The sequence below is a fragment of the Camellia sinensis genome, chromosome 4 (genome assembly GCF_055761805.1).
Source record: "Camellia sinensis isolate YWXY chromosome 4, ASM5576180v1, whole genome shotgun sequence".
Classification (NCBI taxonomy): domain Eukaryota; kingdom Viridiplantae; phylum Streptophyta; class Magnoliopsida; order Ericales; family Theaceae; genus Camellia; species Camellia sinensis.
In genome coordinates this window covers 6,216,752-6,360,930 of record NC_138964.1, presented here as the reverse complement: position 1 = coordinate 6,360,930, position 144,179 = coordinate 6,216,752, and the positions used below count along the sequence as shown (strand labels likewise).

The window sequence follows — 144,179 nt, the reverse complement described above, 5'->3', positions numbered from 1 at the left end:
TTTGAGCCTCATTTTTGCATGGCATTTCTAATATATTTGTATACTGTTTTTGGGGCTTCCATAAACTGTAAATAGTCTTATTTTGGGTCCATCTTCAACATTGTTGAAGGACCCTAACCTGTTTGGGGCCAGCACCTATGAGTTTCTTTTTAATCTCATGTTTAGGGCCATTTCTTGCATGCTAGTTTCGCCCTATCTTGGTTTGCTGTTTGACCATGTTTTGTACTAGTAAAATGCTAATTTTGGGGCTGCCTTTCTTCTGTCTTTACATTCCATGTCCATATCGTGCATGTTTGGCATAGCTATAGGCCATTTCGGGCGCCTAAATTCGCATTTCGGGACTATTCCATGCATTTGGTGTGTTTTCGCCTCATTTCGGGGCTGTTTTCCCCCACATTTCAGTGCTGAAATCCCATTGGCATGTTTGCATATCATTTTCCGTGCCATTGCATTGCATATGCCATTGCCTCGGTTTGCGTGCCCGTGTGCACGCATTTCGAGGCACTTCATTTTCATCCATCGGCCTCTCATGTGAGTGTGGCTGAGGCTCTCTCATGTTAGTATAAGTCCATGTTGCATTCTATATGCCATTTTAGCCATTGCATTGCATATGCCATTGCCTTGGTTTGCGTGCCCGCGTGCACGCATTTCGAGGCACTTCATTTTCATCTTATGGCCACTGATGTGGGTGCGGCTGAGGTCCACTCACATTGGTGTAAGTCCACCTTGCATTGTGTATGCCATGTTTCAAAGCGTTGCGCATGTTATGTTGTTAGCATTGTGTATGCCATGTAGTTGCATAGCATGCTTGTATTCTTGTTTGCATACCTAGGTTGCATTGCATTGGCATGCATGCCTTGCCTCTTGATCATGTGATAGAGGTTGGGCTTTAGTTTGTTTGATTGGTTTGCATTTCATTTGACATGAAAGTTGCATACTTGATTCCTTGGGCCATCATGCATGGAAATACGTGATTGGTGGTCCGAGAACCGAGGCACATGTCCCTTTGAGTCATCACAATGATAAGAGACATGGTTGGTGCATACATGCCTTGAATTGTGCTGCCATGCCTTGTTTTGACCTCTGTTGCTGTCAATTGCAGGTTCTGCAGACATTCCTTGCCGACCGGCAGTATATATTGCCGACCGGCAGTAAACAAACAGCCGATGGATTCATCTTGTGCCGGCGACTACACCACACTGCCGGTGGCAATTCTACTCAGCCGGTGGCACTCCTCAGTGTCCAAGGAAGCAGTCCTGAGGTTTTGGTAGCCTTCAGAGGAGCAGAAGAAAGAAAACAGAGGCAGCCTATGCATGGCGGCGCATTTCCCGAGGCGGTTTACCTGTTTTCCTAAGATTAGTTAATTTGTTAATTAATTAATTAATTTGTAATAATTAATTAATTTGTAATATTTAATTAGCTTGCGTAGTTAATTAATTTGTAATATTTATTTGGTCCCTCCGAGCGAGGGCATATTTGTAATAAGTGTGCGTGCGTGTGATGTATGTCTTCCAACCCCACTTCTTTCTTCCCTTTTATTTACCTGCTTATGATGGTAGATTAGGGCACATTTATTTTAGCATACCTTATGCTATGCATGCGTGCATTCATGCATTTGTTGACATGCATCAGGCTCGGAACATCATGCTAACTGCATTTGTACTTTAATTTCAAAATTGAATACGTGCATCAATTGATTGCATCTCACATGCCATGCTTAGGTTAGCCGAGCCTACTTCAATTGCATCCCGTATGTGTTGCATTAGTCAATCTAACATGAACTAGGACATGCATGTTTGCTAACTAGTTTATTACTTTGGCACGGAGTACTAGGTAAGCTTTTACGCTTTAGCATATCGCATGCGTGTGAGTGTTGCCATGACAGTATGATTACCATGAGGCTAGCTGCTTATGTGATATAACTGCTTGAATGCCTGTGGATGGAGGTTGAATTACCTAAATTGGAATAATGCATTAAAACTGTGAGTTTTAAGCCCACTAGATAGTGGCAAAATCATCTTTTCTAAAAGCCCACTTGAGGGTGGCAAAATCTGCATTTTAGCCTACTTGCGAGTAGCAAACCACTTTCAAAACAAACATGAAATGTTTTCTTCCAATTTGGGTGATTTGGTCTATACTTGTTTGCTGTGCGCATAACATAGTAATTCTAGGCTAATAAATGGAATAAGAACACATAACGTTTTTAAAATTGGATATCACGGTTAGTAGAGGCCGGTCTTCGGACCGGGCGAAAGGGGGTGCTCATAGCTGACCTTCCCCGATCGTACCCAAGCTCCCGAGCCGAGACAACTCCGGTGATGACGGACATGTGGCCTTTGGCACCGAGTCAGGGTTTCCTAAATTTCCCCATTTTAAAAAATATTTAGGTGGCGACTCTGTATCTGGCAAAGCAGTCCATGTTTGGCACTACTTTTTCAAAAATCTGTTTCTCAAAACGATTTGCCAGATTTGGACTCTTTGGTTCAGATTAAGAACCGTGACACAAGTCGAGTCTGAACTGTAGTAACCCCAAATGAACAGAACGGGACTCATCCTCCCGGGGCGTTCGGGGACGTCTACAAACACATGCAAAATGCAACTAAGTAGGCTTGGCTATTCTAAGATGGCATATGAATGCAACACTTGATAACATGCTTTGAAACACTTATTCAAGTAAGTATTGAAATTTAATGCAGTTTGAATGATGCCCCGAGCCCCGTGCATGCAATACGAATGAATGATGCACGCATGCAAAGCATAAGTATGCTAATTGAAAGATGCTCTAAAACTAACCATCAAAAGCTGGTAAATAAAAGGGAGAAAGACGTGAGGTTGGAAAACATTAACACACACGCGCACACTTATTACAACATTTGCCCTTTCGACGGAGGGTCCGAATAAAATGAAAGCTAACTAGCTACGCTAATTAAGCTAACTATTACAAACCAACTAATTAACTAACTATTCAAGCTAATTAATTATTACAAACCAAATTGAATAACTAGCTAATCTAAGCTAATTAGAGTATTACAAAGCACTAAGCTAAATTAATTACAGCACAGGTAATTAACTACAACTAGCTAACAAAAGCGATAAATGGCCTCGCGGGCGAGGGAGATATGTATGCTCGGTTGCATCCTCCCAGAAATCCACCGCATTGCCTCAAGACGCCTCTATTTGCGCTCTTTTGAACCTTTGAAAATTACACCGATTTCCATATTGCTTCCTTCTAATCTCAAGAACACCTTGAGGGCTGAAATTCCTCCTGTTACTGCAACAGAGCACAGACAGAGGCAAGACAGTGTATTTGCAAGGAAATGTATGCATTTCCACACTCCTTATCATATCTCAAGCTCAAAGGAGTATGGCACTTGACTCTCGAGCCGCCAACCGAGCATCTTCAATGCATGGTGGCCAAAGGATCAAGCTTGTGCAAAACTCAATGAATGCACACATAAGACTCGAAAGGCCTCCACCTTATCATGCACAATCAAGGGCGTTGGCGACCGAGAAATGTGACACGTTTCATCACTCTGAGTATGAAACGTCCCACATTTCTCGTGTTTGGATTAACGTTCGATCCAAACACATGCAATACAACTCAACATGTTATCTTGGCCATGTTTTACTTGATTCAATTTGTTTGCATATTTTAGATTACCAATTAGTCCCTTACTTGGTTAAGTCCAAAAGTGAGAGTCCTCTAGTTTTGAAAGAGTGAATTAGTGGGATGCAATGGCACATACTCCAACACTGAAATGGCATGCTAAATGATGCTAAAACATTCTAACAACTCATGCAATGCATGCTAAGAGCCAAGAATATTAAAGCTAGCAAAGAGTATAACACAAAAGGCATGCAATATCAAGCTTAAACGACCAAACCAGCCCAAAATAGAGCTACAACATGGCAAATCAGTAGCAAAAACATGCTCAAACTAAGGCTCAAAAGAGTAGAAAATCATGCTCCTTTGGTAGCTCACAAATAAGGCACAAAAGCACAACTCTCAAAAGCTGTCAAGGAGTGAAAGAAGTGAGAACATGACATATGTATATGCTCTGAAATAACATGTTAAATGATGCCAAGACATGCAACCATCACAAGTATAACATTCTATGGTGCTCAAAACTCAAGACTAGCTAAGGCACTTGTACCATAACCATATCAAGCAAGCCCCAAAGGACTAAGATGACTCAAAATAGTCCTAAGGTAGGTCAAAACAATGCTAGAAACATGATGGAGTGTAGCCAAAACAAGCTAACATGGTAAGCCAAAACACTAAACATGTAAGGCCAATGAGTGAGATTACACTACAAGTACCAAAACCAAGCAAGAGGTGACTCCACCCACCAAAATCAGAGTTGTAACATAGCAAAATAAGACCAAAAACATGCTGAGATGGTAGCCCAAAAGCTTAGACAAGCATGCATACAAATTTGCTCATGATCAAGGCATAAGGCAAAATTCTCCAAAAGCATTGAAAGAGTGATAAATGCAAGAATATGGCAGAGGTATATGGTTTGAAATAACATGCCAAATGATGCTATGCCATACAAAAGCTCAAATATGACATGCTACAGGTCCTAAAGTGCAAGGCTAGCAAAGCCAAATACACTATAGCTATGCAAAGCCAAACATGCATGACCGAAACCACTCAAATCAGACCTAAAGCATGCTAAAACATAGCCAAAAATGTGCTGGAGTAGAGCATACACATGTTAGATCAATGGGCTAAAACACCAAATACACTAGGCTAGTGAACCAAAATTACACTACAAGTGCAAGAAGCATGCAAGAGGCAACCAAACCAACCCAAAGTAGAGTTATGACATGGAAAATAATGGCTAAAAACATGCTTGAACTAAGCAAATTCAAGGCACAAAGACATGCTACTTTGCAAGGCTACAAGTAGGATTACACTACAAGTGCAATAAGCATGCAAGAGGTGACCAAGATAGCCAAAAAAAAAAAGTTAAGGCAGGTCTGAAAAGTCACAAAAATGAGCCTAAACAAAGCCACAAAGAAGTAGAAACACATGCTCTTTTGATGGGCCATCAACACATGCAAACAAGAAACAAGGAGGGGAGGCCAACCCCTCTTATTTTGGACCTCAAAACATGGTTTCCATCACTGAAATACCTCTGATTTTCAGTGGTAAAAAGGCCAAAAAAGTTGGATTTGAAGGTGGTGAGAAGTTGCACAAAAGGCCTCACAAGCCAAGGAACAAAAAAGGAGAACAACCCCCTAGACAAACAAGGCTCAAACCAACACTTTTAGGACTGAAAAACAGAGGAAAAACAGAGGTTTTTGTAGTTCAATACCACCCCAAAAACAGCCCCAAAGTAGTTGAAAACTATGGCAAAACAATAGTGCACAAAGAGCTTAAAAGGGATAAGAGGTTACCTTTGAAGCACAACTGCAAATCAGCCTCTTTTCTGAGCCAAACAACCTTCCAATAGACCAAAAATAGGTTCCAAGGGACCTCAGCCCAATGGTGATCAATTTTGGTTAAGGGTCTCTTTGCAAAAGTGTAGAGAATTCTAAGCTTAAGGCTCAAAAACAAGAGGAGAATGAGAGAATTCTAGAGAGAGAGTGAGAGTTTTCAGCTCTAAAATTTCTAGAGAGAGAGGACTTTTAGTGTGGGAAGCTCCCACAATTTCTAACCCTTGAATATATGAGATATGGCTTCATATATTGCAAAAAGAGAGCATTTGGTCGAAATATCTTAATTCAGAAATATCTGGGACAGTCTGGAACAGCTGGAGCAAAATATTTGCAATTTCTGAGCTTTCTGGGCACAAGTGGTCGACCGACCACTTTTTCTGGTCGGCAAGGATCATTTTTTGGTCGGCATATGGTCGGCATGCTCCATTGTTGGTTGGCACACTCCCTTAGTGGCCGGCAGCAAAAATTAGTCATGGTCCCCAACTTGAAGCAAGCATAACTCCTTCATATGGATGACTTTTCAGGTCATTCTTCAGCCTAGAATGAAGCCCCGGAAGTCTTCTTTCAAATGGTGGAAACCTCATATCAAAATTCCAAGTATGCTAAGAGATATCCCTCTTTCAGTGAAGACTATTCAGTTTCAGCTCAACCGGATTGATGCCTAACTTCAACCAACCATATCTCCCTCATCTAGCCTCGGCTTGAGGAGATTCTTGAGTGAAAAATGAAGCCCCGAAAGTCTTCTTTCCAACGATGGTGGCTTCATAGCTGAAATCCAAATGTACAAATGGATAGGCCTGATTTAGCGAGGGTTGCTCGACTCTCTCTTAACGATTCATGCCCATCTTCTTCCCCAACTTGGTTTCTTCCCTCTCCTCCTCTTTTATTCAACTCCAAACCCCTAAACAAGGTGTTTTGAAATATTTTTCAAAGATTTCACCTCTCTTCCATTCATTTCCACTTTGTCCTTGCTCGGTTTACCGAAAAGCGCGACAATTAACAAAATGCGAGCGTCGAAACATCGTAGAAACTTTCTTTCAAAAACATTTTGAAAAAGAGGGTTTTAAGGTCTAAAATCTTTTGATCAAGAAATGGGGTGTGAGGTTAGGATTTGACTCTCCTCTTGCCAAAGAAATCGAACCTGTGCACTGCGCAACTTCACCACCAAGTAAGCGATTAGCGGTGCCCAAGTCTTAAGGGCGGTTAAAAATGGGGTGTCTACAACTACTAGCCTCTCTTTCAAGGGCAAGTGCCTGAATTAATGGATGTAAACTCCAAGGTGGTGGCCTCATGTCTCGAGGTGGGGCTTGTAGACCCTTTAAGTTGGAGATGTGGGCTTGTTGGAAAGGATGGCTCGGGGTCCGTTCTCAATTGGGAAGGATATCTTGTGGTGGTGGAGGAGGTATAAGGAGGTTTCGCTAGAGTAAAGCGTTGATCAAGGCCTAGTTTTGCTCGGCCAAGCGGTTGATGCTGTTGGTGAGCTTTGCAAAGTACTGAGGTAAGTTGTTTGGGTTGGGAGGGTTAGCTTGGGGGTCGACGACATTGTGTTGAGAAGCCATGGATCTTGTTGTAACCATCCACCTTGATGGCAGGTGAGGAGAAATTATCGAGAATGAGTTTCAGGCAACAATGAGCACAACTGTTACCCAAAGTGGCATTCCTACAGACGGCACCAACTGATGATGTTGCTGATCTGAACGAGGGCGAGTCAGGCCAACCCACGCTTCTTACACCTTTCACCGGTTACTGAGCTCGCTGATGTGCCTGCAAAAATTTCCAATGGGGAAAGGAGTCCTCCAGCGGACCCTCCGACAATCAAGTTAGAAGAGAGAAGATTGATGGTGTAGAGAAAGGGAGAGAATAAGAATAGAGAACCTAACCTTTTATGTGTCTTGGAAGCCTCCTTATATCTTTTGTCCATAATTTCCTTATCCACTCCGACCTGTCGTGTTGGCCGAAAGTCTATACTCTAGCTTGCATTGTTCACGGTGAGGCTGTCCATTCTGACGTAAAGGGGTTATTGCATTTAATGTTGTAGGAGCCTCATTAATGGCTGATGTGTGGTGCAATAACTCTACAGGATTTTTGTCTGCTTACATGGTTGGTTCCTTTCTTGACAAGTGTTTAGATGCCATTGGTTCCTGGTTCAACGTTGGGTTCTTAATGGTGTTGGACTTTAGTGTTTGAACCGTAGATTGGGCTTTAAGTGGTGGGCCAAAAGCTTTTGTGGGCCCACCGATGTCAATCATATCACAAACTCATATATATACATGTGTATATATATAAATTCCTCACAGTTTGATGAAACCAACATCGGATGTGAATTGCATTCAATTAAAAAAAAAAAAGATGTTGATTGCACTCCATCATTGGCAATGGCGACAATGGAGAACCTGTTATATATCGTATGTATATAATGTATGTATACATGTATGCATATACAATGTATATGCATGTACAATCATGGTCAGTAAAATGACAAGTTTATCCCTATCCGTGTTTGTCTTTTAACAATAGACAAAAAGTTTAAATTGTTATCAATTTAAAAAAGGACAAATTACGCTGTTAGTCCCTGAACTTTGACCATTGTGTCATTTTAACCCCTGTACTTTTTATTTGACTCGATTTGGACTCTAAATTTTTTACTTTGTTTCAAATTGATCTAATTGATTTCAATTGTTAACATTTTGAGCAAATTATACCTGTGGTCTCTATATTTGACCTCTTGTGTCATTTTGGTCCCTACACTATCAATTGGCTCGATTTTCACCCTTAATTTTAGGTTTTGTGTCAATTTGGTTCAATTGATAATACCGTTAGTGTTTTTTAAAGAAAATTATCACTAAATTGGTTGAAGTTAACTCATTGAGTTGAGTATATTTATAATTTTGCTCTTAAAAATATGACACTTGTGTGAGTATTTTCCATAAAGAAATACTAAAAGTTATAATCAATTAGACCAAATTTAGATAAAATCATAAATTCCGGTCAAAATTGAGCCAATTGAAATTACAGGGACTAAAATAAGACAATGATCAATGTACAAGAACTACCATTGTAATTTACCCCAACATTTTTTATGGAAAATGTGCGTGAGTGACATGTGTCATGTTTTTAAGAGTAAAATTATAAAGTTGATCAATTCAGTGACTTAACCTCAATCAACTCTGAAACAACTTTTCTTCAAAAAACCTAACGACACAAGCGGCAAAATGACACAAGCGGACTAAAATGAATTGAGCCAATTGAAACTGTAGGGACTAAAATGACACAAGCGGCAAAATGGACGAATTATCGATGTAACTTGCCCTTGAAAAAACTAAGGTTTAAATTGAAAAAATTTAAAACTCATAATTTAATTTGTTACATGAGTCAAATTTTGTGGATTTTTTTGGTAATTTCCCTATTAGATTTTGATTTTGTTTCCCCAATAATATTATGATAGTTTCCTATTTAAATTAGGATTTTGGCTTATAATGGTTATAGCTCTAAGTTAATATTATTGAGTGTTTTAGGTCGTAGTTGTTTGGATTCTCTCTTTTCTCCCCGTTCAATTCTTCATCATTTGGTATTAGAGTATACCTCAATTCCTCATGTTTGTCCCTTGCTATTGCACCCCATTGACCAACTAGATCACCTAAGCCTTGACAATGGGCCGGCCCAAAAATTTAAGGCCCAACCCTAAGCCTAAGCTGATAGGCTTTGACTGGTCAACAGGTCAGGTAGGGCTTGATCTGGCCTATGTGATATTTCTAAAACACATGCCTTACACATGGGCTTAAAAAAATGAGCTTATAGGCTGTAAGCCGGACCCATATGAGCTTTTTTTTAAAAATAAATTCAAAAAAAAAGTAAGTAAAATTAAAAAAAATTATAATACAAAATTTTGAAGCTCATTTCATTAATTAGAATCAAATACTGTTAATCAAAAAGAAAATAATTAGAATCAAATTTCGAATCATGAAAAATAAAAAACTTACTTCATTTATTGATATACATAATTACATTCATTATGATTATATTATTAAATTGTATACATCTTTATGTTAAATTATAGTTATTAGTTTCATAGTTGGCCTACTATTCACTTAGTTTCTCAATTTTATTGTATTGTTGTATTAAAAACGTACATGTACACACCAAAAAAAAAAATTAAAGAAAAAAAAAAGGAAGAAAATAACATATTATTAGTATATATGGGCTTTGGCATGGGTTTTTGGGCCAGCCCACGAACCCCACCCCTCAATCGAAGCCCAGCCCATATATTTTAGGGTCAAACCTAGTCATCCTTAGGCCGATAGGCCAGGTACAAGGCCGCCCATTTGCTTTTTAATGAGACTTAAGATCACGATCGTTGTTAGTTCATCAACCCCCACCTTGCCATCACTTCCAATCATCAAACTTCTTCATCTCTCCCTAACTCCTTCAGTTTCCTTGCGATCGCCGTACGCTATCATTGCTGCCCCTACCTCTCATTTTCTTTCTTCATCAAAACCTTCCATAGAATTTTCTCCCTTGTGTTGTTCCTCGAAGTCAACTGAACTTAATGACTAAAGAAAGGGTTTGATATAACCCTAACTTGACATCATATAGTTTTTTTTTTTGAGGACTAACATCATATAGTTGTCTTACATATTCTTATATATCGTTTGTCTTACATATTCTTATATAATTGGCCTCCAATTTGCTCATCTTCTATTCAATATATATAATTATCTTACATATTCTTATATAATTGACCTCCAATTCGCTTATCTTTATCTAAATAGTAATGGTATGCGTTTTCAAGCATTTTGAAAGTTTATACCCCTTTGATTACAAAAACACCTTTGGAATGCCAAGAACATACCTTTGATATGAAATATTAGGACATTTTTCAGTTTGATATGATTATCAGTGCAAACATGGATAGTTATGCATGTGCAAAGTGCAAACATCACTTTCTTTCTCTTACAACTATTATTATTTAATATATATATATATATATATATATATTTTTGAAGTATTGATGAAGATAGAAATGAATGCATTCATGGGAAGTTAGAAATGACAACAATTAGAGAAAATCAATTAAGATGGCGTAGCCATGTACAATATAGACTAACCAACTTGCTTCTAAAGAGTGAAATGATCTGGGCTGAGGGCACCACATATAAAAGAGGAGAAGCAAGAAGGAGATGAGTTCAACAAGTATATGATTGGCTTGGAGTTAATAAAGCCAACCGGAGAAGACAGATCCATCATCCATGTAGCTAAGCCTGAGTAATTAAGTCTGATGCGTGTAAAGCAGAGTTTTCCAGAAGGGGAAGAGTGGGCAACTAGGCAAGTCTTAGTCATGTGCTTTTAAGTCCATCTAAATTCAAATTACTTGGCCGTGCATATATGTCAGATAGAAATTAATCACTATGAGTATGCTTTAAAAGGCATACACATTTGATTTGAAGGATTCACGAAATGACATTTTTCAGATTTTTAAATATCATTTGCAGTAGTGGTTTTATTTTCTGCTACAAGCTCCATCTAAGTGAAGGATATGTGTCATTGATTGGCATTAAGAAAACAAAGATTAGAATATATTAAAGCCTCTTTTATGTAATGTCAGCATGCCTGCCTTCAAGAACACAAGCTCAATCAGCTAAACTTCAAATGAGATCAAGCATAAAACGCCCTCCCATTTACCAGTTCGGGTAATTCTTCCATTTATTTTGGCAACTAATATATTGTACCAAGAATAAAAACCATCGAAGAAAAATAAAATTGACTAAACTTAGACAAACACAATACCTTGGAACACCTTTCCGTTGATATCAACCTCATATGATTCTGTTGGAAAAATAGTGTTTTATATGGTTTATTTTGGGTTAATTTTAAGGTCAAAATTGAGTGGGTCCCAAACGTCTTTTGGGGTAAGTCCGAAGAGGTGAAGTGTTCCTTGCCACGTGGCAAGTCACACGGTGAAGACGGAACGTCAAAACCATTTATGAGTGAATGAGAAGTTGACGTCGTTTTCGAGTCTAACATTAATTTTTAGAAAAAATTCAAACAATAAAAAAAAAATTATTGTAGGAATTTAATTTAATTCTAAATTCAAATTTTAGATTCCTAAGCGGTTTCCTAAAGTTTGTCATTGTGGGAATTTATTATAATTCTAAATTAAAATTTTAGGTTCCTAAGAAGTTTCCTAAAATTTTTACCTCTTCATTTATTTATTTAACTATTTCAATAGTTTAATATATATATATATATATATACATATATATTTTTTCAATTATTTTAATATATATATATTTGAAATAGTTTAAATAAATATTGGTCCAACCGGTTTGACTTGGTCACCAACGGTAAACAATTTGAAAAAGAAAGTGTTTTGTCTCTAACGAATTTTTTTTTTTTGCATTGTTTAAATGATTTCAAATCAGGTGGCACCTGTTGAACCATTGTTTATACCTATTCGGGTCTATTGATTTTGCCTATAAATACACATATGTTCCAGCAATTTAGGGATCCGAAAAAACAGTCTCTTATTTTGTTTTTTTTTTTTTTGGCTGTCCAAATTACTTTTAGTACATTATTCTTCATTTTAGATTTAAGAATAAATATTCAGAGAGTTAAAACACAGGTTTGGTTCGTCGAACAAATTTGTTTGAAGTGCTACAACAATTTTGTGAAGATCATTGTATCTTGGGAGATAGACGCCACTCAACCGTAAGCACCGTAGCGGGGCGAATCTGTCTTAAGGACAGAGTGTCACACACTCGACTTGGTCTTAATTTTAATTCGTTTCGATAAATAAATTTGGTATGTTATTTATTTATTTTGTTTCATTTATTTCAAGTTTTTATATACATAGAAGATTGTTCCAACAATCTTAAGACAGATACGAATTATTCTGTTTACAGAATTTTTCGTTTGTTTTTCTTTTTCATTCTTCGTAAATAATTTCAGAAGAAAATTATTTTCTGTGGATTTACAAAATAATATTCTAGTTGGAAAAACAAATAGTGATTATATGCTATTTGACAGATAGTAGTAATATACTGTCTCTTTTCTTTGACAACAACTAGTAGTACGATACTGGTGTCATTAACAACTCAGAATATATTTTTGTGGAATTTTTTCAGAAATTAATTTTGGGTTTTAGAAATTATTTTCTGAGTTTTCATTAATTAAAATTCTGTTCCAGTATTTTAATTATTGAAGTGTTACTGATATTAATTTTCTTGTGTGGAATTAATTTGGTTAAATAAAATTTTATTTTATTTCAAATTAATTGAAAAATAAAAGTTATAGTTTTTATTTCTTTTATTTTACAAAATTTAATTTTCTGTGTGGAATTAATTTGTTTAAATAAAATTTTATTTTATTTTCAAATTAATTGGAAAATAAAAGTTACATTCTTGTTTCTTTTATTTTTACAAAATTTAATTCTGTGAATTTGGTTTAATTTTCTGTGTAGTATAAATTCTAATTATAATTTTGTTTTATATATTAGAATTGATGGCTACTGAAACAAATGCCCAAACAAGTACTACTGTGGTGGCTGCAATGATGCCAACCCCCTCTCCTGTTGTAACAGTACCGATAAATCACGGTGAAAAGCCAGAGAAGTTCTTAGGAACTGACTTTAAAAGATGGCAACAGAAAATGTTGTTCTATCTTACAACTCTGAACCTGGCTCGTTTCCTCCGCGAAGATGCTCCTATCCTGAAAGAGGATGAAACCGACCGACAAGTGGTTGCTGCGGTTGATGCCTGGAAACATGCCGATTTCCTTTGCCGGAATTACGTCTTGAACGGACTTGACAACACATTATACAATGTCTACAGTCCAATCAAGACAGCAAAGAAATTTTGGGAATCGTTGGAGAAAAAGTACAAAACGAAAGATGCCGGCTTAAAGAAATTTGTGGTTGGCAGATTCTTGGATTTTGTAATGGTTGATTCAAAAACTGTGATCAGCCAAGCTCAAGATTTCCAACTCATTCTGCATGACATTCACGCAGAAGGTATGTCTCTCAGTGAATCCTTTCAAGTTGCAGCCTTAATTGAAAAATTACCAAAAGGCTGGAAGGAATTCAAGAACTACCTCAAACACAAGCGCAAAGAAATTTCTATGGACGGGTTAATTGTGCGCTTGAGGATTGAGGAGGATAACCGCAATTCTGAAAAGCGGGCTGGTAAGCTTCCTATGGAGTCTAAGGCAAACGTGGTGGAACATGCTTCAAAAACTAAGAAACGAAAGTCTTCTGGAGAAAGTTCATCACAAGGCTCTAAAGGGGGGGGAAATAAAAAGTACAAGTTTAATGGCAAATGTTACATCTGTGATAAAGAGGGACATCGGGCCAAAGATTGCCGTAGCAAAGGCAAAAACAAAAGAAGAACAAGCAAGAAGCCTGCTTAAGCCCACATGACTGAAGTGGACAATATTTCCAATGGTGTCAATGACATCAATCTTTCTGCAGTTGTTTTCGAGGTAAATCTTGTCGGAAATCCTAAAGAATGGTGGATGGACACTGGTGCTACTCGCTATATTTGTGCCGACAAAAAGATGTTCACATCTTATTCTTCAGTGGACAATGGTGAACAACTTTTTATGGGCAATTCCTCAACTTCCAAAGTTAAAGGACAAGGAAAGATTATACTCAAGATGACATCTGGAAAGGAACTGACTCTCAACAATGTGTTACATGTACCGGACATTCGCAAGAATCTTGTTTCCGAATCTTTGTTGAGTAAGAATGGGTTTAGGCTAGTATTTGAGAGTGATAAATTTGTACTTACTAAGAATGGGATGTATGTAGGCAAAGGTTACATGTCTGATAGCCTTTTCAAGTTAAATGTAATGACCGTTGTACCCTCAGTTATTAATAATACTACATCTTCTTCTTACTTGCTTGAGTCTTCAAATTTATGGCATGGTAGACTAGGACATGTTAATTATGAATCTTTGCGTAGATTAATTAATATGGAATGTTTACCTAAATTTAACATTGATTCAAATCATAAATGTGAAATTTGCGTTGAGGCAAAATTATCTAAAACTCCTTTTCATTCAATTGAAAGAAGTACGAAACCACTTGAATTAATTCATAGTGACATTTGTGATTTTAAATCAATTCAAACTAGAGGTGGGAAAAAGTATTTTATCACTTTTATAGATGACTATACTAGATATAGCTATGTTTATTTAATTCGAACCAAGGATGAAGCTTTGGAAACTTTCATTCAACATAAGAATGAAGTTGAAAATCAACTTGGTAAGAAAATCAAGAAACTTAGAAGTGATAGAGGTGGTGAATATGAATCACCTTTTGGTGAATTTTGTAAAGAACATGGAATAATTCATCAAACCACTGCTCCTTAATCACCTCAGCAAAATGGAATTGCTGAAAGGAAAAATAGGACTTTAAAAGGAATGATGAATGCCATGTTAATAAGTTCTGGATTACCTCAGAACTTGTGGGGGGAAGCGATACTTTCTACTAATTATATACTTAATAAAGTACCCCGAAAGAAAGTAAATCAAACACCTTACGAATTGTGGCATGGAAGAGTACCATCCTACAAATACTTAAAAGTGTGGGGGTGTTTGGCTAAAGTGGCTATTCCTAGTCCTAAAAAGACTAAGACAAGTCCTAAGACCATTGATTGCATTTTCATTGGTTATGCCAAGAATAGTAGTGCATATCGGTTTTTGATTCATAAATCAGAACATTCCGAAATGCATGTAAATACTATTATTGAATCTCAGAATGCATCTTTCTTTGAACATGTATTTCCGAATAAGATTGGACAAGAGACTAGTAATAAGAAAAGATCTTTTGATGCTATTACTAGTAATGATCAAGAACATGTTCAAGAACAAGAGTTAGATCAAAATGAAGAAGAGGAACCTAGGCGTAGTAAACGTGCTAGAACCTCAAAATCTTTTGGTTCAGATTTTCTAACATATATGGTAGAAAATAAGCCTTTAACTTTTAAAGAGGCTATGTCCAGTCCTGAAGCTCCTTTATGGAAAGAAGCTGTCAACAGTGAAGTTGAATCCATCTTGCAAAATCACACTTGGGAATTAGTGGACTTACCACCAGGTTGTAAACCTCTTGGATATAAGTGGATTTTCAAAAGGAAGATGAAAGCGGATGGATCAATTGACAAATACAAGGCAAGACTTGTAGTCAAAGGATTTAGACAAAAAGAAGGTCTTGATTACTTTGACACATACTCACTGGTTACTAGAATAACATCCATTAGAATGCTAATTGCCATTGCATCTCTATACAATCTAGAAATTCATCCAATGGATGTTAAAACCGCTTTCTTAAATGGTGAGTTAAATGAAGAAATTTACATGGAACAACCAGAAGGGTTTTCTGTTCCAGGGAAAGAAAAGAAAGTGTGTAAATTGGTTAAATCATTATATGGTTTAAAACAAGCGCCAAAGCAAAGGCATGAGAAATTTGACAAGGCAATGATGTCAAATGGATTTAAAATTAATGAGTGTGACAAATGTGTTTACATTAAAAACACAGACAAAGGTTATATTATTGTATGTCTTTATGTAGATGATATGCTCATCATTGGTAGTAATAATGATATGATTAAAACTACTAAGAAAATGTTGAATAAACATTTTGACATGAAGGACATGGGCATTGCTGATGTAATTTTTGGTATGAAAATTACCAAAACATCAGAAGGATATGGTTTGTCACAATCTCATTACATTGAGAAAATACTTGACAAATTCAGCAAAGATGATGATCATCTTGCTAAAACTCCTGTAGATGTTAATTTGTATCTTTCTAAGAATGTACAGGAAAGTATTTCTCAATTAGAGTATGCCCAAATTATTGGAAGCTTAATGTACTTGATGAACTGCACTCGCCCAGATATAGCTTATGTAGTAAGTAAATTAAGTAGATATACGAGTAACCCGGGAGTAGAACACTGGAAAGCAATTATAAGGGTTCTAAGATATCTCTGATTTACTCGTAACATTGGGCTTAACTATACTAGATATCCAGCAGTACTTGAAGGATACTGTGATGCAAATTGGATATCGGATATTAGATACTCGAAGTCCACCAGTGGGTATGTCTTTACTCTTGGTGGGGCGGCTGTATCTTGGAAATCTTCCAAACAGACTTGTATTGCTAGGTCTACTATGGAATCTGAATTTATAGCTTTAGACAAAGCAAGGGAAGAGGTAGAATGGCTTCGCCACTTCCTTGAAGATATTCCAATTTGGCCAAAACCGGTGCCTGCTATATGCATACATTATGATAGTCAATCAGCTATAGGTAGAGCACAGAGTCATATGTATAACGGTAAGTCACGACACATTCGTCGTTGACATAACACAGTAAAACAACTACTTTCTAATGGAATTATTTCCATAGAATATATTAAGTCTAAAGACAACATAGCGGATCCACTAACCAAAGGGTTAGCAAGAGAGTTAGTTGAGAATTTATCGAGGGGAATGAGACTTAAGCCTATGAAATAAGAGTTACCACAACGGCAACCCAACCTAGTTGACTGGAGATCCCAAGATCTAGGTTCAAAGGGACAACCGAGTTGTGATTGACTCAGAAGGATCACTGTGGAGTCCAACTCCTACCCATTTCTATGATGAAATAAGTGGTGTCTGCAGCGATTTAGATTAAGTAATACTTTTAATGATTCTTATATCTAGGTAAACCTAGTGGAGTATGGCAGGATACTCTTCATAAGAATCACCTATGTGAGTGTGAACTGGGCCGGTTCTATAAGATTTGTGAAGGGCTACAAGTCTTTAGAGCACTCATGAAGACTAGATTGTTCAGGCCCAAAATTGAACACAATAGTGAGAACTAAACTGTGTCTGGGGATAATCTGTGTGAGTTCTATTGTTTTGGTTTACACAAACGGCTGAACAGTTCAAGACATCATGTTCACTGGTTAGCTAGTAAATCCGATAGTGTCTCACAAGGGAAGGTTCAAAGCCAAAAGCTACCTATCCTTTGCAGAATATTTCCAATTTCTGTACTCTCTGTTATTAGATCATGTTGTTGCATTTTCTCTCCATCAAATTCTATTCATGTGGGGGATTGTTGGAAAAATGGTGTTTTATATGGCTTATTTTGGGCTAACTTTAAGGCCAAAATTGAGTGGGTCCCAAACGACTTTTGGGGTAGGTCCGAAGCGGTGAAGTGTTCCTTGCCGCGTGGCAAGTCACACGGTGAAGACGGAACGTCAAAACCATTTATGAGTGAATGGGAAGTTGACGTCGTTTTCGAGTCTAACATTAATTTTTAGATAAAATTCATTTGAATTTTTTCAATAAAAAAAAAAATTATTGTAGGAATTTAATTTAATTCTAAATTCAAATTTTGGATTCCTAAGTGGTTTCCTAAAGTTTGTCATTGTGGGAATTTATTATAATTCTAAATTAAAATTTTAGGTTCCTAAGAAGTTTCCTAAAATTTTTACCTCTTCATTTATTTATTTAACTATTTCAATAGTTTAATATATATATATATATATACATATATATATTCAATTATTTTAATATATATATTTGAAATAGTTTAAATAAATATTGGTCCAACCGGTTTGACTTGGTCACCAACGGTAAACAATTTGAAAAAGAAAGTGTTTTGTCTCTAACGAATTTTTTTTTTTGCATTGTTTAAATGATTTCAAATCAGGTGGCACCTGTTGAACCATTGTTTATACCTATTCGGGTCTATTGATTTTGCCTATAAATACACATATGTTCCAGCAGTTTAGGGATCCGAAAAAACAGTCTCTTATTTTGTTTTGTTTTTTTTTTGGCTGTCCAAATTACTTTTAGTACATTATTCTTCATTTTAGATTTAAGAATAAATATTCAGAGAGTTAGAACACAGGTTTGGTTCGTCGAACAAATTTGTTTGAAGTGCTACAACAATTTTGTGAAGATCATTGTATCCTGGGAGATAGACGCCACTCAACCGTAAGCACCGTAGCGGGGCGAATCTGTCTTAAGGACAGAGTGTCACACACTCGACTTGGTCTTAATTTTAATTCGTTTCGATAAATAAATTTGGTATGTTATTTATTTATTTTGTTTCATTTATTTCAAGTTTTTATATACACAGAAGATTGTTCCAACAGATTCCATGACCTCTTTGATTGCAGCACCAACATCACAAAGACGTACATCAATTCTAGACTCCTAGATAACACAAAGTTGCAAAATCATGGTTGGATGTGTGGTCGTTACATATTTTATGTGAAAGCAATAAATTGTAAATTAAGTACTCAATGCCAAAAGCTTCACAATAAAATATATAGCTTATCTGCAAATGAAAGAAAATTCAAAAGAATCAATACTGATGAAACTGGTTTACAAGAAAATACTAGTTTTTATTCACAACTTTTTCAAAAATTTACACAACAAAAAGTCTGTAATTCCTCAAGAAAATTTGGCAAGCATGGCTTAGCAAAGATGTGATCCACACAGAGATGAACTGATCCACAAAAATATTTGCCCCCACATACTGCATTTTAGTACTTATAAAATGAAATTGCATTTTAATTGAAAGAATAATATGTATCGACTCCATAGGTGCATTTTTGGAGAAATTGTGGTGTGGGGAGGTGATGATGGAAATGGCATTTCCAACACTTGCCAGGATTGTTATGGATAGAGGAGTTGTTGTTAGTGAGTACCTTAGAATCGAAGGAAGTCCTGTTTTGGGATATTGTTTTCCATAGAATTTGAATGATTGGGAAGAGTTAATAACTCTCCTTGAGGTTCTTTATTACACATCATTGATAGGAGATGGAGAGAACGTGTTGCATCAGTTGACATTATAAATCTTGCAAGTTTGAGGTAAAGTCCTAATATAATATTTTGGTGGGTAGTAAAGACACGTCTTTTCCTTGGAGGGGTATTTGGGGTCGCACTAAGGCCCTTTCCAAGGTTGTGTTCTTTGTATAACTATGATGCATAGGAAAATCCTCATTACTAATTGACATAGGTGGGCCTATAGGAGCGTTTGGCCCATCATTTAGAGCCCAATACATAATTCAAACACTAAAGCCCAACAGTGCTGGAGCTCAACGTGGCATTAAGAACCAATGACACCTAGACAGCTGTCGAGAGTAGAACCAGCCACATCGGCAGACAAAGATCCTGCAAAGTTATTGCACCACACATCAACCATTAATGAGGTTCCCTACAGCATTTATTGTGATAACCCCTCTCCGTCGGAACAGAACGGCCTCACCATGAACAAGGCAAGCTAGAACATAGACTTTCGGCCAACGTGACAAGTCAGAAGGGACAAGGAAATGATTAGTAGAAGATATAAGTGGGTTTCGAAGACAAGAAAAAGGTTAAGCTTCTCTATCACTAATCAATCTCTACATTCCATCTCTCTCTTTCTAACTTGCTCGTCGGAGGGTTCACTGGGGGACTCCCCGTTCCCCGTTAAACTCTTGTGCAGGTCTCTCCGAGGGTTTGGTATCTCAGGCATCAGTTTGGAAAGTGTGGATCAAACTGACCCGTTCCGTCTGGAACTTGTTATATCATCAGTTGGCACCGTGTGTGGGAAACCTTTTGCTCCGTGCGCCAGTTGTGCTCATTGTCGCCAGAGACCCCTTCCCGATAACCCCTACCTGCCACCCACCAAGGTGGATGGTCACAACCAGATCCATGGTTTCTCACCACAATGTTGCCGACCACCAAGCCGACCCTCCTAACCTAAACAACCCACCACAGTATTTCACAGAACTCACCAACAACATCAACCGCTTAGCCGAGCAAAACTAAGCCCTGATCAATGATTTGCTTCAAAGAAACCTTCCCATCCCTCCTCCTCCTCCACCTCAAGATATCCCACCCAACCAAGAACGAGCCCCGAGCCATCCTATCCAACAGTCTCACCCATCCAACTTGGAGGGCTTGCGACCCCCTCCCCCAAATATGAACCCGCCACCTCGGGCCCCACATCCATCGGTCCAGGCACCCACCCCTGAGGGAGAGGCCAGTAGTGTCCAGCCTCTGCTGCATTCCGGTAATGACAACGTTCCTCTCTGGGATGCAGAACTCCGAGCCATGAAACTCTAGCTTCAAGGAGTCATGCAGAACATACAAAGTAAACCATTTACCATAACCAACTCACCGTTCGTTGCCTCCATCAGGGACAAACCCTTACCTTCTAAGTTCAAAATGCCCTCGCTCGACTCTTTCAACGGCACAACGGACCCGATCGAACATTTGGAAACTTACAGGACCCTCATGGTCCTCCATGCATTCCCTGACGAGATCATGTGTCGAGTTTTCCCCGTGACACTTAAGGGGTCGGTTCGACTCTGGTTTAGTCAACTACCAATAGACTCTGTCTCTACTTTCCAGTACTTAAGTGACTCATTTCTCAGCCATTTCATTGGTGCCCAGCGCTAGAGGCGTCCGGCAACCCAACTCCTCAACATCCGTCAGACCGAGGGGGAGTCGCTACGCAGCTTCGTCACTCGCTTCAACACCGAAGCCCTGCAGGTAGCGGAGAATGACGACAAGGTCATTCTCATGGCTTTCATGGCTGGTCTACGATCATCTGATTTCCTTTTTTCTCTTTCCAAAAACCCTCCAACCTCCATGGCAACCCTACTTTTCAAAGCCCAAAAATACATGAACGCCGAAGATTCCCTAGCCACCCGACAAGATCCTACAGCCAAAAACCCGACCCCCAGAGAGAAGAGAAATGACTCTGAAACCAGAAACACCCAGTACACTCACCAAACACCTCAGTATACCGACCGACCTGCCCGAGCCGACCGGTCGGTGCCCACCCGACTGCCCGGCCGGTTCGAACGATACACACCCCTAAGTTCCCCCATGGAACAAGTCCTGAACCAGATCCACCGAGATTATCTCCTGAAATGGCCCCAACTATCGCGGTCTCCTTCCAACCGGCGAGACCAGTCCAAATATTGCTGCTTTCATCAGGACCACGGCCATAATACCGAGGAGTGTGTTAACCTCAAAGACCAGGTCGAGGGCTTGATACGTCAGGGGCGTCTCAGTCATTTCACGGCAGCCCGCCCTTAGCAAAGGCAAAGAACTGAACCTACCAGAAGCAACCACTGGTGCACCTTTCCTCGATAACTCGCACAACCTAACCAAGGTTATGATCGACCCCTACAGCAACCCTGGGCACAGGGCAACCCTGCCCTCCCAGTTAGAGAAATCAGAGTTATTGCTAGTGGGCTTACTTGTGGAGGACCATCCCGTTTGGCTCAACGGGCAAAACTGAGAAAAATAAAGTAGGGCCTAGATAAAAAAGTCGCCACATTGGACCGCCCTTTCAAACACCCAAGCAGTGGATGGAGCCCATCACCTTCACGGAGGCCGACTGCACAAGCATCCGTTACCCCCATGATGACCCCCTTGTTATCTCTCCCCTCCTCTCTAATTACAAAGTCAGACGGGTTCTCGTCAATAACGGTAGCTCTTTAGACATCATCTTCCTAAACGCCTATCGCCAGCTCATGGTCGGGGAAGAAAGTTTGTCCCCTCTCCAAACCCCACTGGTTGGCTTCACCGGAGACCGGGTGACCTCCATAGGCTCCATCGATCTTCCCATCAGCATTGGAGAATACCCGTGGTAGACCACAAAGCTACTCACTTTCCTCGTCGTTGACTGTCCCTCTGCTTACAACATTATCCTCAGTCGCACCGCCCTAAATGCTTTTCAAACTATCACATCCACTTTCCACCTAGTTGTAAAATTCCTTACCGACCTTGGGGTCGGCACTGTGAGGGGAGAACAGACCATGGCCAGAGAATGTTACGTCACTTCACTTAAAGAGGTCAAGTTGAAGGAGGCCATGATCATTGAAGGAGTTGACATTAGAGACGAAGACGAGCTGGTTAGAGGGGAACCAGTGGAAGAGCTTGTTGAGGTCCTCATCAACCCTACCAACCCAACAAAAACTGCCAAGATCGGCAGCCAACTATCCTCCCAAGCCAAGGCCGACCTTACAACCCTCCTGATTGAGCACAATGACGTGTTTTCCTAGACCCACTCCGACATGCCGGGTATTGACCCCTCATTCATCACTCATCGTCTCAGTATTGAGCCCCATTTCTGACCCTTCTGCCAGAAGCAGCGCATCTTTCACCCGGAACACAATACTCTTATTGCTTCTAAAGTAGATAAGCTCCTTAAGACACAGTTTATCAAAAACGTGGACTACCCCAGATGGCTGTCAAATGTGGTCCTGGTCCGTAAAAACAACGATAAATGGCGACTCTGTGTCGACTACTCTGACCTCAACCGAGCTTGCCCCAAAGATAGTTATCTCCTTCCTCGTATAGATCTACTTGTCGATGCCACGACTGGACATCAAATGCTCAGCTTCATGGACGCTTTCTCTGGCTACAATCAAATTCGGATGCACCCATCGGACCAGGAACACACCTCCTTCATAACTAACCGAGGGACTTACCACTATCGTGTCATGCCATTCGGGCTGAAAACCGCTGGAGCAACTTTCTAATGGTTAGTCAATGCCATTTTTCATCACCAGATAGGTCAGAACATGGAAGTGTACATTGACGACATACTCGTCAAGAGCAAACTCTCCTTTGATCATCTGGCAGACTTGCGGGAGACCTTCGACACTTTGCGTAAGTATCAAATGAAGCTGAATCCAAGGAAATGCGCCTTCGACGTCGGATCAGGGAAATTCCTGGGTTTCATGGTCAGTCAACGGGGTATCGAGGCTAACCCCGAAAAGATCAAGGCTTTGATAGAGATGCAGTCACCAAGAACAGTTAGCGAGGTTCAAAGGCTTACGGACAGAGTTGCCGCCCTCAACCGTTTTATTTTCCACGCAACAGACAAGTGCCTTCCCTTTTTCAAAGTCCTTTGACAGGCTTTTGAGTGGACGGCAGAATCCGAAGAAGCCTTTCAGCAATTGAAGCAGTGCATGGCCAACCCCCCCTACTTTCTCAGGCGATCACGGGTGAGCCCTTTTTTCTATACTTCGTTGTATTGAGCACCGCAGTCAGTGCAGCCCTCATCAGGGAGGACAACTATGTCTAGTGTCCAGTCTACTACATCAGTCGGGATCTCAAGGGAGCAGAACAGAACTACCCACTACTTGAAAAGATGGCTCTGGCCTTGGTCATAGCCTTAAGACGACTCCGACCTTACTTCCAGGCCCACCCCATTGTCGTTCTCATTGACCAACCTTTGATGAAGATAATGCAACAACCAGAGTTGTTCGGCCGACTTATGCAATGGTTAGTCGAGCTCAGCCAATTTGACATCCCCTACCGACCTCGCACAGCGATCAAAGGGTAAGCTGTCACTAATTTTATCCTGGAATTCACTAATCCCACTCCAGCCACGGCCCCCTCGCCCAAACAATTCAACACTGAGGCAGAAGACCCCCACTCTTGGACCCTCAATGTCAATGGATCATCTCGCAAAGAAGGCAGTGGAGTTAGTCTCATCTTCATCGCCCCCGAGGGTGGTTATTTCAAGTGCGCTCTCCGTTTCTTGTTCGACGCAAGCAATAATGAGGTTGAATATGAGGCATTGATAGCAGGTCTCCGCCTAGCCAGAGACATCGGCGTAAGCCATATCCAGGTGTTCAGCGATTCCCAACTAATCGTCGGACAAGTTACGGGGGAATTCAAGGCCAAGTAAGACACAATGCGGGTTTACAAAGATATTGCACTCCCCCTTGTTTGCCTCTTCAACACTTTCCACATCAAGCACATCTCTCGGGCGAAAAACTCCAAGGCAGATGAAATGGCTCAATTAGCTTCTGCCGACCAGTCAGACCTCAACCATGGTGTCTGCCTTGAATACCTGGCCCATCCTGCATTTCCCTAAACCAGCAGCAAGTCCACTTCCTCCAAAATGAACCTATTCCATAAGCGGCAGACATCTTTCTATTTTTACAAAGGGGAAATTTCCAGACGACAAACAACAGGCCGCCAAAGTTAGGGCCCGGTCGTCCAACTACATTCTTATCAGCGGCCTCTTGTACAAACGTGGCTTTTTGCGCCCATACCTGAGATGCCTCAATCCTGCACAAGCAACCTACATGATGCGAGAAGTCCACGAGGGTGTATGTGGTAATCATTCAGGTGCTAGGTCACTAGCCCATAAAATACTTAGCACCGGTTACTTCTGGCCTACTCTCCACCAAGACGCCACTGCGTAAATGTATTAAGTGCCAGCGCTTTGCCAACATTCCTCATGCTCTTCCTACAGAACTGATCACACTTGGCAGTCCCTACTCATTTGCCAAATGGGGGATCGACCTAGTTGGCCCCTTGCCCACCGGTCGAGGCCAAACCAAGTTTGCAATCGCTGCCATTGATTACTTCACTAAATGGGTGGAGGCAGAAGCCCTCGCCACAATTATCGAGCGGAACACAACCAGATTCATCTGCCAGTTGATCGTATGCCGATTTGGCATCCCTCAAGCCATCATCTCCGACAACGGCAAGCAATTCGACAATGCCAAATTCAGGAAGTTCTGTGTAGAACTTCAAATCCAGCCATGTTTCTCTTCTCCAGGTCATTCCCAAGCCAATGGCCAAGTTGAGGTTACCAACTGTTCTCTTCTGAAGATCATCAAAACTAAGTTGGAAGCCGCTAAGGGACTCTGGGCTGAGGAATTACCGAACGTACTCTGGGCCTATCGCATTACAGCCCGAACCCCCACTGGGGAGACCCCATTTCGCTTAACATACGGTGCTGAGGAGGTCATCCCAGTGGAAATCGCCCTGCCGACCCCAAGGGTTTTACACCCGAGTCCAGAACAAACTGAAGAATTGCGTCGGGCTGACTTAGATCTGATCAAAGAGCTTCGAGAGTCCTCTGCTATTAGACGAGCCTTATATCAACAGAAAATACGCATACACTACAACCGCAAAGTCCAACCAAGGGAATTCGATGTGAGGGACCTAGTTTTGCGCGAAGCCACTCTTGTCACCAAAAATCCTGTCAAGGGCAAGCTTGCAGCCAAGAGGGAAGGACCTTACGTTGTTAAGGCCAGGCCTCGACCGAGCACTTACCGACTTCAGGACATGGAAGGTCGAGACCTCCCACACCCGTGGAACGCCGAGCACTTGAAGCGTTATTTTCAGTAAAATGCCATTTTCCATTTCTGTATTAATCAATTACTGTATGTTCTTTTTTGACAATCTACACACGTGTTTGTTTTTGTACTTTTCACACAGGGTGTAAATTTGTGATCAATGGGCTACGCCTTAAATGACAACGATCTCATATCTCAGTTATCTGCGTGGTATTTCAATAACACCTTGCTAATTTAAGTTACTTAAAGCCTCAGCCAAACTGAGCACGAAGGGCTCAGCCAGACTGAGTTATTCAAAGCCTTAGCCCGACTGAGCACGAAGGGCTCAGCCAGACCGAGTTACTTAAAGCCAGACTGAGCACGAGGGCCTCAGCCAGACTAAGTTACTTAAAGCCTCAACCAGACTGAGTACGAAGGGCTCAACCAGACTAAGTTACCCAAGGATTCAGCCAAACTGAAGGGCTCGGCCGGACTGAGTTACTTATAGACCCAGCACTGAACACGAACAGTGAGTTCGGCTGGACCATTTTCGTAATTTCATGATTACAGCATAGTGGCCATACTTAATTAAAAATCTAAGTCCATACTTTTACATCTCTTAACATTCTTTACATTTTTAATACAGTTACAATCCACATGCCTAGTCGCCCAAACCAATCTTTCATTTCTCAACACTTTTACACCATGATTTACAGTTTCACACTTAAAGACTTTTACATTTCAACGTTTTCATTGTTAACATTCTTTGCATCATGGTTTTCTCCCAAGTTAGACTGGCTTCCCACTTCTCAACTTTTACTACGATTTATGCACAAGCCTTATTCTCATGCCCATTCTCATTATTTTCAAATCTACAAGAAATAAAGACAACAGTACGAAAAACATAACTCATTATTTTATTTGCAAACTTACACATAATTCACTACAACAATTACAAAAAAACAACAACAACAAAAATTTTATTTACAAACACAAACACGCCAAACACAAAAATTTTACATCAATCACTCATCCCCGCTAGAGGCCAGGTCCTCCTCCTCGATCCCCTTATCCAAGGGGGTCTGGGCAATGTCGTCTTCATCAATTTTCACTTGGCTAAAGTCCAAGTCTGGGAACAACTCTTCCACTTTGTGTTTGAAGGTCTTCCAACCGCTGTCCCAGAACTCAGCCATTTCAAGCTTGTAGAAATCTGACTGTTGGAAGCTCTGGATGACCTTCTCTTCACTCCTACTTCCAGCGACCGTTCCCGATGGCCCAGCCCCCCCATCCCCCTCCCTCGCCACGCTCTTGGCGACTGCGGCATCGATGGCTATCTGAAAGTCAGCAGACTCCTTGAATTGTTCCATCGCCGCCTTGTACAGGTCGGGACACCCTGCCCTCTTAGCCGCCAGTCTAGCTTGCTCGTCCGCCAACACTTTCTCTAACCCAGCGATCTTCTGATCTACTTCTTCTTTTTCCTTGATCGACTGAGCGTGTAAATCTTCATTACAGACCATGGCCTTATCCCACCTTTCGTTGGCGACGGTGCAGGCTTTCTGGGCCTCCTCAAGCTTCTTCTGCTCGCCAGCTAACTGGAACTCGAGCGATACCACCTTGCAGCCTTCCGTCTCCAGCTCTAACTTGGTCGCGAGCAACTCAGCATTAGCACGGTCTACTGAATAGCCCTGCACCATCGCCAACACTTCCATCTTCTTGGCTTTCCGCGCATACTCCAGCCCCCTAGCACACACACTCCGCGCGGCTTTCTTCCAGCCCCCAGTTTCCATCCTCAAACTTTCCAGCTGGGCCTTCACCTCCTCCAGCTTTGTCTTCAGTGGCTCTACTTCGCCTTTTGCGCGCGCCGCTTTTCTCAGCAAGGCTCCTGCTAAGGTCGTCGCCTCCATCTGGGCCGAGCAAAGCCCCTTTAGCAGTTTGGCCTCTGTAAAACTTGTCATCGAACGCACGGCTGCGTCCTCCACTACTCCTAAGAGCTGATCTGCGGCAGTCCTAGCTTCACCCCCTTCTCTTACTAGCCGCCCAGACACTGCCCGCACGTGGTAGATGGCGGTCTTCAACTTGGCCTCCCCTCTTTCTCCTTTAGGCACAAGAGTCCCCTTGGGCGGTTGCTCCGTCCCCTGCTCAGGCCCAGCCACCTCACTTTTCACTTGTGTTCCAAAGCCCATGGCACTCTTCAACCCCACCTCGGCGGTCACCTCTGCCATTCCCTCCTTCATCCTCTTCAACACTGGCTCCTCTTTCTTTTTCCCTACCCTCTTCTTCTTCCCCTTCTTCAACATGGCTTCCATCTCATTATTGCCTCTTTCTTTCAATGGATCCACTGGGGGCAGTAGTGGCTCAAAACTGCCCAAGTCGTTTTCCCCCAGCAGCTTGGGGCGCAGTCGGATTCGTTCCCTTATGATTGGTTTCGGCGGACGGCCTAACTGTGACTCTTTGTATTTATCAGCCTTGGCAAAGGTTGTCCTATCCTCCACCTCATGCGCCCTCCTCCTCGCCTCTAATTCTGCTGGCGCAAGGTCCCCACCAGTCGGCTGCGGTCCCAGTCCGAGGCAAATAAGGCTGAGGGTTGAACGAGGTCGTCCCACTTGACGCCTTCCTCCTCCCTCCACGCCTTCACCTTTTTCACTATCTCTTCTGCCCCTGCCTCCAACCTTGGCTCCACCGACTTGGTCGACACTCTCCACACAGTGCGCGCTCCCACTCCCGCATTTGCTGACACATAAAACCACCGTGGCCTCCACCCCTTCACGGACGATGGCAACCCTGCCACCAGACCCTTACCCGCCGCCGCCTGTAGGGTCACCCAAGTTTCTTGCCGGCCCGAAGTCTTATAGCAAGCAAAAAACTTATCCACCGTCATTGCAGCCCCATCGTTCGCTCGCAGTCACGCACTTACGCAAGCTAATAAAATTTTTCACGCGTTGGGCATCAGTTGACCCGGAGCCACCCCCAGCCAATTTAGCACGTCCACTACTATCTAGGGGAACGGCAACCTCAACCCCCCCTTTAACGCCTCTTCGTAGAGGGCAAACTCCCCCGGTCGGGCATCGAATGGCCTCTCCTTTGATGTCGGCAATTTTAACTCTATTTTCACGGGAATCTAATACTTCTCGCACATATCCTCTAGCTCCTCCGCGGTAAAGGTCGATTTGTCGGCCTTCGTGTGCCAGTGATCTGGCTTTACCTGACTGATTGGCTTCGCAGCCACTATCAGCATGGACGATCAGGGTCACCCCGCTGGCTCCCCTTCACTCCCTACTCGCTTCTCCATCCTGTATTGCTCCGCCAACTCCTCCACGTCATCGTCCCCCAACGAATCCAATCTCATGGTGGGCACATCATCTCGCGCCATCTCTCTTGTATGCCTACGTATCGTTTCAAACACTGGTACAAGGAAGTTCTCAAAGTGTTGTTGTGATGACCGTGTCCTGTACTATGTTAATTAATCATGACTATGTTTGTAATTATGTGCTTAATGTGAATTTAGGTGTTAATTGCATGATTATATGTGATTTTGGGTTTGTATCTGTTCACCGTAGGAACATCTGTTAGAATCTGTGCTTTGAACTGAAAATTGAAGGCCTTCTCGGCTATAGAACCCAAAATTGACTACACCATTGTGAATGGCATTATTTTTAGAGCCTGTGGTGAAATTTAATTAGAAATTGGTTTGGATCAAAATAATTAGATTAAACTGATTGAATTAGGCTCAATTACTTAGCCTTAATTAATTTGATTAGGCCAAGGTATATAAGCGGCCTATTTGTATGGTTTTGAGCTCATTTTTGCTGAAATTACACTCTAGAGAGAGAGAGTGTGCTGGTTAGAGAGAGAGAGGGAGCTCAAGTTAGAGAATTGCTCAAGAAGCTTGAAGATCTTGGAGTTTAACTCAAAGATTAACTAGAATTTGGAAGACTTGATCTTCTAGGTGAGTAAATTTATGAGTTTGAGTTTGTGATTTTGTGAATTCCAGGTTAAATGGTAATCAAGAACATAAATGGTGTTGATTATGATGAAATTGAAGTTTATATGCACATGCATGTAGGAAATTGCCATGAATTTGCATAAGCTAGCATGAAATATGTTGATTATGAAAAATTGAGCATTGAAGCATACATGCAAGCATAGTCTTGTTAAGTTTCATGGTTATAAGCACCATTTGTACCATTTGAAATAGAAATGGAGTCAAGAATTGGCATGCATGCATGATTGATGAGGATATAAAGTTTAAATGCATGAATTTAATGTATTGGAAGTGAGTTTGGTATAATTTGGGTTTGCATGCGATTGATTCATAAGATTTGAGCTTCATAATGTAGTAAATTTGTGTTTGTAGCATGTTAGTAAATGTATATGTGAGCCTTGAACCATGAGATGCAAGTTACATTAGTTTGAATGCAAGTTTGAAGCTCAAATTGGCTGTTGGAAAACCCAGAATTCGGCATGTCCGCTCGAGCGAGGAAAGCACCACTCAAGCGTGAAATGCTAGTTCCCAGAACTTTTGCAGACATAGACGTCCGCTCGAGCGGGTATATTCACGCTCGAGCGGAGAGCCGTGTAGTTTGACTTTCAGCTCGAGCGTCCGAAGTCACGCTCGAGCATAAAAATGAAGTAACCAGTACTTTTTCAGACCAAAGGGTCCGCTCGAGTAGCCAAAGCCACGCTCGAGAGGGGAGCCTTGTTTCAGAAAGTTTGTATAGACGTTTCGTGTTTCATTTTCTGCTCTCTTCCATTTTTGAGCACTCTTGGGCATGCATTGAACATTGTAAATGGATTAAGATGATAAGAAATGAGCCTAAGAGGAATGTATGAATTAAGAATGGATTGAATCGTTTGTGACCCATATGTGTTATGTAATGTGTAGGGTCGAGCTCAAGGGCAAATCCACCGGCAGAACACTGTGAGTAATATCTTAGTAAAGATATTTTCAAGTATGTTACTTTCCAAATGCTACTTCTGTATAAGTTTCATGGATTTGTTGATTTAAAATATGAATGAGTATTCTATATGCCTAATTTTGTGTAAGGCTGTTTGATACGTTTGATATATTTGAATTAGGCCTAAGGCTGTTTGTCGTTTGCTGTTTGCCGTTGATATGTTTGATATATCTGAATTGGGCCAAAGGCCGTCGAACATGAATGATTGGGCCAAAGGCCGTCGGACATGAATGATTGGGCCAAAGGCCGTCGGACATGAATGATTAGGCCAAAAGTCGTCGGACATGAATGATTGGGCCAAAGGCCGTCGGATATGAACGATTGGGCCAAAGGCCGTTAGACATGAATGTAAAGATGGGCTAAAGGCCGTTTGAATATGTCATTTGATATATTGGAATATCGCGGTGGGCCAAAGGCCGTTTGAATGAAAGGGATCATGATCATGAATATGAAATGCGCATGGATATGAATATAAAGAGAATGGGCCAAAGGCTGTTTGAATGAAAGGGATCATGATCATGAATATGAAATGCACATGGATATGAATATAAAAAGAATGGACCCAAGGCCGTCTGATACGCCTGATATGTTTGAATTGGCCTGAGGCCGTTTGATGTGTTCGAATTAGACCAAAGGTCGTTTTGAATAGAGAGTTGGTTGGACCAAAGGTCGTTTCGTATAGATGGACCTGAGGTCGTATTGTTTTGTATAAGACTTGGACCTGAGGTCGTTTTGCATATGGACATGAGGTGTTGGACCTAAGGCCGTTTTGCTTTGTTGAGATTTGTAAATCTGGTGTGAATGAGAATAGTGGTTCAAATATATACATTATGAGTATGATTCATTTATGAACGAATCTCATTCATTAACCTCTTTATTTTGATATTATTCACTAAGCATTAGCTCACTCTCATTTATATGTATGTAGGTGAGCAAAGGGACGTTCAACCCCAACCTTAATGGAATTTAAGAAAGGAACCCGAGTTTTGTGAAGTCAGCCCAGGTGCCTCACGCAAGAGGCTTTATTTATGATCTTCGCATTTCTTCTGCTATTTCTATTGGTCATGAGAGACCATCTATGTGCATAAGCTTCTGGTGTAGCTGACTATGTGTTTGAATGATCCTGGGTATACAAGATGTTAACTACTGATATGTGGTGTGAGTTATTATTAAGTGCATGTGAAACGTTTTGATATACCATGTAAACATAGCTCATTGGACAAAGTTTTAAATTTGCTTCTGTTTGGCCCCTTCACTCTGTTGCTATATGTTTGTTTTGGTTTGAGGCCGTAGGTAATCTCACGATTACTGGCCGGTTATGACCTTAATCTATAGGGGCGGGTTCGGGTCATAACAGTTGTAAAGGTGTATCACTCGGCACAAACGAGTTTACTTCTGGGACGATTTGGTTCTTTGCAAAAAGATAGATAAAGCGGATCACCCCAAACGCCCAAGGCTTCCCTGTATTCCAAGGGTCAAGATTAAATTTTGCTAGTTTGAAAATTTTCAAACATTTTTCCAAAACCGCCTTTTCACCGCCCTCTATTAACATATCCCTTTGTTTCTTACCCAACGCCTAACCTCCCCCATTTACGGAATTCTATCACATGTACGGCCACGATCCACTACTCCGTTCCCCTTCCCTGTCTATTCCACTTCACTTCACCACGTGACCCGCCACTCCTCGAGCCCCGCGCACCGCCACTTCCCTTGTCCACTGGGCCACCCTTTGCGGTCGGCCTTCCCCACGATCGGTCCGTCCACTCGGTCACTCTTTGTAGTCGGCCCTCCCTGTCGGTATTCTCTCCAATCGACATCTCACAACCTCCATCTTCTTTATTATTCCCTTCATTGAGCTAAAGCTGCACTTGGGAATGAGGGACTACTGACATATGTGGGCCTATAGGAGCGTTTGGCCCATCACTTAGAGCCCAATACATAATTCAAACACTAAAGCCCAACAGTGCTGGAGCTCAACGTGACATTAAGAACCAATGACACCCAGACAACTGTTGAGAGTAGAACCAGCCACATCGGCAAACAAAGATCCTGCAAAGTTATTGCACCACACATCAGCCATTAATGAGGTTCCCTACAGCATTTATTGCGATAACCCCTCCCCGTCGGAATAAAACGTCCTCATCATGAACAAGGCAAGCTAGAACATAGATTTTCGACCAACGTGACAGGTCGGAAGGGACAAGGAAATGAATAGTAAAGGATATAAGCGGGTTTCGAAGACAAGAAAAATGTCAAGCTTCTCTATCACTAATCAATCTCTACATTCCATCTCTCTCTTTCTAACTTACTCGTCGGAGGGTTCGCTGGGGGACTCCCCGTTCTCCGTTGAACTTTTGTGCAGGTCTCTCCGAGGGTTTGGTATCTCGGGCATCAGTTTGGGAAGCGTGGATCAAACTGACCCGTTTCGTCTGGAACTCACTGTATCATCACTAATAAACTCATTTGGAGTAAATTTGTGTCACATATGCAAGCAAGGCTGGGAAAATGGTAGACCATCTCCTTATTCACTGCTTGATGGCTATAGAGGTTTGGACTTAGTTTCTTATCTTGTTTGAAATGATGTGAATTTTTTTAGCTAGCATTGTGAAAGCCTATGAAGCACAAACACGGACATGGATACGGATATAGATACGAGCACGGATATGGACACGGTAATTTAAAAAAAATGGGCATAAGGACACAGCGGGGGACGCGGCAAATTTTATATATATATATTTGCTATGTAGATTAATATAATGTTACCAAATAAAAAATTAATAAAAACTAATAGGGTAAATTACATTTGCCTCCCATGAGGTTTCTATAAAATACAAGGACCTCTCCTGTGGTTTGAATAATTACAATAACCTTTCCTATTTTACCTGACAACGTCAAGATTCTCCCATTCTATTTATTTTGCACAAGCGACGTTACTATCCTATATAAAATGACCATATTACCCTTGTTTTTGCCTACAAAAAACCCTTTCTTCAAGACTAACATCATTGCCATAAAATAAAAGGCAAAAAAACCCTTTGCTTTGACCAACACAACCATAAAATAAAATAATTCAAAAATATTTATAATAAAAATTATACATTTAAAATAAAAAATAATTTTTTTTAATTTTTAATATTTAAAAAATATATTTAAAATATTAAAAAATACAACACATAAATGTATGAAATATAATGCACATTAAAATAAATAAAAAAATATTCAAAATATAAAATATTTACCCTAAAAAAATAAATTTCAAAAATTTCAAAACTTATAACCAAATAATTTTTTTTTTTCAAAACTCGTAACTCAAAATACGACTCCACACTCAAATCATGATTCTAAAAATAAATTTTTTAAATTTTTTTTTTTTAAAATAGAGTTTTGGAAAAAGTTTAGTTTTGAGTTTTGAAAAGAGTTTTGAATTGAGTTTTAAGTTTGTGTTTGGTTATGAGTTTTTGAAAATAATTTTGGAATTGAGTTTTGAGTAAAAACATGTTTCGAAAAAATATTTTTTTCAGAAACATGTTTGGTTTTTTTTTAGAATCACAATTCCAATTAGAAATTTTCAAAAATCTTTTTAAAACTCATAAAGTCTTACCCAAATATAGAGTTTTGAAAATAGTGTGGAGTTTCGAGTTATGTGTTTGATTATGAGGTTTGAAAATAATTTTTGAATTGAGTTTTATGGTTGTGTTGGTCAATTCAAAATTATTTTCAAAACTCATAACCAAACACAAACTTTAAAAAAATACAAACTTATGTTAAATATTAAAAAATTTTAAAAAATTTATTTTTTAAATTTTAAATATATAGTTTTTATTTTAAGTATTTTATTTTATTTTATAAATATATTTTTAAATATTTTAATTTTTTTATGTGTTTTGTTATGATTTGAGTGTAGAGTTTTGAAAATAATGTGGAGTTTCGAGTTATGTGTTTGATTATGATGTTTGAAAATAATTTTTGAATTGAATTTTATGGTTGTATTGGTCAATTCAAAAATTATTTTCAAAACTCATAACCAAAGACAAACTTTAAAAAAATACAAACTTATGTTAAATATATTTTTTAAATATTAACAAATTTTAAAAAAATTATTTTTTATTTTAAATATTTTATTTTATTTTATAAATATATTTTTAAATATTTTAATTTTTTTGTTATGTGTTTTGTTATGATTTGAGTATAGAGTTTTGAAAATAGTGTGGAGTTTCAAGTTATGTGTTTGGTTATGAGGTTTGAAAATAATTTTTGAATTGAGTTTTGAGTTATGTGTTTGGTTACGATTTGAGTGTAAAATTGTGTTTTGAGTTTAAAATATTAAAATTAAAAAATTAAAATATTTATAAAATAAAATAAAATATTTAAATAAAAATTGCATATTTAAAATAAAAAATAAATAAAATTTAATGTTTACATTGGGCACTTTAGTGTTTACATTATAGGCATCATAGGCATTATAGGCACTTGAGGGCATTATAGGTATTTTAGTGTTTACATTTGATGACATCAGTAGGGTCGGTTAGGTGTATAAACGGCGGTCAAATTTTGAGGGAATCTTGACATTGTCAGATAAAATAGGATAGGTTACTGTAATTATTCAAACCACATGAGAGATCCCTGCATTTGTCAGAAACCTCAGGGGAGGTAAATGTAATTTACCCAAACTAATATATATACATCACTATATTTATATTTATAAAGGCAAAAGAAAATAAATAGAGAAATTAAAAAATATATTAAAATAATTATAAATACCAAAAAATATACTTAAAAAAAAAATGGGGAACTTACCAATAAGTCCCATGTACAAAGCTCAAAACCCATCTAATCCTCAAACAAAACACTTGCACCAATTAGTCTTATATATTTTTAATTGTTATCAAAAAATCCTTTTTTTTTTTAATTTACAGACACTGTTACATCCTACTACCGTTGGACTTTCGTCAAACCGTCACCAGAGACTCGTCGGAATGTTCAACATCATCGGAAAGTTGCCGGAGTATCGCCGAAACTTCACCGGAGTATTAAGAACATTAATAGAAGTCGCCGGAATATTCAGAATGTTCACTGGACGTTAAGAACATCATTGGAGATTCACCGGAATGTCTAGAATATTGCCGAGAAAAAAAAAAAGAGAATAAATGGAGAAATTAGAGCGAAAAAACATAACAAAATGTGCTAAATATTGATAAACTAAAAGAAAAAAATATGAAATGACAAAAAATAGCAACAATGGGAAAAACATATGCTATTTTTCAATTTTTGTAAGATTTAAGCAAATAATCTCCAATATTGATCAAACTGAAAAGCAAGTTTTGAAGCTGTAAAATGTTACAGTATCAAAGCAAAAATCTATTAAACATTTATCTTTATTAATCAAACTGAAAAACATGTTATAAAACTGCAAAATTTTACAGTTCTAAAGAATGCTATGAAACTGTAAAACTTTACAGTTTCGTACCATGATTCATTCCAGCAGCAAAAAAATTTGAAACTGCAAAATTTTACAATTTTCACTACCTGTAACTAAAACTCGAAAACAACTTGCTCAAAACTTGAAAATTTTATCCATTAGAACAGAAAAAAAGAAGTGTATAGTAGGAAAAATGTAGAAAAAAATAAGAGATCGAAGGAGAAAGGTAAATATAGAGAGAGGATTGTACTCCGGTAACTATTTTTTATTTAGATCTAACCAAATCTGATATAGATCTACTTAGATCTGATGTAGATCTACATCAGATCTAAGTAGATCTATTCATCTTCTTCGTCGGAAACATATCTTCTTTACCGTCGGTGAGGGTGAAATAAGGAGTCGGCGGTCGGTGGTTGCCGGTGAATCCCAATCGATGGTAGTCATCAGTCGTCGGTAACTGTATATCGGAAAGAGAAAGAGAAGAAGTAAGATATGGTTACCTGTCCACGATCGTCGGAAATCACAAAGAGCAAAAGAGATAGAGAAGAAAAAAGGCAGAAAAGAAGAATAACGTTATAAGACTTTTGGATATAAATAAAAGATAGGCATGGCTTATGCCCAGTTCGGGATCGGACTGGACCGTGCAGTTGGGCCCGTGGGAGCCCACCACGGGTCCCGTTTTGATAATCTGAACCGTTCAATGTGTAGAACTCGTTGAGTACTATATGTTTGTAAAAAATCCTGTTGATCGGATATCGATAGTTATGTGATCAAAACAGTTTTTTGTCAACCGTTAATTTGTTCACCGTCCAATTTTTTTAATACGAAACTGATTTGATCATATAACTATCGAGATCCGATCAACGTGATTTTTTATAGACATATAGTACTCGATGAGTTTTACACATTGAACAGTTCAGATTATCAAAAAGGGATCCGTGGTGGGCTCCCACAGACCTAACAGCATGGTCCAAAGATTATAAGACTAAATAGATTACATATTTTTTTAAAAAGACTTCTTGATTATTTTTTCAAAAAAAAATTATGATCCCAACCACTGTACACCTCACTTAAAGTAACCATTGCATCAGGCCCACCAATATAAGTAACAACTAAAAGTAACAGAACCCAGGCAGCAGGCCACCACTTCATTATTTAATCCTTATCTTGACTTTTTTCGATCTTCTTTATTTAATAGTTATAAATTATAATCAGAAAGAAGAGAAAACAGAAAAAAAAATAAAAAAATATATATATATATAGAGAGAGAAGCGAGAGAAAAGAGAGAAGCGAGAGCGAGAGGCTAGAGAGAGAGAGACAACTTACCTGACCAACGAACCAACTTCGTATGTTCGACCGACGAATCAGGTACATAGCTGCTGCTGCTGCTGCTTCTTCTTCTTCTGATTTTGAGATTTAGGGCTGAACTCTGATCTTGGACACGCATGTCTCTGGCGTGTCCCTTGCAAAAATAATAATAAAATTAAAGGCACATGCCACTTGTCCGCCTAGTTGTTGCTGGTATACTGCGAGCTGAATTGCAGCTTTCTCTATTCGTTCTTTCAAAAAATCAAGCTCTTGGGCTAAGAGTATGTCGTTGGTGCCATTCTCTACTCTCTGGGTCCTGATCCCTGGGATGCCGATCTCCAATGGGATGACAGCTTCTGTGCCATAAGCCATGGCAAAGGGGGATTCCCCTGTTGATCTTCTCGGCGTAGTCCGATATGCCCAAAGCACGTTGGGTGACTCGTCTACCCACTTTCCTTTTGCTGCCTGCAGCCTCTTCTTTATTCCATCCAAAATTACTTTGTTGGATGCTTCTGCTTGCCCATTACTTTGGGGAAAACTTGGTGTTGAAAAGTAATTCTTGATCTTGAATTTCGCACAAAAGTTCTTGATGAGTTTGCTGTCAAACTATGTTCCGTTGTCGGCAACTATTGCTCTTGGAATCCCAAATCTGGTGATGATGTTTCTCCATATAAAGTTCTTGACGTCCACATCTCGGATTTTGGCAAGAGGTTCTGCCTCTATCCACTTTGTAAAGTAATCTGTTGCCACCAGCAAGTATTTTCTCTGCCCAGTTGCCTGGGGAAGTTTCCCAACCAGATCCATGCCCCATTTGGGCAAACGGCCAAGGGCTGGATACTGGGTTTAGGTCAGTAGCTGGCTGATGTATCAAAGGTGCAAACTTTTGGCATTGTTCACACTTCTTTACGTAGGCTTCAGCATCCTTCTGCATGTAGGGCCACCAATACCCCTGGGTAATGGCCCTGTGGGCTAATGATCTGCCCCCAGCATGGCTTCCACAAATTCCTTCATGAATTTCATACAGGAAATCTTCAACCTGCAAAGGGTGTACGCACCTTAAAAGTGGTCCAGTGAAGAACCTTCTGTAGAGGTGTCCATCTTCTGTCAGACAGAATCTTGCTGATTTTAGTTTGACTTTGTGTGCTTCTTTACGATCTTCTGGCAATTTTCCTTCTTTCAGGAATGTAACAATTGCATCCATCCAGCTTGGCCCCATGTCCACACACATTGCTTCCTGTCCTGTGCTCCGTGGTTCTATGCTCGGGCCCGACATATAGTCGATCATAATTGTCCTTGTTTTTCCAGTTTGCATTGAACTTGCCAGGTTAGCCAACGCGTCGGCGTGGGTGTTGTCATCTGGGCTAACTTGGAGTAATCTGTAATTCTGAAATAGGGCTGCTAATCTGATGACCTCTTCTGCATATGCCGACATCCTTTCGTCTCTGGTTGCAAATTCTCCTGTTGATTGGTTAACAATAAGTTGTGAATCACAAAAAACTATTACCTCATCTGCTTCTGCTGCTGCTGCCAGTTTTAGTCCTGCAATTAATGCTTCGTATTCCGCTTCATTGTTTGAGACATTGAACCCCAAACGGATGGACTGTTCTATTATTTCTCCGTCTGGAGATATCAGCAGTACCCCTGCCCCCGTTCCTTGTCGGTTTGAACTTCCTTCGACGAACAGTCTGAATGAATCACCGATGTAGATGCTGCAGGGTCTAAGTTTTTCCTTCCTTTGCTCTTTTGCCCTAGGCTGGGATTCTTTTTGCTTGCTGGGACAATGCTTATCCTGGCTCAACGGAGCCCGATGTTCGATGGTTTCGGGTGTGAATTCTGCCACGAAGTCGGCCAAAACTTGGCCTTTAATTGCTGTTCTTGGCCTGAACTCTAGGTCATACTGGCCCAGGGCTACTGCCCATCTTGTTATCCTTCCTGTTAAGTCTCCTTGTTGCAATAAGGACTTCAGTGGGTGCTCTGTTAGGACCACAATCTTGTGCGCCTGAAAGTAATGGTTCAACTTCTTTGAAGCCATTACTAAGGCTAGCATTAATTTCTCCAGTGGTAAATACCTTGTTTCTGTATTGGCCAAGGTTTTGCTAACATAATAAAAAGCCTTTTGCTCCCCTTTTTCTTCTCGGATTAGTACTGCACTTACTGCGTGTTCTGAAACTGCCAAGTACAAAAACAGTTCTTCCCCTGGTTCTGGGTTGGAAAGAACCGGAGTTGTGGTCAAGTACTTCTTTAGGTCGGCTAAAGCGGCTTCGCATTCTTCTGTCCACAGAAAGTCTGTGGCTTTTTTCACCAGGTTGAAGAAGGGTCTGCATTTATCTGAGCTTCTGCTGATGAATCTGTTTAGGGCTGCGGCCCTTCCAGTAAGCATCTGAACCTGTTTTGCCGACGTTGAGCTCTGCAGCTCTAGGATCGCCTTGATTTGGTCTGGGCTGGCCTCAATGCCCTTTCTCGTTACCAGATACCCTAAAAACTTACCTGATCCAACTCCAAACGCGCACTTTGATGCGTTGATTCGGAGCCGGTAAGTTTTGAGTATATCAAAGACCTCTTTTAGGTCGGCAAGATGACCCTTAGATTTCTTGGTCTTCACGACCATGTCATCGATGTAGACTTCTACCTTTTTGCCAATCAGGTGCTTAAACATTTTTGTTACTAACCTTTGGTAAGTTGCTCCTGCGTTTTTTCAACCCAAAAGGCATTATCTTGTAACAGTACAGGCCTTTAGGGGTGATGAACGCGGTTTTCTCCTCGTCTGGAGGGTACATGGCAATTTGGTGGTACCCCCTGTATGCATCCAGAAAAGTCATCCTTTCATGCCCGGAAGTAGCGTCTACGAGCTGGTCAATCTTGGGCAGAGGAAAGCTGTCTTTGGGGCAGGTTTTGTTGAGGCTGGTAAAGTCTACACAAACCCTCCATTTGCCGTTCTTCTTCTTCACCACTACTGTGTTGGATAGCCAAGTTGGGTAGTGAACTTCTCGGATGGCCCTGGCTTCCAGAAGTCTATCTACTTCTTCTTCTACTGCTTCGACGTGCATCAACGTCGGTCTTCTGGCTCGTTGAATCACAGGTTTTGCCGACCTGTCGACATTCAGTCTGTGGCAAGTGACCTTGGGGTCAATGCCAGGCATCTCGTAAAGTGTCCAGGCGAACACCTCGATGTTGGTTCTCAAAAAATCTTCCAGTTCTCTTTCCTCTTCTTCGACTAAGCCTGAGCCGAGAAGAAAGAAGCGTTCTTCGTTGCCCTCCTGGACAAGGATTTTCTTTAGTGTCTCTTCACTCTTTTCGGTTGGCTCCTTGCCGACATCTTCTAGGACCTCCATGTCCTCGTCTTCAATCTCTGTCTCTTTTAGCTTTCGAATGCTGCAAGTAGTCTTCATTGCTGCTCTGGAGCAAGTTTTTGCCTGCAGTTGATCTCCTCTGACTTCTTCGATCCCATGCTCTGTTGGGAACCGTAGTAGTTGATGCAGTGTTGAGGGAACTGCCCCCATTGCATACAACCATGGTCTTCCTAAGATGATATTATATGGTGAGGGTGTGTCAATCACCATAAATTCTGTCTTGATCTTTTTAGTACCAGCTTGTACTTCCACGCTTGCTACGCCTAGTGGCCATGTCGGTGTTCCATTGAAGCCGACCATAGGGCTGCTGGATTGTTCCAGGTCGTCAGGGTGAAGGCCCAGCTCCTTATAACATCTGACGTACATGATGTCACAAGAGATGCCTTAATCTATCAGGATGCGTTTCACTTGGCATTCCCCAACCTGGAGGGATACTACCAAGGCATCATTATGCGGATGTTGGACCAACTCCAGGTCGGCTTCAGTGAAAGTTATCATCGGTCCTTGGCATTCTTCAGGCCAAGGTCTTTTGTATTCGACCTAGTTCACGTGCTGCAGATGTTTTACTCTTTGGGTTTCTCCCCGAATGTCGCTTTCGTTCACCTTTGAGTGGATTACATTAACCACCCGTGGTCCTCCTGCCTGTGGTTGCTGTGCTGGGGAAGGCGGTGCTGCTGGTGCTTGAGGCAATCTTGCTTGTTCTTCTCTTGTCCTGACCTCATCAACAAGGTCCCTCAGATGGCCTTGCCTTACTAGGTCTTCTAAGTGTGCTTTTAAGGCTCTGCAACCCTGAGTTGGGTGTCCTTCTTCATTATGGTAAGCACAGCGCCTACCAACGTTTCTTCCCATAAATTCCCCTGGTGCTCTTGCCGGTGCCCTGAAATAGTGTTGATTTCGTATTTGGTGCAGGACTTTATGGATAGGGATTCGGAACACTGTCGTCACTGCCTGTTTACCCTTCAATTCTGTTTCTTGTTTGGTCGGCCCGTTGGTACCTCGACCTCGTTTCGGTGAGCCGTTTCCCTTCTCCTACTTCATCTCTTTATTTCCCGACGTATCTTCCTCGGCTCTGGCGTACTTCTCGATTCTCGCCATGAGTTTCTCCATGCTTTTTGGCAATATTTTTGCCAAAGACTTCCATAGTGGGCAGTCATCTTTCAGGCCGTTCTTGAAAGACACGACCGCCACTTCTTGGTTGCATTCGGGTATTCGATTGAACACCTCGTAGTACCTCTTCGCGTAGGCCCTAAGGCCTTCTTCCTTGGTGATTCTTAAAGCCATCAGGGCGTCAACCCTCAAGGGTTGTAATTTGTTCGTTACAAACCTGGCCACAAACATCTCAGCCAGGCCTTCCCATGTCTTTACGCTTCCCTTCGATAGTTTATGGAACCAATCAGATGCAATTTCCCCAAAGGATGAGGGAAATACTTTGCAGAGCAACGGCTCGTTCCCACTGTATAATGCCATTGAGTTCAGGTATAGTCCAACATGAAAGTTGGGATCTAACTTACCATCATAAATTTGGAACCTTGACATACTGAATCTCTTTGGTGCTTCAAATTTGTCCAGTTCCACCGAGAACAGTGTTCTCGGCTTAACTGGGGATGTAACCTCGGCTTCAACATTCTGCTGCCTCCTTTTGAGGTAATCCCTTAAGTCTTCCTTACTCCTACCTAGAGCTCGGCTATCTCTGGACTTCAATCTTTTTGGCACACTACTTTCGGCCTCGTGGTGGGCCCGTTTCAATCTTTCTCCATGGGTTGTGTCAAAGCAGAGTGCCTGCCCTTGAACATGCCGATGTTCTTTGGGCCCTGGATCCTTCATTCTTCGGGACTCTTCTTGCCTCGGCTCCTCTCGTCCGACTTCCCTGGAAGGTCGGTGTGAGTGCATTCCACTCCTGGTGTACTGAGGGGCTTCGGGGATTGCTTTCCTTCCTCCCTTCTGGGTGTTAATTGCCGGCATCGGCGTATCTTGCAGCGGGTATGGTGGCTGCATAACATTGTTTTGCATCATGAAGTTGACCACTAACTGTAGGTCTGCCAACTTGTTTGCCAAGTCTTTTACTTCCTCATCTCTCCGTAGGCACCTATCCCTCCATACCTGAAAGTTATCTTCGTTATAATACTTGCTTTGGTCTGTTCGCTTCGAAGTACCGCCCTCCTGGCCGACGTCTTTCTCTCCGTGACCCTGGTCATGATTTTCTGTACTGTGGTTGTCCTCTTCAACGTCAAGATCAATTGGTCTGCCACTCCTAGCAGGAGTGTCGCCCCCAATGTTTTCCCTCTGTCCGTCACTGGCATCTATTCTTCTAAGATTCCCACAGACGGCGCCAAATTGTGTGGGTAATTTTCTGACCACACTGCCCGCCTAGTAATCAGCTGGAGAGCACCGGCAGAATAGATTGCTTCAACAGACCTGTAACAAAAAGAAAAGGCTCCGGCGGTGGCTCTTCCACCCGGGGGCACTCCGACGATCAAGTCAGTATATCTCTCAAAGATAATCAAGTGCTAAACTCACAAACTTGAGTATAAAACTGCGTACCTTAGACCCACGGGGGTGCCTCTCTTTTATAGTTTACTAAATCCAAGTCCCACTAGAAGTCTGACTTCTATGGACTCCAATTCAATGTCAACTTTGAACTCTTCAAGAGATAAAGATAAACTCCCTAAGAGCTTTATCCTTATCTTAGAAAAGTCTTCTCCTTACTCTAGGACTCTTGTCCCTTATCCGCTTATCTCGGATTCCGATATCTTCGGAGATAACCTCAGCCTAGCAGAGATGACCTCGGCACAACGACCAAGACACGTGGCACCTCGGCTGACACGTCGGCGTCACCTTGCCACGTGTTGATAATCAGAAAATACATCCCCACAAGGCACATGCCACTTGTCCCCGGCGTGTCCCCGTGCCCAACACCGCTACGACAGTGGTTCTGCCGTGTCCGTGCTTCATAGGTGAAAGCTTAAGCATTTTTGTAGAGGGGGCTAGAGTGGGTAAGAGAAAGAAAGCATAGTGCCTGAGGGCGTTGGCTTTGATGCAGACTAATTGAAAAGCACAAAACAGGATAACTTTTGATGGATTGAGACTCCTATTGTCATTTTGAAGAGTCAAATTTTGGTCATTTCATATAGTTGGTTCTTGGGAGGAGTTATACCCTCCTCAAACCAATTTTGGATTATGTGTAGTTTTTGGAGTAGATTTGATATATAGCTGAGCTGTTTATTTTTGTTTTTTTGTTTTGTATACAAGCAAAACCCCCTTGGTCTCTATATTTAATACTATCCATTTACTTGTATAAAAGGATTGTTTTGTTAGAATCCTAAGATTCACGACTTGTATCTTTCTATTCAATTCAATTAGACCCTTATTCGATTTCAATCTATAATACTATCATTCAAGAGACCCAAAACTCAATTTACTTACTGCTTTAGTCCTTAATAGAGCAAAATGTAAAAATAAGATTCATGCATGCCTTCAAAAAGTTAAATATTTGCATTGGTTCATGGCTTACTAATAAAATGTTTCAGAGGAGGAGGTTCAATCGCTATTTACTTCCGCAATGGTGCATTATGTGCAAGGGGAAAGATGAAAGCATTGATCATCTATTTCAGCATTTCCACCTTGCTATGGCATTAGGTCATAAATTGTTTCAGCTGGTGGGGATTGACCGGGTAATTCCAATTTCATGTGTTCAGATACTAATCATCAATTACTGATTATAGAAATTTCAACTCCCATAAGAAAGTCCATGTTGTTTCGAGTTATACTATTTGTGAAGTGACTTGGGTTATTTGGTTGGGAAAAAAAGCAAAACTTTTTAAGATCATGGATAAAACTCATTTGTCCTCCTTTTGTTCTTCAGTTTCAGTGGCATCCCCTGTAAGGGGAATCCTTGTCTTTCTATTTCTTAAGATTGGAGAGCCATTTCTGTTTTGTAGTTTTGCTTTTAATTATTTTCTATTTGGAGGACCTCCTGTTCTCTTGAACTTCTTTGTATTTCTTTTTTTCTAATAAAATTTAACAAAATTTTCTTGATGCCCAAAAAATTGGAAAAAATAAGATTCATATAGGCCACCTCTTGTTTATTTTTACTTTACTACGTGATTAAATTCACTTTTTATGACTATATATCAAAATTTTCATTTCCACATTTAGTTTTAATGGAAACATGCCTACATTTGTTTTTTCATTTGTTCTTAAAACTCCAACAAATATGATTCATGTTTCAATTCAATTTGCAACTGATAAACGTAGGATTTCAATTCATGATTTGAATCTCGATCTACGTTATTCATCTCACATCACATATAGTTAATTAAAACAACTGGTTTCCACATTTCCTTTGTTGTTTAGAGTGTGCATTATCAATTTAGTTGTGATTTATTGAGAAGTACATTAGAGTCAAGATCACTGTAGGTTTTTAGCTCCAAGAATATTTGGGTCAAGTTCACTCCAATCAAAGAGGGTGTTTATAGTGTGGAATGCATAATCTTCTGGAAGTTATATTTATGCAAGATGAAGATGGCCTTAGAATCAAAAATCAAAACCACGAAATCAACAATCAGATAGCGTTCAATTAACGCTATTGCGTAGCTGTGTCATTATTCAACTGTTTCAGTCGAACTAATTTATCCATACTTGTGTGTTCTCATGCAATAATTCAAGAATCAAGACTGACCCATTTACCTAATATAAACACCTCAAGGAAAAGAAATAGATTGCTAGAAGAGCAGATTTGAAGAATTAATGTTATTTAATGAGAGGAGGTTGAAGGCATTGTATCACGTCCAGGACTACCAACGCAAAATTGTTAGGGCTTTTAACAAGAAAGTTAAGCCCAGAAACCTTAAGGAAGGGGACATGGTACTGAAAGATAACCTATCAATCATAGCATTCAATGCATACTTGTGTATTCTCATGCAATAATTAAAGAATCAAGACCAAATCATATAATTTCCTTTTTAAATTTATCATCCATCAATGTTGACATACTTCGTAAAAGAGTTACCACAATCTGGCTGACAATTTTGACAAAATGCATAAACTATGAGTGTTATAGATCGGGTCAATCACCTTGATACCCGTGTTCATTGCTTCTCGTGAGGCTTCAAGCAAAGGATCAAACATAGGATTGAATGCCACAGTAAAAGCGCAGTCGACTATGTGTCCTGCAAGTAACCAAGCCATCAACAAAAAAAACAAAAAAATGTCGCACATTGCATTGAAATTAAAAAATCTGCCAACAATATAGGCAGTAAAGTAAGACAAATGGACAAGAAACAAATACCATCAATACGAGTTCCAAAATCCAATATCATCACATCATCATACTGAAGTACAGTTTTATCTCCGGAATTTGGAGTCCAGTGAGCTGCAACGCTGGCCAAAAATGATCTTTAAATACAAATACAACAAGAAGAGAAAAAATAAAAAAAAAAATGAACCTAGAAGGATCTTCAAATGCCAGACTAAATGTTTACCAATTCAAAGAGCACCCTGTAGGGAACGCAATGCCTGCTTGTAGACTATTCTCCCATATCAACTTACGGACGGGTATTCTCCAGGGTTTCACATAAGTCAATCATTAACATCCCAGGCTTCAAAATACCTTTGATGTATTTTCGAACCTAAAAGCAGGCAAACAAACGTTTTATGTGATAAACCACATGCAGAAATCCTCACTGAAGTTTTCACCAGCATTAACAGAAAGTAGATTCCTTTGTTTCTATATTAGCAGCTGTATGTGCATTGTTTCATATATGAGCAATTAGAAAATAGAAACCTGACGATGAACTTCTGCAGCTCGACGAACAGAATTATATATGGGTTTTTCCAGACGCTCCAACTCTCTTTTCGTCAGATGTAGTCCTCCATAGGTTACTGAAACAGAACCAACAACAATGAAAATCAAGCCACAAAATCAATGGAAACAAAAAAGGGATGCAAAATAAGTAAGGGGGAATTACAATGGTAAATGTAAACATGGCTAATAAGAGACCCAAAATTAAGGTTCCCTACCATAAACAAAAGCATTTATATTGAAGTGATCCAAAGTACATAATTATGCCTCAAACTACTACCAACCAACACTAAGCATAAACAATGGTAAAAAAATCCTACTACAAAAACCTTTATTGAAAATATCAGCCAGCTGATCTCTTGATTTCACAAAAAGGAATTGAAATCAATCCTCTATTGTCAATCTCAATATGATTAATTCAATCATGTTGAATAAGAGAATGAACAATATTAATGGCATCTAGATGCACTGAATGAGGACCATGCATAACCGGTCGTTTTTCAATAAAAAAAAATAAAACATTATACTTGACAATGGTTCCTCCTGGTATCGTACTACAGGCACTAGGGGCTAAATTGTATTGATTCAAACGGTAATTCCTAAATTAATTCGATTGAATAAGAGTGGAGTGAATTAAACTGTGAATTGAAATCTAAGCAAGACTAATTAATCGAGCAGTAAAATGGTTTTGTTCTGAGATAGAGAGATTCTTAGGATTTCAAATCCATTGCTAATCGCAAAACAAGTAATTAATGCATTAAATTCTAACAAATCAATGATTTGGATAACAATGATGTATCATGACTACAAGCCAAGAAGATAAGTAACATTCAAATCACAGACACGAATCATCTTTGGTTGGCACAAATCGTTCACACTAAACTAGGATTGTGGCACGAATCACGATTTGTCTCCCCTAGGCATGATTCGTCTCATGGTTTTTATATTCAAACGAATAAAACAATTGAATAACCATGCATTCTCAATCATAGAAATCAAACACATTAATTAAATATATATGTTTTTACCAAATAATAATATTAAAAGGGCAATACAACAATTATCCAAAATCAAATCAAAATTAAAAGATCAATACATCAATACACGTTACTTGACTAGGGTTTCATCTTAATCCTAAGAAGAGAGTGTAGCCGCTCATGGAGAACGTAGAATCCACAATGGTTGATCAGAACACCACAGAAGGATGGTTGGAATCTATGAAGCACGGACACGGATACGGACACGCATACGGACACGGACACGAACACAGGACACGGCATTTTTAAAAAAATGGGGACATGGACACGGCTGGGGACACAACAATTTTTTTTATATAAATATTTTTATTTTAATACAAGTTAATTATTTTATTTAATTATTATATTTTTAAATAAATATGATTCTATTAATTTATTTATTTTTTTTTTCTACTATTTTTTTGTGATTGATATGTATAAGTATATATTATATCTTATATATATACATATTATATAAGATATAAGATATGCCTTTTTATTAATATTAAATAAATATATATATTATATATATATTATACCTAATATATATTTTTAATAACATTAAATAAATACACACATATATATATATATATATATATTATACCAAATAAATACATTAATATTAAACCTAATAAATATATATGTGTATATTATATATGAATTAAACCTAATAAATATATATATATTATATATATATATAGTATATATGAATCAGATCAGATCGAGCAGAGAGAGCGAGAGACAGGGACGAGAGAGAGAGACTTACGGATAGAGGTCGACAGGCGAGGCGAGTCGAGGTCGAGGTCGAGGTCGAGGTCGAGGTCGAGGTCGAGGTCATGGGTGGAGGTCGACAGGCGAGAGAGAGAGAGAGAGAGTGACTTACGGTGGTCGACTGAATGGAGGTTGACAGGCGACTCGATTGGATCGAAGACCAGGTTTGTATCTTGACCTTTACTCTTCTCCTACTCTTCTCTTTTGCTCTTTATGTCCAGATTTGGACACGCGTGTCCAGATTTGGTGGACATGCGTGTCCCCGCCGTGTCTCCGCCGTGTCCCTGCAAAAAAAAAATAATTAAATTAAAGGGACACGCCATCCGGCGTGTCCCGTACGTGTCCCCGGCGTGTCCCCGTGTCAGACACTGCCACGGCATGAAATCTGGCGTGTCCATGCTTCATAGGTTGGAATCACCTCTCTAGCTTTGAGCCATCTTTTGTACAACGGTCAAATCCCTAATTTTTGAGTTATGAGAGCCTATTTATACTTTTTAGCACTTCCAGTAGCTAAGGTCAAGGGCGCACGCAAAACCAAATAAAACTGCTCAAGCGGCCCACCCCTTATCCTCAAGCGGATCAAATCAGTGCATTTTCAAGCTTCGAGGTTTTCCGCTTGTTCGGTGGACATTGCCGCTTGAGTGGCTTTCCGATCAACTTGCAACCCCCATTGTAAATGCAATGTCTAGTCAACTATGACACATTATATATAAGTCTCCCTACAAGCGTTTTGTATCTCTCTTTATCTATAGGATCACCAACAACACAGGTATTAGCCTCAATTGATGAATCTAATGGCATGTTTAATCAATAAGATCAAGGATTTACTTCCTCTAGGAAACAAAGATGCCCTTATATGATCTGGCTATTTCAATCATAGGAAGTACCTCAAAGGATCAAGACCATTGATATTAGATTCCTTAACTAACCTTGCATGAGTCACTTCCTTCATGTCATTAGACGACACATGATTAATAAGCTATGTTGCAGTAAACATAAGAGAGCGAGCAACCTCAAGGAGATGGTTGTATAATTTTGTATGTACTGTCTCCTATATTGAATAGTGAGGAACCCAATGAGTCTGCATAATTTTGAAGTGTGCATTATCAAATAAGATCAACAAAATGCATAAACCAAGTCACCACCTGCTCACAAGTTGTATACTAGAGTAGGGAACTTTAGTTGAGGGGTGTACCATTACTTAGAAGTTACAGCATTATGATGGCTCAAAAATTGATTCAACGAAATTAATATAAACGGAGGAAAAAAGGTCATGTCAAAATAGAAGTGGAAAATTATGTACACCACCAAGAGAGAAAATAGAGCTATCTAAAAATTCTAGGAAGGATCAAATTTATATTAGAAGCCAATTAATTACAAAGTTATAACAAAATACAAACAATTTTTTTTTTTAATATTTACCCCCCAAAAAAGCATACACACTAATTTTTCAATAACCTTACCTCAATATTTTATACGTAGAAAAACTCACCAATGGAAATAAAAAATCAAATTTAAAACACATTAAAATGTAAAATTGAAGGCAAAAGCTAACAAGGGCCCCTAGGGCATTATTTAATATGGGATTTGCGTAAAAACTTTTACAAAAATGGTGAAAATGTTTCAAAAAACTTTCAAAATCAATGAAAAGTGTTTTGCAATTAGTAAAAATTGTCTTGTGTCTTTCACTTTTTGAAGGGGTCTTTTTTGTGTGCCCCAAGGAGCACTTGTTAGCAGGAACCACAATAGAATTCCAATACTTTTTTTTTTGAGAACTTTTTATTCTTTTTCTCAAAAGGCAAAATTATAGAACTCAACTACAACTCAACAAGCTTTAATCCCAATTACTTGGGGTTTGCTTTCATGATTCCCTTTCAACTCCAATAAAAGCCATATCTTTGGTAAAGTTTAAGGCAATCAAATCCTTTTTCACCACACCAACCAATGTCCTTTCAACCTACCGTATTGTTTTATAGCACCCTCAACTTGGATTGAACTGCTAATTTTTTAAAGGTGCATTGATCGGTAGGTCAAAGAATCACAAATATGGATAGCCAACATGTACACAACACAATACTAAAATGCTGACAAGGCAGTTTCCAAACTTCATGACACAACACAACAAGGACACAGCAATAAATGTGTATATTTAAAAATTAACAATAATCTTTACATTACAAATACATTCAAATAGTAATAAAGAAAAAAAGGAGCTTTGTTCACAAATAAATTGGAAGCCCTAAAAACCATAAAAATAACATTCAACATTCCAAAAAATCCTCAAAATAACATTCAACCTACTTTACCCAGTTGTCCGATAGCTTAGTGGTTTTAACATTCGATCTTACTTTAAAAATAAGTTAAGTGGTTTTAATTTTAAACCAAGGCCAAATTGTTCAATAGCTTCAATCATTGGCCCAAAACTATCATAATTCACTAAGTAATATATCCATCTTGCCATCCAAGAGATTTTGCTGAATGCCTAGGGCTTTTTTCGATATGAAAATTGGGATTCAAAGCATGTGTTTGGATTTTGTATTATAGGAGTTGTGATTCCCTGTGGTACACAAACAAAGAATAATGCTAGAGCAAAAATTTAAATGAAGTGCATATGGTGCGCGCCTCACGCCTGAGCCTAAGGCACGCGCACCTCAAATGTGCCTTTTCTACAGCGCCTCACCTCAAGTTGTCCGAGGCGAATCAGGTGCCCAACGCGCCTTTTAAAACACTGATGAAAGCCATCCTTTGTGCAAATAAACTGGGACAGAGTGAATCCCTTCTTCATCTCTGATTCCTTAAATAACACTAGTATCCTAAGTGACCACACTCCATAAATCTACTACCATAAACACAAAGTCCTTATTTAGATAATGCATCCATCTTTTTTCCCGTCAGACACCCACATGTTGTCTATCTTTCAACATGCTTACTAGTTTGCAAAAGAAAACTGAACATACGAAGAAAGATATAGCTAAAAGCATAGCTTCCTCCAAGCATTTTATGTTCTTGGACATGAAGGTAATAGCTTGTGCATACCATGATTGATAACAGGGCAGCCCACAACCTTATTTGAGAATTGGGCAACAAACTCAATAACCTACTTGTACAATTATGAAGTTAGTGCCTATTGAAGTTTGTTCATGTGCATAAAAGCCAACTTCAACATTTTAAGGCTTGCGCCTATGAATGGCCTCTTGGTTAAATTCCTGCATGACTCTTACAATGACCATCCCTTTCTCAAACTCATTAGGGTTCCCAGAGGACTTGTTGGCAAATTGCTATCAAATAGGGATGGTGCACAGGATGCTCGTGGAGAGTTGAAATTGGTGTTACATAGAAAGGTTAATGGATGAAGGAATGTATTTGAAATAGAGCAACAAACTCAATAGACTACCCCGTACAGTTATGAAGTTACTACTTATTGAAGTTTGTTCATATGAATAACAAGCCAACTTCAACATTTTAAAATTTGTGCCTGTGAATGACCTCTTGGTTTGCCTTGGTTAAAATTCCAACATGACTCTTACAATGTCCATCCCTTTCCCCAACTCATTGTACAAGATGATTGAACCACATGTTTTACTCCTAATATACCACGGCATGGTCCACATGGATGAATTTTTGCTTCACCAAATTATCAAGGACTTGAAGTAAGTTGAACCCAGATCTAGGTCGGCTTTTTCCATTAAATCAAGTTAGGGGAGTAGGGATGAATGCCAAAGTTATGAAGAAGGTGCAAAATGAGTTTAAGCATGTGATACTTAACCACCATCTCGAGTGTAGTTCATAATATGGAGTTCGTACTATGAGCAAACCACCATCTCAAAAACCTTATTGGATGGTGCCTATTGTGCAAAAGCCTGATTGAACTATTCCACACTACTTTAAGCCAAATCCATCATTTAGGGAACTAGTGCCACATCAGAAGCAACATATGAGGAGCTCACTACAAAGCATAAATTATAGGTTGAAACAAAGTGATGGTGCACAAAAAGCACACCGCCCTAATTTTATTGATTCCCTTCATCAGCTTAACGATAAAGTATTACCCAAAAAAAAATGAGAATAGGTTAGGCTAATGTCTAGACTACATCGTAAAGAAAGTTGAATTGAAGGCATGTTAATTTATCAACCTGAAGTAAAGCATTATAAGGCAAGCACTATAACCCAACCATGCTTATTTCTCATGCTAGCCAAATGATATCTTAGTTATAAAAAGGGGAGCCTTAGAAAGAAACACAATTGACAGAGCTCTTAGGACAAGAGAGCATGCACAATTGGGCAATGGAGTTCCTCAATGGTACAAAACACGCTTTGATAGATGGCCCCATTTTTGCCTTGAAAGATATTGCTAATTGTAGACGTCCCCGAACGCCTCGGGAGGATGAGTCCCGTTCTGTTCGCTTTGGGCTCACTACAGTTCGGACTCAAATCGTCACGGTTCTTAATCTGAACCAAAGAGTCCAAATCCGGAAAATCGTTTTGGAAAACTGATTTTTAGAAAGAAGTGCCAAACATGGACTGCTTTGCCAGATACAAAGTCGTCACCTAAATATTTTTATGGGGGAATTTAGGAAATCCTGACTCGTTTGCCTAAGGCCACGTGTCCGTCATCACCAAAGTTGCCTCGGCTCGGGAACTTGGGTACGATTGGGGAAGGTCAGCTATGAGCACCCCCGCTCGCCCGATCAAAGATCGGCCTCTACTAACCATGATATCTAGTTTTGAAAACACTATGCATTCTTATTCCGGTTATTAGCCTAGATTTACTACGTGATGCGCACATCAAACAAGTATAGACTAAGTCACCTAAATTGGAACGAAACATGTCATATTTGTTTATTTGAAAATGGTTTGATGGTGCTACCCGCAAGTAGGCTAAGACATGAATTTTGCCACCCTCAAGTGGGCTTAGAAAATATAATTTTGCCACTCTCAAGTGGGCTTAAAACTCATATTCAATGCGTTGTTCCAATTTAAGTAACTCAACCTTCACCCACAGGCATTCAGGCAGTTATATCACATAAGCACATAGCCACATGGCAAGCATGCTGTCATGTTAATATTCACATACATGCAAGATGCTAAAGCATAAACACTCACAGTGTACTCCGAGCCAAAATAAGAAACTAGTTAGTAATCATGCATGATCCTAGTTCATGTTAAAATGGCTAATGCATCACATACAGAATGTCATTAGAATGGGCTCGGCTAATCTAAGGATGACATGTGAAATGCACAGATAACATGTATTCAAGTTAGATTTGAGATACTATGCAATTAGTATGATGCGCCGAGCCCGGTGCATGCAATACAAATGAATGGATGCACGCATGCATAGCATAAGGATGCTAATTGAAATATGTCCTAATACTAACCATCAAAAGCAAGTAAGTAAAAGGGAGAAAGAAGTTGGGATTGGAAGACATGCATCACACACACGCACGCTTATTACAAATTCGCCTTCGCTCGGAGGGACCAAAAGAATAATACAATTTAATTAACCTACAAGCTAATTAAATAATTTACAGACCACCTAATTAATTAACAAATCAATTAAGCTAAGGAAAGCGGTAAAAGGCCTCGGGAAGAGGGATGCACGCATGCTCGGATTGACTTCGCCCGGAAATCTAATGCCATGCCATTGTTGCCTCTGTTTACACTGTTTTGTACCTCTAAAAACTGCATAAGTCTCCAGGATGCTTCTGAACGACCTTCTGCGCACTGTGGAAAGTCACCGGCCAAGGCTAAAGGCCACCGGCCATCCATTGACCATGGATATTGATATCGGCCACAAATGTTTGGTCGATCGGCACTGTAGATGGCCGACTGGCCATATCTTCCTACAGAAACCTGTTTTGACAGCAACAGAGGGCAAAATAAGGCATGGCAATGCATTTCAAGCAAATGTGTGCACCAACACACCCCTTATCATGTTTATGACTCAAAGGGGGATGGTACTCAATTCTCGGACCCCTAATCGCGCATTTCAATGCGTGATGACCCAATAAACCAAATTGTGCATTTTGATTTCAAATGACATGCAAACCAAATAAACACATAAAGCTCAACCTCTATCATACTCAATTCAAGAGGCAAAGCATGCATGCTCTATGTAATGCAACCCAGGCATGGAGGCTAAGTATGCAACATGAACATGAGGGCAAGTATGCAAGTTAGCAAACATGCAAAGTGTAATCTTAACCATGCACACATGCAAGGCATGTAACATGTTAGGCAACTTAGCAAGAAATGCATGCCAAATGCAACACCATTTAAACATGCAACAAAATGTCATGAGCCAAGTACCTAAGCATACAAACATGCATGCAAACATGGTTGAATATCTAAGCATATAGAAGCAACTTTCAAGCACACTTAAAAGGGGCAAACATTGGCACATAGCATATATGATAAGCTTTGAAAAACATGTAGAAGATGATGCCAAATCATCCTACCAATGCAAGCAAAGCATGCATCCAAGCCCAAGGACTTAAACTATGATCATATGACACATGAAGTAAATGATCAAAGTGAATCAAAACAGTCCCAAATCATGCCAAATTAAGCCCCAAAAACCACTTAGATGGCATCTAAATGATCTAATCCTAAAGGCATACACAATAGCACAACACATGGAGCATGAAACACCAACCTTATAAAGCATTAAAGGGGCATCAAATGCAAGTATACAAGCATACCACAAAGACTGAAATGACATGACAAGTGGTTCTAAACCACTGAAATGATGCAAAGATAGCATGCTAGAGGGTCCGATACTTAAGGCCTACAAGGGGGATTACATGGTAGCCATACAAAGCAAAGCATGGATGACCCAAATGACCAAAAATAGTCCTCAAGCATATCAAAACAAGCATAAAAACTTCACAAAGCTAAGCCAAAAACATGCTAGAAACAAGGCTCAAAGTATAAAGCATGTTAAGGCAAATCATGGCATTACAAGACAAGTATGCAAAGCAAGCATAGTGTGTCTAAACCAAGTAAAAATAGTGCTATATCATGGCAAAATAAGCACAAATAACACTTAAGACATGGCCAACATGTACTCAAGAATTGTGCTCACACATGAGGCTAAAATGGCACATTTTGAAGACAATAAGGAGAGGGGATGGCCCTCTCCTTCATAGGACCTTAAGACACCATCGTCACCACTGAAATCCCTCAAGATTTCAATGGTGAGGAGGCCCAAACAAGGTGGTCCCGAAGCTCACCAAAAATAGCACAAAATAGGGCCAAACAAGGCCTAAGAAGGGGTAAACGACTGCAAACACAAAAGTGATCTCAAACAAACTTCAAAAGGAGCTCAAAATAAGACTTTTTTTAGTTTATGACAAAGTCCAAATATGCTTGCAAGTAAGGCTAAAAGTGTGTGCAAAAACGGGGAATAAAGAGGGTAAGAAGTGTTACTCTTGAAGACCAGCAAGAACCAGCAGCCTTTAGACCAAAAATGCAACCCTCAACCTCTGAAAACAAGCTCCAAGAACCTCCAAGTGATGATGGAAGTGTGTGGCTATGAAGTGGTGTGCAATAGGCCAAGAACAAGACCCTTTTGAACCCTCTAACACACCCAAATGTAGAGAGAGAGGGAGATATAGAGAGAGAGTGATATATATATCTTATATATCAGATTTTTCAACCTTTGAAATAAGAGGAGAGGCCCTCTATTTATAGAGCAAGGCCAAAGGCCTAAGCTTCTTGGAGAAGCTAAGGCAAAAGGGTCAAAGGGGGCAAGCTTCTAAGGGAAGCTAAGGTAAAGGGGGCAAACTTCTTGGAGAAGCTAGACAAGGGTTCAAGCTTCTCTTAGAAGCTTGGAGCAAAGGGTTCAGGCTTCTTGGAGAAGCTATAACAAAGGTTCAAGAGGTTAAAGCTTCCTCAAGAAGCTAGAACCAAGGGTTCAAAAGGTTTAAGCTTCCTCAAGAAGCTAAAACCAAGGGTTCAAAAGGTTCAGGCTCCCTCAAGAAGCTAGAACCAAGGGTTCAAAAGGTTCAAACCCCCTCAAGAGAAGGTCTCGGCCAGAAAAAGTGGCTAATCGGCCAATAAAGTTGGTCGACCGACCACAAAAGGTGCCGACCGACCATCAAAGGTGCCGACCGGCCATCACCAATGGCCGGTGGAAAGAAAACAGGGTCGGTGGCCTCAAGCCATGGCTGGTGGGTTTAGGGAATGGCAAACAAGCCATTCTCTACCCTCCAAAGCAAAAACCAACAAGTGTTTGGTCCAACCAAGCACAAAACAGTCGAGTTGAGAGATCCTGAGGCAAGGCGCGTAGCCGAGACCTTCGAGAACTCAGGACGAACACGAACATAGATAATCATCGAGTGTTCAAACGATGACGTCCAAGTCTCGAGGACGGTCAAAAATGGGGTGTCTACACTAATACCAATACATCAACTGGTGCCTCAGAACAAGCCTTCTTTATAAAGCCACTTGCTACCTCATGAAATCCATGAACTAAAAGAGATGGAAGAATGAGCATACACCCAAAGCAAAAAATTGATTGCAATACATCATTATTTTCTCATGTGGTCATTTTATGTGGTATAGAAACTAATAAAGTAGATGTCAAAGATTGACAACTTGTCAAGTTTGACTTTGAGCTTGGATACAAAGAAGGCTATAACAACAATGTCATGGATGTTCAGAGTAAGAGAGTTGTGCTTGTTTCTATGCAGTTGGTTCTGCTACCAAGGTTGCCAACTTGCTACAAACATGTGAGAGTGCATTTACGAAAACACAAAAGAGGATGTGATGACATAAGTTCTTTTGATAAGTAAATAAAGTATTGTATTAAAAAGACACCAAGGGGCTGACTCACATGTACATTAATAACAAAATAAAATAATTACAATTAATTCAAAAGGACACCCAATGATGGATGATGTATCACAAGTAATTTTTGTCATTTCAAAAATGATTAATGACAACAAGTATTATTCAACAATGATCCAAAAACACCAAAAAATTAAAAATAAAATAAAAGAACCTAAGTCAATAAAATTACAGGATCAAAAATTGATTCATGCTGATGCAAAGTGCAAGAGATAACAATCAACCAAAATTAGCATATGCTCACTCATCTTTGTATTGTTGAATTTCACCCTCAGGAAACTTCCCAGAAGGGAAAAGTTCAACAATAGGAATAGATGGTGGATCAGTTTGCTCTGGTAGTTCTTTCTTCTTCCTGTAACAAAGATGAATTTGTCAAACATTTTTTTTCTTTTTCCCAAAATGTCAAGCTAGAGAGACAAGGTAAACAACATTGCAAATAGAGCCTTACTTCCTTTACTTTTCTTCTTCTTCTTCTTTGTACATTCTGGTAAATCTGTTGTTAAAGCGTATAAGTCCACATATCAGTTGAGGGAAATTATTAGGCTGTCTCTATTGACAGAGCAGCACTGCTCCACATCAACATAACAAATGTCCATGGAAACATGTACGACTATGGAAAATTGTTGGGCATGGCATGGGTGGTTGCCCATGGATGTCTTCTGATGGGTCAAAACTATGGTATTGTCTTTTCTATGTAATCTTTATTAGACCTATTTATTCTAGTTAGTTAAAGTTTCTTAACTTCCTAATTATGGAATCATAGGCTTTATAGGAATAGGAAAAGTCTGGTAAGTACATAGTTACACCGGAAGCGTAGAAGTGCAGTACGCAACTGGGCCATAGCAGTTAACAACTTGAGGATATGTGTCTAATCTTCATTTCAATATGAATTGAGTTTGTGAGAATCTGCAATTGTGTTTTGTGAATTTGCGTAACCTTTTCCCTCTTCTGTTCTTATTCTTCTTCTCTTTCTTCTTTGCAAACATATTAAGGTGTTCACAGCCATAGAACAACCTCCTTTTCAACCCCGGAACCTTAGCCAATCAAGTTAACATGGTCCCCAACTTTATTTACAATGTGCAAGGAATCATATCAAGAGTCTGATAAGTAAAATATCTTTATGGATTTTGATGCATCCAATGGTTTAATGTAATCATCCTCAGGGAAATAGGTAACTAAATTGAATTATATACAACTGCTAGTTTATGAAAAAACAAACCTGGTGGCTCATCTAAATCCAGATTATCTACTTTCTCCTCAACTTCTTTTTGCAACACATAGGAAATGCTACCAGCTTCTTTGCAATCTACAAACTCTGAAGTTCCTTATTCTTCAATTGGTAGTATTGAATTTAACTCTTCCTTTGCCATCAGTAAGGCCTGAATGTATGAGTACAATAAACTTATTCCACGTGATTTATTAATGAAAACATAAAGAAAAATACATGAAACTTTTGTGCAATTATAGTGAACTTTTGCCAAGTTAGTATAATAAAAGTAAAAGAACCTTCTAGAGATTTATTTTAACAAAAGACAAATGATTCACGAATCAGCATAGCAGCTATTTAAAAATACAGTAGTGCTAGAGGCCTCGAATTCGGTTTAGGGTTGAGGTCCGGCGGGCGGCCAAGGCAAGGCTGTCGCCCGCCGATAAAGCGAAATTACTAGGTACTTAACCTACCTCTGATACCATGTTAGAAGAGTAGAGAGAGAGAAAAAAAATAATATGTATTGTATTGAATAAATTGTCATATACAATAAAAGGCCTGTATATATAGGCTGAGAAAAAGTATCCTACTAGAAATCTAACTATGAGAAAGAGTATCCTATGAGAGACCTAACTATGGCAATACCTAATATATCTAGGAAATCAATACCAAATATATGTATGAATATATACCATATATACATTAACAAGGATGATAGTCTATCAATAATGGAGCTGTAGATTATTTACTTCCTATTGACATTACTATTAATAATTTTGCAGGAGGATATTCTAAGGCTAGATGAATGGTTACTTTGTAGCTCAAGGTCCATAGGAACCACCTTCTTTGTAATTGACTCAACATCCAATTATAACCTCTTACTTGAAAGAGACTGGAAAGGAAGGTAAACAAAACATGGAGATTATTAGTAGTAGTAGTAAATAATATACAACACCCAGAGCAAATCAGAGGTTAATGTCATGGACCATCATTTTGCTTACCCAGCTTCTCTAAGTAAGGTTAGGCTTTGGCCATGATCGAGGGCCTTTCTCCCAATCATGGCAAGCTAGTTTCATTGGTTTAGTAAAAGTTCTTTAGTATTCGCAATTGGGTAGTATTGAGTTAATTGGTCAGGGAAGGTTAAGTTAAAAGGTTGGACCCAAGCTACGTTGAGTAGTTGTCGATGTGTTGGGGAGAATACATGCATTGGATTTGTGTTGCTTAAGGATTTCTTTGATTTTAGTTGGGAAACGACGACTTAGGAGTGTTTCTAAAGTTGTTTGGATTGCCTTGGAGTGTGATTTCTTTGGAGCCATGGTTAAGGTTCAAAGGTTGTGAGAACTGAAAGTAGGGTAAGAGTGAAGTAAATAGGGAAAAAATTGAATTTCTCTTTATAATTTTTGATGGGCCTATTGTTTGGGCTTAAATGTTTGTAGCCCAATTCGATAAGGCTGGTTTTACAATCTTTGCTTTATTGTTGTCCACAATTTAGGCTTATTATCATTTAACGCAAAAATTATTTATCTTAAATGAGGGACATTGTTGGTAGACAAAGATGGTGACATGGCCTAGGAATGTTTGTTGATGGCCTAAAGTGGAGCATGTAGAGTGGACAAGTGTTTCTTTGAAGCATGTATGTAACGGCTCGGGTCGAAACCCGACCTGTATTTCTTTTTTTGTATAGAGAATAATCCTAGAGAATGTCATAAATATTAAAAAATCAAGGCAAATCAAACAAAAAAGCAAGTATCCAAGGGCTCAATGAAGATTGTGCATCACAATTTACATCGACGTTACATTCATTTTATATGGTTGCATTAAAAAGGTTTCTCTATCAAAATTAGGTCATGTCGAACCATTATAGAAACTGGTTGAAACTAATGCCAGGACAGTTTAAAGGGGTCATGACAAACCGATGTAAGAGCTAATTGGAATCAACGTCAGGACAGTTTACGAGGTCATGTCGGACCATTGTAGAGATTGGATGTTAAACCAACAAACGTGGCACACACATAACTTATGACGTGGTGTTGAACGATGATGGCAACAGATGACTGAGTACACTAAGAAGAAACTTGAATGGTGCGCAAGGGGGCGGCTTGGGTTGTGCGCCAGAGAGTGTGGCTTGGATTGTGCACCAAAGGAGGCAGCTAGGTGGTTTGCATGGTGTATAACTATGATCATCATGATATAGGTATAATACCCCTCCCTCAAACTCAAATAGGTTTGAAGATAGAAACCAATTTGAAGTGGAAGCAGAGGGAAAGATATAGTGGACAAAAAAAAAAATGTATTACAAGTAAAAAAAAAAAAAAAATGATGAAGATATTTGGGGTAGGAATAAACCAGCGGATAAAGGAAGAGATCACCATGAAGCGATACTGATAAGAAAATATGACAGCGAAATAGGTTGAGGTCTGGCGGGCAGCCAAGGCAAGGCTGTCGCCCGCCGATAAAGTGAAATTACTAAATATTTAACCTAGCTCTGATACCATGTTAGAAGAGTAGAGAGAGAAAAGAATAATATGTATTTTATTGAATAAATTGTCATATACAATAGAAGACCTGTATATATAGGCTGAGAAAGAGTATCCTACTAGAAATTTAACTATGAGAAAGAGTATCCTATAAAAGACCTAACTATGGCAATATCTAATATATCTAGGAAATCATTACCTAATACATGTAGGAATATATACCATATATACATTAACAAGGATGATAGTCTATCAATAATGGAGCTGTAGATTATTTACTTCCTACTGACGTTACTATCAATAATTTTGCAGGAGGATATTCTAAGGCTAGATGAATGGTTACTTTGTAGCTCCAAATTAGCTCAAGGTCCATAGGAACCACCTTCTTTGTAATTGACTCAACATCCAATTATAACCTCTTACTTGAAAGAGACTGGAAAGGAAGGTAAACAAAACATGGAGATTATTAGTAGTAGTAGTAAATAATATACAACACCCAGAGCAAATCAGAGGTTGATGTCATGGACCATCATTTTGCTTACCCAGCTTCTCTAAGTAAGGTTAGGCTTTGGTCATGATCGAGGGCCTTTCTCCCAATCATGGCAAGCTAGTTTCATTGGTTTAGTAGAAGTTCTTCAGTATTTGCAATTGGGTAGTATTGAGTTAATTGGTCAGGGAAGGTTGAGTTAAAAGGTTGGACCCAAGCTACGTTGAGTAGTTGTCGATGTGTTGGGGAGAATACATGCATTGGATTTGTGTTGCTTAAGGATTTCTTTGATTTTAGTTGGGAAACGATGACTTAGGAGTGTTTCTAAAGTTGTTTGGATTGCCTTGGAGTGTGATTTCTTTGGAGCCATGGTTAAGGTTCAAAGGTTGCGTGAACTGAAAGTAGGGCAAGAGTGAAGTAAATAGGGAAAAAATTGAATTCCTCTTTATAATTTTAGTTTGGGCTTAAATGTTTGTAGCCCAATTCGATAAGGCTTGTTTTACAATCTTTGTTTTAATGTTGTCCACAATTTAGGCTTATTATCGTTTAAGGCAAAAATTATTTATCTTAAATGAGGGGCATTGTTGGTAGACAAAGATGGTGACATGGCCTCGGATTGTTTGTTGATAGCCTAAAGTGGAGCATGTAGAGTGGACAAGTGTTTCTTCGAAGCATGTATGTAACGGCTCGAGTCGAAACCCGACTTTTATTTCTTTTTTTGTATAGAGAATAATCTTAGAGAATGTCATAAAGATTAAAGAATCAAGGCAAATCAAACAAAAAAGCAAGTAACCAAGGGCTCAATGAAGATTGTGCATTACAATTTACATCGGCGTTGCATTGATTTTATATGGTTGCATTAAAGAGGTTTTTCTGTCAAAAGTAGACTAGTCTGAAAATTTTCTAAGTGTGAAAATTGGATTTTTCAAAACTCACAATTTTGAAGATAATTTTTCACGGTAATTGTTCCTCATATATTAAATAGTCTAAATTAATTTTGTGATATTTTTTTACTAAGCATTAGTCATTTCGCTTCAAACGTCAAGTTTAGTATTTGTAGTCAAAAAATTATTTTTGTATTAAAATTGGGGGAATACTTATTGATTTATTTGGATTTGGATTTTTTACTATTTTTCTCTGAATCTACACGGGAAATACTAAACGGGAGATACTGCATTATTTACATTATAAATTTAAGTAAATGAAATATCTATATCTATATTTATATTTATATTTATATTTATATATATATACAATATATATAAAGCACCGATCTATAGTGAACAATGTTTTCTACCTCGAATGAACAGTACCATCTCATACAAACCAAACCAACAAAACACAAATCATGCTTGTGTTGCCCAGAGAAGAGAGAGAGAGAGAGAAGAAATCGAAGGAGACGGAGGAGGAAGACCCACCGGTGACTACCGCCACCGTCGACATCTGCCCGAGGCAGCTAAGCAGCAAACAAGCTCTTGCACTTCTCCCTACTGCCAGAGTTCTCACACTCCCCTCTCCCATCGTTCAGGTTCGCTTTTCAGAAGTTGGGGTTTTCATACATACAATATCTGATATTTGTTTTTAATTTTTTTTCTTCCCTGTTCTTCAGTTTTCTCTTCTTGTGAAAATAGTTTTTTTGGAATAGTTTTTGTGAGTTGCAAAAAAAAATTGCAAGGGCCAAACCCTAATTTTACCCCTTTTTTTGGGCCTCAAATCGTAATCCCAACTGAATAATATGATGTTTTATACCTAAATCGACTAAAGATGATGCAAGGGAAATAGAAAAAAATAAAAAAATAAAAAAATGTGTACTGTTTTTTTGGGATCCTACCTAATAAATTAGGATTTCTTCATCTTTATGTCTTTAGGTAAAGTATATCATTTTGTTCTATTATTATTATTATTATTATTATTATTATTATTATTTGTTTATAGGGGAAAATGGTGTTTGATTTTCTTCATTTTTGTTGGTTTTTTTTCATTTATTTTTTATGTTTTGATTTTTTTTCTTGTTTTTTCTTTTGATTTTTTTCGTTTTTTTGTTCTTTATTTATTTTTTCATTTTTGTTTCTTGCTTTTGTTTATGTTTGGTTTTTATTTTTTATGTTTTCTCCCAAGTAGTAAATTAACAAAGGTTAAGTCCAAGTTTGGTTTGACATTGGTGTTCGGCTTTCTTTAGGGTTAATATTGTATTTATTCTGAAATTCAATCTTATATGGGTTAAGGGTAAGGGCTGGAGATGCTCTTTGTTGTTTTTTCTTAGTGTAAGGTTGTTGTGAGAAAAAATTTATATTCATGTTATGTTGTTTATGTTAATTGTTGTTTCTCTGGTTCGACCTTTTTATATGTTGTTAAATTTATTCATATTAGTTTGTAGATATTTATAATACTCATGATGTGAAGGTAATGTTTAGAGTTGTATAGTGATATGTATAAATCTTCATACGTATCTATGATTTTAATTTTTGTGTTATTATTGTGCTTGATATATTTCTTTTATTGGTTGTTGATTCCCCCCTCTCCCGGCTCAAATTTGTTATTATCTTGTTTGTTCAATTTTTTTTTTTTTTTGGTTCTATTTTTTGTGTGTTATGTAACATCCGGCAGATCTTGAGGGATCTTACACAAGGGTGATTTGAGGTTTGTTATGTATTTTCGGTAGATTATATTTGTTTCTTGGTATTTCTTTTTCATTAGTTAATTTTCTTTTTTTTTCATTTTTATTATGCAATTTGGCTTACAATTTGAGCTAAAAAAATTAATTTTGTTGATCATATTCTGTGCTGAGGTCTTTGGGATTCTATGCTTAATATTAGGAGTTTTTTTGTCTTGTTTATTTTGAGGTAGTGCACTCTTTTTTGCCTTGTTTTTTTTTTTCCCCTTCAAAATGTGGACATTGATCGAGCTACAAAATTTAAGTTATTCTGTATAAAACTAATTAGATTTTATTGATTGGTAGATCATATGACATGTAAACGAACGGTGGTTGTTCACTCTGTCTTTGGCTCTGTTTCTTTTCATCCACTTATGTTAACTGAACAATTTATTTGATTTGATGACTTTATGGGTTTCTATTTAGAACTCAAATTTCAGTTTCTCAATATTTGTTGTTGATTTTGTATAATTTTTCCATCAGGGTCCCAAATGATTCACATCCCAACACATCAACAACCTCGTCCACTTCTCCCTCTATCAAGTTTTTTATCGTTCACATCCCAACACATCAACAACCTCGTCCACTTCTCCCTCTATCAAGTTTTTTATCGCTCATTTTTTTACATCACTGAGGGAAAACTTCTCACAATTGCCATCGTTTTGCTCAAATTGTTTTCTAACACCTTAATGTCTTTCACTATATATGTGTTTTATCTATTTATGTAGTGTTTCAACCCATCAGTGATTGCGCTTGTGTCTATAGAGAGAGAGAGAGAGAGACGAGGATTACTTAAGAATTTACAAATAAAAAATGAAAAAATGTATATATATATAGTGTAGATAATGCGTTATTATGTAAGCATTGTAATAAATTATGAGAATATATATATATATATATATATATTCATTTTGAAATTCACTTGCATATATTGCAGGAAAAAATTTTCTTTGTCTAGAAGATGCACCATCAAAATCACCTCAGTGGAAGCTGCTTGCATCAATATTTTGTGTGAGCTAATTTCTTTCTTCCTTTTGCATTTTGATTTGATGCAATTCAATTATTTTGGAAAATTTGTGAATTGGCCTAATTACTTAAAAGCATTTTGGTTGGATTTTTTAGTTTTAGTTTTATTTTTATTTTTAATCAAAATTTAATTTTGCTTATCTCTGGCTTAGCTTTTTATTTTCGTGTTTAATCATGACTTATGGGTGTTTGTAGTCTGGAAGATTAGGTGTTATGTAATATTAGTTAAGAACTTATTTTATTGATTTTAGTTACTCATGAATATCAATTTTTCAATGGGTGTTTGTGTTTCTTTCTTTTCTATTTTTTAAAAGTACCTCCTAAATCAAACTTTATAATGTTTCATTTATACCTAAACTACAGTACGTTGGTTGATGCTTAGTCAGAGTATAATGTTCCATTCTCCTTTCCTTTTCTTTTGATTAACAACATTAGCGAAGAATGTATTTAAAGTAGCATCGTCTACCCAGGATACTTTAGTTTGCTTACCAATCTAACACATGATCAAATTAACTGTGTAAATCATTAGTGCCAATTGCTTTTTGGTTGCAAAGCTTACAACACCCTTTTGACGTTACATTCTTTTTATTTTATTTTTTATTTTTTGATTACCGAAGAAGAAATAATATTTTATTAGAGATGATAAACAGGAATCCAATAAACAGTAGACATTAGGATAGACAATTCTAAAACTACATTCTTTCCCATAAAGTCCTAACTCACCCAATTGGACAATACATCAGTACAAGAGCCAAAAATGGGCAGGAACCTTCTCTGTGATAAATGATTCAACATTTGATACTCAATTCATTTGACATTGAATACTTTGCATGGTTGTTTATTTAATGAGAGACCTCTTATTGGAATGTACATTCTTTGCATTATATGGTGGCTTTTGTTGCTTTTGTCAGTTTGAATGGGAGTGTTATTCTTGCTAACAACCATTTTCACTTTTATTGTTTCATTTCATTTTTATTTCATAATTCTTTTTCGTTGTTTTTAATAAAAGTAAATTAGTAATGTGAGATTTATTTCTTGTCCTTCCTCCTGATACTAGAAGTGCAAAAGAAGCTTATGCAGTTTCTAGATTTTTTTTTTGATCGGCAAAAATAAAATATATTGATGTCGAAGAACGGTACAAGGTGTACAAATGAATACATCAGTGGAGCCAAAAGGCCAAGGCTAAAGCAACAAAAAAGGGAACAAATTCCAATCAAAATTGGGAGTAGCACCAAACAAGAACCAAAACAAAGCCAAATAAAGCAAGTAGCAAATGCTGCAAACAAAACACCAGCAGCAATTGATGCTGAAAAAATTCCCATCTCCTTGCTACACTCGGCCAAAAAAACTCCAATGTTTGAAAGATTCCTACAGTGCTGAGCACACCCATAATTTTGTTTCAATACCAAACACCTATCACTTAGGTTGTGTTTGGATCATGAATTTAGATAGAGATTTGGAAAAGAAAAGCAAAAAATGTAGGTAAAATGTGAATGAAATATAGTTACATTTCACCCACCTTTTCCTTTTCCCTTTCCCTTTCGCTTTCCTTTTCTCTTTCCCTTACCCTTGCCCTTTTCAAATCCTTACCCAAATCCATGCTCAAAACACAACCTTAAGGTAACAGGTTTGAAAAGTCGTCTTCTTCCTATACAAAAAAGCTCTTCTAAAATTAAGTTGCAAAGAACCATCATGATCACCTATGCGGAGAAGATTAGCCACATTTCCATCCTTAATATCTAAAAGTTGGAAAAATCTGCAACTAGACTCTCATCAAGCCATTTGTCCTGCCAGAAATTAATATTCTTGCCATCCCCCAACTTTGGACTCAAATTTTCCCTGAAGATTTGGAACTTGTCAAAAAATTTCCATTGGATAGAAAAAAAACTCCTTTCTCACGTTGAAGATCTATTTTCAGACGAAGGTTCCAACTGATTAATTAGATCATTGGAATTATTGTACCAGTACTTTGTAGTCCAGTGTGATCATTAAACCTAACCCAAAACATCACTTGCATTCATGCACTCAAAATCTATTTCAAATATTAAAGAAAACACTACTCTGCTCCAATGATGATTTTTTTTTTTTTTTTAAAGATAGAATCCAATTTTGTTTCTGCTTCTTGTTAATCTAGAACTGATGTTGTGGAATGACCATCTGTGATCCAATTTAGTGAATGCAAGTTGCTAGAAACATCTAATAGCAAACTAGACCTTATTACCAAAAGCTAATTATCAAATATGAAAGGCTCAAAAAACTAAGCTTGTGGGTTTGGTCTAGCTTTTAGATGTGAAATTCCCTCGCTATTCAATTTGCACCATCTTGTTGATTAATTTTCTCTTTGAATTTTGAATGAGTTAATTTGCATTGAACTGCATAAAACACAATGATTTGAGTCTAACCCTCGTAAGAATTTGCTTGTAGGTATGTTCTCTGTTTCCTTCTTTTCAAGCAGATGATTAGCTACTTATCTTATCTCCAATCCAAGCAAATAAGGATGTCTAATAATAGTTATTATGGTCTACCTTTGTATTGCTTTTTTTATTTTATTTTTTCCCCATTAAACTATTAAACAAGAAGGGTTGATAACCTTTCTATTTATTGTTTTTAAATTATTTTTTTCATGCTTTAAGCAAGTAGAATAAAAGTTTTGCAGACAAATCATGTTGGATTATTCACATGATCGTGATCTATTTGGTATACATTTAGATTGAAGGAGTTGATGGGATCTAAAATGTAGTATTTGATTTGAAATGCTAAATAATGAAAACTTGATATTTCTTTCTAACAAGTATAATGCAGGGCTGAGGATTTAATAGAAAATTCAGTTCATGGAGGAAATGGTGGTGGTAGGTCTCACAGCATTACATACAAGCATGGTTTGGCTCATCTTACTCATAATATACCAAGTAAAAGTGGGTTCACAATTGATGAGGGATTTCAAGTCCTGCCATTAAGGATGATTGAGTACTTGTTCATTTGTCAAATAGAGAAAACAATTGCTTTATTTTTATTACGTCATAGTTTTAGGAATGACAATTTTGTTGGGAAAATAGATCTTGTAATAGGTTTTATTTTTTATTTTTTTTGGTATAAGTAATAGTATTTGTTAAAAACTTTGTATTGTTGAGTCGATCTTGTTGTATTCATGATAGAGTTGCTAATTTTGTGTGTTTTATGCAATAGCTCAAAACTCATTTAAATACACAAATGTAATGGGCACTATCTGGGCATTAGTTAGCGTGCCTTGCACGCGGTCCTTTCACTAGTAAATATAAAAGATTAGATGAAAACTATTTACTTAAATGTTTACAAATGGAAATAAGGTCGCTGTGCAGGAATTCAGAACCATCAGGAATTTGCCTTCTGTGTTCGTGGCTGTGTTCACCAAGGTCGAGCTCATGACCAATATCTAGTCCCAGTACTTTGTTTACAGAATCCCTGGTGCCCACTAGTGCCACACGTGACTAACACTCGCGCCCGTGACTAACACTCGAACTCTCTCTCTCTTCAGTTCGCCATTTTTAAAGCTTCAAGCATTTCAAGCTTTAGAACCGTCTACTTTTAGGCAAAATCTATCCTTAGTTCTTGAGATCAAAAGTTGGAGCACATCGAAAGCAACGTTTTGAGCCGAATAGATTGCGTTTTCGTTGTTGTTGACTTTGGGTGTTCATCCATTCTCTCTCTACTTTTAGGTGGGAATACTCTTAGTTTTGTATATCTATGTTTTGAGATGGTTATGTGGTAATTTCTCAATTATGATGATATATGAGCTAGAGAGTTTTGATTAAAAACTGAAATTGCATGACAATGGGGTTTTCACTCTATTCTTTGAAAGATTTTAAATATATTTGCATGTTAAAGACTAATAAGTAATTTTTGAAAGGTTTGGTGGAGAAAATGAGGAAAACTCCCAATTTTTATGGAACCCTATGTTTGAGGTTTCATTCAAAAAGAGGGTTTTGAAACTAAATGATGTTCTGTGATGAAATTGAACTTGAATTGTGTTGAAACACATGAAGATACTGGAACGATACGAATTTTGGATTTATATTGAAATTGTTGATGATGATGGAAGTTGTTGAGGTCTTGAGATTTAGATTATTTTGATTATATATAACATTGTTTATTCTTATAGAATCAAATTGAACATTAGGCAAATTGAAACATTTGCAACTCATGCATTACATAAACATTGCGTGGTTTTGAACTTGAAATGGTTTGCTACTTTGGAAAGTGATGGATCATGGAAAAGGGGTAAATAGCATAGTAAATCTAGGTAGTAGAGTTGGTTTTGGAAAAAGAGTAAAGTATTGTATTGGTAATTGTATGGGGAGTCAAGTGCCCAATTTCCCTATCACGTGCTTGATGTTAGATAAATGTGATAAAAGTTTTCTAGGTGTCCAATTACCCTTCCGTACTTGATGTCGGTAAATGTGGGAAAATGTATGTTTTAGGTGCCCAACTACCCTTCCGTGTCAAGGTCAGTAAATGTGGGACTATTTTGAAATATAAATCTACATGTATGTATTATGGTCTCTTACCTAGGTATTTCTAGGGCTTATTTATTGCCCTGTTGCTTATGATGGATTTGGTTTAAATGTTTATGCATTGAGCATCATGCTTTTAAAAGAAAAAAACTTTGGATTTTTGGCATGGCATGATTATAATCATATCAACATTTACATACAATGTTAAGTGTATTTCTATTGAGGGTCATTGCTCATTCCTTTCATGGACAAACATTCAACAGGTTGTGACGATGTGCCTCCACCTTGTTGAGGATCAAGTGGAGATTTTGATGGAACATCGAAGCTCAGTTTTGATGTTTTACTTGTTTGCAACTATCGAGCTTACTTGTGTGGGATAGTGTTCATTTACTTACAATCAAGGTCCTAACCTTAAAAGATGTAAGCCCTTAAGGAATTTTTGATGTATTTCTCTTATCTTTTAAATTTTGTGTATTGTCTTAATTTTGAATATCAAGGATGTAACACATGAATGTAAAGATACGTACATTTTGACTTATGAGACTTGTATTTAATTTTACTGTCTTTAATCCTCACGTCATGTCTTGAAGTAGGAATAATAATAAATGATTGGTAAAATGTGAATATAGAAGGCAGATTGTCACGACCCAAACCCGGCCCTATGGGTTTAGTACCGTAACCGGCCAGTAATCCGAGATTACCGAAGGCCTGCAGAACAGTAATACAGTAAAACAGAGTACAGGGCCTGGCGGAAGCCAATACAGTAAATAAATAGTGTCCATTGAGCTGTGACAGTCTGTATGCAAAAAGGGTTTTCACACATTTATACATAAACAGTACAGAACAGTATGTACATTATTGACATTCATTCAATCTAGGGACTCAACCCTAGATAGCGGTACAGAAAACAGTCAGTCTATACAGTACAGTAATCCAAACAGTATGGAGACAGACGGGGGAAAACAAACAAAACACCCCCAAGCCATAGCATGGCAACTCGGAACCTCGCAGTGAGGCACAAAGGCTGGCTTGACAAAACTGGAGTTACCCTGACGCTCCTAGCTCCGTTCTGGTGCCTGTACACCTACATATATATATGAGCAGTGAGCTAAAGCCCAGTGAATAACATAAAGCGTAAAGGGGTTTAGAATGAATGTCCTTACAGTAATGAAAACAGTTCATTTCAATCAGTAATTCAGTTGCTCAGTACAGTAAACAGTCATATGTGGTACATCCATTAGCATAACAGTAACAGTAGGTCTTAAAAGACCGAACAGTAATGATGGCCATCAGTCAGTAAACAGTAGTGGTTTCACAAGGAAACCGACAGAGATCTCTGTGACAGTAACAGTAACAGTAAACCGTAGATACTAAGGATGCCACAGTACAGTTCAGAAATAAAGGACATACATTCATTCAGTAAATAATACCAGTTCAGTAAACAGTTCAGTTCAGTATTCAGAAGATAATCAGTTGAACATATCTTTACACAATTGTTACTCACAGAGTTCTGGGCTACAGTATGCTAGAGCGTGTCTCCCCAGTTGCCAACCCTACACAGTTCACAGGTTGAACACACTAAGCTACACAGTTGGGAAATCTCATAACTTAATCCCTAATTTGCCTTGGTGTGTTCTACAATGATATCCTCGTCAAGATGCCTTAAACTAGGCCTAAGAATGCCTAGGATGGGATGAGGATGCAAAAATACACTTAGAAAACATTTCGTAAAGTTTGCTGAAAATAGGAGCCTCGCTCGAGCGAGACTTTCTACGCTCGAGCGTAAGTCCAAAATCAAAGGCTTCGCTCGAGCGAGTAATCCTTCGCTCGAGCGGTCTGCAAAACAGTAAAAGTACTGGATGCTGAAATTTTACGCGCGATGGTCGCTCGATGGTCGCTCGAGCGGAGCCCTGGACAAAGGTGCTCGCTCGAGCGGGGAATCCTTCGCTCGAGCGAGGAAGCCAAATCTGGAATTTCCAGATTTGCCTCCCAAGCTCAAACCAAGCATTCAACCACTCCAAACTCGACCTCTTGGGCCCAAATTCTGGAAAACATCATTAAATTCAATGTATAACAAGTTTCAAAGCTCAATTCATGAATTCAAGCCCCAAAGGTGAGTCAAATAAAACCATATTCAAACCCATTTTCAAGAACAACATTCAAACATGTCATGCATGAGTTTTAAACCAAATTAAAGCTTCAAAGCTGTTTCAAAAGAGCTCATTTCTTTTCAAATCAGATGGAAACATGGTCTATAACAACAATATGAGCATGCATGTACCAATGTCCATGTAATCAACCTCAAAATGCAACAATACCAACATGCATGCAAGAAATGATCTTCAATCCCTCATTTATGGACCAAATCATGACTTAGCTCTACAAATTAACATGAATCATGCAAGAATGAACTCAAGAACAGCAACAAGAAGATGGATGTCCTACCTTGGGTGTAGAATTAGGAGTGAGGGAGCTCAAATTAGTAATTACCCTTCAATTCTTCAAGTTGACTAAGCCAAACCCCCAAGAACAATTCTATTCTCTCCCTTTCTCCCTCAAGGTCGGTGATGTGCTCAAAATGGCTGAGCAAAATGTTCTTCAAGTGTGTACATAAGGCTCAAGTGTGTGTATATGAGATAGTGGCAAAATGGTAAATATGGCAAACTCTTTAATTGGCTTATTTTAATCTAATTTAATCATACCTAATCAGTTTTCAGATAAATATACCATAAAATCACATTAATTATGAGGGTCACGGAACATCAATCGGTTTCTAATTCGGCCGCCGATAAGGCCTTCAATTAGCAGTTTAAACATATAAACATGAACAGATAATCAGACAATCAAACAGATAGAATGCAATTAACTAACATATACTCAGTTAATTCAGATTCCAATTTCAATCAGTCAGTTCAGTACTTTACTCAGTTCAATTATCAGTCAGTTATCAGTCATTATCCGTTTCGTTTAACAGTAATCGGTGATTATCGGTAATCAATCAGTCCCTAATCAGTAAACAGTATGAGGGTTGTTACAGTCTCCCCTCCTTATAAAGAGTTTAGTCCTCTAAACTCGAGTTACCTTCATTCTGGAAGAAAACAGGATTCAGTGGAAACAGTTCAGGATATCGTTTAGCCATGTTATCTTCCCTTTCCCAAGTGGCATACACGCCACCATGGTTCTGCCAGTCAACTTTCACTAACGGGATCTCTTTGTTCCTCAGTTTCTTGATCCGTCGGTTTACAATCTGTATAGGCCGTTCCTCGTAAGTGTAGTCATCACTCAACACTACGTGGGTAGGCTCTATTACATGGAAGGGATCCCGGAGATAGTCTCTCAACATAGAAATGTGGAAGACGTTATGCATATGCTCCATTTCAGGAGGAAGCGCAACTTGATACGCCACCGGATTGATTTTCTCAATAATCTCGTATGGTCCGACGTATCTCGGTGCTAGCTTGCCTTTGACTCCGAAACGAGTCTGGCCTTTCATTGGTGTCACTTTCACAAAAACATGATCACCCACTTCATACTCTCTGTCCCGTCTTCCGACATCTGCATAACTTTTCTGTCTACTCTGTGCAGTTTTCAGTCTTTGCTGTATCAGTTTCACTTTCTCAGTTGTTTCATACACAATCTCGGGCCCAAGCAAAGGCCCATCTCCAACTTCTGCCCAGCAAATTGGAGACCTACATTTCCTGCCATACAATGCCTCGAAAGGCGCCATACCTATACTCGAATGGTAGCTGTTGTTGTAGGCGAATTCAGCTAAGGGCAAATGGCTTTCCCAGTCTCCCTGAAAATCAAGGACACACATTCTCAGTAGATCCTCCAGAGTTTGGATGGTCCTTTCAGATTGGCCATCTGTCTGAGGATGATAGGCACTACTCAGCCTCAATTCAGTACCCAATGCAGTCTGTAGGCTTTGCCAAAACCTCGATGTAAACTTCGAATCCCTGTCAGAAACAATAGACACAGGCACTCCATCCAGTCTAACGATTTCATCAATATAGATAACAGCCAATTTGTCCGCATTATAAATCGTCTTGACAGGTAAGAAGTGAGCAGATTTGGTTAGTCTATCAACAATAACCCAAATTGAATCCATACCTTTTCTGGAGCGAGGTAACCCAACGATAAAATCCATCGTGATGTGCTCCCATTTCCATTCCGGTATGGGTAAGGGTTGCAGTAATCCGACAGGTCGTTGATGTTCAGCTTTGACCTGTTGGCAATGAAGACATTTGGATACAAAATCAGCAATTTCTTTCTTCATTCCCGGCCACCAGAAATTCTGTTTCAGATCTTGGTACATTTTTGTATTCCCCGGATGGATAGACAATTTCGAATTGTGGCCTTCTTGCAGAACTCTTCTTTTCAGTTCAGTATCATTCGGTACACACAGTCTTTCTTGAAATTTCAGTACATTATTCTCAAATTTGAATCCCGGTCTCGGTTTAGATTCTCTTTCCTCGATGATCTTTTTCAAGAAGTCATCCAGTTGCTGTTTCTCTTTAATCTCTTCAACCAGTGCTGGTTGAGCAGAAATAGCAGCCAAGATTCCACCTTGTTCTCTCAAAACAATTTCAATCTCAGATTTTTCAAGGTCACAAAGCAACTCTTTCTGTCCGGTGAGCAAACAAGCTAAGTTGGCAATTGACTTTCGGCTCAATGCATCGGCAACAGTATTGGCTTTTCCCGGATGATACAATATCTGTAGGTCATAATCTTTAATCAGTTCTAGCCATCTCCGCTGTCTCATGTTCAGTTCTTTCTGTGTGAAGAAATACTTTAAACTCTTATGGTCGGTATATACTTCACATGTTACCCCGTACAGGTAGTGACGCCAGATTTTCAGTGCAAATACTACTGCAGCAAGTTCCAGATCATGGGTCGGGTAATTCTTTTCATGTGGTCTCAGTTGTCGGGAAGCATAAGCTATAACCTTCCCATTCTGCATTAAAACACATCCCAAACCCTTATGAGAAGCATCACTAAATACAGTATAACCATCCGTACCTGAAGGTAGGGTAAGAACTGGTGCAGTCACTAATCGAGTTTTCAACTCCCGGAAAGCAGATTCTCTTTGGTCGGTCCAGTCAAATGATGTCCCCTTTTGAGTTAACTGAGTCAATGGTAGGGCAATTTTGGAGAAATCTTTGACAAATCTTCTGTAATATCCAGCCAATCCCAAAAAGCTTCGGACTTCAGTCACATTTGTTGGTCTAGGCCAGTTCACTACAGCTTCAATTTTCTGCGGATCAACAGAAATTCCATTTTTGCTAACAACATGCCCCAGAAACATAACATGGTCAAGCCAAAATTCACATTTAGACAGTTTAGCATACAGTTTCTGTTCTCTTAAGGTTTGTAGGGCAAGTCTCAGATGATGTTCATGCTGTTCTATACTTTTGGAGTAAATCAATATGTCATCGATAAATACAACAATAAAGTCATCAAGGTACGGTTTAAAAATTCTGTTCATGAGGTCCATAAAAGCAGCTGGTGCGTTCGTGACTCCAAAAGGCATAACTAGAAATTCATAATGTCCATACCTTGTTCTAAAAGCAGTTTTATCAATGTCTTCCGGTTTAACCTTCAGTTGATGATACCCCGATCTGAGATCAATCTTAGAAAACACTTGTGCACCCTGTAACTGATCAAATAAATCATCAATGCGTGGTAATGGGTATTTGTTCTTTACAGTTACCTTATTCAGTTCACGGTAGTCAATGCACAGTCTCAGTGAGCCATCTTTCTTCTTGACAAACAAAACAGGAGCACCCCATGGCGAAGTGCTAGGTCTGATGAACTTTTTATCTAACAGTTCTTGCAATTGCACTTTCAGTTCCTTCAGTTCAGTTGGAGCCATTCTGTAAGGAGCTTTAGAAACTGGTTGTGTTCCGGGAATCATATCAACGGTAAATTCAATCTCCCTATCAGTCAAATCTCCTGGAAGATTATCTGGAAAAACATCTGGAAATTCCCTGACTATAGGAATACAATTCACATCAGTTTTAACACTATCATCAGTAGACACAGTCAGTACAGAACACAGATATCCTTTACACCCCTTTCTAATTAATTTAACAGCTTTTACTGACGAAATCAAATACGGAGGAGGTACTACTCCACTCCCATTAAACACAAATTCAGGTAGACCAGGTGGACGGAAAACAACTTGCTTGGTCACACAGTCAATAGTGGCATGATATTTTTGTAACCAATCCATCCCCAATATTACGTCAAAATGATCAATGTTCAATGGTAGTAAATCAATAAACAGATGCATATCCCCAACAATGATTTCACATGCGGGGTACATATAAGCACATGTCATGGATCCCCCTACGGGTGATGATACGGCTAGCAGATAGTTCATAGGTTCTAAGGGTCTATTCAATTTCCGTGAGAAAGCATGCGATACATAAGAATGCGTAGACCCCGAATCAATTAATACATATGCATTTTGTGCACAAATAGAGAGAATACCTGACACAACGGTCTCGGTATTCTGCACATCTCCCGGTACTAGTGCGAACACTCGGCCTTGCCTCACAGGCTCTTTCCCGGTAACTCTGGGGTTAGGCCTTGGTGGAGCATTTGATGCTGCTGCGCTTGGTGCAGCTTTACCACTGGCTTGTGGAACAGAGGGGCAGTCCTTAACCATGTGGCCCACCTTGCCACACCTGTAACAGGCTCCAGATATTCTGTAGCAAACCCCTTTGTGCTTCTTGCCACATTCAGAACAGGGTGGTATGAAACCACTCCCTTGGCTGGGGCTAGTTGTCAACCCCGTATTCTGTTTCTTGTTGGCTGGGTTGTGCTTGCCTTTCTTAAATTTGAAACCCTGCCTTTTTCCATGCCATTCAGTCATTGGTGTTTCAGATTGTTTCACTGCTGCAATGTTCGACTCGGCCATCAATGCCCGGTCGAGAACACCCACAAAAGTCGGTAACTTCAAAACATTTATCCGGTCAAGTATTGCCACATTAAGGCCACCTTCAAATTTCCTGGCCTTCTTATATTCAGTATCCACCATATGCGGTGCATATCTAGCAAGCTCAGTAAATTTCGTCTCATATTCCGCAACAGTCATTGTGCCCTGCTTCAGCTGTTCAAATTCAGTCACTTTTCTATCCCTGACACACTGAGGGAAGTACTTTTCAAAGAAGGACTCCTTGAACTGAGCCCAAGTCATAACAGTGTTTGTTTCACGGATTAACATCCACCACCTTCTAGCTTCTTCTTGTAAGGTGAAGGTAGCTAACAGTACTTTATTCGCTTCAGAGCACGGGAACACCTCAAATAATTTCTCTGTCTCAAGCACCCACGCTTCAGCTTTTAACGGTTCAAGGCCTCCCTGGAAGGATGGCGGTTTCATCTTACTGAATTTATGGGTGAGAGCAATAATATCCCCATCATCCGCATTCGCATTAGGTTCCGGCTGTACCGGAGGAGGAGGAGGAGGAGGAGGCTGTTGGTTCTGTTGTTGTTCCAGTCTAGCAGTTATCAGTTCTATCATTCTTTCCATTCTTTCCATTCTTGCCTCAGTAGATGAGGACTCAGGTTCATTTGCATTGTCCATTTCACTATAAGCAGTTATAACAGTTTTAAACATAAGCAATCATTTGTTTCATAGTTTAACACATTAACAGATATTCAGTCATAACATAGCCACACACTTTTCAAGTTCATGAGATGTCCTAATTACTTTTTCTAGGACCCCCTATAGCTCATTTGGACACGTGTGTGCGGTATAACTCGTGGTAAGTATCGCTCTGATACCACTCTGTCACGACCCAAACCCGGCCCTATGGGTTTAGTACCGTAACCGGCCAGTAATCCGAGATTACCGAAGGCCTGCAGAACAGTAATACAGTAAAACAGAGTACAGGGCCTGGCGGAAGCCAATACAGTAAATAAATAGTGTCCATTGAGCTGTGACAGTCTGTATGCAAAAAGGGTTTTCACACATTTATACATAAACAGTACAGAACAGTATGTACATTATTGACATTCATTCAATCTAGGGACTCAACCCTAGATAGCGGTACAGAAAACAGTCAGTCTATACAGTACAGTAATCCAAACAGTATGGAGACAGACGGGGGAAAACAAACAAAACACCCCCAAGCCATAGCATGGCAACTCGGAACCTCGCAGTGAGGCACAAAGGCTGGCTTGACAAAACTGGAGTTACCCTGACGCTCCTAGCTCCGTTCTGGTGCCTGTACACCTACATATATATATGAGCAGTGAGCTAAAGCCCAGTGAATAACATAAAGCGTAAAGGGGTTTAGAATGAATGTCCTTACAGTAATGAAAACAGTTCATTTCAATCAGTAATTCAGTTGCTCAGTACAGTAAACAGTCATATGTGGTACATCCATTAGCATAACAGTAACAGTAGGTCTTAAAAGACCGAACAGTAATGATGGCCATCAGTCAGTAAACAGTAGTGGTTTCACAAGGAAACCGACAGAGATCTCTGTGACAGTAACAGTAACAGTAAACCGTAGATACTAAGGATGCCACAGTACAGTTCAGAAATAAAGGACATACATTCATTCAGTAAATAATACCAGTTCAGTAAACAGTTCAGTTCAGTATTCAGAAGATAATCAGTTGAACATATCTTTACACGATTGTTACTCACAGAGTTCTGGGCTACAGTATGCTAGAGCGTGTCTCCCCAGTTGCCAACCCTACACAGTTCACAGGTTGAACACACTAAGCTACACAGTTGGGAAATCTCATAACTTAATCCCTAATTTGCCTTGGTGTGTTCTACAATGATATCCTCGTCAAGATGCCTTAAACTAGGCCTAAGAATGCCTAGGATGGGATGAGGATGCAAAAATACACTTAGAAAACATTTCGTAAAGTTTGCTGAAAATAGGAGCCTCGCTCGAGCGAGACTTTCTACGCTCGAGCGTAAGTCCAAAATCAAAGGCTTCGCTCGAGCGAGTAATCCTTCGCTCGAGCGGTCTGCAAAACAGTAAAAGTACTGGATGCTGAAATTTTACGCGCGATGGTCGCTCGATGGTCGCTCGAGCGGAGCCCTGGACAAAGGTGCTCGCTCGAGCGGGGAATCCTTCGCTCGAGCGAGGAAGCCAAATCTGGAATTTCCAGATTTGCCTCCCAAGCTCAAACCAAGCATTCAACCACTCCAAACTCGACCTCTTGGGCCCAAATTCTGGAAAACATCATTAAATTCAATGTATAACAAGTTTCAAAGCTCAATTCATGAATTCAAGCCCCAAAGGTGAGTCAAATAAAACCATATTCAAACCCATTTTCAAGAACAACATTCAAACATGTCATGCATGAGTTTTAAACCAAATTAAAGCTTCAAAGCTGTTTCAAAAGAGCTCATTTCTTTTCAAATCAGATGGAAACATGGTCTATAACAACAATATGAGCATGCATGTACCAATGTCCATGTAATCAACCTCAAAATGCAACAATACCAACATGCATGCAAGAAATGATCTTCAATCCCTCATTTATGGACCAAATCATGACTTAGCTCTACAAATTAACATGAATCATGCAAGAATGAACTCAAGAACAGCAACAAGAAGATGGATGTCCTACCTTGGGTGTAGAATTAGGAGTGAGGGAGCTCAAATTAGTAATTACCCTTCAATTCTTCAAGTTGACTAAGCCAAACCCCCAAGAACAATTCTATTCTCTCCCTTTCTCCCTCAAGGTCGGTGATGTGCTCAAAATGGCTGAGCAAAATGTTCTTCAAGTGTGTACATAAGGTATATGAGATAGTGGCAAAATGGTAAATATGGCAAACTCTTTAATTGGCTTATTTTAATCTAATTTAATCATACCTAATCAGTTTTCAGATAAATATACCATAAAATCACATTAATTATGAGGGTCACGGAACATCAATCGGTTTCTAATTCGGCCGCCGATAAGGCCTTCAATTAGCAGTTTAAACATATAAACATGAACAGATAATCAGACAATCAAACAGATAGAATGCAATTAACTAACATATACTCAGTTAATTCAGATTCCAATTTCAATCAGTCAGTTCAGTACTTTACTCAGTTCAATTATCAGTCAGTTATCAGTCATTATCCGTTTCGTTTAACAGTAATCGGTGATTATCGGTAATCAATCAGTCCCTAATCAGTAAACAGTATGAGGGTTGTTACACAGATAAACAAAAGAGGAGCAGTTGAAGGCAATTAAGGTGAGTGGGCAATTTTTCCAGGCAGTGGAGAGAGCACACTTGCATGCATGGTTGCAGCGGTTGTGTGGCCAAAGCAAGGGAGCAATGTGAAGGATTCCGAGAGAGGAGATCAATCATTTATATCCGTTCACAATAATTGCGCATTTTAGGAGTAGCAGTAGCTGTTAGATTTCTTAGGAACAGTTCATTTATTTGTAACTTAGGTTATCAGTTACTCTTGTATTCTTTTCTATTGTTATTCTTCTTATTTGAAAACTTGTAACAAGTAACAATTTCAGCAGTTGTTTGCTTTTGATCAAGACATAAAACTCAACCAGTTTTGCTTGATCATTTTCCTTGTTTTTTTAAGTGTTTAGATTCTCTGTCGATTGACTCAGGTAGATCAAACCCAAATCAAAAATTTATCTACGTGTAAAATTATTTTGGAGAAATTATATAAAAAAAAATCATTTGACCCCTATAATAAAATAAATTGTGTTGTTAATTTTGTCAATTTAATTTCTTATTTTTTAAATTTTATTTTAAATTTAAATTATTTGTCTATTTTTATTGAATAAAATTGATGAAAAAAATATTATTTTAATCATTAAACTCAATATAAATGTACCTAAAATGTCAAAAATATCATTTTTTATTGAGTTTAGTGATTTTTTTTGAGAACATTAGAATATGCTTCATTATGTAGATACGATATTTACAAATTTAGCCAAATTATGTGCTGGCATAATTACAAATCTAGTAACTTTGGAAATACAAAGAAAATCAAAATAGCTACTCAGATGCTTTAATATTCTTAATAATTAAAGCAATCTCCCATTCCGGCAGTTTGATCAAAACTAGACAATTAGTAAATATTAAGATGCATTGAAGCCCTTGACTATTTACTCGTGATTAAAATATTTTTTTTTTTAATCAAATTAGCCTATCACCCGTGCTATGCACGGGATAATTATAGATATTTATATTTATTTTAGATTTTTTTAATATATAAATTATGTTTTTAAAGATTTTTTATAAGAATAATTTAACAATCTTATCATTAACCATAATGTATGAAAGAAGTTGAGAAGGGTACTGCAGAGGATTTTAAATGTTGATTAGGAAATTTTGACCAAATCAATAAATGCAGGCATGTGGATTGAAAAAAGTTAATAAATGCTAATTAGGAGATTTTGACCAAATCAATAAATGCTGAGTTTTTTTTTTTTTTTAAATTAAAAATTTAGAAAATTCAGATTGGGATATTGAAACTCCCACAAGCTTTGTGGGTTAAAAACTCCCTTTTACTTAATATATCGTATAGATTTACTTAATAAAAATTGACAGATAATTTAAATTGAAAATCAATAAAGAAAATTAGAATTTAAATTAATAAAATTAAAATTTTAGAATTTGTTTTATTACAAGGATCAAATCCTGAGATTTTTTTATTTTTATTTTTGCAATTTCCCCCAATTGTTTTTATGTATGGTACTCAAATACTATTTTTAAAAACTTTTTTATGCATCTTTGTGACAAATATGACATATTTTTTCTATTAAAGTTACAATAATTTGTGATTCATAAATAAAATTATACATTATATATTTGTGTGGTAATGTTGTATATTTTTTGATTTGAAAATATTTGAATAAAAAAATGTGTACTATTACGACAAAAATATATAATATTACCACAAAATATTAACTTTGTTTCAAAATTATAAATTATGATAATTTTACCAAAAAAATTACGTCATATTTATTACAAAAATACATTATATGGATAGATTACACTTTGTCCTTTTATTTTGACCATTTTCTCACTTTATGCCCTAAAATTAATTTTTCATTTTAACCATTCACGTTTTAAACTTTCTAATTTATTTATAAAGTTAATTTTTATTCAAAATTACATAAAAAATATAACGTTAATTACTACATAACATAAAAAAATATTATTTTATTAATAAGATATTTTTATACTTCCTTTTTTGTCTAATTTTGAATAAATAATATTATCTTTTTGTATCCCGTCTAAGACGATATTATCAAAGTCGAGGAAGAAGCAGCAAGTGTACAGCAATAAAGAGAAGGACAATTCTATTCTTACATAAAAACCAAACAAAAAACTTAACAAGAATTATGTGACAACGGCATTATTGTAAATAAATTCATCTTTAATGGTGTTTGGTTTTAAAATGAAAAGTCCATATTGAACCATATCATTATGTATTAATTTTTTGTTTATATAGCATTACTCAAAAGAGAATAGGAACCCAACAAACATTTTACCCAAAATTTTAGCAAACAGGAAGTTTTATGCTTGATCACAAAAGTTGAAACTAAAGGCAACAAAAGTAGAATTCTGATGGGTTTACAGCTGCATTTGATCATCTAAGTCTTTTCTGCTGAACATGGTAAGTGTAGGAATCTTCAATATGTCTGGTGAGCAATGAAATGCCATAATGCGATGCACTTGAGGCAGCATAGTACGATGTCACGGTCAGTTGGGCAAACTTCGGAAGTGCATAACCTATATATATAATAAATACTAACTTTTTAATAATAATAACCCAATTTGAGCATGTAAATCAGACGTCCAATAAAAAATCAACCAAAAAGTAAAAATATAAAGGTTGCAAACTTGCAGTGATGACAAAAATCTGGAAATTATGCACCGTAGTTGCGTGCTTCTCTAAAAACTTTAACCTGCTGGAAGGAAACCCACTTGCCATAACAGTACATATTCAACAAGAGCCTCACCAAAAATTTCCTAGTAAGGACAATTTATAAGGGCTCGAGCAAACACATACGCAATCACCTTTAAAAAGCAAGTTTGAGCTAAAATTACCATTTCCTTTCATAAACCAATAAAGGAAAAGAAAATAGCACAAAAGATTTCGGTATTCATTGAACACACAAATCAGTTGCAACTAAACAATTAGATCTGAGGCTATTAGGGATAGGTTCAATAAAACAAACAAAAAATATGAAGGGGAAAAAAAATGCAGAGAGAGAGAGAGAGAGAGAGAGAGAGCAACAATGAACACACAAACAAAATCCCCCTACACACTCCAACAGCGGCAAAAAAGTAACCAAAAGAATAAAAACAATAATAGGCACAAAATGCACCCCAAATTTATTAGCATCTGAATTCTAAATTCAAATTTTAGTTCTTTTTCTTTGAGCACTCCACTTATTACCAACTTTAACCCCCCCCCCCCCATACATCCTAACCCTTCACCCTCTAGCGCCACCACCGTTGCTGCCCCACCATCGGCCCCTGGCCTCCTCCCCCTCCTTGCCCGCAATGCCCGACTACCTCCCCTTCCCTTCCCACAGCCCGGAGCCACCTTTCCTATCTGCAGTGCATGGCCGCCTCCCTGACCCTCCCCATCAAACCTTAACCCTAAACCCCGCTTCCCCAATCATAATATCTAGTTTTTCCTCCTCCCAAATCTAGCGACTTCTCTCTTCCCCATCTCTAGAGTCGCAATTTCCCTCCACGCAGGCCTTTGCGACGGCCACCACCCCTTGCAATCTCCTCAAATCCAGTTCGGTGGTCTACTTCCAAACCACCACCAATTGTTCGGTGGTCTACATCTGAACCCTCACCATTTGCTTGGCACTGGTTATCTGAACTAGGCGATACGATTCCAAATCAATGGGAAGAAAGCAAGAGTGGGGTAGCGAAGGGCTCTAGGGTAGCTGTGTGGGTAGCGGCAACGTTACCTAGGTGCGATTAGTGGAAGTGGATGTACGTGTGAAGGAAAGGAGATGAAGATTGCCAGCTATGAAGCATGGACACATCGTTATTTTTTTTTTTGCAAGAGACACACCGAGGACACAAATCAGGCCAGAAAAATTTCAAAGTTTTAGCTCTAAATCTCAAAATCAGAAGAGAAGAGAAGAGAAGAGAAGAGAAGGGCATACCTTAGATTCGAAGTCGGACATGCTAGAAGAACTTTGTTCTAGTCAACCTGCATGTAGACGACCACAATTGGTCAGGTAAGTGTGTCTCTCTCTCTCACCTCTCGTCTCTCGATCTCTCATTGCCTCTGGCCTCTCTCTCTCTCTCTCCTCTCCTCTTGCTTCTGTCTTCTTTCTTCTCTCTCTTCCTTTTGTTTCTTCTGATTATAGTATTATTAAATAAAAGTATTAAATAAAGGTTGGGGGAAGAAGTTGAGGATTACATAATGAAGATGGTCGACTGCTAGGTGCTCATAAAATAATGATTATTTTTGTGTAGTGCTTATAATGATGATGGTGGACTGATGGAGTTTCTCAGTCTCATCTTGTTACGTAATAAGCGCTTCATCGTTCACATGCAATATGAGTTAAGGAACTCTTTCACAATCACGACATCTGATGGGAGTACCTTTATCTCCACCACTCTCCAGAGAAGAGTTCCTTTTAGCTAAGGAGAGATGATGGAGAACAGAAATGCATGGAATAAAGGAAAAATTAAAGATTTTGTAATTTCCTTTTAGCTAAGACATGTTTTGGGATTGTCACCCCCAATTTCTTCTCCTTCTATTCTTCTTGTTCTTGGTCCTACATCAGGTTCTGCAACACAGCAAACAGAAACTGTCATTTTCAATTCTCATTGCAACTTAGCACTTAGTCCTGGTTTCTCATTTACAAGTTGTCTTCTAATTCCCAGTTCACTCTAGTCTTTATCAATTCTACTCTTTCAAGTTCTAGTAAAGCTAATTTCATAACTTTGTTTACCAACAATTGTTGAAGCTCTACGCTTTACCATTATCTTAAATTACACCTAGGAAATTGTTTGAAGTCCTCTTCATTCAAGAAAATAAAGAGCCTGCAGCTTTTCCCCTAAGCAATAAAGTCAAATTCGCGAATCCTAGATGATTCCAATTTTAACCAATAACTACATGACACACATGCACACTAACATAGGGACTGTCACACTAAATCCTTCGTTGAACTTCTACGGAAGTAAAAAAACAAGCCTCCCATGCAATGTTCTGAAAAGCGGTTGCGGTCGCCGTAACGGTGGCGGTAGCACGGTTGCGGAGTGTAAAGGCCGTAGCATAACGGTTGTGGCAACAGGAACTGTGAATTTTTTTATTTTTCGCACAATTTGAAAAAAACTTACCGATACGTACATTTTTTTTTCCATGATCATATTTATTGGGTTTTAAAATAAATATTAATCAATTTTTATAAATTTTTAAGTTTGATCCAATATATTTCATATTTTTAAATCACTATAAACTAAGTTTTTTATATTCTATTTTAATAATTAATAACTTTATATTATACAAAAAATCAATCACTAACTATTATGTATAAGATAAACAATGACAAATGTAAGAGAATAAATAAAAGCCTAAATATATATATATATATATATATATTAATCAAGCCAAATAGATAATGACCACACTTATTATTATTATTATTATTATTATTATTAAACAATATATTGATAGACACACACAAATAAAATGGTAGAGTGATAGCAGCTGAATAGAATAACATAGGTCTTACAATTTCAACAAATCAATAACATGTTCTTCATCTTCCCTATTCTCTCTCTCTATCTCTTGTTCCTCCATCTTCCCTCTTCTCTCTCTCTCTCTTCCCCCATTTTCAACTTCTTTTTTTTTTTTTTTTTGTGTTTTTTCAAAAGAATCAATTCAAAACCGTTACGTAACGGTGCGTAACAGGCCGTTTCGGCACCATTACGACCGCTATAGCAGCTGCTACGACCGATACACCTGTGAATCTCAATCACACTGCAAAAGCGGCCGTAACGAGTGGCGGTAACTACCACAACTGTTACGTAACAGTTGCGGCTACTTTTTAAAACCTTCCCATGTCTTCAACACAACCATCAATGCAGACCTCCAGCCCTTTTCTGCTGAACCACCTAAACACCTTATGCTTATATAGCAAATAAATATATTTATCAGATACACTGAATATTTCTCTGCCAACATCTAAAGGGGTTATTTTCTCACAAACAGATAATAAATAAAAATTATAAAAGAAATTTGTATAAATAAATTATTGAGAAGTATCACTTTCACTCCCTAAACTATAAAAACGTACAAATCAACCCCCTAAAGTATTGAAAAGTATCACTTTCACCCCCTAAACTATAAAAGTGTACAAATGGATCCCCTAAACTATTAGTGTGTTTCACTTTGACCAATTTTTTTATTGCACCGTGAGTTAAACCAAACTTTTAAACATTTTTTAGATGAAAATATCCTTCACCACTACATAGAACACAACTAGCAACACTTCCTCTCAATTTTTCTCCCTTTTCTATTTTATTACTTTTTAAAAATATTCTTTTTGCAAAAAATATATTTACAAAAAAATAATAATGGCAAAATGCTTATATTTTAAAAAATAAAAAAACAGTAATAATGTTATTGTAAATTTATAGTGTTGAAGGGTATTGTCATCTAAAAAATGTTTAAAAGTTTGGTTTAACTCAGAGTGCAATAACGAAAGGGGTCAAAGTGACATTCTAATAATTTAGGAGGTCTATTTGTATGCTTTTATAGTTTAAGGAGTTAAAATGATACTTTTCAATACTTTAGGGGGTCCATTTGTATGATTTTATAGTTTAGGGGGTCAAAATAATACTTCTCAATAGTTTAGGGGGTCTCCGTGTACATAATCCAAAAGATTTATACAAAGGACGCTGCTACTCCATGAATCGGTGACTTAGCGCCTGATACTCTGCGTCTATGTTCAATTTCACACTTGGACTGGAATGAGTCATAACATACCCATGCACATACACAAAGTCAGAAACATCGGGTTCGTTTGGTTTGTATTTCTGAAAAGTTTTTGAGAAATTTTCTCTACAAATAAGTTTTTAAAAGTAATCAAACCAAACAAATTTTCCCAAAAAAATTTCTCAAAACTTTTAAACCAAACAAGTTTTCCAAACAAATCTCTCTCTCACACACATCAAATCAATCACTTTTTCCAAAACTCTCTCTCAAAATAATTTTCCAAAACATCTTTTGAAAAAAACCAAACCAAACCAAACAACTTTTCGTACTTTTTATCTCTAAAACACATCTCTCAAACACAAACCAAACATACCCATCATCTCTAGAGGAAAAAAATGCCCATTTTTCTCTCATTTTTTGGGTTCCATATAATTAATAGTTAAAAATTTGTTTTAAAGAGGAAAATGGTGGGGAATTGCACACACACACCTCCCCAAAGAGAGGGGGGGAGGGGGGAACACTTCATTTGGTTTCAATTTTCCAAAAATTAAAAAAAAATTTCATGTTTTTTTGTTTTAGTGAATTTTTAAAATATTTTAAACAATTTTTTTTTTTTAACCTTTTAGATGCACCTAACCTAAATGTACCTAATATTTATAAAAAGATATTTAAAAAATCAATAAATACATAAGAATACGAAAATGTACTGAATTTTTGGTTTTTTTTTTATTTTTTATTTTTTATTTTTGTATTTTTTGGTATTTAGTGAATGTTTTAAAGATTTTTTACATAAATATTATACTTTTTAATTGTATTTTATATTAACTGTATCTAAAAAGTAAAAAGTTTGCTTAAAATGTTAAAAAAACTTCACTAAAAATAAAAAAATACAAAAAACAAAAAGCTCAATTTTTAGAAAATTGGACCAAACCTCATACATGAAAGAGAATCCATATATTACTTAGGCTCAAAGCTCATGATGAAACCTATCATTCCCTAATTGAAAACATCACTTGTTAAGTCCCATGTATCTAAAAATTAATTTAAGGGTGTTTTATGATATATTTTACAATAGATGATTTGTCACCTGTCTTTGGAGCATTAAGACAACGAAGTTTCAAGGAACTCAAATACGTTTGATATTATTAACTAGTGTTTTACTATGATGACTATGAAGGAAGATGGTTATCACCTACCACCTCCACTCAACTCACCTACCACACACACTCACCTACTCCCCAATCCTCTCCTATATAATGAGTACCTCACCATCTGTAATTTACACATCAACATCAATCAATCAATAATACATATATTTTCTTACATGGTATCAGAGCAGAGTTAAGAACCTGATCATTCTGCTTCACCGGCGGGCGGCAGCCTCGCCTTGGCCGTCCGCCGGACATCTACACATACCCCTTCCATCCGCTGCCATGTCCCATGACTCCAGAGTCTCAACCCAAACATGAATCATCGAATTTTTCAGAATAAAGATCCGCCACTTTCATCTCGTCGGAATGGGAGCTTCTGTTTGGGAGATCTCCAGTGACAGATTTCCAGTGGCGTCACATTGCCCCCTGAGATCCTTCCAGTCTGGTTCGATTTCGGCCATGATCCGATGTTTGCATACCTGTTGCTGTCGGTGGACTCGGCGGGAACGGCCTTGGCTCGGACGATGAAGGGGACGGACACGTGTACGGCCAACAACGCCTTCTGCGTTTAGACAGACATCTCCATCGCCTTGGGATTTGCTGATCAAAAGCATCAAGCTCTCTGGTTTTTTGCAGCATTAACTTCTCCTCTTCCTCATTTTTTCTTGCTTCTGCTAAGCAGCATGTGCAGTTAGCTTCCTTTGAATATCTTTCTTCTGAGACAACAAGCACTCGAGAATGCATTCTTTGCAGAAGCCGTGGCCTTTCTGGCAACACATAGGATCGATCAAGGGTTTCAAGCAGAGGGAACAAGCGTCGAATGGCTTAACCGAGTCCTTGCCCAGCCTCTCCTTCTGAGTCCCGTACCCGAGCTTTCGCTTCTCATCGTATGTGAAGAACGCGAGGTCGTTGCTATCCTCGCTCCTCTCTGGATTTCGGGTCGTCTCTTTCATTATCAACGGCTCTCGCCTTCACCTGTATAGAGCCCCCAATTTGAGTGAGGGCTGAGAATACTGATGTTTCGGCTTTGGATGTGTTATCAAACCCAATATACACTTTCTCTCTCTCACTTCACTTTTTCCCACCCCCCCAAAACCGACTCATCCTGCTGCCCATGTCTCTTCTTTTTTACACCACATACCAGCCAGCCACCAGGGATCTCTTCTTTTTTGAAAAACATAATCCATTCTCCATCCAAAACCATTATCACACATCCACCGCCCACATCCCCCACTTTCTTTATACCCATCTTTTCTTTTATTTTATTATATACCCTGTGCTGGTTCCATTTATATATATATATATTAAAATAATCAATCATAACATCACACCCCTGTGCTGGTTCCACCCATATGGGCTTGTCCCCTATTATTATTATTATTATTATTATTAAAAAAAAAAAAACCGGCAGACGACGAACTTGCATAATACACTCATTTTATTCATATCAGGATCAACTCCGATCACCATTTTACAAAAAAAAAAAAAAAAAAAAAAAAAAAAAAAAAAACAACCTCATCCACAGGCGGAATTTTTCTCCTCTACTCTACTGCAGGTCTCTTCTTTTTGCCTCCGTCCTGGGCAGTCATTGCCAGTGTTGCCTCCGTGTTTCCCACTCCACTGGGCATGCTCACTCCCCCATACTCCTCCACTGCAGCATATGGCGGACCTCCAAATCGGAACATCACGGTGGCCTTCCGCTTCAGCTCCTTGTTTTCTGCCCTTAGCACGCTTATCTCTGCTCGCGCATCCTTATACATGCGTTGGAGCAGAGCCAGCTGGGAGTTTAAATGCTGCACCTCATTTGTCCTACTCTGCAGCCGGTTCGACAAATTTGTGACCGCCGTCATGGTTTCCACACATGACTTCAGTGTATACTGATTGGCTTCCACATCCGTTTGCACTGCCATTTTTTGCTCCACCGACCGCATCGGAAAGTTCAACGGAGCAAACTCCGGGGCACTCGGTTGAGGTTCCAGTGCCACCGCTCCAGTTCTCTCTCTTGTTGACTCGTTGAGGTCGGGAAAGAGGGTGAGCAGTCCACGGGAAGACGAGGCCATTTTCTGGGCAACAAAGTGTTACAGACTATCTCTCTCAGCACAAGGAACTCTCTTTCTCAGCAATACGAAGGATTTTTTTCAGAGGTTTCTCTCAGTTTTTCTCTGCCTCAGCCTCTGCCTTTGTCTTGGTTATATAGCCAAGGCAGCCACGCGTATCATGCGCCGCTCGGCGCTAGACGACAACCTGGGCGCGCAAGCCAAGTCACGCGCCTCGCCATCATGTCCGGTACACCTTTTGATAAAATGGGCACGCCTTTTGATGGCACGCCTTTTGAAAAATTGGGCACACCTTTTGAGGGTGCGACTTTTTAAAGGGTCCGACAAGACTCTGTAAACTGTCCCGACATTGATTCCGGTTAGCTCCTTTCTGGGTCCGACAAGACTCTGTAAACTGTCCCGACGTTGATTCCGGTTAGCTTTTACAAGGGTCCGACAAGACTCTGTAAACTGTCCCGACATTGATTCCGGTTAGCTCCTTTATGGGTCCGACAAGACTCTGTAAACTGTCCCGATATAGATTCCGGTTAGTTTCTACAACGGTCCAACATGACCCCATAAACTGTCTTCTACAACGGTCCGACATGACCCCATAAACTGTCTTCTACAACGGTCCGACACCGCCATACAGTGTCCTCTACATGGTTATGACACCCCCATACAGTGTCCTCTACAACGTTATGACACCACCATTCAGTGTCTTCACCAATGGTCTGACACGACCATACAGTGTCTCCTATCCTTTTTTATTTTTATGTATTTTCTTGTTTTGTTCCTCTCTTCCAACTCAAGTTGGTTAGTTTCTATCCTCCTTGAGTTTGCGGGGGGCTGTTAGAATATATCATCACCTACCACCTCCACTCAACTCACCTACCACACACACTCACCTACTCCCCAATCCTCTCCTATATAATGAGTACCTCACCATCTGTAATTTACACATCAACATCAATCAATCAATAATACATATATTTTCTTACAGTTAACAATTGTCTTAGATCCATTGGTTACTCCACAACCAAAAGATGATGGTTGTTGTGTTGTTCCTTCTTCAAAGAGAAAGAAAGTTAGAGGAAAAGAAAACAAGCCTCAAAAAAGCCAGATAGATGGTAATAGCAATTTTTCTAATAAAGGAAAACCAAACGATGTCAAAGTTTCAAGCAAGCAACCAAGGTCATCTACGCGAGAGCAAAGAGGGGTCACAAACCTCTTTAGTTTAAGTTATTTATGTTGTGAACTTAATCTCTCTGGTTGTAAGAGATTGTTTTTGTGCATGTTTCTTGTTGGCCTACCCTCTTGGGCTGTGACGTGAGATTTTTCTTTGCACGCTAGGGGTATGCTTTATCCTTGTTGAACGGACATGTATCAAGCCTCATTATATATGTATCTTTTTCTAAAACTAAAATGGTTACCCAAAAAAAAAAAAAAAACAATTGTCATTAATTCCATTTATTGATGCATTTTTTGGCCATTATATATATACAATACCATTTTGTAAAAAGTTTATTGTATTTTTTTTATTTTTCCCAAAAACAATTGCGTGTTTATTTTAGTCAATCCTACACATTGCAGAGACCTTTGGAAGTATTTTATATATACGCACACATATATCTATATTTATTGAAATTTATCAATAGCATTTGTAACATTCACTCTCAAGACATAAACAAAGCACTGGATACAATATATCCCTATTCCCATAGATACATACAACTTGGCAAACAACTAAACAGAATGAGTCATCATCATGAAGTACCGCCAACAACATAATCATATTAACCTCAAAGCTATGAAGCACAGATACTCCAAAAAAGGTTCCGTATGAGTATCAAATGCGGATACGCGTCCGATATGGTGGGGTATGTATCAGATACGACAGATAAGTATCGATTTTTTTTTTTTTTTTTTTTTTTTGTATTTTTTCTAATTTCAGAAATGGGAAGGATACGCGAGGAATACAGGAGGATATGTGAAGAATACGGGAGGGTACGCGAGGGATACACCAAATAAGTACCCAATTTATTTTTTTCCAAAATTTTTCCTAGTTTATATTTATATTTTTTCAAAGGTCAATAAAAAAATATTTTAAAAAAAAGAAGCTATTGTTCACACAGTTTCTACTTCTCAATTTCTTTCTATGGTTTTTATTTTGGATATTATGACTTAGGGCTATTGTTATCATTGCTTAATTTTGTTATCTTTACTGTTGTTCTTTAAATTTCCTTGAATATTTGATCGAAACCTCTCTTATTGTTTGTAACTCTTTGTCAGTATGCCTGGTTGTTAATGGATGATGCAATCTTTGATTAACAAAGAATTCTCTTTTTGATATTAAAGAAATTAATACTAGATATTTTATGAATGTACTCTTACATTAGGTTTTATTTTATGCATACTACATTACTAAAAATTATAAAAATAATTTTGTTTTACAAACATATCCTCACCGTACTTGTATCTTACTTTTTTAGGTTTTGTTGTATCATCGTGCCGGCATCCCATTTCCGTATCTGTAACCGTATCCATGCTTCCTAGCCTTGAAGACATGACTATAGGCTCTCAAAAGGACACCACAAAAATGCAAAAAGGAGCCCACTTGTAGCCATTGATTTAATGTCAAATTTCACTAGGCAGTTTTTGGATCCAACATGATGCTATACTACATACTAGATGCAAGAATAACATGATGTTAATTAAAACAGAGTGGACCATCCATACATACCTCCAAATGCAACACTAGCAGCTGAGAACATTAGCAGTGGAGGAAGCTGCCCAAGAAACAAAGGAACAAATGGAAGAGAAAAGACAATGCGATTAGAATGAGACAAAGAAGATCCACAAAACAAAACTAGACAAGTGAACAGACATATATCACTTATACTAGGCCAGAGATAGAAGCTCAGTGACTGCATTCTAATATCCAAAAACATAGGTGAGAAAAATGATTCGTCCACCGAATTTGAGTTTGCCCGAATCGCCTAAATTTGTGCGTGTTGGACGACTGCTCGGATGACCACTTGGATGACCCGTGCGACCGGCCGGTCGACCACCCGAATGACCGGCATGCACAAATTCGGGCGATTCCGGCAAGCCAAAATTCGGTGGACGTAGCATTGCACCATTGGTGATAAGTGCTTAAAATTGCATTTCTATCCTCATTTTGATAAGCATTATTGCATTCTTGTCCCAAAAAAAATTCCTAATTTTACACTTATATATGTGTTCGCTTTTGACTAATAAGCATTTCATATTTTCTTAATAAAAAATTGTTATTTGCATGTATTCATACAATTTTAATAAGTCTATGCAAAATGGTTTTATTTTTTGAATTTTTCCCTGCCGGCTATAATCATATTGAAGAATTGGATAGCAAGGTCATAGTGTCAATTGGAATGAAGACTTAGAATTTGAAGTTAATGCAGAAAAATCTGTTGTAATTAAGTTTGCACAGCTGAGCATTTTGGCCATATCTTTCGATGTAGTTATTGGATTGAGCTGAATTGTGTCTGTGGAAAAAAGGCTTGAAGGGCTTCAAATCACTCTAGCATGAATATTTCAAAATTTTGTCATCTTGATGGTCAAAAGCAGCATTGAAATTGCAAGAGATATGCAACCACAAAATTTCTTCCCACTTTTGTTAGCTTTGTTTGTACCAATTGAGCGTTGTTTTTTTGTCTATTGAAGAGTATCCAAGCATAAGACATAGTGCTAGTGGATGAGACTAGAGAATGAGTTAATACCAAATTGGAGATTTGGAGAAACGCTCTTGAATCTAAAGGATTCCTGATAAGCAGAACTAAGACAAAATACATGGAGTGTAAATTTAGTAGCAGTAACAATGAAAGCAGAGGAGAAGTGAAGATTAAGAATCAAGAACTGCCTAAGAGTAAACATTTTCATTATATAGGGTCGATTATCACAACAACGGGGGAGATTGATGTGGATGTGGCCCATAGGATTAAGGCAGGATGGTGTAAGTGGAGAAGTGCGTCTGATGTACTGTGCGATAAACGAATACCCACTAGACTAAAAGATAAATTTTATAGAACGGCTATTAGACCAGCGATGTTGTATGAGACGGAGTGTTGGGCAACCAAGAAACAACATGTAGATAAGATGAGTGTAACTGAGATAAGAATGCTAAGGTGGATGTGCGACAAGACTAGACTAGACAAGACAAGACAGGACAGAATTAGGAATGAGTGTATTCGGAAATGGATAGGAGTAGCACTGATAGAAGATAAGTTGAGAGAGAATCGATTGAGATGATTTGGTCATATTCAACGGAGACCAACAGAGGAAGTATTGAAGAGATGCGATACTATAACGGTAGATGGAAGTGTTAGGGGACGGGGTAGGCCTAGATTAACGTTGGTTAGTATTGTAAATAGAGATATGGATATACTTAATTCAACTAACGAAATGGCCTTTAATAGAGCTGCGTAGAGAAGAAGGATTCTTGTAGCCGATCCAATTTGATGAGACTTAAGGCTTGGTTTGGTTTGGTTTGATTTATCCAAGCATAAGACATGCAAAAGATGTCTCAGACTTTTGCATCTAAATAACACATGGCCATTTGAACTTAAGACGAGTCAACGACATCAATGTTGGGAAAAAGTTTTGATATGGTAGATTGAGTTTGTCATGGTATTTTGGCCTTAACTTTTTACTCAAAATTTAGATTGTTGTGAGGTTTGCGGGCATGGGAAAGATGTAACAAGGATCTAGAACTTTATGCCTAATAGAAATTTTGTGAAACAGCTTCTTTCTTCGTCAAAATTGAGCTGGAAGTTAGCTGAACTTTGAAATCCGAAAATTGACATGTGATTTTTATTTTCTATTCACCTTTGAAGGGTCATAGTTAGATAAATATATATATATATATATAAGAACCGCATAGCTGCTTGAGGTTCGTAATTACGCAAACATTCTTGTCAATTATGAAACATAAATATTTTATTTTTTTAACAAATTACAAATACACCCATAATAAGATTTATTTAAAATATGAATCAGTCCCATAATAGTAAAAATTACAACTATCGTTTGTTATAAATTTTAATTTAACACAATATTCTGGGGGGGAAAAAAAAACTATTCTTTTATGCAATAATAAATTATCAAAATTGTTTATTGAAAAATATTTCTCATATCATTAAAAATTGTTAATTGGCTTAATGATTTATTTATTAACAAAATGGTTAACTGAAAAATATTTTTCACATCATTAAAAATTGTTGATTTACTTATTAATAAAATTAGTCATTTGTTATGCAAGTACGATTTATGTATTAATAAAATTAGTCATTTGTATATATATATATATGTGTATTTTCTTCTGCTTCTTTATTAGTTCAGTGAATTATCTTAGTAGTTTTTTTTATATGGGAGAATTATCTTCATATTTGTTTTATATTTATCTGTTGAGAAAAACTATACACAATAATTTTTTTTTTTACAAATTCGGAAGAAATGTTAAAGACTCATAAATTCACCCAAAATGATATGGTAATAGAATTGGAGTCTACATCATTAGGTGTATAACAAATCAAAAAATGATACATATCATACCCACATAATTCTATCATATATCTAATGATTTATTCTATTCAATTTCACAAAAAAATATTCTAATTTTTAAAAAATTATCAAAATACAAAACTTAAACATACTGTAATAATAGCCCATGCCTTACACGGGCCTTTTTAAACTAGTATATATATAAGAGAGATGAGCACAAGGGAGTTATCATTCATTCTATCTTCTTGCTTTGTAAGTGTTTGATATCATATAATGGTCTGCTAAAGCCCTTAGCTAAGGCTAGGGGTGAAACTTGTAATGAAGCAATAATTTTTCCTCTTTGATCCTCCAATGTTTTGCAATGCATACTCTTTTAATTGATTGTTTCATATATATATATATATTTGAAAAGTTTTTGTTACTGTAAAATCTCTTGATTCATCGTTAACTTTAGGTACAATGGATGTTTGGAATTCCCTGCGCATCAAAAACTAGTTTTGTAGGTTTTGATCAATCAATTTAAAGATTAATCTTTTGATGATATTTTGAACTATCACCCGTTCGATCTTCCAATTTAGATCACTCCTTAGTTGATTATCGATTGCGTTAAAAGTAGGATCAAGAAAAAGAGTTATGGTTTTAGTATTAGTGGATTCCCAATGCCTTAGCCCATTTTCTATTATTGTTTTGAACTTTTTAATTTCATTTCATCAAATTCAACCATCATTTTCCTCAAATCAAAAACATCCAATTAAAACATTTGCTAAATTAGTTTAGTTCGTCCTTTGCTACCAATCCCTGTAGATTGATCTCGGATTCACCGAGTATAGTATATAATACTTTGCGACAACTTGCACATGGGTTAGCACCTTTGGGGTTGCAACAGTAGGCAAAAAAGAAATAGAGCACATCAGAAGTACAAAGGACATAGTCCATACCCCAATAAGAAAAGGAAGCCATTTTGGTCCTTTAACATGTTTTTGGAAATACGGGATCCCTGAGATCAATCAACAATATGCAATACGTGAACTTATTAGCATAGAAAAGAAAAAAAGACAATTTTGATCATACCTGTATTGAAACCATGAATTGCACTAAGCATTCCGCCAATTCCAGAGCCAGCCTATTCAATTGAATGTTTAAGGGATACGATAACAGAAACAGTAGTAAAATAAAAATAGGAAGTTTCCACACAGCTAATAAGTATAGACATGGACAAGCGACTTACCGAAAAGTCAATTTTAGAAAAATTCAGAACACAAAATATATGATTTTATATATTTATTATGCCAAACATAAAAGTATTTCATTCCAAGATAATAAAAATGTAGCATAACACTAATTCCTAAAGTATAAAGAAGGAAGAATTTATAAGTATAAAATTATATATTTTTCTTCTTTTATCATTGTATTTTCGAAGTTATTTTGTTCAAACTCATGTACGTCTAAGGGATGGATATTTGTATTCCCTCAATTATCTGATGCATGTTTAAAAATAATGACACATGGACGTGTTTGACAAATGTCGAGAAGTGTCTGATGATTGTCAATGCCGGACACAGACACACACCATAGAAATATCCATGCATCTTAGCCACAAAAAATGCACATCTTATGATGCCTTTACAAATCATCCAAAATACCAAAAATTCTAACATAGCTTGATCCATACAAAAATGGGCTAGAGGCAAGGAAGAATTCCAATGGAATGACCAAAGCAATATTGATTTTGGTTGATTACCTTTACAAATATGAAGTTAAGATCCATAAGAAAGTTGATCATAATAAGTAAGATTGAACACAACTGCATATTTGTGCACAATTATCCATACTTTCACAGTTGTCAAATCACGATACGAATCGTATGCGTTGTTTATTTTTTTGAATCGTGTATCGTATCATATATTGCAAGATTTTTTTAACACCTTTAAAATATAGGTAGTAAAATAAAATTATAATTATAAAAAACACAAATACCTTGTGAGAATAAAACACTAAACGATTTAAAATCCTTAAAATTGCAATTGTAAAGTTCTTTAAATTAAGAGCTCATTTGGGAATTTGCTATTTTAGTTGGCTTTTTGACTTTTTACAAAAAAACATGCAAAGAAGTAGAAAGAGTGATGTAATAATTTGGTAATAGCTAAAAAGGCACTGCCCAAACAATCCGTAAATATATGCACGCAACAATACTTAATGCATATAAAATGCAGAACAAAGTTAAGATCTGTATAACCAAAAAGGTAGACAAAAATAACCTTCTACATAAAAAAAAATTATATTGCTAAAGAAATTTAAATATTCATGAAACATATGTATCGCATCATGTATCGTATATATATTGTAAGATACATTTTATTTAAGATATGTATTGATGATAGTATTGATTTACCTCTAAAAAGTATTGAATTGTAAGAATCGTAAGATACTGATAATAACACACATTTCATTCATCAGGATCAGTACCTCACAATACAAACATATTCAGTACTTTGTTGACTACAACTTTTCCCCTTAAAGAAAAGGGCTGAAGACCAAAAAAATGACAATAGCATTCAATAAAGTTCGCATATTAAAAAAATGAAAAATTAAAAAAAAAAATGACAACATTGATTTTAAAGCAATCAAGTATTCTTAAAGGCAGCTTTTCAAAGAGTGTTCCCAAGAGAAACAGCTAGATAAGACTCCATTTTTTTGGTAAGTGTTTTATTACCAAAAAAAAGATATTACAATATACCTTAATACATGTACCCATATATACACACAAACCAAAGGGCCTACACTCTCTTCAAGAGAGAAACATACAACTCTCTAAGATAGCCACACAGACCTAGCCTACCCAAAATAATTTCTACTCAAAGCACAGAAGGCTAGACAAAGAAGTAATTAAAAACGCACTGCCCTGATAAAATCAATGTTACATGGACTCCGGTACGGGTATGTATCTAGAGGTCGGACTTATCAAACCATAAATTTAAAGATACACGGACTAGGCAAAAAAAAAAAGAAAAAGAAATGTCATCTTTTTATATTTTTAATCAAGTATGTGAGATAAAATGGTAACATATGTAACTTACCGTGTCAAAAAGACCATTATAGCGATTATACATGAATATGTGCATATAATAATAGTCCCCACATGATGGAACTTAAGGCAAGGCTTGGTTTGGTTTGGTTTGGTTTATGTACATATAATAATAGTGTTATATACAATTATATAAGAAGTGTCCATTGAAATGTATTCGACACATGTCCAATATCTTTGTCTGAGTGTCGGGTGTCTGACACGGGTATTTGATTTATTTTGAAGAGTCCATGTAATATAGGATAAATAAGAACTTAAACAGCAACCAACAAATGCCTCTACTATACATGTAGACAATAGGATCTTCATCCCACCAAATGCACTATACTCATCCAACCATGAAAGTCACACAAATGATAAAATAGCACATTACAAAAATTTCAACTGGATCACAAAATTCTAAACCAAGCAGGAAAATGCCCACACCAGTTAGAAAAGATGTGGACCTATCTCAAAAAAGTTCAGCCCTGAAAAAACCACGATGAAGATTCATACTGAAATCAACCACTGCTCAGACCATTTCCAATCCCACTCACGTAAAGTGCATCTGCTGCACACATCATCTACATAGCATCCAAGCTTTGATAAAGGCTGAGCTATCCTCCCTAAAAGATCTAGCCATTGCAAGGTTATGAGTACCAAGAAACAAGGTACACAATTGCACTCCTGACGAAAGCAAACCCACAAAAACAACAATAACACACCTATAAAAGACTAAAGAGAGCCAAACCAACTAATTTCAGCAAAAGACAAAACCTGAACTAGTTTAACCCATAAGGGACCATAATGCCAAAAACATTTAGCCCTTTACATGAACCTCATCACAAAAGAAACAGAGCACCAGTCCAGACTCATCAACCAAACATCAAATTGAATCAAAAGCAAGTAAACCAGGATAAGGAAACAAGGATGAACCACAGATCCGATCAGCAAGAGAAAAGTATCCTAGATTTTGCATTTGAAGTTATATTAATAAAAAATGAATTTGACCTATGCAAACAAACAGGAGCTCTAGGATCCAAATTCATTGATTGCATCTGGAAAGGGGTCCAGCCACCTAGGGGTGTAAAGTCATTCCCAAACCCACAAATATTATAACCTAAAGAGCTCAACTCAAATTATTGATTGAAAAATGCATCCCAAAATTGAAATATATTTGAATACATAATTTAGATGTTTATAGATATTGTAAATTGACAAATATGATTTTGACATCTATGATGCGCATACATACATACATACATATGAGAATTAGATAACTTACCACAGCTGTAGCATCATGTAGTACTGAAGTGATGGCCCATTCACCATTGTCCTGGTTATTTTGGAGGGGGGGGATGGAAACAGAAATCCACAGTAAGCACTCAAAAGAGCATCTCAGAAAACAAGTACTATGCATATATGTATGCATACATAGAGTGAGAGATAGAAAGAGTACCACATTAGGGTTTAACAGAGAGAGACAGCGAGGGCATCGAGGCGAACCTAAGCCCGGGTTCATGGTTGGGTCATGGTAGAGGTTGCCGGACCTCAACTTCTCTTCGTAAACCTCTCTCGTCCCCATCTTTGAATCGATTGCACCACTCCTCAAAAGGATGAAAAGAATTGTTTTGGCTTACCTATGAATGAGGTAGAGCGTTTTATTTATAATGAAATAATATTACAAAATAGGAAACGAACAAAATAGGAAACGAAGATAAAAAAAAAAGCATTAAATCTGTGATTGACATAATCACAGATTTCATACACACTACCCTAATTATAATATCACTATTTCCTAATTCCAACACTACCATAATTATAATATCACTATTTCCTAATTCCAACACTCCCCCCTTAAGTTGGTGTGAAAATATTCAATAAACGCAGTTTGCTTATAGATGGCTAGAGTAATGTTGGGCCTACAAACTTGGTGAACATATCTGCTAACTGCTCAAAAGAAGAGACAAAGGATGGTCTCCCAACACTAATCTGAACCTTCTCTCGAATGAAATGTATATCAACCTCTATATGCTTAGTACGCTCATGTAGGACAGAATCAAAAGACAGTATGATGGCAGACTACTTGTCACAAAACAAAGACACTGGAGCAGTCTCCTCAAATCTCAACTCTACCAAAATAGAACGTAGCCATAGAATCTCACAAGTGCCTTGTGCCATAGCCCTAACTCAACTTCTGCAAAAAACCTAGAAACAACTGCTTGCTTCTTACTTTTCCATGATGTAAGATGATCACCATAAAAAGTACATAAGCTAGAAGTAGAACGCCTATCCGTTCTAGATCCTGCATAGTCAGCATTAGTAAAACAGGAGAGTCCAGATTGAGGATCAGTAGTGAAGAACAGTCCCAAGCCAAGAGAGGTCTTCAAATATCTCAAGATGTGATGAACCGCATCAAGATGCTCTGTACGAGGTGCATGCATGAACTGGCTAACCACACTAACTGCAAATGTCAAGTCAGGTCTAGTATTGGTCAGATAGATAAGACGCCCAACAAGACGCTGATATATGCCTAGGTTCTCTAGTAATTCGCCAGACTCTGATGTGAGCTTGACAATGGGATCCATAGGAGTAGAAGCAGGTTTACACCCCAACATAAAAGTATCCTTAAGTACGTCAAGAGTGTACTTCCTTTGAGATAAGGAAATCCCCTGCCATGAGAGAGCCACCTCAATCCTAGAAAATACTTGAGATTTCCCAAATCCTTAATATCAAAGGTGTGTCCCAAATCCCGTTTTACTTGATCAATGCCAATAGAGTCATCGTCGGTGAGAATGATATCATTCACATAAACCAACAAGACTATACACTGACCTGTAGAATTACGACAGTTGAAGCACATATGGTCTAAATCATGGCACTGAACAAAGCCCATGGAGATGATGACTGAGCTAAAACGACCAAACCAAGCTTGTGGAGACTGCTTCAAGCCATACAAAGACTTGCATAGTCGACATACTTTCCCTAAATACTTCCTCTCAGCTCAAAAACCAGGAGGAGGGGCCATATAAATCGTCTCAAGAAGATTTCCATATAGGAAGGCATTATTGGCATCAAGCTGATAAAGGGGGCCAAGAATGGGATGCTGCAAGGGAGATAAGTAGACGAAGAGATGTAAGCTTGGCAATGGGGGGTTAGGACTAAAAAAAAGAGGATCCTCACAAAAAAATCACATCCAGAGTGTGACGAAAGTGATGAGACACGATCAAAACATTTATATCCTTTAGACATGGAAGAATACTCCAAAAAAACACAATGAATAAACTTGTCATTTAACTTAATGCGAATGGGATGCCGGTCCTAAACAAAACATGTCCACCCAAAAACACAAGATAAAAGAGGAAAAAAGATAGTATTAGGCATAAGAATATGAAATGGTGTAAGGCCATGTAACACACGACTAGGAGTCCTATTAATGAGATAGACTGCAGTAAGAACAACCATGTGCCAATAAGACTTTGGCACATGCATACCACGAAGAAGACAACGTACAACAGACATAATATGACGATTTTTACGTTCGGTTACACTATTTTGTTCAAGGGTCCAAGGACATGAAAGTTGTTGAAGAATACCCGTTCGATTAAGGTGGGAACGAAAATCGTTGGAGATGTATTCCCCACCATTATCAGAGTGGATGTTCCTAACAACTGTACAAAATTAGGTCTTAACCATTTGCAAAAACTTAATGAAGATGGGAAACACATCAGACTTGCGGTGAAGTAAATAGACCCAAGTGCACCTAGTGTGATAATCAATAAAAGTCACATAATAACGATGACCCGAAAAAGCAAGAACGGGAGAGGGACCCCAAACATCAGAATGAATAAAGTCAAAAGCACTAGGGCCCGTGTCACATGTGGTATATAACTAGTACGGATATGTTTAGACAACTCACGAGTAACCCAATGAAATTTAGAATCCTTGCAAACTTTATTTAATAAAGGGAAAAGTTGACATAAATATTGAACGTTAACATGACCCATACAGGCGTGCCATAACTCTAAAGTTAGAACACGCAAAACACAAGATATAGAAGGAAGCAAAACAGACACCTAAAAACTAGCTAAAGTCGAAGAAGGTTGGTCCGGTGGATCCCCAAAGTAGAATGACCCGTCGCACTCATATCCCCTGCCAAAAATCCCCTGCGAACTCAGGTCCAGTAAAAGATATGAAGAAGGTAAGAAGATGATAGCGCAATTAAAGGTTTTGGCAAGACGACTAACAAATAAGAGATTATAAGCAAACTTGGAAACATGCAACATAGAAAATAAAGTGATATCAGGGGATAAAGACACAACACCCTTATGTTGGACAGAAGAGCAAGAACAATCAGCAAGACACACAGATTGGGCACAAGTGGAGGGTTCAGGACAGGAAAGAAGAGAAAGCACACCAATCATATGATCATTAGCCCCAAAATCCATGAAGGACTAGCAGACCGAACACGGAAAGCAGTAAAAGAACCTGTAGCAAGGGTGGCAGTAGAGGATGATGGACCAAGAGAACCAATGGTGAGGGACCCAAGTTGAGTTTGAAGTTGACCAATATGAGTCTGTAGCTATGTTGTAGGTTAGGGACATTAGGAGACTCAAAAGCAAGAGTAACTTCCACCAACATAGCAGTGCGAGCAAAGCCAGAACCACATGGAGCAGGACCACAAGGACGAAAAGGGCAGGCCTCAACTCAAGATGAAGTTTGAAGTAACGGGTGTCCATGCGCACCACAATGATGACAAGTAACAGAACCAATGGAACTTCGAGAACCAGCACTCATAGCAAGAGCTATCTGATCTGCTAAAACTAGAGGGACTGAAGGAACACTAGGCTAAACCAATTGCCGACAACGCTCATCACTGTCAATACTGGCAAAAGCCTTATAAAGAGATGGCATAGGTGATGTGTTTAGAATTTGAATTCAAAGAGATTCAAATTCATAGTTTAAACCCATGAGAAACTGATAAGTGTGTTGTCCGGCAAGCCCCTTGGACACAATGGAGGCTGCTTCTAGTGGAAGGTTAGTCAAAGGCTCATATTAAGCAAGTTCCGTCTGAAGATATCCAAAGAATTCAGCTACAGAACGGCCAAGAGAGGATTGAGAGGCTCGTGCTATATCCTAGTAAAGCTCGAAGATACGTGCATCATTGTGAGCATGAGCGTACACCTGTGACAATGCTTGCCAAAACCTCAAAACTGTATCGCAATAAAGAAACATATGATAAATTCGATCTTCCATGGAATTGAACATCCATCCCAATATAGTGCAGTTATCAATATCCCACTGAGCACGTATAGGGTCTGTCATAGCTGGCAGGGTAATAGTAGATAAAAGCCAATGAGTCTTTCCCTTTCCCCCAAGATAGAGTTTAAGGGAACGGCTCCAAGCATCAAAAATTTTCCCATCCAACACCACACTCGTAATACAATGAATAGGAGTGTGATAGGAAAGAGAAAAATTAGTACTTAGAACAGGCACAGGTTTGGTGGAGACCGTAGTAGATACCTCAGTAGGAATGGTATAAGATGAGTTATCCATAGGGAGATGATGAGGGTTGAAATAGATAGCAATACAGCAATACAGTCCGAGTAAACCAGAAAAGCGGGAAAAAACTCAACAGCTAAATGCTACCGAATAAATCTGGTAGCCCACAAAAAGAAAAGGCAAAAAGAGGTCCAGAAAAGTGCTTAAAGCATCAACGCTATATCCTGGAGAACAGAGAAAAAAGGGGTTCAGACCACCCTAAAGAGGATGTCGAAGTACTCTAGGCCAAGATGAGACCTGGTCAACAGCAGTAAAGCCCTCGGCAGGTGTAATACAGTCTTGCCGAGGGGTATAGAAGGGTGGGTAAGTGGTTTCGGGTGGTCTAGGAGTAGCGGGTTAGGCTGTCGGGTGGTCTAGAGGGGAGAGGTGGTCCGTTGGCTACTGGAGCAAGAAGAAAGAAGATGAAGAAACTACTGGACAGTGAAGAACAGGGGCCGAGAGCGAGGAGGGGGTGGTCTAAGGTTTTTGTGTTTTGGCTCTGATACCAAAAAGGATGAAAAGAATTATTTTGACTTACCTATGAATGAAGTAGAGCCTTGAATTTATAATAAAACAATATTACAAAATAGGAAACGAACAAAATAGGAAACGAAGATAAAAAAATGCATTAAATGTGTGATGGACATAATCACAGATTTTATACACACTACTCTAATTACAATCTCACTATTTCCTAATTCCAACACTACCATAATTATAATATCACTATTTCTTAATTCCAACATCCTCCCTGCTACCAAACCCCTCTTTCTCTCTCCCTCCCTCCTCTGCATCTCACGCCTAGAGGCTTATAAAAGTGTTTTATAAATTATTTTGTTATAAAACATAGTCACCACATAAATAGGGTTAATGATTACCTTCTTTCTAATTTTGTGATATTGTCAACATGGCGAAATCCATGCTGCAGAATGCCTAAATCCTCTGGATAAAGTAAATTCATGTTAGCATACAAACACAAAATGCTAAGCAAGTTATTATGAGAATCAAAGAGAGAACTTATAAGAAAAAAATGAATCCCAAGAAATTGCACTGAAAAACAAAAATATGTCTATAAAACTATGGCATTATGGTAACTATGTAACCATCCTCTGTTTTGGTAATCCAACATCCAAGAGAATTCCCACCCCGACTAGCAAAGTATTTTCACACTTATAACCATAGGTTCACAGTAACATAATTCTTAACTAGCTACCAATAAACAGGAAATTAACACATACATTTTACCCCAACACAAGAAGAGCAATTCAATTGTCCTACATTATTAAAGGTCTCATTAATCCTCAAATAAGAACATCCAAGTCTGAAGTTAAACGAAAATCCCCATCACCCTCAAACAGGATAACCCCAACTTACACTTCGCTAGTACTCTAGTTAAGCAAAAACAACAAAGCCTAAGTAATTCTAAACTACATTCTTGTTCGAGGGATCCATGATTGAATTTAGCATATACAACAAGCCTTTAAACCACTAGATTACCCTGAGTGGATTCCATTGCTTCCCTTTTTAACTAAAATTACAATAGCACCTTTTGTAATCAACAAAATCAAATCCACTGTTCCCATTTTTTATTCCTTAATTCTCTCTTGATTTACCTTCTCACTCGCGTCTTACTCGTTCCTTGAAGACACCAATAAATATCCATTTACAACTAAAAACATTAAAACATAATTCAATTTCTTATCCATCCTATTAAACTATTTCATTGTATTCATACATTCCTTATTCTTCTCACCACCTATTATATTCTTCCACATTTATTTACTTACTTAATTTTTCTTAATAATTATATTTCAAATTAATTGCTCACATGCACTCATGTGCATATAATTTAGCCACCCAAACATGCCATCTTATCATGTGATATATTCGACGTACCATTACTTTCCGTTGACACTCCAAACCAATGTACTCAAATTCTATTATATGCTATCTACTATTACTTCACCCACCAAAATATAATAATTTAATAATGTATTATTTTGTGTCGGGATATCACACTCTCCCCTCTTAAAAATTTTGTCTCGAAGTTTACCATCCTTAATACCTTGAAACTCAATAGACATGCTTCCGTTGCACACTCAAATAAAAATTATTAACTTCTTATGTTTAAGAGACTTGAATGATCACATTCTCAAATTTAAAGTTCAATACCCATGCAAGACAACGACTCTCAAAACCTCGAAGTCACACCTATGTCTGATAAACACAATTCTAACTTCTATCTTCTTAGACCTCAAGTACTTAGTACACTGAATCTTGCACACATTTAACTAATCAACTGCACAATTATTCCTCAATCCATCAACAAAATATCATTAATAAATGAGTGCACCCACCCAACTAACAATTAAAATATTGTTATCCAAATATCCCATAAGTCGTACGCCTTAAATTATCCTAGTCTTTCATATGCTAACTTGTCACTCTTAAATTTAATGAATTAATACAACTAAATCTTTAAAGTACAAATTACCCAATCACTCCACGGACCAAGTTCGAACAACGGATTGTAATTACTACCGAATCCAAAATCGACAATAACATTATTGCGCCAAAACCATGAGTTCTCTAACAATAACCATATTTCCTCCCCTCCCATCTCCACATGATTTGTTTTGCACTATATATGTTATTCCCCCCACAAAATTACTCAGCCAAAAGGGAAAACGGAGGAGAAGGTCTCTCAGTAAAGAATTGGCACCATCATTCTCTAATGAGGAATTGTCATCATGTCCTACCTAGTAGATCCCACTCACTAGATAAAATAAGACAACAATTGCAACACCAAATACAAATACTGTACATCTACATTTGAACAATGAACTAGCTTCTACCACTCTTTTACTTATCAAACATCAATTAATTCAGGTTCAATGATTTACCAAAATCTCACTGATGTGCAAGCTCCCAAATCAAAGGTATACTGGGTCGTTACTTGAAAACCAAATCCTGTTGCCCAAATATTTTCTTAGTATCAACATTCCCATATGATGTACCATGCAAACACATAATATAGATGATCATAACTTCAAAATCAAATATAACTCAACCATAACCCCTAATCACCCACAAGTGTCAATTCATGGGAAAATTGAGAACAGAAGAACAAAAAAACAGAGCAATTGTCAATTCATAGGAAGCAAATCAGCAACATATTTACATAGATTGAGATGATTGCAAAGCAAAAGAAAGGAATTGTTACGAACAAGATCTAAGCTCTACATTTTCATCGACATGTACACATGTACAGAGAAGGGAAACAAAATATTATAAAAATCTCAGAATATATTAGACTAGAAATGCAGTGTATATATATATATATATAGAGGGAGAGAGAGAGAGAGAGAGATACCTGTGAGAGCTGCGGTGGTCAAAGAGGACAGCGTTGGTGGAGAATGACGGCTATGACAGTGGTGTATATATATAGAGAAAGAGGGGATACTGATGGCAAAGGACGGCAATGGTGGTGCTGGTTGCCGGCAGTGGCGGATGGGCCACGATGGTGGAAGAAGATGGCCGTGACGGTGCTGTATGGGAGAACGGCGGTGAGCGGAGGAGGTGAAGGAGCGTTATGGTTTTAGGTTAAATAAATAAATAACACATAAATATTAAATAGTGTGAATTGTGGATTAGTCCAACAATTTTAATTTTTAATTATTTAAAGAATTTGAAAAAAAAAAATCTATTTTACTTGTTTAGGTCGCAAAATTAAGAGCAATGATTGAGACTCCCACCCCCATAAAATCCCCACAAATCTGAACCACTCATGATGTGGATTCTATACATATATGAGTGGGCCCCACACATACATGAAGGGTCAAGATCACTTTGAGAGTGTGGGGGTCATCCTCAAAGAGGATCCCAAACATTTTCCTAAAATTAAAAAAGATGTAATAAAATATATAGTTAATAATTTAACGATTAGGGTTGGGGGTTTCACATTTGGGTTTAGAGTTTATGATTTTGGGTTTGGGATTTGAAATTTCGGGTTAAGAGATTTAGGGTTTTGGGTTTTCATTGGTTTAGTGATTTTAGTTGTTAGGGGTTTTAAGATTAGGACTTTAGGATTTAAGGTTTAGAGTTTAGGATTTAGAATTTTTTAGCATTTTAAGATTTAGGGTTTAGGGATTAGCGTTTAGGGTTTAAGATTTAAAATTTAGACTTTAGAGTCTAAGGCCTAGGCCCACTACACTAAACGTTAAACCCTAAACCCTAAATCCTAACCCGTGTCACTACACTAAACCCTAACCCCTAGATCCTAGATCCTAAACCTTAAATCCTAAACCCTAAACCTTAGGGCTCCGTTTGTTTTCAGAGATAGAATGGAGGAGATTCATAGTGAGGGAATTTGTAACAACCCTGACCTTTGATTAACTGTTAAACCACGATTAAGGATGCCTAATACGTAATTAAAGGGAAATTCTGTGTTAATTGCATGTGTGTTGCATTATTTATGTTTATATCTGTCTGCTGTAGGAATATATGTTTGTATTTATGTTTTGTTCTGCGAATTAGAGGCTGTATCGGCATCCGATAATAAAATTGACTGAAATTACGTGTTATTTAGGATTTTTAGAAATTTATGGTAAGATTAATTGGAACTCGATTCAAAACCAAAATAATTAGAATAAATAATGTAAATTAATTAGTCACTAATGAAGTACCACTAATCAAGCCTATATAAGGCACAAGTAAACCCTTGATTTCACTTTACACTCTCATTCCCTCATCTTTGAGCTCAAAAACGTGGAAGAGAGAGAGAAGGAAGAAAATTGAGATCAAATGTTAGAAAAAGGGAGAGTTGCTAGGAATTGTTGGAGAATTGAAGAGAATTTGGGAGTTTAAGCTTCTACACTCGTGAATTCAAGACTTTAGATAAGAATTTGGACCTTAAACTTTGTATTCAAGACTTTAGTGCAAGAATTCTAGAGAATGAGGTGTTTATTCATGAGAATTGAGCTTAAATTAAGGAATTCGAGAGCATTCCATGCATGCATGCATGCATATTTTCTTACATTTTGAGTTTAATTGTTAAAAATTCTCACATGCATGTCCCAATTCTACCTTAGTTTTGAGAATTTATCATGTTTTCCATCAATTTACCTTGGTTGATTATGATTTGGAAGCTTTGAACTCAATTCATTACTTACACGTTATGTTTCAAAGTTTTGGGTTTGAATTTGCACAATAAGCATGTTTTTGGGCTTTGATCTTGTGAAATGAATTTGAATTCTCAATGTTTTGCAAGTTTACACATATTTCCTTAAGTTTTGGGGCCCTAAGGTTGCATTTTGAGACTTTGAATTTGAGTTTTGAAGGTTGGAAGCAAATTTGGAAATTTCAGAATTCTGCTTCTCCGCTCGAGCAACAAAACCTGCGCTCGAGCGACCACTCTTTGTTTTGCACTTCCGCTCAAGCGACCAAAAGTTGGCTTAAACGTAAATTGCATGCTCCCAAAAGTTTACAAGTTTTGCAGATCGCTCGAGCGACCAGAGTTGCGCTCGAGCGAAACCTCAGTCTCACGCTAGAGCGACCGTCGAGCGTGCATCGAGTGGAAAAATCAAGCAACCAATACTTTTTGCTAAGTTTACAGACCGCTCGAGCGACAGAAGTTGCGCTAGAACAACCACCCTTATGTTTAAACCTCCGCTCGAGCGAAGGAAACTAAGCTCGAGCGAGGACCCTGTTTTCAGCAAATTTGACTAAGTGTTGCACAGCATGTTTTGGCATCCTCATTGCATCTTAGGAATCCTCAAGCCCTAATTAAAACATAATAATGAGGATAGGCCTTAAAAACACACTACGAACGAAATAAAGTAAGTTAAGTACTATATGAGTGTGTGTTTCAAAATGTATCTATTATGTTTGTCTAGGTCATGCGCCGTAAGCTATCCGGTTATCCGTTCTGTCTATCTACTATTGGAGCCATCTGTGAGTAATAACTTTGTAAAGCTATGTTTAATTTATAAGTATTTTCTGAATGATATAAGATGATCTATTTTCTGAAATATTATTTTCTGTATGAATGAATGGCTGTCCAATGTTTTTGAAATGTATTCGTGGCATCATTAGCTTTAGATGACATCTGTTATCTGTTCTGTTATGTCCCAATTAGGGCCAACTGTACATCTTATGAGCCAATTGTTATGGATCCTTCGGTATACGTCCCATTTATGGGCCAACTGTACGTCTCATGAGCCAACTGTATCGTCTTCACACACGTGAGTTAACTATATGCTTTTATGGCCGTCTCTCTATGGGTCAACTGTTTCTGCTAGTGCTAATGAATGTACCACCTATGATTAATTGCAAATTCTGATTATGAATATGATTCTGAATCTGTTTTTGTTATGAACTCCGATTTCTGAACATGACTATAAATTCTGTTTTTGTTAACTACTGAATCCTGATTTTTATAATTGTATGGACAACGTTCATTAAACCCTTTACCTTGTTATTATTCACTGGACTCTCGCTCACTATTTACTTATGTATGTAGGTGATCAGGCGCATGACCAGGCTCAGAGTTGATGACCTGGAGTTTTGGTTTTGTCAGTCATCTTTTGTGCCTCCCGAGGAGGTTTCGAATGTCATGTGGTCATGTTTTGTGGACGTATAAGACTTGTTTTCTTTTTAGATTTTGAACAAGTTTTCTGTTTATCTGTATTTTGGGCTAAGCACTCTTTTGGCTAAATCTGTAATGAATGTGACGTGTAACTACTGTAATTGTGACGTCATGTGTATGTATATAAAGTTTTTTTGAAATTTTTATTCCATGTATGTCTACACAGCTCAATGGACTATGTATATATTATATATTTGCTTCCGCAGCCCCTTATTATGTGATAATCCGTTCAGAGGCTTATGGTGATCCAAGAATTACTGGCCGGTTACGACGATAAACCTATAGGGGCGGGTTTGAGTCGAGACATGATTAATAGTGAGGAGATTAAGTAAAATTATGCTTGTTTTGACGATAGTTGTTAGTTTAATGATTGTTAAATTATTTTTATATAAAATAATAAAACAAATAAAAAAATACAAAAACATTAAACATTAATATTCAAAAAAAAATGCCCAACATGTAAAAAATTAAAAAAAAAATTTAAAAAAAATTTAAAAAAATTCTAGAAAAAAATAAAACAAATGAAACAATGAATTTATTTAACAAAAGATTAAATATTAATATTCAAAAAAAAAAATATTCCCAACATGTAAAAAATAAAGCAAAAAATTTTTAGTCTGGCGGACTATTTTTCTAATACCACCTCCACCTCCACCTCCACCTCCACCTCTACCTCTACCTCTACCTCTACCATCCCAATCCCCCTTCCAAGGCCCAATCTAATCCCCTACTCCATCTCAATCCCTTTCCCAAATCTACAAACAAACACAACATTAAATGGGTCCCACCTCTACCATCCCTCCCTCTATACCCCAAAACAAATGGGGCCTAAACTCTAAACCCTAAACCCTTCTTGACATTTGTGGCTAAGAAGCACGGATATTTCTCAGGTCTATGTTTGTGTCCAGCATTGACAATCATTGGACACTTCTGGACATTTGTCGGACACGTCCAAATGTGTCATTATTTTTAAACACGCATTGGGTAATTGAGGGGATACAAATGTTCACCCCTTAGACATGCATGAAACACATTATGAGTTTAAAGAAAATAACTTCGAAGACACAATGATAAAAAGAAAAAATATATATAAATTTATTCTTTTAAATTCTTCCTTCTTTATACTTTAGGAATTAGTGTTATGTTACATTTTTATATTATCTTGGAATGAAATACTTTTATGTATGGCATAATAAATATAAAATCATATATTTTGTGTCCTGCATTTTTCTAAAACTGACTTTTCGGTAAGTCACACGTCGTGTCTATGCTTATTAGCGGTATGAAAACCTAGGAAGCATGGGTACGGGTGCGGCATGATACAGGTACACCGATACAGCAAACTCTTTAAAGAAGTAGGGTATGGGTACTGCTGGGTACGCCAAATCCTTTTTTTTAAAGCTAAACATCCAACATACAAATTAAAATTTTAACATCATAATTAAAAAGAGAAATTACAAAACCAAAATAATTTGTGAATTCTTTCACTTCATTCGAGTATATAAATTTTCAAATATTCAAGTAACAATTTAAAACCACCAATATTATGAAAGTAATTACAATGAAATAAATACATCAGAATCAGTTTATGAACCCTAAATTTAAATGTTCCTTAATCTTGTTTTCTTAGATTTTAAATTTTTTTTATCCTTTATTTTATATAATTCTGATTGTGTCTACTATAGAATTATATCAAAAGAAAAAAGAAAAAAAAAATCAAATTTTGGACAGATCAGAAAAACAATAATCAAAGAAGAAGATAATCAAAGAAGAGGAGATTGGCTACAAGAGCAGGTAAGAAAACTCACCGAAACAAGAAAAATCAGACGTTGGACAGATCTGGTTGTTTGCTGCGAAAAAAGAGGAAAAAAATCTGGAAAAAAAAATCAAAGAAAGAGAAAGAAGAATCGAAGAAGAAGTTGAAGGATCGAAGAAGAGGAACCAAGAGAAACTCACAGGAACATTGAGCTTTGCCGTCGACCAACACGTTCGAAGGAGAGTTCAATCGTCGACTGTGTTCTTTCTTCGAACTCGTCGACTGTGTTCTTCGCTAGATATAATCGAATCAAAACAATAAACAATTTAAATTTGTGTTGTGTTTTTATTATTACAAAAGAACCCAAGTTATTTAATTTCTTAAAATTGACAAAAAAAATTGCTTCGATACCCTTACAATTGTTGAATATCTTGTTTTTTACCTCAGTGTACCTAAAAATGTAGTTATCACAAACCAAGCTTCTACATATCATATAAAACATACTCGATGCATTTTTGTCGTACTTAGTACGCGTACAGCCATACCCATCCCTAGGGCTGTGCAAAATACAGTCCAACCAGCTAAAACCACACCGATCCACATCAATCCGTACCACTCTAGGGTTTAGGGTTTAGGATTTTAGGATTTTAGGGTTTTGGGTTTTGGATTTAGGGTTTAGGGTTTTAGGTTTAGGGTTTAGGATTGAGGGTTTAGTGTTTAGGGGTTAGGGTTTAGGGGGTTTAGAGTTTAGGGTTAGGGTTTAGGGGTTAGGGATTAGGGGATAGGGTTTATGGTTTAGGGAAGAAGCAAGCATTAAAAGGCTTTAACCATTCCATTAATATCAATGTAAGATAAATAGCATGCTAATCAGTGACAGTCATCTAAAGCTTCCGTTTCATAATTAGCAAAAAAAAAAGGGGGAGGTTATGCAATATGCATTTCATAACTTGTGTTTGTGCTGGTCGATATTATCATGATGATGTCATCCTCCAAGATTAACAGATTAAAAAAAAAATTGAATAAAAAAAATTCCAATTTATGTGTTAGTTAGTTGGATAAAAAAAATTACAGCATTTTTTAGGGTGCTCAGTTTATAAATTATTTTTATAAACTTTCAAGGTCTTAGATCCACGCTCCTTTTGTTTGGATTCATAAGGACAATGTATAATTTGTTTAGGTCTATAAGGATAGTAGTTATCTGTAGAAATTCTTCCTTCTTCACATTCTCACCCTCTCTCTACAAATCCATTTTTTCTTCTTTCTTTCTCTCTCACAGCAGCACCAAAGCTCCGCCACCCTTTTCGGGCACTATCGGCAACCTTGCAGCCCTCCTCATTGTCGCCGGAGACGACATCACCAAAGTCATCATTATCGCCGGAGCTCTTCTCAAGCAAATCTTATACCCTCATTTGATTTTTCTTGGCTTATGGTGATGCTTAGAACTTGAAGAGTACCATCAATATTGTGAGTTCAGATGAAGAGGAGGCAGAGTAAGGAGAGTTGGGATGTGACCTCAAATGGCAAAGGCGATTTTTTGATGAGATAAATGGTTGTAAGCCAACACGATGCGTCGCTTCCTCACCCCTTCTCCTCAGATTCGTTGCGCTCTCACATGCCCTTTCCTCAGATCTGTCGCTCTCCAACCATCAATTCTTTCTTTCTCTATCTGTTTTCTTTCTTTATCTGTTATCTTCAATTTTCCTAGGACCAAGGGCCATAGGTTCATTTTCTCTCTCTATTTGACAAGGCTCTTGAATAGAATAATAGAAATGTTAGTTTCAATAAATAACATTTATGTCTCTTTGTGTTCTTTAGTGTTGTCTGTGTTTGAAGAAATTAGCCTTTCTATGATTGCATTGTATGCTGCGGAGAGAAGGAAACCCAAACCCAGTTTGGATTGAGAGAAATGGTGATAGAGAAAGACGGAGGAGAGAGAGAGAGAGAGAGAGAGAAATGGATTTCATTTAGAGAGAGGCCAATTTCAACAGATAAAATAAAAATTTAAAATCAATTTGTGCAAATCCGTGTGAAATCAATTTGTATAGATAAAAATTTAGACAAATGTACAACAGATAAAAATTCAATAGATAGAAAATTCAACAGATAGAAATTCAATAGATAGACTTTTTTCAACAGATAGGTTATATACAAACATTTCAATAGATAGGAATTAATAGACTTTTGACTAGGGATGGCAATGAAGGGCAATGGGGTGGTTATTAATTCCCCATCCCCATTCCCCTATTAATTATTTTTCCCCATTCTCCATTCCCCATCCTCCACTTTCAATCTCACTATGTATTTAACTCATTATCTCTCTTCTCACACTCTCATACAGTAAGGTAATGTACGGTTAGGATTATTTTGTAATTATAGTATATAAAAACCCAGAATCATAAAAACCAAAAATAGATAAAATCATGCTCACAGTGCAAGAGACTCTCCTAGTACAGCTAAAAGTCAAGGGGAACAAATAAATTTGAATTATAAAACAAATAAATTTGAATTATAAAAGGACAAGGGGCATCACTTAATCAGACCACTAAACTATTACAACCCATACGCTGAGAACAAAAAGAGGGGAGAACAAAAACAGAGGAGACTTTTAATCAAAGCCTATATGAGATGGCACAAATTTTGACAATATAGACAAACAGAGAGCTTAGCAGACAACATAACCACATAAAACAGACACAAAAATGAAAACAGAATTCACACGAATCAAAAACATCAGCCATTTGTTTTACAGCTAGTTCTGGGCTTTGTTGTATGCGATTGTAAATATGATTCACTACACACCAAATGTCAAAATGATTAATGATTAAAAAAAAAAAAAGCAGCCATTTCATTGGCATCATAGACACATCAGATAGGTAAATACTCCATATCATTTACATTTAAAGTGAAGCATTAAACATGAACTTGAATGAATTTAATCAAATAGAACTTGAATTAGAAGTGAACCAATTTCAGTCTAACAATATCTCGTGAGAAGCAAACAACTTGAATTAGAGGCCATCATCATATTCATCACAACCAAACAAGCAAGCCTACCCATCATCAAACAACTCAATTATACAATTCTTTTAACAGAGAAGCAAAAATTTCAAAAAGAAGCTAATCATCACCGTCTTCAAATCAAACCCATATAAGAAAAAAAAATCATATAAATATAAATATATACTATATAGATGTCTACAGTTACATATATAGTAGCGTAACCGAATTCATTTTCAAATTTTGTTGTGTTCTGTTGTTTAATCTTAGGTTGATTTCTCTATAATACTTATAATTGAAGTACATAATTGAGTTGTATACAAAATGTTATATGTATACTACAGAACATTTTGAACTGGTGAGCACTTCTGATACAGCAGAGAACGTGAGAGAACAAGATAGAGAAACTCACCACGCCGGAGACCCACCGTGGTAACGCCGATGGAGATCGCCGCCGCTAGATCGTTGCCTTCGCAAATCCGACGGAGATCGTTGCCGTCGCTGACAAGAATGAACCCTTGAACAAATTCAATTCCTGGATTTGTTCTCCAAGAAAATTGGTGACGAAAGAAGAATCGTGAAGGCGTAGGCAATGATTCTTACAGAGAGATCGAGATCGGGGAGAGAGGAAAGGACTTGGTAGACAGAGAATCGAATGGTGTATGTGAGAACGAGAATGAGAATGAGAATGAGTGCAAATCTGACACGAGGATAGTTTGGGATGACTAAATAAGTGCACTTTTTTATTTTTTTTTATTATGTGTAGAAAAAATAGAGAGGAGATGTTGATTGATGTAACCCAAAAAAGATAAAAAATGAAATAAGTGTACTTTTTTCTTTGTAGCCAAACTTGGCCTGAGATTGAGAATGAGAACCTAAACACAGATATGGGGAAATGGACGGGTGCCCATTCCCGACCCATATCCTATGGGTATCTTAAAAAAACCATTTAATTAACCCGATGGGTTAAAAAAGTGTGGAAAATCCCATATATTTAAATTGGATCTTCATAGCTATTCCTAGGATAGGATCGGGAGCTTCTATATACACACACCTAATTCCCTCAATACACACACTTAATGATATTTAATTTTATTACAATTTTATCCCTAAGTGAAATTACCATTTTAAACACCATTGTTAATTGAAAACATCTCAATGCACACCTTGACATTGTTGCATCGTGTGTGTAGGAGCACTGGTTTGGCATGCTTCTTTGAAAATTGCTTTGGCATTTCTGTAGGGTTTTCATTTTTTACAAAGGGCTGTGGCATTTCTGTAGGGAAAATATCATTGTGATGGAGGATTTGTCTTCTGAAAATCAGCAAATAAGTATTCATGTAAAGCAGAGCGAAGGAAATGTGAGTTTAAATTTTTTTTTTTTTGCAGCGTTGTTCGGATTACCAGAGCCGAATTTTGTTATTTTGTTCGGAAATGTACTACCGAAATAATTATGTATTTTTGGAAGTTGATGTCCGAATAAAGAGATAAATTTCGGAAGTTGTTGTCCGAAAAATGTATATAAATTCGGAAGTTGTTGTCCGAAAAATGTTAACTTATACAACATTCAACTTCAGAAATTTGAAAAAAAATTCGGACAACTACTTCTGAATGAAGTAAATTTTTTTTTTCCATTTTATATTCCAAATTTGCAAACTGCATACCAAATTTACAGTTTCAAATTGCAAATTAATCTTTATAATGCCATTAAAAATTTGTAATGTTATACAAAACATGCAGGAATATGTGTCAACTCAAGGAAGTCAGATTTGCGCGAATTTTGTGTTAGATTACACCACTCATTTCACAATTGAACAGGTTCAGTCTACGAAATTATAACGATTATGTTTTGAATTGCTCACCAAATGTAAATGTTTGATAATATTTATTTAACTTTGTAGGTATTCAAAAGTAAGGATGAATTGCTCAACTGGGTACGTGAAGTTGGAAAGAGAAATGGATTGGTCATTGTAATCAAAACATCAGACTATGGTGGATGGAAAAAAAGACCCAGGATGTATCTTGCTTGTGAGAGGAGTGGCCAATATAGAGCAACAAAGAAGTTAAAACATGATGGCAACAATACATCAAGAATAACCGGTACGAAGAAGTGTGGTTGTCCTTTTGATGGGTCCTATGAAAGGTTTGAAGAATTGACAAGCATATTGTCATACTTTGAAGACAGTCCTGGATACTCACATTGGATGACTATGCCAGACATGGGCCATCTTGTTACATCGTGCTACAATCTTGTGTTATACCACTTGTCTTTACAGCAATGTCTCACCTTTTTACCTCTTAGAACCGTGCCAGTACCTCAACTTGATAGACGTGAGATTGCCATTGGGTTTGTCAACGGAAATCATTTCGTGCAGATATAAAAGAAACTTATCAATTGCGTTTATGCATGTACAAGAAGTTATGAGGTATGACCACTAAGTCAATTATTATTTGGTGCAGGTTTTGTTGCAGCCAGGCCATCCAGTTCCTCCTATTGCCACTAATTGGAGAAAATACCGTCACCCTTGCGCTGTGGACTGGGATGATGCATATGTGCGTCGCATTCAACATTTCAAGGACATTATTCATGATAATGTAGCTACTCGAGAGACTTTTGATGTTGTTGATGTCGCATGACACATGTATGCATTTGACAATGTTACAATTATGGAAGAAATTAATGGATGTGTTTTTTATGTTGATGTGTTATGTTTTGCAATGTGGATTGAATGTTATCGACCATGGTTACCATTCCATTGTAATAAGAAAATATCATTTACAAAATCAACGACCATTGTTACCATTCCATTCTAATAATAAAATGTCATTACAATGTCATTACAATACCATTGTTGCCATTCCATTCTAATAAGAAAATATTAACCACTGTTACCATTACAACAATGTCATCTTACAAAAAACACCAAACAATATTCATCAACTAACAAAATAACATGTAACAACATAACATGTCACGAATCAGCTGTATGCCTACGCCGAGGCCTACGATTGTATGTCAACGTCGAAGATGGAAAGCGACCTCCAGCAGAACTAGGTCCAGCAGAACTAGGTCCAGCTTCGTCAATGTGCTGACCTTTAAGAACATGTGTCATACTCTCGATAGCCTGGTAAAGTCGATAAGGATGGCTAATCCCCTCCTGATAACCAGCGTCAATAATAGGATGTGAAATCTGCAGTGCATGTGCAATACGCTGCATTTGAAAAGAATATCACATTTTAGGGAACATATCAAAAAAAAAAAAAAGTAAGTTACATATGCATCAGAGAGGATAATAGATTACATCCGCATGTTCGCTGAAATCCTGATGGTCATGGACACGCGGTTCATCAGTGTGCTCGACATATAGGTGCGTGATATTCTTATATCAATCCATGTAACCCGGTACACATTGCCAAGGCTGACGAACTGGTGTGCTCCTCCGTTGCACAGACAACACGTGGTTATCCCAAGCCTCTCACATCCTATCCAAGTATCTGTACATGACGGGTATATCGTGCAGATATGTTGCCTCGTGCACCACGACTAGGAGCTAGCGGTGCATCTGGGATGGTTTGAACCCTGCCAAACTGCCTCAAAACTCTATCTGGATGATACGGTTCGACAACGTCTAAGCACTTTAAGCATCCATGGTAGAACGTAACCGGGTTACATGGATGCCGGTCTCTGCAGCTGTGGTATGGATCCCAAATAACCTGTAAACGTAAAAGTGTTTTTGCATTAAAGTACATAAAGGGTAAGATAAATGGAAGTCTTAAAATTATCGCAGGATGAGTAAACTTACATCAGTAGCTACTAAACTGTCAAGCTCGGCTCGAAAAGATTTCAAATGGTCAATGGAGGAACCCGCCTCTCTCCTAGATGCCCAATGGTACACATGTGGCATGTCTTCAGTGTAGCCCATGTTCTGATGAGGTCGGAATGGTCGGAAGTGCTCATAAATCCACGCCTCCAATAGAGTCATATAACCACCCATCTGTTTAACCCCAGACCGGCTAGCAAACCCCAACTGTCGATATAAAAATGCTAATGCAGCAGCACCCCAGGCATAAGTATGTATGGATCCCAAATCCATCAACAAGCCGAGGTAAACAACGGGAACCCTGCCGCCACTCTTGTCACTGAAGAGTGTACATCCCAACAGAAACAATAAATAAGCTCTTGCAGCGCACTGTATAGCCTCCTCGGGGTCTGAATCTGTGACACCAGCAAACTGACTTCGCAACCATTCAAGCCTGACTGAATTGCCACTAGCAGAAGAAACCTCTTCATATGCTGCACGTTCAGTAATCCCCAAGTCATAAACGAGTAATGTAACTCCATGATGATCTGTCACATCTGGTATGCTGACTGATTTGCCTACAATGGGAAGGCCAAGAATAGTGCCAACATCATCCAGGGTCAAGGTCATCTCACCAACTGTCATGTGAAATGTGTTCGTCTTAGGTTGCCATCTCTCAACAAAACATGAGACTAGAAGCTTGTTGACGAACCGATAAGTGCAACGAGCTAACTGTGACAGTCTAGACTGCTCAATAATGGCTTTAAATCTGGTGTTGTTCTCTACTAACCACCATGGCCATGCAAGGATCTTGGAAGAGTGATTATGACACTTTAGGGGCCCTCGTTCCTACAACACAAATGATATCTCATTACAAACTACCATACAACACACAAAAAAAAAAAAAAACTCATATACAAATGAATTTCAGTTTTACTGAGGAATGTTTACCTCTCCGTGCCAAATAGCTGCAGCCACATGACTATTGAAACTCCGCAGTATTGACGGATCATTCGGTCCACCTGGAAAAGCATGAGTAAGGTACTCTTCCTGGACAGGAGGAGAATCAGGTAAAGAGGTATCCTCCACACCAATGTCAGGCATATCATAACCTTCAACTCGTCTTTGGCTTCGGCCCCCACTTTGACTGGCACTGGGAATATCATATTCTACCGAAACTGGATCACGACCTCGACCACGACCTTGACCTCGTCCTCGCCCACGCCCTCGTCCCCGTTGATGGTCTACATCCAATTCACGACGTCGTCTATTTGAAGCAGTAGGTGGGACACGTTGTTGATATTCAGAATCCATATTATCTGCAAAAAATACTAAGTGTGTGTAATGAGTGTGTGTGTAAATAAACATAGTGTGTGTAAAATTAATGAGAGTGTTTTAAATTATAAGTGTAATGAGTGTGTGTGCAAAATTAATGAGAGTGTGTGTGTAAATAATAAGTGTTTTAAATTATAATGAGAGTGTGTGTAGTGAGTGTTATAATTAAGTGTTATAATTAAGTGTTTTAATTAAGTGTTAGAAGGAAAAAAAATATATATATTTTGTGTTCGGAAGTTGTTGTCCGAAAACACCTACTCTGTTCGGAAGTTGTTCGAAAATACCTGTTCTGTTCGGAAGTTGTTGTCCGAAATTATAGCTCATATTCGGAAGTTGAAAACCGAAAAAAAAAATTATTTTCGGCACTTGAAAGCCGAACCAAGTCAATATTTTCGGAACTATAGTGCCGAATGGAAGCAGAAATTTCGGAACTCTAATACCGAACAAAAACAAAAATTTCGCATAACCAGTTCCGAATGAAACACGGCAATCACAGTGGACTGAAAATTTCGAAAATGGTAAAAATTAACCCTACATTACAAATAAAATAGGAATGAGAAGATTTTAATATGTGTAAACTAACCTAAAATGTGAAAATTTCAATGCCCTTCAATGCCAAAACTTCAATGACACAAATGGATGGATGAAGCTTTTGGAGAGGAACGGTGGAGAGTGTGAGAGATGGGTGTGTGTGTGAGAGGGGTTCTCAGATGGGTGTGTGTGTCACGGGTGTGTGTGTGTGAGAGGGGGTGTGTGTGTATGATTTACATTTGGGGGTATATGTGGAATGATAGGTGTGTGTAGTGAGTCAAATATATTAGGATTTATTTTTTTAGTGTGTGTATTAAGAAAGATTTGTATAGAGAGGAAAGGGTGTGTGTATATAGAAGCTCCCGATAGGATCCCTATTGACATCCTTACTTTCAACTAACAAATGTCCTTACCACCAAATAATATTTTCTCCTTTGGTATCATTAAGCTCATTAAAATTTTCTCTTGACTATTTTATAGCATCAAAATTACAGAAATACACTTCATTAAATTCAATTCTTACCTAGCTACTTTAGTTGAACATCAAATTACTAGCTACATGTAGTTAGGGAAAGATGACTCAACAAATGAAAAAAAAGCATAAAAGTTTGTTGGAGAATGTATTTGAAAGATGGTTAGCTAAAATAGAAAAATAAACTTTTAGTTAAAATTTAACTAAAAATTTGACTATTTTGATGGAGATGCTCTTACATTTAATGTCTTATATCCTCTTTAAATTAGACTTTTCACCAATTTTAACTTACTTTTTTTAATTTTTTTTATTGATTATGGCTAATAAAGTTGGATACTCTGTTATTTGCCTTTTTTTTTAATCTTTTTTTTTTTGTGTCGATTTCAATCCCTCTGTCTGTCTCTCTCTCTCTCTCTCTATATATATATTACAATCTTATTATAAAAATTCAATTTTATCATTATTCCTAACTTCTTAAACTTTAATCTTACCAAAACCTAGCCATCACTCACCGCCACCACTTTCTACCTCCACCCATCCCCAATTTTTACCACCTTCCACCACCATCCCCTATCCATCATTATCTTCGACCAACCTCCTTGCCTTTCCTTACCACCCCAATTCTCATCTCCATAGTCTCATGAATTGTTCTCCATTATGATTAGTAATTAGGGGGATAGTGCCCCCTCTTAGGTTTTGCATTTTTATTTTTATTTTTTTGCATATAAGGAAAATAATTAACCAATAAAAAAATTATATAGAAATAACATCTAGAATGATTTTTTAATGATATTTTTCAAATTAAGAAAATAATGATGGTTGTTTTGATTGAAAATGAAAAAATTACAACAAACTACATTATTATGTATGAAAAATTTATTAAAAAGATTTAATGCAACAATGATATCAAATTATTACTTACATGTAAACATAATTAACCTCACTACGAAAATGAGAAATTATTAAATTATTATTTATATTTAACAAGTGTGATTGACCTTCCATGTGTTATTTCACTACTGATTAGTGATATCATATATCGATGATGATGTGATATTACTATTATTTATGTTGGAAATGGTTATAAATTCTGGGTAAAACCAGAATTTTATCCTAAATTCGGTCTATTTTTTAGGTGGGCCCCGTGCGTCGTTTTTCCCGGGTCAAAGTGGTAACGCGTTCTATGTCGCGTTGTGATTCACGTGGTATATTTGGTTGCTCAAAACCATTACCGAGTGAATGGAAAATTGAAGCCAAAGTGTGCTCCATGGAAATGGAGTTTTGGTGGAAATTCCTTAAGGTTGTAAAATGGCTTGTCCCACATTGATTTGGTGGGAGGTTTTGAAAGGGTTTATAAGGCTTGGGTTTGGTACTTGGGGTGTGCCCCAAGGGGTACCCAAGTGTTTTAAAGAGAGAGGTTAGGGAAAAATGGGCTAGACCCATTGTACCCAAAAATCACCACACGCGCGCGCGCCGCCGCCGTCCGGTCGGGCTGGGCTTGGGCGCGGGTGTGAGGTTGGGTTGGGCTTGTTCGGCCCAATACTAATCTTTTTGGGCCAAAAACATTTGAATTTAATTTTATTTTTTGGTAAAATAAAATCCATAATTCAAAATTAAACTGGTTTGGTTTTACTGTACATCCAAACAGGGCCCTTCCCGAAATAAACCAATCTGGTATTATTGCACACCCAAACAGGGCCCTTCCCGTTTTGTTATAACCCAACAGATTCAAATCTGTTTGAATTCAAAACCAACAGGTTTCATACCTGTTCAATTCAAAACCAATAGCCACCTTTACATCTATAAATAAACTAGCCTCCCATTTGGATTTTACTCTAATTTTCGTACTCCATCCTCTGCTATAAATCTCTGCATTTTGCTGCATTTATTTTCTGAAAGAAAGAGTGTAAACACTTAGTGTGTCCGTAAGGCAAACAATTTGCAGTGCTGCTATTGTTTGTAGTAAATCATTTCATCCTGGGAGATAGACGTCCAATTTCTGAAAGCACCGTGGAGAGGATGAATCTGTCTTAAGGACACAGTGTCAAACACTGAACTTGATCAGATTATAATTCAAAGAAATTAAATCAAGTAAGTTATTTAATTTATTTCCAGTCTTTTATTATTTATTTAAGTCAGATTTTAATTTTGTTTTTGTAACAAAATAAAATCTGTTTTTATTTATTTATTTTTATTTTTATTTCAAGTTTAATTTTTGTAATCAAACAAATTCTCTCATTTCCTTTATTTCTTTATATTCTGGTTGTTGTTTAGTACACAACAGAATTTAATTAATTTAAATACAGTGAAGATTGTTTCAATAATCTTAAGACAAAGTCGTTTTTGGAATTTTCATTGTATTTAATTTTCTGTGATTTCATAAGACATATTCTGGTTGGAAAAACAAATAGTGTTTATGCTATTTGACAGATAGTAGTAATATACTGTTTCTTTTCTTTAACAACTAGTAGTAATACACTGGTGTCATTAGCAATTGCAGAATATTAATTTGTGTTACAGAAAATTATTGTAATATTTTATTTTTCTAGTTTTAGTAACAAGGAAAATAAAATTATTTTGTGTTATAATTTATTTTCTGATTTTAGTAACTAGAAAATTAATTTGTGTTTTAATTTTTTCTGATTTTTGTAATCAGAGATTATGGCTACTGCAACTGAAACTGCATCTGGTAGTGGTACTCCTATTGTTACACCAACACCGATCCAGAACCATGTTCATGTACCAATCAATCATGGAGAAAAATCGGAAAAATTTAACGGTACCGAGTTTAAGAGATGGCAGAAGAAGATGTTGTTCTATCTTACAACTCTTAATTTGGCCCGGTTTCTCCATGAAGAGGCTCCAGCACTTAAAGAGGGTGAAAGTGATCGGCAAGTTGTTGCCGCTATAGATGCTTGGAAACATTCAGATTTCCTGTGCAGAAACTACATCCTTAATGGCCTTGACAACATGCCGTATAATGTATACAGTCCTTTGAAGTCAGCAAAAGAATTGTGGGATTCTTTGGAGAAGAAATACAAGACAGAGGATGCCGGTACGAAAAAATTTGTCGTCGGTAAATTTCTGGACTTTGTTATGGTAGACTCCCAAACGGTAATATCTCAAGTTCAAAGTTTTCAGATAATTTTGCATGATATTCATTCAGAAGGTATGTCTCTTAGCGAATCTTTTCAAGTCGCTGCTTTAGTGGAAAAGATACCATCGGCTTGGAAAGATTTCAAAAATTATTTAAAACATAAACGCAAAGAGATGACCATGGATGAACTTATTGTAAGACTGAGAATTGAGGAAGATAACCGAAAGGCTGAAAAGAGGAATGAAAAAAATCCCATTGAGTCCAAGGCTAATGTGGTTGAACAAGTTCATAAACCACATAACAAAAAGAGGAAGTTTACTGGAGATGGTCCTAAACAAGGCGATAACAATGGCAACAAGAAGTTCAAAGGAAAATGCTATAACTGTGGCAAGACTGGACATCGAGCTTCTGACTGCCGCCGCCCTAAGAAGGATCATGGAAGTACAAGTAAGAAGACCACCAATCAAGCCAATGTAACAGAATTGGATTACATCTCTGACGGAGTGAATGACATCAACCTCTCTGCTGTGGTGTCTGAGGCTAACTTGGTTGGAAATCCCAAAGAGTGGTGGGTTGACACTGGAGCAACTCGTCACATTTGTGCTGATAAGAAGATGTTCACTACCTACAATGAGGCTGCAAATGGTGAACAACTTTTCATGAAAAATTCTTCTACTTCTACTGTGGCTGGACAAGGAAAAGTTATCTTGAAGATGACATCAGGGAAAGAACTGACCCTCAACAACGTACTGTATGTACCTGACATCCGGAAGAATTTAGTTTCTGGTTCTTTGTTAAGTAAAAATGGTTTTAGGCTTGTCTTTGAGTCTGATAAATTTGTATTAACAAAGAGTGGTATGTATGTTGGTAAGGGATACATGAGTGATGGTCTCTTTAAGTTGAATGTAATGACAATTGTATCAAAAATTGCTATGAATAAGAATAACACATCTTTTGTTTATATTCTTGAGTCAAATTTATGGCATGGTAGATTAGGACATGTGAATTTTGATGCTTTGCATAGATTAATTGGTTTAGATCCTATACCAAAGTTTGAAATTAATCCTAATCATAAATGTGAAATTTGTGTAGAAGCGAAACTAACTAAGGCTCCATTTAAATCAGTTGAAAGAAAAACCGAACCTCTAGAATTAATTCATACTGATGTATGTGATCTAAAATTTATTCAAACTAGAGGAGGCAAAAAGTATTTCATAACATTTATTAATGATTGCACTAGATATTGTTATGTTTATTTACTTAGAAGTAAAGATGAAGCCTTAGAAATGTTTAAACTCTACAAAACAGAAGTTGAAAATCAACTTGGTAAAACCATTAAAATGGTTAGAAGTGATAGGGGTGGTGAATATGATGCCCCATTAAATGAATTTTGTGCACAACATGGAATTATTCACCAAACTACAGTCCCTTATTCTCCACAGCAAAATGGAATTGCTGAAAAGAAGAATAGAACCCTAAAAGAAATGATGAATGCCATGTTACTAAGTTCAGGCTTACCACAGAACTTGTGGAAGGAAGCAATTTTGTCTGCTAATTATGTTCTTAATAGAATACCCCACAAAAAAACCAAAAGCATTCCTTATGAATTGTAGAAAGGTCGACCACCTTCCTACAAATACTTAAAAGTATGAGGGTGTTTGGCGAAAGTTGAAGTTCCTGTTCCTGAAAAGACTAAGATTGGACCAAAAACAGTAGATTGTGTGTTTATTGGTTATGTTCAGAATAGTAGTGCATATCGGTTTCTGACTTATAAATCAGAAATACCTGATATAAATGTGAACACTATTATAGAGTCAAGGAATGCTGTGTTTTTTGAACATGTCTTTCCTTACAAGAAAGGACAGGAATTAAGTTCACAGAAAAGAACTTATGATTGTACACAAAGTCAAGAGACTAATGACAATCAAACACAAGAGACTAGTAATAGTCTCGACCAACATGATTTAACTGATGATGAACCAAGACGAAGTAAGAGAGCGAGAACATCAAAATCCTTTGGTCCAGATTTTCTGACATACCTGTTAGAAAGTGAACCTCAAAGCTTTAAGGTAGCAATAACAGGTCCTGAAGCACCTTTGTGAAAAGAGGCTGTTAATAATGAAATTGAATCCATTATGCAAAATCATACTTGGGAATTGGTGGATCTTCCACCAGGTTCTAAACCTCTTGGATATAAATGGATATTCAAGAGAAAAATGAAAGCAGATGGTTCAATTGACAAGTATAAAGCAAGACTTGTAGTTAAAGGTTATAGACAAAAGGAAAGTCTGGACTATTTTGACACATATTCCCCTATGACAAGAATAACATCCATTCGCATGCTTATTTCTATAGCAGCGTTGTTTAATTTAGAAATACATCAAATGGATGTTAAGACAGCTTTCTTAAATGGTGATCTAAATGAAGAGATCTATATGGAGCAACCCGAAGGGTTTGTAGTATTAGGGCAAGAAAAGAAAGTTTGTCGACTTGTAAAATCCCTTTATGGATTAAAACAAGCACCTAAGCAATGGCATGAAAAATTTGATCATGCAATGCTTACTAATGGGTTTAAGATAAACGAATGTAACAAATGCGTCTATGTTAAAAACACTGACCAAGGATATGTCATAGTTTGTCTTTATGTGGATGACATGCTTATCATGGGAAGCAGTCAAAACATGATCAAATCAACTAAGCAAATGCTTAACAAAAGATTTGATATGAAAGATATGGGGGTCACAGATGTTATATTAGGAATGAAAATTACTAAAACATCTGACGGATATACATTATCTCAATCACATTATATTGATAAAATTTTTGGTAAATTTATCAAGGATGATATGAATTTAGCTAGAACACCTGTAAACGTCAACCTTTATTTATCGAAAAATAAAGGTGATGCAGTGTCTCAGTTACAATACTCTCAAATCATTGGAAGCCTAATGTACCTAATGAATTGTACTCGTCCTGATATAGCTTATGCTATCAGTAAATTGAGTTGGTACACTAGTAACCCCGGAGAAGACCATTGGAAAGTGATCATTCGGGTTCTTAGATATCTAAGATTCACCCGTGATCATGGTTTGAACTTTACTCGATATCTAGCAGTACTTGAAGGTTATTGTGATGCAAATTGAATATCGGATACTAAAGATTCAAAATCCACAAGTGGATATGTCTTTACTCTAGGAGGCGCTGCTGTTTCTTGGAAATCCACGAAACAAACATGCATCGCACGATCCACAATGGAATCCGAGTTCATTGCGTTGGACAAAGCAGGAGAAGAAGCAGAATGGCTTCGTCACTTCTTAGAAGACATTCCAATGTGGCCAAAACCTGTGCCAGCTATTTGCATTCATTGTGATAGTCAATATGCAATAGGCAGGGCACAGAATCATATGTATAACGGTAAGTCACGACATATTCGTCGTTGACATAATACCGTAAGGCAATTGTTGTCAAACGGAATAATCTCAATATATTATATAAAATCTAAAGAGAATATTGCGGATCCGTTAACAAAAGGTTTAACAAAAGAGCTAGTGTATAGTTCATCGAAGGGGATGGGATTAAAGCCTATTACATAAAGAGTCGTCATAATGGTAACCCTACTTATATGACTGGAGATCCCAAGAACTAAGTTCAAAGGGACAACTAAGTTATGTATGGCTCGCCAGAAATCACCAAAGGATTAAGTTCCTACCCATTCCTATGGTGAGAGTGATATCTGCAACATATGTTGTATGCAGGGGTATAAGGATAAGCTTTGCTTTTAATGATTACTTATATCTTGATTGAGGCATAAATCAAGACGAGTATAAGGAAATACTCACAATAAGAATCACCTATATGAGTGTTGAACTGGGGCCGGTTCTATGAGAATAAAGAGGCTACATTCTCTAGAAACACTTATGAAAACCAGGCGCATTCAAGGCCAAAATGAACACAACAGTGAGAACCACGATGTGTTAGAAGATATTTTGTGTGAAATCTATTGTCTAGGCTTACACAAACGGCTGAACAATTCAAGACATCGCGTCCATTGGTTAGCCAGTAAGTCCGATAGGTTATCACTAGGGAAGGTTCAAGGCCGAAAACTACCTATCCTGATGCAAGATATTTTCGACTTATACTCTTTAGATAAATCTGCATATTGTTGCATTTCCGTTGTCATCAAATTCCATTCATGTGGGGGATTGTTGGAAATGGTTATAAATTCTGGGTAAAACCAGAATTTTATCCTAAGTTCGGTCTATTTTTTAGGTGGGCCCCGTGCGTCGTTTTTCACGGGTCAAAGTGATAACGCGTTCTATGTCGCGTTGTGATTCACGTGGTATATTTGGTTGCTCAAAACCATTACCGAGTGAATGGGAAATTGAAGCCAAAGTGTGCTCCATGGAAATGGAGTTTTGGTGGAAATTCCTTAAGGTTGTAAAATGGCTTGTCCCACATTGATTTGGTGGGAGGTTTTGAAAGGGTTTATAAGGCTTGGGTTTGGTACTTGGGTTGTGCCCCAAGGGGTACCCAAGTGTTTTAAAGGGAGAGGTTATGGGCAAAATGGGCTAGACCCATTGGACCTAAAAATTACCACACGCGCGCGCGCCGCCTCCGTCCGTTCGGTCGGGCGAGCTGGGCTGGGCGTAGGCTTGGGCGCGGGTGCGTGGTGTGAGGTTGGGTTGGGCTTGTTCGGCCCAATACTAATCTTTTTGGGCCAAAAACATTTGAATTTAATTTTATTTTTTGGTAAAATAAAATCCATAATTCAAAATTAAACTGGTTTGGTTTTATTGTACATCCAAACAGGGCCCTTATTGAAATAAACCAATCTGGTATTATTGCACACCCAAACAGGGCCCTTCCCGTTTTGTTATAACCCAACAGATTCAAATCTGTTTGAATTCAAAACCAACAGGTTTCATACCTGTTCAATTCAAAACCAATAGCCACCTTTACATCTATAAATAGACTAGCCTTCCATTTGGATTTTACTCTAATTTTCGTACTCCATCCTCTGCTATAAATCTCTGCATTTTGTTGCATTTATTTTCTGAAAGAAAGAGTGTAACACTTAGTGTGTTCGTAAGGCAAACAATTTGCAGTGCTGCTATTGTTTGTAGTAGATCATTTCATCCTAGGAGATAGACATCCAATTTCTGAAAGCACCGTGGAGAGGACGAATCTGTCTTAAGGACACAGTGTCAAACAATGAACTTGATCAGATTATAATTCGAAGAAATTAAATCAAGTAAGTTATTTAATTTATTTCCAGTCTTTTATTATTTATTTAAATCAGATTTTAATTTTGTTTTTGTAACAAAATAAAATCTGTTTTTATTTATTTATTTTTATTTTTATTTCGAGTTTGATTTTTGTAATCAAACAAATTCTCTCATTTCCTTTATTTCTTTATATTCTGGTTGTTGTTTAGTACACAACAGAATTTAATTAATTTAAATACAGTGAAGATTGTTTCAACAATTTATATATTATATCATAAGACATACAAGATTCTTTTGCATTGCCTATAATACACTAGTTACAAATAATACCATATATTTTCAATTCTGATTTTTAACAAGTCAATTGAAAGAACAAAAAGTTTAAAAATTTTATATTAAATATTTAAGATTTTGTACTTAATATTAATTTAAAAATTATTACCTATTGTTATTGATTATGAGGGAAAAAAAATTTAAAATTTTAATTAACAACTATCCCTTCTAAACTATTTTTCTGGTTCCGTCACTGTTCACACTCACTCAGAGTCACAACTGCCTGCCTCTCTACCTGACAATCTGCAAGCACACGTGATGTGATGGGCTTGCTTGCATGATATATATACATATATCTATATATATCAATAGTTACTTGCTGGCTTCTAAATCCAAAATATAAATTTGCTCTGATGAACATATATATTAATGCCTACTAACCACCAGAGGGGGAAAGGGGGTAAAACACTGGGATGGGTAGCTGCTAGAATGCAGGCGACATTCGTTGTTGGGGATCACCGCATAGATTGGCAAAATGAAAAAGCTGATGATGAATGTAGTGATATGAGCCGAAATGTTACACGTTGAGACTCCTTATCTTACATTTTTAGTCTTTTAATCTATGATATTTGATACAATAAAGTATTTTTCTCTCTTTTCAAGTCAATAGCATTCTGGAAACAAAAAGATCGCAAAAAGAGGCAAAAAGAGCAAAACCTCCACAACTAGGTGAATTCGCACGAGAGGAATTCATAATCCGCATGAGTGGATTTCCCAGACCACTGCTTTACCTCTGCACCAATCAGCAAGAGGGGAATTGCCAATCCCCACGAACAGATTTGCCTCGATAATTGTGCGTGTGTTTTTGACCTAGAATCGTCTGGAGGCTATAAAAAGGGATTTTGGGGACCTATTTTGGCTTCTGAAACCCTAGAGAAGATGGCTAGAAGTTAGAGAAGAAGAGCAAATCATCAATCCATGGCTTTCTCTTCAACATCCGAATTGTTCAACCTCTCCATGAGCGGCTGAACTTTTTTGTTAGAATTGAGATGAAGCTCTAATTCAAGTATCATGTAATTTTATATTTTTAATTCTAGTTTGTCTTTGTCTTTGGAATTGGATAATTGTTGTTTGATCGTTTTTAAATCTTTTATTCAAACAATCTTTTCATTCGATTTATGTATTCGATTTCTGTTATTGAGAATGCATGATCATACAACTGTGTTTACTTTCTTGTATATTTAAATCGTGAGACAAGTCATGCTTAGGGGAGACGAATCGTGCTACTACTTTAGTTTATTGTAGACGATTCGTGCCAACTGAAGATGATTCGTGCCTACGGTTTGAATATACTCATATTCTTGATGATGATATTGGGGTTTGTAGCCACAATACATCATTATTATCTAGGCCATTGATTTACTACAATTGAATATTTTAATTACATGATATGAGATTAGTAATGGAATCGAAATCCTAAGTTTCTCTCCGTATTCAGATTACTCTATTTAACTGCTTAATTGATTTAGTTTTAATTAAATTCCCATTAGCAAAAATCAAATCATCCTTTCATATTCAAATTAAATTAACAATTACCATTCAATTTAATATAACTCAGCCTAAAGTTCTCGTGGTACAATACCTGGACAATCCACTGTTCTACTGAATTAATGTTTTGTGTAAACAAAGTATAACGCAGCGGAATAAAAAATTATGGTCATACCTTATATACAGAGTCTGAATTGAAGGATCTCGTGGGTAAATCACGTGCTTCCAGAATCTGATAAACCAACCCAGTAGTGAAGTGATATTACAGAATGAATATCACCCACACAAATCACAGTGCAAATGACTTGATCGTTGTTTTTGGGAGAGAGTCAGTATATGGGTAAAACTCAGATCATACATTGTTTCTCTCTTAATCACCCATAACCCATATACTAGATATATAATGTGTTATTATTATCTATCCATATCAGTAATGGAGATAATATCTGTATCCTAAGTGGTTATCTTAAATAGGTTTGAATTCAATTTCAAAACCTATTTGGATAAGATTCAAATTCAAATTCAAATGGTCATGCCACATGGGCGCCCATTACTAACATCTCCCACTCGCACATGAGTTGGCATGACACTGCCACATCTCTATCTCAATCTCCCAAAAAATAAACAATCTCATACTAGCCACTGCACCGTACGACTGCTGAGAACACCTGCATGTAGGAGCTCTATACTAGAAACTAAAAATGAGCCAGCATAGAGACATCAACCCAAAAAGAACAGAAATAGTGTCTCATATACCCCAGACCCATCTAATTACACCGGTCCAAAAAACATCTCTAATCCCTCAAAAAGAGCATGTTTGACCCTCTCAATTCTTGCAATATATTCACACTCAATTCGCCTCTCATACAGAGCGATGTGAGTTGCCGGTAGTGAATATACAACAGTGGTGTAATATTAGATGATCTTCCCTTTGCACTCATGCCATTTAGTTTAGGATTGACCGCTTTCCCAGTGATGTCCCTTAAGGCCGAATCATGCATGACCGCAGGCAACATACCAAAGTAGCAGAACATCAACCCCTTACCTTATGACATAGTCAAAAGTCACAAAAGGGTACATAAATGAAAGTCATATCAATAATGACACGTAAGACTCACACGGTGAGGAAGCAGGTATCCATTCTCTCACCTCATTACTCGGTCGCCAAGCACATATAGTATGAATACATGCTACGGTGGAGTAACTCTTCCATAAAGAGTGACGTCATACTCGATACACCGTACAGATATCAGTCTAGTCGCTTTCTAGCACCTAACTCGAATTCTCTATTTGCTCGCCTTCTAGGCGCCAAATGAGATCTCGCATCTGGAAAATTGTAGACACCCCATTTTTGACCGTCCTCAAGACTTGGACGTCACCATTTGAACACTCGGTGATTATCCATGTTTGTGTTCATTTGGAGTTCCCGGAGGTCTCGGCTCGCGCGCCTTGCCTCAGAATCTCCGAACTTGACCGTTTAGTGTCTGGTTTTGCACCAAACACTTGCATCTTGCCTTTGAGAGGCAGGGTAGGGCTTGTAGACCATCCCTACCCACCACCGGCAGTGGCTAGAGGCCACCGGCTGGTGTTTGCTGCCACCGGCAATGTAGTTTGCCGGCCGGCACTATTTGTTGCCGGTCGGCACTCCTTTTGGCCAAGATGGCATTTTTGGCCGGCCGATTGCTGTTCAGTTGCTTTTTGAGATATTTTTAGGCAGCTGTATTGCAGTGACTTTCCCTCCATACACGTGTATGGAGGGATGGCCCTCTAGTTTTGCTTAACTTGTAAGTTTTGCAAGTTTGGTAAAGAAGATAGATAGAGACTCTCTCTTGGGGGCTAAGAGGAGAGACTTTAGACATTTTAGAGAGGGAAAAACACAGAGAGAAGCTCTGGTTTTAGGGTTTGAGTTGCATACATATCCTATCTCTATATTTACTCTTGTGTGTGTTTTAGTCCATACTATTGCACACAAGCACCTAGTGTTTCACCTTCCTCTTGAAACTAGGGTTCTAAGGGCTTGTTCTTGAGTTTCTTGACTGGTTTGGAGCCAAAGGAGGCCATTGGAGCATCATTTGTGAAGAAGGCTTCAAGGGTGAGAATCTAGTCCCATTTTCCCCCATTTTTGCATTGCTTTTATACCTTTCTTAGAGCTATTTTTGTGCTTATTGTATAACATAAAAAAGTTCTGTTTTTAGGCCCTCTTTATTGTTTATTAAGAGTGTTTTGTTGTTTGAGGGTTGTTGACCACCCTTAGGCCTTAAAAGGCCTCATTTTGAGCCATTTTGTGCTAGCTCCGGGATTTTGGTGTTGGGGTCTCCTCACCACTGAAATCTTGAGGGATTTCAGTGGTGAAGGTGATGCCTTGAAGTCCCAAGAAGGAGAGGGCCACCCCCTCTCCTTGTTGTCCTTGAAAAGGGCATATTTTGGCCTCTTAAGGAAGCTTATGCTTGAGTGTGTGTTGAGCATGTTTGGCTTGTTTTTCATGCTTATATATCCATAATATAACATGATTTTAAGTTGGTTTTGGAACTCCATGCATGATTAGCATAGTTGCCATGTAATGCCTTGTTTATGCCTTAACATGTCTTAGGTTGTTAGCCTTTGTTGGAGCATGTTTTAGGCTTACATTTGTGAAGATTATGTGCTTATTTTGCCATGTTTTAGATCTGTCCATAAGTATTTGGGTTGATTTTAGCATGCATTATATAGCTCCTTTGTATTTGGGCTTGTTGGCCTTGAGTACGTGCATGTGTAGCATGCCATCTTTGCATTCTTTTGGTGATTTGGGATCATCCTATATGCCATTTCAGTCCCATTTCCATGCTTGTTTGATTGCCTTGCATGCCTCTTTAATGCTTTGGAAGCTTGACTTGCATGCCTCGTGTTTTGACTATTGTGCATGCCTTCGTTTTGGAGCCATTTAGATGCCATCTAAGTGGTCCTTAGGCCTTGTATTGATGCCCCAAAACCCTGTTTTTGGTTGATAAGCTCATACCATGTTTAGTCTTGTAAGTGTATTTCAATGCTCCTTGGATTTGCTTTGAACACTTAGACTATTTGTCGCATGTTTAGCTTGATTTGTTGCTTGGTTTGGCACCATCCTAACATGCATTTTCAATGCTTATGTTGCATGCTAATTGTCCATGATTCCCCCTTTCAAGTGTGCTTGAATGTTGTTTGATTTGTGCTTAAGTGTTGGTCCTTATGTGCATGCGTGTGTGCATGCCATTTAGAACTCACTTTTTAGCACTTTGGCTACTGTTTTAGGCCTATTTTAGAGTTGCCTAATTCATGCATAAGTCCATCTTTCCATCTATTTGCATTGCCATATGTATGCTTATATGCTTGCATAAGTGCCTCGCCATGCCATGTTGCATTCTTAGCTTGTATGCCTAGGTTGCATTGCATCTTGCATGCATTCCTTGTCCCTTGACTTGGGTGATATGGATTAGGAGTTTTGTTTGATTGGTTTGCATACATTTGAAATCAAAGTTGCATACTTGGTTCTTTGGGCCATCATGCATAGGAATGCGTGATTGGTGGTCCGAGAATCGAGGCACATGCCCCTTTGAGTCATTATCATGATAAGGGACATGGTTGGTGCATACATGCCTTGAATTGTGCTGCCATGCCTTGTTTTGCCCTCTGTTGCTGTGAGTTGCAGGTTCTGCAGGCTTTCTTTGCCGACCGGCAGTGTAAGGTGCCGGCCGGCAATCTTTTCTCTGCCGACAGCTTCAATTTTGTGCCGATGGCCACATACCAGTGCCGGTGATGATCCCACTCAGCCGGTGGTACTCCCCAATGCCCAGGGATGTAACCCTGAGGTTTTGACAGCCTCCAGAGGAGTGAAGGAAGGAAAACAGAGGCAGCTTGTGCATGGCGGCGCGCTTCTCGAGGCGTTTTACTGTTTTTCTTAGTCTATTTAATTCGTTAATTAAATTAATTTGTAATTATTAATTAGCTTGCGTAGTTAATTAATCTGTAATATTTATTTGGTCCCTCCGAGTGAGGACAAATCTGTAATAAGTGTGCGTGAGTGTGTGTATGTCTTCCAACCTCACGTCTTTCTTCCCTTTTATTTACCTGCTTATGATGGTAGATTAGGGCATGTTTAAATTCAGCATACCTTATGCTATGCATGCGTGCATTCATGCATTTTGTATTACATGCATTAGGCTCGGTACATCACGCTAACTGCATTCGTACTTCAAATCAAAAAGTGAATATGTGATAATTGTGCATTTTCACATGACATGTTTAGGATAGCCGAGCCTATTCTAGCAACATTTTGTATGCGATGCATTAGACACTCAACATGGACTTGGATCATGCATGTTTGCTAACGAGTTCTTTGTTTTGGCACGGAGTACGATGTAAGTATTTCTGCTTTAGCATATCGCATGAGTGTGAATGTTGCCATAACAGCATGCTTAACATGTGGCTAAATGCTTATGTGTTATAAACTGTTTTGAATGCCTGTGGGTGAAGGTTGGATTGTTTGAGTTGGAAGAATTCATTGAAATCCGTGTTTTAGCCTACTCACGAGTAGCAAATCCCAAAGCATTTTCAAAACGAACGGATATGCAATGTTTCTTTCCAAATTAGGCAATCTAGTCTATACTTGTTTGCTGCGCGCATAACATAGTAATTCTAGGCTAACAATTGGTTTAAGAACACATAAAGTTTTCAAAAACGGATATCACGGTTAGTAGAGGCCGGTCTTCGAACCGGGCGAAAGGGGGTGCTCATAGCTGACCTTCCCCGATCGTACCCAAGCTCCCGAGCCGAGACAACTCCGGTGATGACGGATATGTGGCCTTCGGCACCGAGTCAGGGTTTCCTAAATTCTCCCATTTTAAAAATATTTAGGTGGCGACTCTGTATCTGGCAAAGCAGTCCATGTTTGGCACTACTTTTTCAAAAATCAGTTTCTCAAAATGATTTGCCAGATTTGGACTCTTTGGTTCAGATTAAGAACCGTGACGCAAGTCGAGTCCGAACTGTAGTAACCCCAAATGAACAGAACGGGACTCACCCTCCCGGGGCGTTCGGGGACGTCTACAGTTTCTGGCGACTCCGCTGGGGATTTTTAGAGAGCTTGACTCGAACTCATGATATCCTGTTTCGATTTCGCTTATGTGTTTCTTTGCATTGCATGTGCATTGGTGCGCCTAGGAACACAGTGTTTGCCATCTGCCATTCCTGAACGGTTTGCCGGAGGCTTGTCTTGTCAAGGCATGTCCATAAGGCTGACCGGCTATGGGCTCTGACAGCATGGGAACACAAACCCCGGTTTACCGGGGCACCCTTTTGACCATTCGACCTAGTACATATTCGGATCCATAGTGACCATTCCAAGCTAGGACAGGTTGCTTACCCGATGTTAGGTTGTTTGAAACCGCTGTGTGCATAGTGAAACACTAGCTCCTGACAAAATAGGACAGGGAAACCCTACCCCAACATAGGGGTGATTGAGCTCTCTTTATTTGCTATGTGCTTTTAGAGTGTATCTCTACAGGAACGCATATACCAGTTTGCGAGTTTGAGTATCGGGCCCGAGGGCACCAGAATCAGTATTGTTGAGAATCAGTTATCAGGAATCAGTTATCCGTGGGTATCAGATTCAGTATTTTGGGAACAGAAATCTGGGAACAGTGATCAGCAGTAGGGTACAGTTGTTTGGCTACACCCGTGTTTGATCAGTTTGGGCTGAAATGCTGTCTGTTTTTCCTTTCAGTTCAGAAAGTTGCAGAGTTGATACAGAATAGCCAGTGTCTCCCCCTTGCTGAGGCAGGATTTATGGCGGCACAAAATACAGAAGAAGTTGTGGTTATGACGGCTGCATTGGAGCAGGGAACCGCTCCGCAGAGTGAGGCCGCCATCAGTAGGTCATACCCGCCCAGGTCGCCCGTTGTGCACCCGGTTTGGGCTCCCTAGTTATATCAGGCTCGTGAGCCCACCACCTTCGAATTGATGGGAATGATAGGGGACCTCCAGAGGACCGTGGCCGATCTGGCCTATGGAATGTCGGCTTCACCGCCAGCGGCGCCGTATGCCGGAAATTTCGTACCACAGGAGCCCCCGCTACTGGGGCGGATTGTGATAGAGCTCAGCCAGCCAGAGGTGGCTTCCGGCTATAGCCACGACATGCCAGCACCAACCCAGACCCTTGATCAGGCTGAGGCCAGAGGAAAGGACAAGGCAAAGGTAGACGCCGACCCTATTGAACAACTGCTGTGGGCAGTCGAGGCTCTGAAAGTCAGAGGAATGAACAAGCAACAAACATCCGCAATCGTGATCAAAGCTGTGGATGATGCTTTCCCCGCTCCAATCAAAGGCAGTTCAAGCCAGGTAGAAAATCGGGATGGGCCCCGTCATGCCCAGACAGTTCCTGTAGTTCCCAACCCTGCACCGGGAAAGGTTCAAAAAGCCAAGGCAGCGCCAGCCGATCCTTTCGCCAGCGCATCTGGCAAGAATCCTCAAACTGCAAAGTACCTGCCCCGGGGGCGCAGGGTCTTTCACGACCTCCACATGCCTTTGTCTAGGGCATTGCTAATATTGGCGAAGAATGGGCATCTTAAGCCTTTGGAGCCCCGGCCACTCCCGAAGAATCTCCCCGCCACTCATGATGCTACCTTGTACTGCGCGTACCACCAACAGTCCGGTCACAGTACCGATGGATGTTCCCGCCTTCGTCATGAAGTGCAGGATTTGATTGATAACAAGGTTATCCTACCACCCACCTCAGGCAAGCCCGTCACCACTCAGTTGTTGGATTTCGAGGGCTCAGATACTGCGAGTATGTAAAGCGAACCGCCTGCGGGCAACATTTGGTGTGTTTTTTAAGCGTCTGGCACGCATTTTTGAGCATCGGTGAAACCGAGTTTTGTAAATCCTAGCTTGGATGTCGAGTCAGTCTTTTGTTTTTGAGTCTGTCTCTTTATCTTGAGTCAGTCTTTTTTGCTTAAGGGTCTGTCTGGTTGTATCGAGTCAGTCCCCGTTGTATATAATACCAGGTGATTCTGGGGTTGTTGTCCCGAACACCATTTTGTTTTGTAATTATTATCTGTTTTTGTCTTGAGTCTGTTTCTGCCGAGGGGCCAGTTGCACCAACAAAGCCGATTGAAACAGCTGTTGCTATCTCAAACTTCATGCTTGCTTTCAGCATAAATGCTAGAGAATTTGATCGGGCTGACAGTACATCTTGCCTGCTCCCCTGCGTGCCAAACTCATTGCATTAACCTAAGTTTTCCAAAAAACAAACTTTTTTGAACACTGCGGTGATAAAAACGAAGAGGAAGGAATCCCTCGGGTTTTGCAAAATTTTGATCATTTTGAGAGAAAGAAAGGCGTGCTAAGCCTTTTTATGAATGAAATCATGCTTGTCGACGTGAGTACTGAGAAGGATCCTGGCCTGATCCAGATTGGTTCCACACTATCTTCGGCGCGAGCGATTTGTCGCTTTCTTAAAAACTTTCAAAAGCAAATGTTTTACGCGGCCCTGTGAAGACTTGTGTGGAATCCCTCTTGAGGTCGCGCAGCCTAAGATCGCTCTTAGCCTCAAGATTCAACCTATTTGTTTTCCGACTTTGAACCCGTTCAGAAAGTTCAACGGACAAACGCCGTGAAAGGTCTGTATGGCCAGTTTCGAAACAGCCCTCGAGCAAGAGGTACCAAAGCCGAATCGGAAGGAGTAGATCTCGCCGGAAGAAGCTTGTGGAGTAACCGGGATGGATTCTCCGCAAATCAGTGCAACAGCCGTTCTCCTAGACACAGAGGGGCTTCAATTTCAGGAACCATTTGGCATGGACTTGCTACGCTTTTACCCTTTGAGAGGCTCGCTGGGCCGAAAACCCGGAAGGGCGACCCAGGCAAAAGTTAGAGCAAGAGAAAAATACAAAAAAGAAGAAAAGAAAAGAAAAATACAAAAGATGCAAAAAAGAAAAAAAAAAGAAAAAATGCAAGAAAAAAGAAATAGAAGATGAAAAGAAGCTCGCAAGGTCGAAAACCTGCATTGGGCGCCTTGGCAAAAGTGAGAGCCAAACAAAGTGAAGGTTAAAATACCCGAGTGTACCTTGACCGGAACTACGTAAGGCTTGATTCCCATGTTTGGGATACGTAGGCAACTTCATCATGAAGTCCAGCCCCCAACGCTTTCATAAGCGTCTCAGTCCATGCAATGGTTTCGATTTCATCTCAAAGTCCAGTGGCCGACACCCTTCAAGGTGATTGTGTCCATATATGTGTTGTGACCGTCTTCGTCATCTCTGTGTCCAAGAGTTCGACCACCGCCAATGAAGACCGTCTGCGGACTGCTGCGGCACCATCCAAACAAGGGGCAACTTTCCGTTGCCACAAGCCGTCGTGAGACGCCATTCAAACTAGGGGCAACTTTCCGTTGCCTCCCACCCCCCTTCAAACCAGGGGCAATTTTCCATTGCCTCCGATCCGAGGTTGCGCATCTCGAAGAGTAAGTTCCATGCTTGTCGAGCATCAGCCGTTTGAAAAATAGTTTTTGAAAATTTTTACTGAGGTTGACTATTTTCTCGAAAACTATTTCATTTTCCAAAACTGGACCATTGTTTTGGACCCCAAAAAAGGAAAATTTTCAGTGCTTGTTGCCTGACTTGCATGCTTTTCGAATCAAAAATCGAACAAGTACGTTAATCCGACTCTCGTTTTGATCAAAATTGTTTTAGTAGAAAACAAAAACGAAAAAATGGTTAAAATGATGAACTAGGGGCACAGTCGAGCCAGGCGTTCTGTCTTTCCCCCGTCATCAACGTACTTGCCAGAAGAGCACTCTGCCCACCAGAAGAAATGGCCGTGAGCTAACAGTGTTGAGCATGAACCCACACTGTTCTATTTATCCATCAATCACCCCGGGGAGGGATGGAAAATGAGAGATTGAAGAATAGAGAGGTGCAAGTTGAGAGAAAAGTGAGGAAAAGGGTTTTGAGAAAAAAATCCGAGCTCGAAAGCCGAGTGATGTGAGAATCACAAATCAGAAAGGGCGGGAAACAATGCCTAGAGAAACTGGCTCCTCGTGGTCCGAGGTCCCCCATCTTCGCTAACGCGTCTGTATGTCGTGTCTTTGGTTTTGTTTACCTCAACCTTTGTTTTAGGTCTTTTCCGAGCGTGTCTCGTTGTGTTAGGTCGTGTACCTTTATATTTGAGTCCTCCCTGCTGTGTTCAGTTGTAGGCTCGATATCCCGGTTTGAAAACCCTCATTCGATTTCAAAAATCATTTATGCTCTGAATGCTGTGCCATTCTCTACATTTGAGCATGTTTCGACTCCAACCGGTTCCATCTTTGAGGTCCGTCCTGTCAGATTGGGCCGTTTGTTTAGAATTTGCTGTGTGCAGGATGAACCAAATGCTGTGCTAAGGGCTGTATGCAGATTAATCCCCAGTAGAGCAAGGGCTGTGTGTCCAGAATCAGGCAGTGGGCTGCTTGGGTTATTTTGGCTGTTGGCTGTTTAAGTTATCTGGTTATTACAGTGCGAGTGTTCAATTTTCAGATAACTAATCAATTTCATTTACATTGAGGTGTAACATGATGAGATGTGATGCAATGCATGAAATGTGTAAATGTAAACACTTTTTCAGATAAAGAGTCCGTTTCATTTCATTATCTTTTCAAATGTACAAGTTTTGGAAACAAAATCTGCCTGCGGCAGTACAAGGTAATCTATCTACCAACAAAAAGAAAAGTACAAAAAAGAAGAAGATAGCAAAAATCTGCATCCATGTCAAGCACTCCGGGGGGCCGTCAGTCCGTCCTAGTCCTCTTCCTGGACGAGGGTCCAGGAGCATCATCAGCATCGTCGTCAGAGCCCGAGCTAGAACCGCCTCCGGTCTCCTCCTCTGATGACTCTGACTCCGCCTCGGCCTCCGCCTCTGACTCCTCGTCGTCGTCATCATCCGGGACTGGAGCTCACGAGCTGCTCCCGACGTGAGAACGCCCTCTCCTGGTACGGGGAAATATCCTGCCCTCCTCATCTCTCCCCCGAGCAGGAACAGAAGGCCTAGCTGGAGCGCCTCCTGCCATAGGAATCTGGAAAGGAGGCTGGAAAAGTACACAAAAGGGAGATGCATCAGTATACTGTAGACAGTTTATCAGTGCAGAATGCAATGCCGAGTACAGTGTACGAATGCCGTGAGCAGTCTATCAGTGCAGAATGCAGTGTGTAAGTACAGTGTATGAATGCCGTGGGCAGTTTAACAGTGCATAATGCAGTGTATGCAGTGTGTCAGATACTGTGAGATCAGTGTATCAGGTGTTGTGCCGTGCGTCAGATTATGTAAAGCAGTATATGAATGGTTTGAGGCCAGTGTCAGAAGGACATACTGGTATGCTGTAGAGGGCCAGGAGATCAAAGGTCCGCTGGAGCATCCCTATCATCGAGGCATTCATCGCCAACGACTGACGGGTATACCCAGAAGAAGCCTGCAAAAGTATCAGATGCATCAATATTCTGTGGAATATCGAGTAAACTGAAATGAATAACTATACAAAAATGCAGTAATACGTACCGGAGGTAAGTCGGGGACATCAATGAACTCGTGACCAGCCGGTGGAGGGGCGAAGGGGATCTGATAGGTCGACCCACCCTGCCCCTGGAAAGTCAGTACAGCAGGCAGGGCAGGCCAGCCAGCTCCCCGTCCTCCCTGCACTCCACCCCTACCACGGACCCGGGCCCTCCTCGAAGATCCAGCCCCTGCTCCCGCTCCGGCCCCAGCCGCCGATGCCACAGGCCTGGCCCCCTCTGCTCGACGGCCGCTCAAAGGTCGCATCAGGTACGTCCGCACGTACTCCTGATAGTCTCCAGTGCCTCGGAAGCCGGCCTCCTCCCAGCCGATGGAGTAATCATCCAGCTGCTCAGTGGTGAGCCCCTCGGTCTCCCTCATGTCTGCAGGAGGGGGAACCGGGACTATCTGCTCAGGTAACCCTAGGGTCTGGGGTAGAAAACGCTCCCCCAGGTACCAAGCCCGACAGACCGGACCCTCAAGCAAAATCCGGAAACGCGAGGTCTCCTCCGCACCAGGGAACCGACCCCGCATTGCCGCCGGCATAGGAGCCCACGGCCGCCATGTGATCTAAAAATGACAGACAGTTTGTTATCTACTGTTATTGAAATATACAGTTGGAAAGCGAAGCTTAAATAAACTGAAAGTAAAGCATACCTCCGCGGGGGTGATGGTGTCGAAATATCGGCGGAAGAAGCCGAATGTCTCCCGTGGTCGCCGGGTGCATCTCCCGTCGAAGCGACTCGAGAAGGGAACGGCCAGGGGAGTCTCCGCAACTGGCACGGGGGCAAGCCTAGGAAAGTAGGCGTAAACCCACAACTGCAAAACAGATGTCAGTATGACCATCAGATAAAGCAGGGTATGCAGAATAAAGCAGAAATAGCAGAGCCGTGTGTTGTGCAGTGTATTGTTTGCAGTGAACAGTGTGAGCAGTGTACAGTCAGTGTAGAGCAGAATGTATGTGTGTGCCGTGTGAACAGTATACAGCAAGTGTAGAGCAGACTACAGTGTGTGTAGTGTACAGAGTACAGAAAGTACGAGACAAAAATGAAAAGCGGAGAAGAAGTGTACCTCCCAAGCCCGCCAGTAACCTCCAAGTAGCTGGCCGCTGCCGCGCGAAGCCGAGCTCATATATCCATAAAGGGTGGCCAGAGCAGCGCCGCCCCAATCATAGTGCAGGATGTCCCGGACGTCCACCAGTGCGCTGAGAAGGCAGAGAGGCACGGTGTTCGCCCGGTCGGCGAAGATAGTAGTCCCGAACAGGAACATGAGGAAGCCGCGAGCATACCTCTCCACGTCCTCCGGGGTCATCTGCGCCTCCTCCTCCAACACAGGCTGGACTCGAAACTGGACCTCGAACCAGGAGTATCGGACGAAACCTGGGCGAGCTAGGGGTGGCGCCTCCCCCAGTAGATGGACCTGAGCGGCGGTCCACTCATCCATGTCTGCGTCAAAAGGGATCGGATCCCCCCTACCCCGATGCCAGTGAGCATCGAGAAATCATGAGGGGTCATCGTCATATCCCCTGCTGCAGAAAAATGAAAAGAATCGGTGGTGTCCCACCACCTCTCCACCAGAGCGGCGAGGAGAGGTCTGTATGTGGACAATCTGGAGAGCCCTCGGCAGAAGGTGCCGAAGCCCGCCCGGTCTACGATGCGTCGGACCGCATCAGGGAGCTCATCATACCACTCCCGTGCACCAGTATTCCCATACCCGCAAATGGTATGGGAACCCTCCTGTAAACAGAAAATGACAATTGCAAGACAACATTCAAAATGCAGTTTTGAAAGGACAGATATAGCATGTATGCAAGTTTGTCAGTTTCAGGCAAATACCGGGTGCCGATGTGCTTACAGTGAAATACGTGTGCTGTGTCAGCGTGTTTGGGTGTTTCAGAACAGATATGGCATGTGTGCAAGTTTGACAGATTCAGATAAATACTGGGTGCCAGTGTATATGCAGTAAAATACAGTGAGTGCGGTGTGTTTGAATGATTCAGGGCTAGTGCAGTGTGTGTGCATGTGTCAGTCTCAAGCAGATATCAGTTCTATGTATGTTTACAGTCAACTACGGTCTACGACATATCAGTTTTCAGCAGTTAAAGAATACAACTAACTATGACAGTTTTTGTATCCTACATTGCGGAAAGTAAGGCGGAAGAAAAAGAGTTACCTCGGAAGTGCCGAATGAAAGGTGGGAGGTAGGCTCACGCAGCAGTAGCTCAAGCGCCACATGCCTCTCGAAGCTCCAGAACTGACGCAGGCCGTCGGGGGGCAGAACATGGATCGTCGGCCGGTAGGTCGCCGGGTCGAACGGGCGCTCGCTCAGTGGCAAGAGCTCGACCCCGGGATCCATCTCGTGGTCCGGGGGAGTCCCGCCACGTGGAATGTCGTCCGC

General features: G+C 38.5%; 1 protein-coding gene, 2 long non-coding RNA genes and 1 pseudogene across 53 annotated transcripts; 1 reads left to right on the top strand and 3 right to left on the bottom strand.

Annotated features, from left to right (window-relative positions):
- Positions 1–45,899: 45,899 nt before the first annotated feature.
- Positions 45,900–57,466, bottom strand: LOC145789089 (methionine aminopeptidase 2B-like; annotated as a pseudogene). Its single transcript, XR_014365519.1, has 4 exons — positions 57,441–57,466; positions 57,228–57,335; positions 46,329–46,426; positions 45,900–46,173 (listed from the first exon to the last, which is right to left on the bottom strand). The product of XR_014365519.1 is annotated as a methionine aminopeptidase 2B-like (transcript).
- A 4,936-nt stretch (positions 57,467–62,402) lies between these two features.
- LOC114272107 (uncharacterized) lies at positions 62,403–69,898 on the top strand. Its single transcript, XR_003632540.2, has 3 exons — positions 62,403–62,682; positions 64,745–64,818; positions 69,587–69,898. It is a non-coding gene; the product is annotated as an uncharacterized LOC114272107 (long non-coding RNA).
- On the bottom strand, positions 62,503–64,748 carry LOC145824469 (uncharacterized). Its single transcript, XR_014365986.1, has 2 exons — positions 64,386–64,748; positions 62,503–64,326 (listed from the first exon to the last, which is right to left on the bottom strand). It is a non-coding gene; the product is annotated as an uncharacterized LOC145824469 (long non-coding RNA).
- Positions 69,899–81,676: 11,778 nt separating the features above from the next.
- Positions 81,677–115,708, bottom strand: LOC114272108 (uncharacterized). 50 transcript variants are annotated; one of them, XR_014365978.1, is made up of 13 exons: positions 115,384–115,673; positions 112,175–112,268; positions 112,027–112,068; positions 106,946–107,120; positions 106,476–106,542; positions 104,451–104,514; positions 99,491–99,671; positions 99,317–99,367; positions 96,039–96,090; positions 95,906–95,964; positions 92,170–92,215; positions 82,230–82,341; positions 81,677–82,053 (listed from the first exon to the last, which is right to left on the bottom strand). XR_014365978.1 is itself a non-coding variant. In XM_082924163.1 (12 exons), exons 7-12 carry the CDS (start codon positions 99,614–99,616, stop codon positions 81,911–81,913), a joined length of 477 nt encoding a protein of 158 aa, XP_082780289.1. In that variant the 5' UTR covers positions 99,617–99,671; positions 104,451–104,514; positions 106,476–106,542; positions 106,946–107,120; positions 112,027–112,068; positions 112,175–112,268; positions 115,384–115,673; the 3' UTR covers positions 81,677–81,910. The 50 variants fall into 50 exon arrangements, 37 of the variants coding, with proteins under 37 accessions (XP_082780289.1, XP_082780297.1, XP_082780293.1 ...); XR_014365973.1 differs by lacking the exon at positions 106,476–106,542 and having other exon boundaries at positions 82,169–82,341; positions 115,384–115,676; XR_014365974.1 differs by lacking the exon at positions 106,476–106,542 and having other exon boundaries at positions 115,384–115,676.
- Positions 115,709–144,179: the final 28,471 nt, after the last annotated feature.

Excerpts from the sequence above, each read along its gene's own strand:
- LOC114272108 (XM_082924148.1), bottom strand. The coding sequence starts at position 99,616 with ATGGGGACGAGAGAGGTTTACGAAGAGAAGTTGAGGTCCGGCAACCTC. Across the intron at positions 96,091-99,316 it reads TACATGATGCTACAGCTGTG|GCTGGCTCTGGAATTGGCGG; the intron begins GTAAGTTATCTA and ends TCAATTGAATAG. Across the intron at positions 83,651-92,169 it reads TGCTAGTGTTGCATTTGGAG|AAGAAACAAAAGGAAGAGAG; the intron begins GTATGTATGGAT and ends TACTATAATCAG.